Below are 144,179 nucleotides of genomic sequence, written 5' to 3'. Positions count from 1 at the left end.
TATGCAAGAGTAGCAGCGGACCATTACAATGGGGTAAATCCACTATCAGTTTGATCATGGAGAGAACCGTCAGGCTTTAAAAGGCTCTTTCGTTGTCTCTGTACATTCAGAATACCCCTCTGCTTTTTGGAGTATCTGGTGGCCGGTGGCCAATTAAGCCAATCAACAGGCCAATTAAAGTCCTGCTGCTCTGTTAACATTGACTGGCAGTGGGACACAGCCTAGCCCTGGCATACTAACTTGGCCTTCACCAGACGCCTCAACAGAGAGCCGTACTCTGCTTCTTCCTGCAACTTCATCAGTGGCCAACTCTATCAGTGGTGCTGCCAAGGCTGCTGAACTACCAGCCCTTTGGTTGGACTGGCAGTTCTGAGGGGTGGGACGGACATCCTCAGGCGGATGGCAGTTATGCCAGCAGCTTTTTAATTGGCTGCCTGTCCGCATGGGGGCGCAACTCACTTTTGATCCTGCGGAGGGGCAACCCTACAGTTGGGAAAATTCTGGTCTATATCTACAATGCTCATGTTTTGTTCAGAGGATTAATAGAAATCAGAACTTGAACTCAGGAAACAAAATGACCAATATTGGCTAGGATTCCCAATGTTTCTGTGGTTCATTCAGTAGAAGGGTTCAAATATGATACCTTCTTGGTTTGTAAGGCCTGATACCACACAGCAAGATGACCATGCATCTGAAGGCAATGCAGGGAGAGCTGATGTTTGTGGATGAGCCTCTGGGTGCAGCCTTATCAAAATAAAATTTGATAGTACAGTGCGGCCCCGTTATAAGGCGATGGTTGGAGTCCATAAAATGTTATCACGAAAAAAGCGGGGTCGTGCTAAATCGGGGTCGCGTTAAATTTGCCAATCATTAGTGGAAAAAAAGGGTCCAATGATTCATCGCGTTATATCCGAATTCGTGCTAAATCGGGTCGCGTTAAATCGGGGTTCCACTGTACATGAATTCTAGAGGACTAAAATGATGGATCACATGATTGGAGTCTCAGTCTTTAATATCTGAGCAGATATCCCAGACAGCTAGCTGGAAAGGTCACACAAGCTGTCACCAGGAGAGAGGACAGAATCAGGAAGATGGATTCTATCCACACTGGTGCTGAATTTTTGACCCCTATTCCTCATCACTTCCCTTTAATTTCATATCCCGTTTAGGAGAACAACAAGGTCAGATTCCCTATTCTTTGTTGTTTGCTTCTTGCAATGCTGCCATTGCTCTTTGAGCAGCAGCAGATTTTAGGTCTCTATCTCTCCTCTAGCTACTCTTATATCCCTCTCCCTGCAGTTAGCACTGCTGTCTCAGAGCGCCGGGAACCCAGGTTCGATTCCCGCTTGGGTCACTGTCAATGCGGAGTCAGCACGTTCTCCCCGTGTCTGTGTGGGTTTCCTCTGGGTGCTCCAGTTTTCTCCCACAGTCCAAAAGACGTGCTGGTTAGGTGCATTGGCGATGCTAAATTCTCCCTCAGTGTACCCAAACAGGCGCCGGAGTGTGGCAACTAGGGGATTTTCACAGTAACTTGATTGCAGTGTTAATGTAAGCCTACTTGTGACACTAATATATAAACTTATGTGCTTGGGCCTAATGGACAAACAGCAGAAATATCAAAGCAATGCCAAAGGAAACAGGTGTGCTCTATTTATTTTGTAGTTTCTTAAATAGTGGTGTATACTTGGAGATGTGCGGAAGTGTGTCTTAACCCAGTATTCAAAAATGCACCCTGTTACATATTGTGACAAGACTTCACTGGAGACAATTGCAGTTGTTGAGGCTAAAATAAGTTAGTTCAGCACAGATGATGGATTGAGCTGTATGGCTACTGGCAATGTGGCATAATGATCTGATGAAAGGTCATCCACCTGAAACGTTGGTTTGAATTTTCAGCATCGAGGCAGGTAGTGGGAATTGGGAAATTTCAGAAGGGGCTGTGAATGACGGCTCTTTTAAAACCTGGCCTGGCTCCATGACATTGCAATGGGTCCACATCTATCTATAGGGGATAGAGCACTGAATGTTTTTATTGACTTGGGTTTAGAAACTGGAGGGACCATCTGAGCAAAGTCTATAAAATCATAGAATCCCTACAGTGCAGAAAGAGGCCATTCGGCCCATTGAGCCTGCGCTGACAACAATCCCACCCAGCCCTTATCTGTAACACCACAGCCGGAATTTTACCGCCCCACCCACCATGGGAATTGGAACAGGCAAGGGGTGGACAAAGGGAAGGTCCGTTGACTTCGGGTGGGATTTTACAGTTTCGTGACAAGTGAGGCCGTAAAATCTCGCCCCACGTATTTATCCTGCTAATTCTCCCTGACACTAAGAGGCAATTGAGCATGGCCAATCAACCTAACCTGCACATCTTTGGACAGAGGAAGGAAACTGGAGCACCCGGAGGAAACCCACAAAGACACAGGGAGAATGAGCAAACTCCACACAGATAGTCAGCCGAGGCTGGGATTGAACCCAGGTCCCTGGTGCTGTGAGGCAGCAGTGCTAACCACTGTACCACCGTGATACTGTAGTCGTTGAGAAACAATTCCCTTTGGTTGAGCAATCCTGGATCCTTAATCTTAGAATTAGGTAATTTAGGACTGAAATCAGGAGGCACTTTCTCCCCACAAAGGATGGTGGGAATTTTGAAAGCTTTTCTCTATACATAATTACCTTTGCTAGGAAGACACCCATCTCTTCTACCATCACCCTTTCTATGGCAGCAACCTATCAACAGCTGTTGCAATGATATCAACTTAGAAACAAATGGATCTCAGGCTTTACCCATGATGGTGGGCATTTGGTGTTAACTGCATTCCCTGTCTTTTGTGTAGTTCTAGTTCCTGTATTTATCAGTACTGAGAGAATACTTGTTGATTACATCTGAAACGGCTCTATACTATCAGATGTTTGTGTAAGGGAGACTATTGATGAGGTCAGTGTGGTCTAATTTATAGAGTTCCCATTAAATTTCAGGAAAATAAACATTTCATCCAGGGGACCTTCTGAACATTAAGCTTCAAAACGTGTTACTCATAAAACCCATGGAAAAATGCATTACATCATGATTATTGGAGGTTTATTCCTATTAGTACTTTTAAATACAGGACACATGAAGAAAAATAGGAATAATGTGAAATGGGAAAAGGACAAAGAAATTCAGTTTTTCAAATTCTTCCAGTGTTCAATTAGATCAAGGATAATCGGTATCTCAACTCCATTTATTCGTCTTCCATCCATATACATTAATATCTTTACCAAACAAAAAAATCTATTAATCTGTCTTGAAAATTTCAATTGACCCAGTAACCACAGCCTTTTGGAGGAGTGAGTCCTAACGGCAGTAATTTAAGGGTTTTCTTAAGGGAATCTCACTGATTGAAGCTCTGCTCCCTCCTTCTGGGAAGTTTGCTGGTGCTGCATTGTCACATCAATAATATGGAATCAGCTGAAACTGGTGTCAAACTGAACAGACATGTTAAATAGAAAGGTTAACTTGATTTGTACCTAATGAGAGAAACTGTATAGGAGCTAAAATAATCTCCCTCGGTGTATATCTCAAATGTAATATCATGAATAGTGTATCCTTGTGAGAACGTTTTGGGAACACTCTTTATCTTTCACTGAAGTCTCTCTGATTTATATTGGAATGCTGATCTGTTGAGCTGGAGCACAAAACCTCTTTACACCTTGAGAATGAAACTTCGACATTTTTTTATGTAGACTCACCTTCCAGCAATTGTTAGTTTGAACACTTGACTGATAAAACATCAGAGGTTTGCAGCACATGAGTTGGCTATCGCGCCAATTGTTGAACGATCTGAAACTAATCCTACTGCTTTCCTTCCACCCCCATGTATTTTTCTTTGTGCAAAATATTTACCTATTTTGAGTTAACAACAAGCTTCAAAAGTTGAAAAGACACAGGAAAACCTGATAGATGCTGTGCAAACTGGACACTGGAAAGGATCCTCAGTGTTTGACAAAAGCAGACAGTGAGGAGTTACTTACTTTAACTGGACTCAATCATGGTAGACCATACCAGACAAGTTAAAATGACTGAAGAAAATTGTGCATGAAGTTGCAACTTAAAAAGTTAACAACAGCCCCTGTTTGGATGACTACAACTGTACAGGAGATGTTGTTAGCTGTTTTCAGTGAGAAGGTATTTATACTGGCTGGTGTGGGAGAGAACAGTCAGACTTGCTGATAATAGTGAGATGAACAGTTGAGAATAAGGTTTTATATTTATACCATTAGCACTTTGCAGCTGCAGTGTATACTATCTATGGGGTTGCATTAAATCTTTCAGATTTATTTGGAAGCACATCCCAAAGTCTGCAACTTCCATCATCTCGAAGAACAAGGACAGCAGTTGCATGGGAAAACTATCACTTTCGTGTTTCTCTCCAGACCAGACACCATCGTAACTTGGACATCTGTCATTATTCTGTCATCATTGCCAGGTTAAAACAACCTTCAACTCCCTATAACACTGAGGGGAGTACCAAATCACTTGCAGCAGTTTAAGAAGAAGGACCAGCAACATATTTTCAAGGATAACGAGGGCTGGACAATAGATTACCAATCTTGCAATGACACTCACATCTCAAAAGTCAAAAGCTAAAAAACTATATATTGTGTGTAGTGTAGTGTAGTGAGTGGGCAGAGGGAAGCGAAAACCTGACTTGATGATTAGAATTTCTTCAATTTGAATTTCCCTCCAAGGATGATGCCAATATTCATTTTGTACATGGAGGCTAGATGAGTGACAAAGCATTTAAAATTCTCATGCACTTGTTAACAAGTGTGATAGACTTGATGCAGGGTACTGAAGGCAGATTGATAATGTTCCTTCACACACAAACAGAATAAAACGATAAGCTCAAATAAATCATTAAATAAACTAAATATTGGAGCAAAAGAATTTGAAGGGATATGCCAAAAATTTAAAAATCATTGCACTTGTTCAAAAAGAATTTCAATATTTATGTTTTACAAATAAATCAAAATCGTAGTTGATAATGCCTAAATTTTGATGAATGAATGAACAGTGTTCACTGTTGATTACACTTCTGCTTACCCACAGATTTCCTGTGAGCTTTTGCACTGCGACTTGCTAAAATTAGAAATCTAAAATGACGTGGCACCATCGACCAAAGGATCTGGGGCTTGTGTGAAGCAACAGTGTGTTTCTTTAACAAAGTAAGGGGTGACACAGTGGTTAGCACTGCTGCCTCACAGTGCCAGGGACGCGGGTTTGATTCCCAGCTTGGGTCACTGTCTGTGGGGAGTGTGCACATTCTCCCAGTGTTTGCATGGGTATTCTCCAGGTGCTCCGGTTTCCTCCCACCGTCTGAAAGACGTACTGGTTAGGTGCATTGACCTGAACAGGCGCTGGAGTGTGGCGACTGGGGAATTTCACAGTAACTTTGTTGCAGTGTTAATGTAAGCCTTACTAATAAATAAAACTTTAACTTTAATAATTGAATTGAAAACAGATTAATGGGCGCACAGAGTATAACCAGGAAGTGTAATTTACAATAGATAATTTAATGCAAAATTGTGTACACGGAAAGAAATAGGGAGAAAATAATGGGAAGATGAGATATAAAATAAACAGAATGTAAAAGTTCAAAAAAAGGAAAGTTGTCATTTATTCCAAGGAGAATGGAATATAATAATAGGGAAGTTTTACTGCAGCTGTACAGGGCCTTGGTGAAATCAAACCTAGAGTACTGTGTACAGTTCTGGTCTCCTTATTTAAGTACAATATAATGCAGTAAAAGCAGTACAGAGAAGATTCACTCAATCCTGGGATGAAGGTTGTGGAAAGGGTGCACAGGTTGGGCTAATTTCTGTTCAGAAGAATGAGAGATGACCTTACTGAAATATATAAGATACTGAGGGGATCTGATGAGGTGGATATCAGGAGGATGTTCCCTCTTGTACGCATGCCGAGAACTGAGGCGGGGGGAACACAGTTTAAAAATAAGACGTCTTCCTTTAAAGATGGAGATGAGAAGATATTTTTTCTAACAGAGGATTGTTGGTATTTGGAATTCTGTTCCCCAGATGCAGTGGAGGCTGGGTCATTGAATTGATTCATGGCTGAGTTGGACAGATTTTCAATAGACAAGGGAGACAAGGGTTATGGGGAAAGTGGAAGCAGATACAAAAAGAAAATGACCTCCTTCTTCTCCTAAGTCCTATGTTTCTCTGATAAATTGTAAATTTTGAAAAACTCAAAAAATAAATATCAGAAGGATTCTACACTTGAAAAAGTTATTCTTCAGTGGTAGTGAGGCTAGTTATTAGTAATAAAGACCTATCATACTATTAAAAATTCATTTACAATGGAGTAGACAAACTATATTTTTTTCTAGCAGGTTCTAAGGGTTAACTATCTTGTTAGGTACCCCAAACCTGAGGACATTCCATCGGCGTGATTTTCCCACCCCAGTCGAGTCGTGTAGCAGAACGGAAAATATAAGCGGGAGTCAAAAAATTGAAAATCGGCAAGTTGCGAATCTCTGGGCCATTTTTTTGCGTAATCAGCCTCATGCCGAGGAGTGACGTGAGGCTGATTTAAATATTCATACCTGAATTTAAATCCTTTTAGCAAGCTCCGGATGGTATTGTCCAGGCTCACTTGGTTCTCCAATCTCGCTGCTGAAGGTTTCCACCAGTGGGGATCACAGCTGGTTTTCAGAAACGGGGAACAGAAGCGATGGCTTCGCTGGTGGGATCGGAGGTACAACCAGCCTGGGACCCTGGCACTGCCAGCTTGATGCACTGCCCGCTAAGCATCGAGCAGTGTCAAGGGGGCAGGGCCTGAGGGGGCGGGGCCTCACACAGGTGGGGCCAGACAGAGAGGGAGGTAGGAGGAGAGAGAAGGGGGGAAATCTGCATTGGGGGGTGGGGGCTGGTGGTGGGGCTGGTGATCGGGGATCGGGGCTGACCATTGGAGGTCAGGGATGGCCTTCAGAGGTTGGGGCTGGCCATTGCAAGGACGGTGATCGGAGGGGAGGAATTGGAGCCAGCAATGTTGGGGTGGAGGGGGTTGGGTGCCAGTGATGTCCAGGGTGGGGGTGCGGTGGGACTGGTAATCGGGAGGCCGGTGATTGGGTGGGGGAGGGGTTGACGTTAACCAGTCTGCCAGTATACTGGGAGATTGGCGCATGCTCGCAGGCATCCTGAGCACTCTGCTGCCTGTCTCTCCAGCGGGTTTAGCCTCTGCCCCCAATTGATTTGAATCACCTGACGGCCTCCGTATTGCACAGAGTGCCGTTATTTACAAAACTCAGCTCTGGACACTTTGATTTTTTGGGGGAAAGTCACTCCACCACCCCTCCCCCCTCCCCCAATATGTTTTAATGTCAAGTATCTCGGTGTGGTGCAGGACAATTTGAACAGCACTGACCTGATTTCTGCATTTAACTGTTGATGTGTGATCCAATTTACTCCTTCATAATGGTGAGCGCTATTAGCCTCATCATTATTGCTGGTGCAAAAAGCAGGCCCAACTATCATAGTTCATCAGGTAAGATTGCAAATGAAACGTAACCAGAATTTGATGACAAGTATCCAGTCAGTGAGCACAGTCAAGTTTCAATCAGTTTTTAATGTACAGATGAAAAAATTTTTAAAGATGCTGCCAGGATTGAGCTGGTGTAAAGTGACATTTTGTTAAAATAGTTTGCGACGTGGGCTTTTCCCCTGGAGAATATAATATCAGTAGCTGCACACATAGTGAAAAGAATAGTTAGGATCCATCAGTAGTGTCTCTTTAATTACTTTGGACATCTACAGCTTTTCTTGTTATTCAGCACTGCAAACATTAATTTGAGGACTTCTTTGCTCCCTCCGCCCCCCCCTGTATTTTGATAATGTATGATAGCACTCTTTAGTAACAACTAATTATATTTTTTGAGATCAATGCAACGTTAAACACAATATGAGGTCGGACTTTTTTTAGGATTGAATTTTTCATTGAGCCAGTGTGGATGAGCACTTCATCAACCTCCAGGCCCCATTTACGAATTTCCCGCAAAACTCTTGCTCCAGTGTTTGTGCGACTTCTGACCATGATTAAGTACATTCGGATTGGGCAATTCAAACGTTCAGTTTTGGCAAAGAACTTTCGCTGGACTCCTCCAAGTAGCTCCAGAAATTCTTTGACAGGCTCCTATCTGTGAAAAGGGGCCAATTACAATTTGAGAAACAACCAACTGTGTAACAGTTCCTAGAATGCGATCATACAGTTAAAATCTTGCTTGGTAGTACAGTGTATTGCTTTCGCCAAAGAACATCACTGGCCAGTCGAAACAGTCGTGATATCAGATATCTTTTCTAACTGCTCAGATCAAACACCAGTGTTGTCTTAAAAATGGTCCAAATGGATTGGGTTCATTAGAATGGTCCTGCCTCCATGCTAAAGGCATCTTGATAAAATTGTACAAGGTTTCAATTGTACAAGGTTTAAGTGGGACAACATCTTGAATACTTTGCGCTGTTTTGGTCTCCATATTTAAGGAAGGATATACTAATTGGAGGTGGTACAGTGAAGGTTCACTAGACTGGTTCTGGGGATGAGAGGTCTGTCCCACAGTGGGAGGCTGAGGAAACTGGACCCACACTGACTAGAGTTTAGAAGAATGAGAGGTAATCTCATTGAAACATACAAGATTCAGAAAGGGCTTGACAGGGTAGACACCGATGTTTCAGCAGACACCGATGTTTCCCCCTTGCTGGGGAATCTCGAACATGAGGGCACTGGATAAGGCGTCAATAATTTAGGATCAAGAAGGCGAGAAATTTCTGCACACAAAAAGTTGTGAATGTTTGGAATTCTCTACCCCACAGGGTTGTGAATTCTTAGTCATTGAGTACATTGAAAATGAAGAGGAACCCATTTTTTGGTCCCTCTCTCAGGAAATCAAGGGACATCGGAAGCAGCAGGAAAATGTAGGTGAAGCAGAAGATATCAGTCACGATCATTTAGAATGGTGGTGCAGGCTCGAAAGCTCATATGGTCTACTCCTTTTATGTTGTATAACGGGACGGGTTTTGTGGTGGGTGGCGGTTGACTATGATTTGTCAGTGCTTGCCAACATGAGCCCGAGCTGAGGATATTGGAGGCATGTGCAGATTAGCACAGAAATCCTGAAGCTGCCATCTTCACTTAGTGCTGTGATACAGTCTAACCTGTGGCGCCCCCAGAGTTGGCAATCATTGCAATCGTTGAGAATTTCAACTTTCCCCACTCCGAAATTGCTGGTAGATAGCCCATAAAATGTTACATCTTGTTCCATCAGATGTAACTGGGTTTTTAATGGTAATGTGATCGATAAAATTTCATGAATAACAGATCTAGCACTGAAATGAAAATGTTATAATTTTCGCTGCTCTTAAATCATTTTTTAGTAGATTTTTAATGTTTCAATAATAGTTTTTGTTAATAAAAGCTTTCTCAGAATATTTTAGTTTCGGTCTTGACCCCCATGTGTATGCCCAATCTTTAATTTACTACATGTAAAAAATAAATGTTTTGCTTTAGTGCTTTTTGCTTCCTGTCTCTTTGAAAATCCTTCAATGTGATTGGCTACTTGGACATCACTGCTGCGCCATACTGGGAATGACCAGTGATGAATCTGTAATTATTGCACAATGATAGCGATGAAATTCTCACCAGATCTCTCATCAAAATTAACCTCAAGGTCAGTGATGAACACACTTGCTTCTCAGTTGACCACAAGCACCTGGATAATGGCTGGTGCAGACACGATGGGCCAAATGGCCTCCTTCTGCGCTGTAACAAATCTCTGATTCTGAATGTCTGTAACAATGTTGGTGCAAAATGTATGTAAAATTACACTCACAGGCAGAAAATTTAGGTTAAAAATAGTCAGCATGGGGTTTCCAAAAGGCTTACCTATCTGGAAAAGTTTTTTGAAGAGATAATGGAAAGAGTGGACAAGAATCAGGCAACAGGTATCATATACTTTACCAGGAAAGTAGAGGTAGTTTCAGATGAGCTATATTTGTCTTGTTGAGTATTAGAAATGAGGTATAGATTTGAAGTGGATTTAATCTCGTGGTTCTGTGTAAGAAGAGTAAAACCAAGGGAGATTTAGTCAGTTCAAACTGTGTTTTGATTGTGCTTAGGGAGTTTTACAGCGTGGAAAGTAATCACGAGGTTCGGGAAATAATGAGGGCACCTTTACAGTAGAAAAGCTTTTGAGTGTTGTTTTAGCTGAATTCATAGCAGTTGGGGCTAGGAAACAAAAGAGTGAACCGCTCTCAGCTCTGCGAGAAGCAGGAAAGCCAGACAATAGAGTAAAGTGCAAGAAAGCAAACTCCAAAGGAACTAAAGGGCAGCCAGTTCTCGAAGTCAGGGAATGGAAAGGAAGTTCCAGGAATATTGAAGTAAAAAGGAACAACGGAACAGGATACTGTTCATGGAAGTTAATGTCAGACATAGGAAGAGAGGAGCAGTTGAGGCTGGATACAGACAAGCCACATATCTGAAGCAATCTGTATCCTTATTTCCACTTTCTGAAGCATCTGTATTCTGTGGGGACAGAGTACCTGGGTTTGTGTAGAATTTTGACGATTGACTTTTTAGGAGTGGAGTTTGGAAACACTCAAGTGAGAATCATCTGGAGCGGATTGTGAGAAGAAATCCATGGAAGATCGGTTGAGTGGCATCAGCAATTTTGTTCCAGAGTGGAGTGTTATCTGTGAAAATTGTATATACTTAGAATCATAGAAACCCTACAGTGCAGAAGGAGGCCATTCGACCCATCGAGTCTGCACCGACCACAATCCCACCCAGGCCCTACCCCCACATATTTTACCCACTAATCCCTCTAACCTACGCATCCCAGGACTCTAAGGGGCAATTTTTTAAACCTGGCCAATCAACCTAACCCGCACATCTTTGGACTGTGGGAGGAAACCGGAGCACCCGGAGAAAACCCACTTGTGAGCCTAAGGGGTGAGTAAAGGAGTATTGTATTAAAATTAAACTTTCCATGTTTAATAAATGCTTTTTTCTCATTGTTAAAACTAATTAATGGTCCAATGATCCTGTTCCTCTGTGTTTACATAAAACATGATGTGGAGATGCTGGCGTTGGACTGGGGTAAACACAGTAAGAAGTTTAACAACACCAGGTTAAAGTCCAGCAGGTTTATTTGGTAGCAAAAGCCACACAAGCTTTCGGAGCTCCAAGCCCTTTCTTCAGGTGAGTGGGAATTCTGTTCACAAACAGGGCATATAAAGACACAGACTCAATTTACATGAATAATGGTTGGAATGCGAATACTTACAGCTAATCAAGTCTTTAAGATACAAACAACATGAGTGGAGAGAGCATCAAGACAGGCTAAAAAGATGTGTATTGTCTCCAGACAAGACAACCAGTGAAACTCTGCAGGTCCAGGCAGGCTGTGGGGATTACAAATAGTGTGACATGAACCCAATATCCCGGTTTAGGCCGCCCTCATGTGTGCGGAACTTGGCTATCAGTTTCTGCTCAGCGACTCTGCGCCGTCGTGTGTCGTGAAGGCCGCCTTGGAGAACGCTTACCCGAATATCAGAGGCCGAATGCCCGTGACCGCTGAAGTGCTCCCCAACAGGAAGAGAACAGTCTTGCCTGGTGATTGTCGAGCGGTGTTCATTCATCCATTGTCGCAGCATCTGCATGGTTTCCTCAATGTACCATGCCTCGGGACATCCTTTCCTGCAGTGTATCAGGTAGACAACGTTGGCCGAGTTGCAAGAGTAAGAACCGTGTACCTGGTGGATGGTGTTCTCACGTGAGATGATGGCATCTGTGTCGATGATCCGGCACGTCTTGCAGAGGTTGCTGTGGCAGGGTTGTGTGGTGTCGTGGTCACTGTTCTCCTGAAGGCTGGGTAGTTTGCTGTGGACAATGGTCTGTTTGAGGTTGTGCGGTTGTTTGAAGGCAAGAAGTGGGGGTGTGGGGATGGCCTTGGCGAGATGTTCGTCTTCATCAATGACATGTTGAAGGCTCCGGAGGAGATGCCGTAGCTTCTCCGCTCCGGGGAAGTACTGGACGACAAAGGGTACTCTGTCCACTGTGTCCCGTGTTTGTCTTCTGAGGAGGTTGGTGCGGTTTTTCGCTGTGGCGCGTTGGAACTGTTGATCAATGAGTCGAGCGCTATATCCTGTTCTTATGAGGGCATCTTTCAGCGTCTGGAGGTGTCTGTTGCGATCCTCCTCATCCGAGCAGATCCTGTGTATACGCAGGGCTTGTCCGTAGGAGATGGCTTCTTTAACGTGTTTAGGCTCTGAAAGCTTGCGTGGCTTTTGCTACCAAATAAACCTGTTGGACTTTAACCTGGTGTTGTTAAACTCCTTACTGTGTTTACATAGAACAGTCAAATGTTATGGATCTGAGCCAGGGTTCCATTCTGGGATCTTCCTGTCCAGTTATAACATCAACTGTGATCGTAACAACTTGAATTTTCAAAAGATCTTTGATTAGGTATCACACAATAGGCTCATAAAAACTATTAGGGCATGTGGAGTCAGGTGATCAATAGCTGAACTGATAGCAAATTGTTTAAAAATTAGAAAGCAGACAGTAGGGCTAAAGAATAGTTATTCAAATTGGAAAAAGATAAAAAAACAGTGCCTGGGATTGCTGTTATTCATAATTTGCATTAAGGATTTAGACTTCGGAACAAATATCTCGATATCATTTGTTGCGAATGACAGCAAACATGGTGAAGTGGGTACACCCAGCACTGAAGAAGAATGTATACTACAAGAAGACATTGGCCAGAATTTTAAGTTACTTGGGAAGGTGCGTGCCTGATCTGGAAGTGCGTGAAATCGTGCGAGAAGACATCGAGTACATGTCCCTATGTCATTATGCAATATTTCAATGGACGGACACGTGTAAGAGTCAGAAGACTGCCTGCCGACAATTAAGCAGGCAATTTAGCCCATTGGGGGCGAATGGAATGCAACTTTACATGGCCCGCCTGCTTTTATGATTGGTAGGTGGGTGGATTGGCCAGGTGGCCTTTACACTTTAGCTTCAGGGCTGAAATAAAATTCAACGCATTTATCTGGGGACTGAGGCTTTTCTTTGAAGGTTCTACCAAGCCACTGTGTGATTTTCTGTTGCTATTTACTTTTGACAGGTCTGCAGATCCCTGAGACAGCTCCCCAGTGGCTGGCCCCCTGAGGAAGCACACGCCCGCACCCTCTTTCCACCCTCCACAGTGGTGCTGAGCTTTTCAAAGTGTATGGTTGTTGGCGAGCCAAAGTTAAATTGCGTCCCGGGCCGATTGAGGCCAGGAACACGTTTCGCACCTGCTTCCCGGCCCACCAAGGGCATTCACCCGGCAGGTGAAAAATTCAGGTCATGAAAAACTTGCAGAGTGAGTAGTTAAATAGCAAATTAACTTCAATAGATCTTCTATTTCTTCTCAAAGTACCATCCTTGATTCGTAGGTTGCTGAACCATGTTTGTACCCTGATCTTACTACAGAAAGGATGAGGAGGCGGGACCCAAGTTTACCTCAAGGGATCAGAACCTGCACTGTTGGCATTATTCTGAACCGCACATTAGCTGTTTAGGCAACTTAGCTAACCACCACCACCCACTTTAAAAGATAAACACAATAGATTATACATTTTGGTAAGGAAAACAAAAACATCACATACATCGCAGGAAATAAGAAAAAGAATGCAATAGAAGAGCAAAGAAATCCAGATGAACAAATCATTAAAAGCAGCATCACAGGTCAACAAAGTAATTACAAATGCTAACAGAATACGATAGAAAGGGCAAGAAGATTTTGCCCTTAGAAGTTACTGCTATCAGAAAAAATTGAATGTATTGAAGCAATTTTCTCTAAGAAAGGGAAGACATAGAAATGATCTCATAATAGTCATTAACATTAGGGCTGGGATTCTCCCAAAAAAATTCGAAGTGCTGAATTCGAGTAAAAATGGGAGTAACTCCCACTGGTTTTATTAGCGGGATTTTCAGAATGAATCTCCCACACTCTCTGCACTGCAGACTGCCTCAGGGAGATTCGCACTAAAAATCCAGGGGAGGGCCCTATTCCCGCTGGAGAGGCCAGCAGCATAGCACTGAGCGGGTTACACCGCTTGCGCTGATCTTTCAGAGTGGAGATCGATACATGCACTGTAGTCCCGCACTGCCAGCCTCCCGATCATTGGCCAGTTCCATCGCTGGCCCTCCAATTCCCCCACCCCCCCCGACTGCTGACCTCCTGGACCTCTAAGGTCAGCCCCCCTCCCCTCCACAGAACCGCCTCTATCTCCCCGAGAGCTCCACTCCCTCCAGTTGTCCAGATCTCCCTAACCCCAACCCCCACCCCCTGGCAGTCCCAAGATCCCCTCTCCAGCACTGCCAGGCTGACAATGCCCCGGAGGCACCCCACTCTTTACCCCCAACCTCCTGGGGGGCCTCCATAGCTTCCCTTCACTCTAGCGTGGTCAGGCTGCTAGCTCCCCATTAGGGGGGAGCTGTTGTAAACCCCGCTGGAGTGAAACAGGGTAACACTAGTGGACCCAGAGACTTCAGTCCCGGGCCCGCTAATAAGATTTAAATGAAGATTTTAATACTCAAATCAGCTCCGCATCGATTTCTGGCATGGAACTGACGATAACAGAAATCCGGAGACCAAAGACGCGCAGAGGCCATGGCGACCAGTGGGAATCCCGCTAAATGGCCTCCCCTGATGTCTCCCAGCCCACTGCACTGCTTGGGCAGCGCAGTGGGCTGGGAGAATCGCCCCCTAGGACTGGGTTTAACAAGGTAGAGGTGGAAAGAATGTTTCCACAATTATATTTCTTAGACATGCATGCCAGGAGTTTACCGCCTCATCACCGTCCCTCTCCCCCCCACCCCCCCACCTCCTCCAAGGCTCATAAGATCCCGCCCGAGGCCAACGGAGGTTCTGTGAATTCTGCAATTCTGGGGTGGGTGTGCAGATAAAATTCCGGCCACAGTATCCAATGGGCATGAATGATGGTGAAATGACTTGCACATGATATTGAGAAACATTTGAGCACACTGCATACAGCAAAGACTAGATCCCAACAACATTCCAGCTGCAGTGTCAAGTCAAGCTGCTCCATTTAAACTACAAATCTGGCACCTACCCAACAATGTGAAAAGTTGCCCAGGTACGTCCTGCTCCAAAATGCAGAACTAATCCAATCAATTATCATAAGTCTATTCTCAATTATCAGCAAAGTGATTGAATATCACTTTGTACAGTTCTGGCCACTCTATTATAGAAAGGATATTATTAAAACTAGAAAGAGTGCAGAAGAGATTTACTAGGATGCTACCGGGACTTGATGGTTTGAGGTATAAGGAGAGACTGGATACACTGGGACTTTTTTCTCTGGAGCGAAGAAGGCTGAGGGATGATCTTATAGAAGTCTATAAAATAATGAGAGGCACAGATCAGCTCGATAGTCAATATCTTTTCCCAAAGGTAGGGGAGTCTAAAACTAGAGGGCATAGGTTTAAAGTGAGAGGGGAGAGAGACAAAAGGGTCCAGAAGGGCAATTATTTCACACAGAGGGTGGTGAGTATCTGGAATAAGCTGCCAGAGGTAGTAGTAGAGATGGGTACAATTTTGTCTTTTAAAAAGCGTTTAGACAGTTGCATGGGTAAGATGGATATAGCGGGATATGGACCAAATGCGGGCAATTGGACTAGCTTAGGGGTTTAAAAAAAAAGGACGGCATGGACAAGTTGGGCCGAAGGGCCTGTTTCCATGCTGTAAACCTCTATGACTCTATATAAAGGCAAAATACTATGGATGCTGGAATCTGAAACAAAAACAGAAAGTGCTGGACAAACTCAGCAGGTCTGACAGCATCTGTGGAGAGAGACAAGAGTCAACGTTTCAAGTCTGGATGGCCCTTCTTCAGAGCTTCGGGTCATCCTGACTCGAAACGTTGACTCTATTCTCTCTCCACAGATGCCATCAGACCTGCTGAGTTTCTCCAGCAAGTGATAGAAGATATTGTTGGTGGTGCTATCATGAGGCACTTACTCACCAATAACCCACTCACTGATGCTCAGTTTGGGTTCTGTCAGAGCGACTTGGCTGCAGACATCATTACAGCCTTGAAGAGCTGTAATGATGTTTACAGTTGAATTTCAGAAGTGAAGTGAAAGTGAATGCTCTTTACAACATGGCAGCATTTGACTGAGGATAGCATCAGGGAACCCGAGTAAAATGAAAGTCAATTGGAATCAGCTTTCCACTGGTTGCAGTCATGCCCAGCAGTAAGGGTCATCGATAAAATGTTGGAAGTCATTTATTCCAGCTCCAGTATGTCTCATCAGGAGTTCCTCAGGGCAGTGTTGGAGACCCAATCATCTTCACATGTTTCATCATTGACCTTCCCTATAGCATAAGGAAGGGTATTAGCTGATCCCTGCACAATGTTCAACATCCTGAGGATCACAATTGAACAAAAGCTTAACTGGACAAGCCAACTAAATACTGTGGCTCCAAGTTCAAGTTGCAGGCTTGGAATTCTGCAGTGAGTAACTCACCTCCTTCCTCTCCAAAGCCTTCAGGTACAATGAAGGAGTGTAATGGAATACTTTCAACTTGTCTTGATGAGTGCAGCTCCAAAAACACTCAGCACTATCTAGGACAAAGCAGGCTGCTTGAATTGCATCCCATCCATCACCAACATCAATCCCTCCACTACTGCCACACTGTGGTCACAGTGTGTACCATCTACAAAATGCACTGCAGCAACTCACCAAGACTCTTTTCATAGCATCTTCCAAGCCCTCATCTTCTGCAACTTTGAAGGACAAAGGCAGCAGACACATCACCAGACACACCACCACTTGCAAGTTCCTCTCCAAGTGACTTGGAACGATATCATTATTCCTTCACTATTGCTGGGTTAAAATCCTGGAACTTTTCTGAACAGTACTGTGGATATAGCTACAAACTATGAACTGTAGTGGTTCAAGAGGGACTTACCATCACTTTCTCAAAGGAAGATAGAGATGATCAAAAAGGATTGACTTGCCAGAGATAACCACATCTCATGAAAGAATAAAAAATATAATTTTCATGCCTAAAGATGCAAAGAATGGTGTGTGTTTCAGTTTTCCTCAGGTTCTCATTGTTAATGCTGTTATATTGATTTCTACAATCCAGCAAAATACTAATAAGAATGGCAGGAAATTTAAAGACACGGTGGCACAGTGGTTAGCAATGCTGTCTCAGAGTGCCAGGAAACCAGGTTCGATTCCTGGCTTGGGTCACTGTCTATGTGGAGTTTGCACATTCTCCCCGTGTCTACGTGGGTTTCCTCCGGGTGCTCTGGTTTCTTCCAACAGTCCAAAAGACATGATGGTTCGGTGCATTGGCCATGCTAAATTCTCCCTCAGTGTACCTGACCAGATGCCAGAGTGTGGTAACGCGGGGATTTTCACAGTAACTTCAATGCAGTGTTAATGTAAACCCACTTGTGACACTAATACATAAACTTAAACTGAGGAAAGATGGGTGAAGGTGTAAAGGAAACATGGTAAAGCAGGAAAGAGAACATACAAAAAGTAGAGAAAGAAAGTGCAATGGGGTCAGGATAGGAAGGATCAGTCAATGGAATTGATTATCAGGCAATACGGATAATGGGCAATCAATCTGATCAATCAAGCAGGATACACCCACATCCTGTGAATGAATTTAAAAAACTAATTCACGATGGTGGCTCAGTATATATAATTAACAGCTAATCTGATAGATCCAATGGAAAGATATGGCATATACTTGCTCGACATAAACAACTTCAAATCTGATATCTGATGATGGACTAATGTCTGAGATGAATTTCTCCCTAGTTAAAGTTGCAGCTATGTTTTTGCTGACAGATCTAAGAAGCTCGGAGATTATATTTGGATTTACAATGATACATCTATCTACTGACTAACACTGAAATTTGTGGAAATGCACTTGAACTAATTTAGTGTTGACATGTTATATAAACAGGAATTTTTGCTCATGCATTAAATCATAATCAGCAATAAAAATTTGTATTATTAAGATAAGTTGTCATGTAGTGGTCAAAAGGTAGTGTGCAGACCATTCAGAAGTTGACCCCTCATAGCATAATCTTTGCAAACTATCTTCTTTCACATTTCCTAAATGATTGAAGATGTTTCTCAGTTTGAATATCTGCAACATACTAGACCCACCTACACAGTATACATTCTCAGACAGAATATTTTCTTGTTCATTAATATTGTTGATATTTGGCAATCTCCATTTGTTAAAGAGTTGGAAGACTTCCGATATTTCCCTTAGGAAAACAAATGAATCACAATTCACATTCAGAGTATTCTTATTTCCTTAACTGATTACAGTCACAACCAGTTAGCTAAACCTTCCCAATTCTGACCTCTTGACCATCTTGAGTTTACATTGCTCCGCTGCCTTGTCTTCAGTTGCCAAGACCCTACCTAAGCTCTGGAATTCTCTCCCTAAACCTTTCTGCCTCTCTATTTAAATAAAACCTACCCCTTAAAGTCGTCTGCCTTTAACATCTCTGCATGTGGTTTGGTGACAAATCCAATCAATAATACTCTTGTGAAGCTCATTACAACCCATTTCTGCATTAAAGTCACTGTATGAATACAAAGCTGGAGTATCTGGCTAATAATCCAGATCGAGATGCATGAGAAATCTGTAAACACTTTATTTAAAGAAAATCTCACTAGTGGAGCATTAATGGCACCATCAGATCAAAGCTGATGAAGCTTCAACTCGTTCTTCTATCTTTGAATTGCACTTCCCAAAATAATTTTGTAACATTACTACATCGAGCTCCAACACACACATATATATGTTTTAAATTAGTTGCTTGTAATGTCTCTTGACATTTAGAAATGTATAGCACATTTGATGATTCTCTGTGGAATAAATAGAAAAGATCTAAACCAGCAAACTACTAATTTATAGGGTACTATTATTTTTTCTATTCTACAACATTTCTGCGTGTTTGCGAAAATGCCAGTACTGAATCAAGATTTCAAAAATTTGTATCCAATCAATTGCTTTAACTAACCACAATGCTGAATTCTGAAAACCCAAAAGGGGTAATATTAGAATTGAACACAAGTTCTGGCTAATACCTAATGCTTGAAACACATGTTACTTGGCCATCTATCTATCTCATTGCTGTTTGTGGGATCTTTCTGTGTGCAAAATGGCTGTCATATTTGTTGCATTACAAGAGTGAACACTTCAAAATTACATAAGTTGTTGTCAAGCAACTGAGATTGAAATCTCAGAAGATGCTATTTAAATGCAAGTTTGTTTCTTCTTATAAGCTCAGACAATGTCGGACAAGAGACAAACAAACAGTTTCTCAGAAGCAGATGGTTGATCCATTCGCTGGTTGGTACAGACCTGATGTGGAGATGCCGTACAGACCTGCCAGGCCTTTGCACAGAGGGGCATCCTATCTAGCCACGTATATAGAATCATACATACATACAGTGCAGAAGGAGGCCACCCAGCCCACCAAGTCCACATCGACCAAATCCCATCCAAACTCTATCCCGATAAGCCCATATATTTACCCTAGCTAGTCCCCCTGACACTAAGGGGCAATCAATTTAGCATGGCCAATCCACCTAACCCGCACATCTTTGATGAGTGGGAGGAAACCGGAGCACCCAGAGGAAATCCACGTGGGAGAATGTGCAAACTCTATGCAGACAGTGACCCAAGTGTGGAGGTTTTCTTGAGGAAGGTCATTTAGAAAATATATAGTGATATAAGACTGAGAAAAAGAAAAGGAGTTGAGAATCTTCCCTGACAGCCTGCTTTTCAGTTCAGACTCTGACAAACGCCTGTCGGTTGTGAATGACACAGTAATCCACATGATAGGGCACAGCACCTTAGCTGTTCATAGAGACAGTAAGGGATAGTGTCAAGAAAGTTTCATTTGGAAGGATTGTGTGAAGATTCAGAAGGGTTATAGGCAGATGTCAGAGAACATCTGAAGGAAGTCTCTCAAGCCAAAGAAATGTGGAACTTTAGGAACGTTTTATCAGCAAGGGTGAGACTGTTATAATTTATCAGACTGTAGTATGACGATTCCAGTCTTTGAGAAGAGAGAGGGATAGTAAATAAGACGTAATCCAAAGTTTGGCCTGATATATATACAAAATTAACTTCAATAGGCTAAAAAGATAATTGAAAAGGGAAAGAAAACAATTTATAACAACAGATGGAGGTAATTATCACACGGCTGGATTTTATGTTTCCTTGTCGGCAGGCTTGAAGGTAGCAGCATGTTAAATTCAGTAAATGAGCTTTCCATTACCTATTTCCCCAATTCCATTTTGTCTGGAATTATACAGGAGGCAGAGAAGGTGTCATGTATCCTGCCTACCCTGAGGCCATTAACAACCTAAAATGGCCAGTTAATGGTCACTTAAGGGCCTCATCCCTCCACCGCTGCTATTTAACCTGTGGTTATAGGTGGCCCACACCATGCAGGTAGTGTTAACTATGCAGGCTGGTGTTATATAAAAGGACGGGAGGGGGATGGTGGGATCTCCTTTGAAGACCTGTCTGGGCCCATTAGGGCAATCCCCACAATGGTCATCCCCACCTTTAACCTTCCCCCCAGCCTCTTGAATTGCGGGTAACGTGGGCTACTATGGCACCTTGTAAAATCCAGCCCACAGGTTTTCTGAAAGTAAAACTGCATTTCCCAAATAAAGGCAAAACCCTGTCCAATTCTAAAAAACAGCCTTGAAAGAACAAGGAGTTCTGTCTGGGTTGTGTTGGCTTTTGAGAGATGCTGCCTCAGATGTTTGATTAGATCATCCGCTGCGCTTCTTTTCATGGCTGAAAAGGTCAACTCTGGAATGGAAAAGTCTGCCACAAGAGTCCTTTCTGGCAATGCTGGATAACCTCTGCTGATGCCTTGTTTGCAATGCTGGCAACTACTTTGGAGTTTTTGAAACCAAATGTCAGCGGCAAATTCCTACCCACAGCTGGTGTCGCAATTTTCATGATAGAATTGCCCATTTGTCATGGTTGGTGTTAAGGCTTTCATGCCTGGTACATTTTGTCATTAAAAGTGGTCACCCAGTTATTCATATAAGGAACTTAATCACAAAGTAAGCTTGGTCGCTTTATGGGAGTAACTAGTTCCCTCAGTCTCTGTGTGTTGTATAAATGGATCACAAGTGCACACATTGTTGTGAATTCAACAATGAAATCAAACCAACATTTCAAAATCAGTTTTGAAAGCAATACAAGATTGGTGTTTCCTATTCAGTTCAGTGCATGTGATTGGCAATTTTATTAAAAGATTATTAGCCAATGTTAACGGGAATCCGGAAGATAGATGAACAACAAATAGAGCAATAATTACAAAGAAATGAAAATGACAACACCAAAATGGCACAAAGCCTAGAAATTCTTGGACTGTTGCATGATTGTAACGGTATATTTATGTTGTGGAGAGCTTGTATGGCACAAGAGAAATGAGAAGTCTTGAGGTAAGCGAATAATGATATTGCTGACATCTAACTCTAATTTTCTGGATTTCACTGCTTGCAACCACCCTCACCAGAAACTGTAAGAAGTTAATTATTATAACACTGTCGCCACTTCTACTAAAATTAATGGCAACAGTGAATTTCCTGAATTAACTTATTTTCTTGTTCGACTCAAAAAGCATGCAATTGCTGGTCTGGCAGCAGCGGGACTGAGGTAGTGAAGCTGGTTTTGGTTTTGGTAGTGTAGAAGTTCATTTGACAGAATCCTGTAGCCACCTCAGGATTTCAGGGCTGCATAAGTTTAAAGTGTATTTATTAGTGTCCACAAGTAGGCTTACATTAACACTGCAATGAAGTTACTGTGAAAATCCCCTAGTTGCCACGTTCCGGCGCCTGTTCGGGTACATTGAGGGAGAATTTAGCATGGCCAATGAACCTAACCAGCACGTCTTTCACACTGTGGAAGGAAACTGGAACACCCGGAGGAAACCCATGCAGACACGGGGAGAACATGCAGATTCCACACAGACAGTAACCCAAGTTGGGAATTGAACCCGGGCGCTGTGAGACAACAGTGCTAAGCACTGTGCCACCATGCCTCAAGCATATTGATCATTAATGGATCAGAATTTGTTGTAACAGGGCATCTGGCTGCCATCTGTTAAGATTTGCAGTTCAGCTCAAAAGATGTTGCCCACCCAAAGTAGCTGTAAATGTGATCTGCCAATGGCACAGCAAGGGAAAAGGGCTTTTTATTTCTAGGTGAAAAGAACATCCAGAAGAGTGGTTCTATGGTTCTTCTTCTATAGTACCTCCTTAATTAATGAGATTTAATAATTCAGAAAGAAACACAGGAAGGATGAGGAGAGGAAAAAAAAGAAACAGAAAGAAAGATTTAATTAAGAGAGCGGATAAAAAGACAGAAAGGTAGATTTAAAAAAAAACGTTCCCAAAACATTCAAAGTCTGATGGAATTCAACATGCAATAATTATTTTTTGGTGCCAGAGAGGTTGATCAGCAGCAATTAACAATTATTGCAATATTAAAAGGTCACTTATATTTACAATTGCAGAAATTACATTTTTGTGTGCTGGAAAATGGGATTACAATGGTTGGGTGGTTTGTCTTTGACTGATTCAGATGTGATGGGCCGAAGGGCCTTTTTCTGCACTGCAAAACTCTATAACTCTACGATTAATGGAGATCCCATGGAGATGATAATTTTTCAAAAAGAAATTTGAATTTCCAGTTAATAGCTAAATGGACGGCACAGCAAGATTTTACATTTTGAGATGTTTACTTTAACAGACTAAAAGCACTACTGACCAACATTATTTTTACATGCAGCTTATATAATGGCACAGTGATTAGCACTGTTGCCTCACAGCACTAGGGACCCAGGTTCGATTCCCGGCCTGGGTTGCTGTTAGTGTGGAGTTTGCACGTTCTCCCTGAGTCTGCGTGGGCTTCCTCCAGGTGTTCTGGTTTCCTCCCACAGTCCAAAAGATGTGCTAGTTAGTGCATTGGCCATGCTAAGTTCTCCCTCAGTGTACCCGAACAGACGCCTGAGTCTGGTGACTAGGGGATTTTCACAGTAACTTCATTGCTGTGTTAATGAAAGCCTACTTGTGACACGACTAGAACAAGAACAGAACAGAACTTTTAACAAAACTGGAAAGTCCCACAATCGAGTGTGCATTACACTGTTCTTTAAGTCGAGATTCAATTTTCCTAGAACCAGTCCAAAATGACTTATCTCCCAAGGGTTTACTCACAATCTTTTCCATTCCCAACTTGGAAAACGTTAATTCCAGAATTGTCTTTCATGGTGTGAGTTTTGCTGGAGACTTCTCCCCCGAGCTAATGCGAGGCAAATTTAGGTCTTATTTAACTTCTCATGAATTTGTTTTTTCCAGTTCAAGTATTGTCTCCCACCCACATTCCTGCACAGTGAACCATAGAAACTTGCAGCCTGCAGCTGCTTTCTCTCTCTCGATGCCTGGCAGACTGCCTTTCTGTGAGTTTTTCAGGGATATCTTAGAAACTCTTCCCCTCTCAAAGTCCATCTCCATGGCAAGATGAATCACATGTACCAAAGTAGAAATGTTGATTAGCTATTCTTTACACCCTAATTCTATTCTAACTTGAAACTTACAGCTTGAAGCTTAAAAGTTTACAACCTGACGTTCTCAACACCTTCCTGGGCCTTCGGAGACTACAAGACTAAGCACTGTAAATGCAGCTGCCATTGTCTCCAGATGTGAGCACCTTCTTAATCCTTCTTCCCAGCAAAACAATCTGGGTCATCCTTTAATCTTTAACAATCAAACCGCCCGTCCTTGCTGTTAGGCAGACTTCAGAAGAGGTCACATTTTACCTTAAATAAAAGATACCGGGCGGAATTTTCCGGTTCCCCCCATGGCATGTTTTTGGCGGCAGGGATGGCTCGCCTTTGGCCGCTGGTGGGGTCTTCTGCTCCCATCGCAATGTCTAAGGCATTTTACGTGGCTCACCCATCCCACTGTGGGGGGCAGGGGTCACCTTTGGTGGGATTGGAAAATCCCACCAGTAGGAAGGGCCAGAAAATCCCACCCACACTCCGAAATCTTGCTCTTGCTCACACCGGCGGTATCTTATGGTCCTGTCGACGGTGCACCCCCGCCATAGGCGAGGGGTATGTTCAACAGGAAACACCATTGACACCAGTGAAACCATAAGAATGCATTACCAGTGATCAGCGCAAAGGAGAGAAACCCCACCCAGTCCCAAAACATAGCAGTCTTATAAACCGTAACAAAAAATTGTAACAATCAATTTCCAGCAATTTCCATCATGGTTTTCAATCAATTTCTTTATATTCTTTGTATTTTACATCATTGTGTCACTAAATACAATTCAAATATAATTATATTAATGTGCCTTGCTATTTCTCCGGGAGAACAGGGAATATATCTTTTTTGAAATTACTGAAGAATAAAAGTATTGTTTAAAATACAAGTTGCATCTAACTAATTTGCTTAGAAACCGTGGTAATTGACTGCATCATTTCTGATAGGCTGCTGTATTTGCTGTGGTATGTTCCAATTAGATATCTGGGCCATTTTGTTGGAACTTGAGATGTCAAGGTTGGCATGCAAAGAGACCAAAATTATGGTGAACATCGTCGTTAAGTAACTTTTCAATTTTTGTATGCTTATGAGTGTAAAATTTAAATCTTGAAAGAAATTCACATTTGGAAAGGGTGTAACTAGAGTGAAACTGTGCTAATTTAGAAGATAATTTAATTTGGTTTAACAGTCAAAACTTTCACTTTTTCCACCTGCTGATACTTGCAAGCCACCAGTAGTTACCCACTGGACATTAAAAATAACATCAACACAAGCACTGACATTTGAGAAACTGATGCAGTAAGTCTAATTTTGGCAAAAAATTAAATCCGTCCATGTTGTTTAATATTAGGTTTTAAGATTAAAATGATCAATATTAACATTTTGCATAAAAATACTTTTTCGCATCACTTCAGAAACAATGGTTTAATCGATATCTCATAAATGATGGTTAAAGGAAAATTTGCCTTGCACTTTAAGAATAACCATCCAGCAAATAAGAGATACAAATAACTGATTGAATATCTTAAGTAATAAAGCGAGGAGTTGTTGAAGATGACACCCTCTGAAATGGTTACTTTTCACTTGCTGTTTTATTTTGTTTGAAAGATATCACTATAGCCAGATATAACTCATAATAAAACACATGGCTACTAATTACTTCGGTAATGTAACTTTAATTTTCCTGGCAATGCACAGTTGACATTCTTAAAAACTACAGCAATGACTTTTAAAAGGATCATCCCACCCCTTAACGTGACTTGCATTGTGCGATGGCTGTTGAGCTTGTTGGCTGGAGTGTCTGCTCATCAAAGTAAATATGAGGGCCTATTTTGCTTAAGAGACCATTTGCTGGTAAGCCATTAAGAATGAATGCCTCGTCAACATCCAGCCCCCAGGAACGAATTGTCTTCAAAGCTTTTAATCCTGCAGTTGAACCGCCCTTTTTTACGATCAAGTATATTCGGATTGGGCAATTCAAACGTTCATTTTTGGCATAGAACTTTTTCTGGAGTCTTCCGAGTGATTCCAGAAATCCTACGAGGGTGCCCTATTTGTGAAACAGGTGAATTACAACTTCAGAAACAATTCGCGTGCAACATTTTGCAAAATCTGATCATACACTTCAAGCGTTGCTAATTTCATACACTGTCATTTTAGATAATCAACCCCAAAATTATTCATTTTTCAGTTTATTTATTCTATCTCCCACTTTTAGCACATATTGGGTGGAATCTGGTCAAGCTCCCAGGAGTGGGAAACGACATGGACGAGGGCACTTAATCGAGGGAAGCAAAATGTCAGCTTCCTGATGACAGGAAGAAAGTTGGTTATTAAATTGGCAGTGGATTGAGGGTGGATTGTGCTTCCCAAAGACAAACAATGGGAACTTATTTTTAATATATTAGCATGTCACCCATGCTCACTGAAACACAGCCTTGCAAGATTAAATTGTACCTTTCGAATAAAGTCTGCAACAAACAAAAAAAGCATGCCTTCAGATTCATGACTGGTTAAAGGTTGTATGCAGTGGGTGGGGTCATCTTCCTGGTGGATTTGGACTAAGTTGAAGCTACTTTCCTTGGAGGGGGGGCTTTGTTGAACTGGGGAGAGGATGCATTGATGCATTGAGATTGGATGGCGGCTGTAAAAGGGGAAAGGGGCATGGCTGACTGAGAGGCATAGGTGGAAATCCTATGAAAGATCATGGGGGACAGAGGGAGGAAGCTGGACTACAATTTCTACAGATCAAGCATGATCATCAGGAGATCAAAGTCATTACAAGGAAGGTCAATGTTGAGATCCTGAGAGTCGGTGCTAACAGAAGGCAGCTCAAGAATGATAAGGGATCATCAAAGATGATGGATAGCAGGTGGAGGGTAACAGAGGGCAGTTCCAGTGTGCTGGAGGGCTAATCTACAGTGATAGGGAAAAGCTCTAGGGTGAATGATTGTGGGTCAAGGGTGATGGGGTTGGGTCAAGAGTTATGAAAGGCAGGGCAAGAGTGGTGGAACAATGTGCCAGACAGGCCCCTGACACCCTCATTGCATCTGCATTCCAGCTGGATGATATGGAGTCAAAGCCTGTCTGGGAGCCATTCAAACATGGCATGTGGACCTTTGACCCTGTGAGGTAACGAAGGGGCCAATTTCTCCCTGCCCATTCCTGCTGCATGACTGGCTTTGGTTCTCGTTGGCTGCCGCAAGATTGCACTTGGTTAGCCTCTCTGTCACTGAGCGTACTGTTGGGACCCTTGATATGAGAAAAAGATTTCTCCCATTGTTTCCAGTCATAATTCCCAAAAGCATTCTTCAAAACTTATGTCAATACCATCAAAGTGGCTTTTAAGAGGGGTGAAGGAAGGTGCCAGACTGCCTCACTACAAAATATATCCTCTTCCTTATGAACAAGCATTTCACCTCCACACACACCTCTTCTGACTGAGAATGGAAGCTGGCTGTGGAAAAGCACAGACCGTATTGTAGGAAGGCTTCTAAATCCTTAATACATTGCAGAGTTCATTCCCTATTTTAACATACCTACATCAACTCTGTGGCATATATAAGTATTCAAAATATTTTCTCGCATTTAAAGCAAAGGGAATGCTTCTGGGAATAGTGGCTACAGGTTATAAAGTTTAGTTTTATTTTCAGTAATTTTTTACTATATTCATTGAACATTTCCAGTGACACACCTTTCACCTTTGAAAATATTACACAAAGACAAATCTTCCGTAAAGTCACTTGCAGTGCAAGAAATGTTTTGAAAATGGCTTTGTAAAGTCAAAAGGGCTGAAATTCTATGGCACTTCTTTGAGGTGGATGTCAAGTGCAGGGAGCTCAATGGACATGGGAATTGTGACAAGACCTATATGTCAGTCTCCACTTGCAATCCCACCCACTGGTAAATCGAGCAGAGGCTGGGGGAGGGGAGGAGACAGAATTTCCGCTTGCCCTAAATGTGGCCCCGAAAGTAAGAGCTCTGGAGAAATAATGGAATTTCTTTGTCACCAAACTCTTCACTATGAAGCTTCATTTGAGTGGCCAAGTGGGGCCCATCCGGGCATGAAGCTTTGAACTCCCCATCAGTTTGCTGGTAAAATAAGACAAACTGGTCCTTGCTTTAAGGGAATAGACAATGTGAAAAAATCCATCAATGAGAAGCCTTCCAATGCCAGTTGTCATGTTCTCCTCCCAACCTTACCAGGTAACCAATTCATCATCACTTTTGCTCTTTTGTTGAACTTGTGTCAGAATGATGCTCTGAAACCTTGGCACCAGATTATTTTTAAGCAAATGTGAGTTGAAGCGTCTAAATATAATCAACTGAAACAACTTTATCTTTTTTGAAATTACTCACTGTGGTTCATTATCTTTATGCTCTAACATTTTTTCAATAATATTTTTCAATTTATTATAGTACTCTTCTAAATTGCACACAAGGAATTCTGTCAGCGGTCTTTGATTCTTCAAGCTGAAAACTAGAAATGGCACACACCCAAAGCTGTTATCGAACATTCTACTAATGTTTAGTCGCACCAGCTAATGGCAAGGTAATGATTTTAAAGAGTTTGTTTTTGAATGGCGGGCACCCTGCTTACATTGAAACACTCCAGCAGATTCCTACACAATATTGATATAATCCTAGGAACCACCTTCCAACTGCTGAATGACAGTGCCAACTATCTAAAGGAAAACAAAGCTATGGGCATGATCTTATCAGCTGGTCATGCCATGTTCCTGCTGCAGCGGGTTTGGAGAATTTGGCATCCAGCCAAATCTCCGTTCACTGCAGTGGGATGGGAAAATCCTGCCGGAGTGAACGGCCGTAAGATTTCTGCTTATAAGTTGAGAGGACAATTTTTTTATCAGCATACAGCAACAGATACAATGACCGAGAAATTAGATCACAAATGGCTTTTATTCGAGCAAGAAACATGGGGCTTAAGAGTGGCCCTTGTGGATCCCATCATCTTCAAAATGGAATTAATGCTGGTATCCCATTGACACCTCGTTCAATTGGGGCTTTAGAAAGCAATGGAAAATTTGGCAGGCTGACTTGTACCTCCTTTTACAAAGCCAGTATTATAAAGGGGCATGCAACTTTTGACTAGTCATGCTTCATAGTATAGCTAGGCTGTCTCATCTATGGAGAAATGGCATGACTATGTCCTCTCTGCTGAAATCCTGACTCACCCACCACTGGCTCAAATAAAATTAGTAAACATAATGAGACTATGCTATCTGCATGCCTCAGATTTAGTAGTTAGTAGCAAATGAATGGAATTCACTGCTTGTTACACTCACAGCTGTCCATAGACTTGGTGTGGGTTTTTGCACAGCAACCTATGTTAACTAAGGATCCATTTCAGCATAGTGCCCTCTGCAGGGGATTTTGGAACTGTGTGAAGAGGGCAAGCAAAAATCTGTCTCTTCAACCAACCAGATGGGAGAATCCTTACTGAGGCACACAAGATTTGAACCAGCAATTGTCCATTAGAATATTCAATGTTAAATCATGTACAGAAACAAAAATAGAGAGAGGAATGAAGATGGGATTAAGAGAAAGAGATGAAAAAGAGGTAAAGTAAAACAATTAAAGTATTATCATCCCTGTGCCAAACAAAGGAATCCCCTCAAAGTCATACCCCTTTACGATCCTTCGCATTTCAGCCAGGCAGTCAGGGACCAGACCCCTCCTTCCCTCCACCATGAAATCCAGCCCTGCCTGTCGTTTGTTTTAATTTTTAAAGGGCTGGGGACTTAAATAACTTTAGATCATGACACTTGGTAGCCCTGATCTGCCTTTCATGAGCATTTCATCTATAAATTCAAGACTCTCACATTGTGGGTTAAGGCCCTTCGCACAGTGAAAATGGGGTCTGTTTGAACTCAGCATTAATTCCAAATGGCTCTGAGTTTAGGTTTCCAGCCTGGGTGATTCATACACCATCTCCTTTGCCCTCTCAGTAAAAATGGTGATTTGTTAAAAATTGAAAATAGATGCAGGAGTTTTGCCACCAGCTCAAGCACATCATTTTTAGAGACCTCTAGAGTTGGCCAAGTTCTGTGATAATCTAACTCTCGATTATTTACATTTTACGATGGCTGCCTGCTGGCAGCATAGGATCACTGAAGGACTGGACAAGTCATATCCCAGAGTGAAACCTTGATTGATAGATCCTGGCCAGAATTCTCTGGCTGTTCACATCCTGCCACTGCTGCCAGTGAAAATTTGGTGCTCAGTCAAATCTCCATTCAATGCAGCAGGAGCAGAGAATCCCAGCTGTGGGCCTGATCAGAGAATCTAGCCCCCTATCTTTTCTCTTTTCGAAGCTGTGGAGGAAAATTACTGAACAAATTCATATGAGTCTGTCAATGAACTTTTAGCTCAACGAATAAAACATTACATAAGAAAAAAAATGAACTATATTATATCAGACTAAAAAATTGGAAAGTTCTCAATACAAACAGAAAAAAGTGATTCAAATATTCACCACTCCTTCATCCAACTATATCTTTACAGACACATATAAATTCCAAAAGAAAATACAAGTTTTATGATATTTATCTTATACTCTAATATTCAGGGTAAGTACGTGGTGCATGTGAAGTACCAGACAAACAGTGGCCAATCCAACCCCAAAGCAAGAGACAGATGCTGCCAAAATAAATTCTATGGATTTCTAAATAAATCCACCAAGATGTTTGTCACAATGTAAGCCACCCAATCTTACTGAAACTCTATCTTTCTCATGAGGGTTTCCAATCTCCATGTTTTGAAAATCCCACCATGGAATTCTCCCCCAAATGTTGCTTCCACTTGGATGGCTTCAACCAGGATCCACCTCCTGGGTTTCAATCTCACCTTCTGAGATTCTTTTCTCCTGGATCTCCTCAGACACTCAAACTTCATCTTCCAAGCATACTTTCAGACCTTTGGCCATCTCAAGCAGAACACCAGTGTTCCAAAGGCCCCTGTAGTGAATCACCAGGTTGAGGCTGTCCTCTCAGATCTTCTGGCTTCTCTTTAGCCCACTTTGCTTCAAGTCTGCTCCCTGTAGCTCTCTCTTTAATTTGGAGCCTATTGCTCTGCTTTTTTCTCAACTTTATTTAACAGGATCTAATTCTGATCTCTGTTCTTGTCCTTTACCTGGGACCTTCTTCAGGGACTTGTTTGTGCCCCACTTCCTATATTGGGATCTTCTTCTTTATTTTGGAGCTTCTCCAAATCCCCCTTCCCTGTCCTGCTGAGTGGGACACTTTCTCTGCAATAGTGCTCTTTTTCAGGTCTCCTGACCTCTAGTTTTATGCTGCTTCATTCTCTTTCTTTTTCTGGCTAGTTTCCCGATCTAAACAAAATCACAAAATGAACTGTACATGTTTGCAGGGCCAGTTCCCATCTGAAGAATGTAAAAATGGATGAACTGTGCATCTGTAGTCCTTTTTGCAGATAGCGGATACAAGGATGTCCTGAGGCCACCTGGAAACTGTAGTTCTATAATTCTGATCCAAACCCAAGATAAGTAAGTATTCCTTTTCTTGGGGGTTTGCTACATTTTACTAAGGCATTTATTCGATTAGTCAACTTTATTTGTTATTAAATCCCTTAAAAACAACTAGATATTGGATTGTATAAAAAAATTGTGCATACCACTTTTAATATTGGTAGTGTGACATTAATGAGCTATGGTAACAATAATCAAGTTTACATTAACCGGTGATAAAATAATGATAGATTAAGTTGGTATATCTAGTGGCTAACCAGAGTTAGTTAAATCATTGGTCTTTAGACTGCAAGTTGTTTGCTATCTGTTGTAGTGTTACATTATTTGAAAGAGTTATGAACTATATTGTTATATACATGTATGTGTCCAAGATATCAGGGGCGGGATTTTCTGGCTGCGCTCACTCCGAAACCGGAAAATCCCGCCCAAGGTCAACAGGCCTTTCCATGGTCCGCCCTTTGCCTGCTCCGATTCCCGTGGCGGGTGGGACGTGAAACTTTACCCCCACATCTCTCATTATTGAAGTACAGCCTGTGTAGGGATCTAAAATTCTCATTCCACAGCACATGCGGGGATCTGAGAAATACATTTAATGACAGTTCCTGGATTTGTGTTCAAAAGCGGGATTATTTCAAACTTCTGCAAATCACAAGACATAACACAGTGACAGCAGGTGTCAGAGTAAAATCCAAGTGTTATAAAGGAAATAAATGCTGAATTAGATTGAGAAAAATCAAGTCAAGTTAGTGCCAGACACAGAGGACAATGAAATGGCTGTCACCACAGCAATAAATGTACAGCTCCAGCTCAGGGTGAACTGGGAGGCTAATGAAGTTGTAGAGACATTTGAGAAGTTTAAATTAAGTGCATATTGACATTCAGTGACTTTGGTGAAGAGGAAAGGGTCAGCTACATCCTTTTGTAGACAGAAAAACTTTTGATTTCTCAATATCTGGGAGCTGATTGAGGACAGCTGTGAAAAGCCAGGCAAATCTTTGGAGACATCTAGTACACACTTGCAGCCAGTGGGTGGAATCATCTCTGATATCAGCAAAGTTTGTTGTTGGGCAGGGTAAGCAGCGTTGAACCCGCCGGTGGCTTTTTCCCGTGCCATCCAGTGCCATGAGAGGATGAATGATCTCCTCCGTTCTGCCAGGATATGTCACTCTTCTCATCACTCTCAGCTTACACGCTCTCACACCCATCATAATTCCAAAGGGATCTCATTCAATGCCAGCGCAATGGGCACCACCATGGCTAACTCTCTCTCACACAACTTCATCTCCACTGCAGGTCATGTTCTCATCCTGTCCATGGCTCCACACACCACCACCAAAGGCCACGCATCCTCATCATCATTGCTGGCAGGTGTCCTGCTTAAGGACAAACTGGCACATAACAAACGGAAGAGGGCATATCATGGTCATGCAGCATTGCACTCACACCTGACTGATGCCCATTGCCCCTACATTCCAGGAGGATAATGATGACTTGTGGTACAGGAAGTCCATAGATCCTCACAGAGCTTCTGTGAATGTCTGACTGCTCAATGGCTGATGGCAACTCACTTGAGTAGGCACAATAGTTTGACCCCAAGTATGTCATGCTGAACGGTCTCAGTTGCAACGGGGTACTGAACATTGTCACGTTTTTCCATTAGCCTTCCCTTGTCAACATCCCACCTCCGGAAGCCCTTTCAATTCCATGGAACCTTTAGTCCGTGATGACTCTCCCTCCTCCCCCACCACATAGGAACCCGTGCCCCACGTGTTTCCCTTTCCATTCCCCCTGTGCAGCCCATCCAAGAAGCCCATGCCCTAGCAGCAGAGGCATCCTGAAATATGCTGCTGTTTTCAGCCTTGCCTGTGAATTCCTTCTCCCTCCCACCTCCCCCTGCATTCACCGCTGTTCCCCACCACTCACCCCCTGTCATCCCTGGCTCAGGTTCAGATTGAAAACTGATGTGTATCTCTCCAGATGCACAGTCAAGTTTTCAGACCAGATTTTCTGGCACTTAGTGCACTGAAAATCTAGGGACATGGTTTACGCTGTCGCTCTGACAGTGTGGGGTGTGTAGAGCAGTGTCTGGCAGTGTAGAGCCGTCAAGGGTGGCTCCACAGAGATCAGGGTGCCATCTTTAAAGGGTGCCCCGGTCAGTGCTGGAATTAAACTCCTCCCACACCACCCACGGACCCAGGACCACCCCTTCCCAACACGCAAGTATCCAGGGCACTCTCTCCCCATCCCCACCCACAGCCATGACCTGGGCATCATGCCCCCCTCCATTCCGGGCTATACATTGCTCGTTACCCTTGGCAGGATCCCCTCAACTGATTCCCATTTTTATAAAGCTGTTGTATTTCATTGCAACTCCACAGAAGCTACAGGCTGATGGGTTTGAGGATATAACATACAACTGCATGAAATGTCTGGATGTGGCAGTTCCCAGAGCAAAGAACTTCACATAACCATTCAGATCAAGGAGTGAGTGAGAAATAAATCTGAAGCTGTAGCTTAATACTGGAGCACAGAGTGACACCGTCCCAGTCAGACTCTTCCAGAAGATCTTTCCTGAAAATGATCACACAAGGAAAGATGCTCTGAATTGAAGCAACATCATGCTAATGGAATACCCGGGAACTAAGGTTTGACAGCTAGGAACAACGCAAATCAGAGGGAGACACACTGGAAAAGATGTTGGGGACGATCCTCCCAGCCAGATGTGTTGCTCGAGTAGTGCAGTGGGCTGGGAGACACCAGCAGCGGCCGTTTTGCAGGATTCCTGCTGGGCGCACGGCCTCCGCGCGTCTCCCAGGCTAAGACTTTTGGCGTCATCAGCTCCGCGAGCTGATTATCATAATATATCATGGTAATTGACATTTCCATATGATTAGTGGGCCTGGGACGGAACTCTCCGGGCCCGCTAGTGTCTCCCCTGCTGCCAAGAGTTGTTCCCTCCAGCGGGGTTTACAACTGTTCCCCACTAATGGAGAACAGGCATCCGACCTTGCTGGAAGGAACAGAGCTCACTGAGGCCCCCCAAGAGGTCGGGGGTAAGGGGACGGGGTGCCCCTTGGGCAGTGCCAGCCTACCAGTGCCAGCCTGGCACCTAGGGAGTACTGGCGGGGAAAACTAGCCATGAGCAAAGGGGCACCTTGGCACTGCCCACTGGGCACCAGGCAGTGCCAAGTGGGTGGGGCCAGATGGGGACAGGGCCTGCTGTGAAGGAGCATATTGGCGGGGGGGGGGGGGGGGGGGGGGGGGGGGGTGGCGGTGAACGGTGGGGGGAGACCCGCTGCCACTCTGCAATCGGGATCGGTGGGAGTGAGAGCACCCGGGGCTGGCCATCCCCGTGGGGGCGGGTGTTTGTAGGGGCTCGCCTGTGATGCACAGAGTGTCAAGAGAATCTCTCTGGTAAGCATGCTAAACAAAAGGTGGGATTTACTCCCATTTTCCTGCATGTTGGGAACTTTGAATATTTTTGGGAGAATCCCAGCCGTCAACTGTATTCTCTACCTCACTGGGACGGATGGTCCTGCTATCCTAGGGTTGAGCAGTTGCAAAGAGCCGCAGTTGATCTCAGTAAACTGTGAGATGAAGGAGGCTGGTGCTGGAGATTGAAGGTAAGACACACATTGAAAACGACCCTCCGAGGTCTGGTCCAAATGTATCCAACGTTCTGATGAGATGGATGCATACTTTGTAAATTTTCAGTATTATATAGGGGAGGCAGTAGTGTACTGGTATTGTCACTGGAATCATATCGTATTGTATTGTCACTGCATCTTATATTATTCAAAAAGAGTTACAAAGATTGGGGGCCAATTTCCGGCTCCATTCAACACAGGCACAAATCCCATTATGGGTGGAAACTCTTGCGAGAGGACCATAACGAGATTTGAGATGGGGAGATTTCAGTTTGAGAGCTTGCCCTCCCCCCGTCGGCAAACCCATCGGGTTCACGCTTCACTGGTGTGAATGTGATTACCATTCATTTAAATATATTTAAATATGTCAAAATGGCTTAATGCCATATTTTCCGGGAATGTCATATGTTCCTGCTCGCCGGTGTGATGGAACACCAATGGGAATCACATCTAGTCTTCAAAAATAGAGACCAGAAATGGTGACCATACCAGGGCTTGAAAGCCAGTGTAGCTCCTCCCTGTGTGGTCAGGGGCAGGTTGGCACTGTCAGATTGGCATTGCCAAGGGGCAAGGCCAGAAGTTGATAGGGCCTATAGGCAACCTCATAGCAGGGGTTCGCTTCAAGTGGGTTTGGGGGCTCTGATGCCTCAATGCCAGAGATTTTGAGGGTGGGGGGTGGGGAGGCAAATACCTTGAAGACCCGATGCCAGTGATTGTGAGGGGGTCTTCAATGTGGATTTGAGATCGGGGTGCCCTTTAAAAATGGCGCCTCTATTTCTGTGGAGCTGGGCTTGCCAGCATCTTTAGACTCTGCCCCTCACAATGATGGTGCAAAACATGCCCCCCGTTATAATATTGCAAAGTGTGAGAAGATCTGGCCGGAAAAGCTGCCTGTTTCTCTGATGAGAAACACACCGGTTTTCAGTCAGAACCTGACACTTTGCCATTTTCTTGGAAAATTCTGCGTAAAATTATGATGCACACGTTAAGTATCCAGAATATCACATCACTCTCTACTGCACTCCAGTCTGTATACTGAACAATAATGTATCATTCTGCTGCACATGATGCGGTCTGAGAAATACATTCAATGTCAGCTCTCGCATTCATGTCAAAAAGAGTGACTATTGCAAACTTCTGAGAACCACAAGACATAACATTATCTTGTAAATGTATGGTCAAGAAGCCAGGCGTCTGGCTTTAAGTACACATGAGTTTTAATAATCAGAATCCCAGTTTTCCTGACACTTTCAATTCCACATTTGAGAAATAATCTGGAAATGCTGAAAAGGTAAAATTGGAGGTTGTAACTTTTGAAAAGGCCGTTGCTGAAGAAAATTTAAGTATATAAGGCCAGAAGGGCATACAGCCATTCGACTCGATCCATCACATAGGTTTTCCTTTAGGTTCCAAAGATAATTTCAATTTCCCTTTTGCTCATTGCCAAACCCATATTCGCTACTTTGAATCAGAGATTTTCTTAGAAAATACAAATTGCACAACATTCTGTACTACTGTGGATATGGAGACATGTACTGTTCACAACTTCAACCACCAGTCCATGTGAAATAACATTTTGGCCCTGCAGTTCATCAGGGCCACTCCACCAGTTTCGCAGGGTGGCAAATCACCCCTGTCTGCCTGGAGCTAAAGTTATAGGACCAAGGATAGGAACACCCGATGTCAGAGCACCACCCAACCGTGAAGGCGGGGTGGGGGGGGGGGGGGGGGGGGGGGGGGGGGGGAAGAACCAAGGATCTTCTGAAGCCAAAGAAGTGCTGCCAATTGCCTTTCAGTTTCTCTCCTAATATGTGGAAATTTTATAGTTTTCTCCTGGGAGCTTCTGGATTATGTCTTTATTCCTTCAATGCTGTTCAGGCCAGCATCCAACAGCTGTAACCTCTGCTGGGTTATTTTAAGGGCAGAATGAGTGACATTTCACAAGGAACTGTAGCAACACTCCACATAACCTTTTTCTTGCCGGAGAGGAGGAAGGGAGAAGAGATATATATAATACACCCCCACTGGAATTTAGAAGGTCAGTATATACAGGGTAGAATCCTCATGGAACTTCTGAGGGGGGGAATTTAATGACCTGTGTAGGCTTGATGGGCCGAGTGGCCTAATTCTGCTCCTATGTCTTATGGTCTTATAAGGCAGGAGAATGGGGATGAGAAAATATCAGCCATGATTGAATGGCGGAGCAAACTCGATGGGCCGAGTGGCCTAATTCTGCCCCTATGTCTTACGGTCTCCCTGGGGGTGGAGCCAGCATTGGAAAGAGGGCAGCCACCCCCGTCCTTGCTGTTGATCTCTGTAACATCTCTTCCCTCTGAACCCCACCCCTCTTGCGCCATCACTCAGTCATGGCCTGGGTCTTGGGTTGGATTAGTATTGACAGCAATCACCGCCTCCATAGTGCAGCTGCCATTCAATAGAGCTGCCAGCCTCTAATTGGCCAGCAGCTCTCAGTGGGCATGACTACCTCTTTGTTCCCAGAGAAAGCCTGCAGTTGGCCTGTCAAGTTGGGGACAGTTACAGAACAAAGAGATCGAGGGGTACATGTTCATAGCTCCTTGAAAGGTGGATAGAGTGGTGAAGAAGGCATTCGGCATTCTTGGTTTCATCAGTCAGAACTCCTGAATACAGGAGTTGGGACGTTTTGTTGAAGTTGTACAAGACATTGGTAAGGCCACACTTGGAATACTGCGTGCAGTTCTGGTCACCCTATTATAGAAAGGACATTATTAAACTAGAAAGAGTGCAGAAAAGATTTACTAGGATGCTACCGGGACTTGATGGTTTGAGTTATAAGGAGAGGCTGGATAGACTGGGACTTTTTTCTCTGGGGCGTAGGAGGCTAAGGGGTGATCTTATAGAGGTCTATAAAATAATGAGGGGCATAGATCATTTAGATAGTCAATATCTTTTCCCAAAGGTAGGGGAGTCTAAAACTAGACGGCATAGGTTTAAGGTGAGAGGGGAGAGATACAAAAGCGTCCAGAGGGGCAATTTTTCACACAGAGGGTGGCGAGTGTCTGGAATAAGCTGCCAGAGGTAGTAGTAGAGATGGGTACAATTTTGTCTTTTAAAAAGCATTTAGTTACATGGGTACGATGCGTATAGAGGGATATGGGCCAAATGCAGGCAATTGGGATTAGTTTAGGGGTTTAAAAAAAAGGGCGGCATGGACAAGTTAGGCCGAAGGGCCTGTTTGCATGCTGTAAACCTTTATGACTCTATAAGTGATTGAATGGCATTTAATTCAGTGGCCTTCCCTAAAATGGCCAGGTGGGACTCTTGCCGTCTCTCCAGCGAGTGGGTGAGACTCTCATCACCTCCATTAAATATTGCCTATTATTTTCACCCACCCCCCAGCCAACTGCGTGCCACCTTCTCCAAAAGGCAAATCTTTCTGGTGTTCACATATCTTTCCACAAGATTACATTTGTTGCAAATATGGTTGTATATTTCTTTATTTTATGCTTTAAATTAGATGTATGGAAGCAGAAATATAAAGACCCAGAAATTGCTTGAAACATAATGGTGAGCTCATGGCACCTGCCTTTATTATTGCATATAAAACCCAGCAATTGATAGCAAAGGGAGTGTACACCATGAGTTCAGATTCACCACAAACCACTGGATGATTTGCTCTGTCATTAGCCCAAACAAAGCCGAAAAAATTACTATCTTGGCACAAGCATTCACATTGTGAGGGCTTTAAAATCAGTGACTGGGGGACGAAAACGTAATGTCAATGTCACTGGGCTAGTAATCCAGAAACCAATCCTAAAGCTCTGTGAATATGGGTTCAAATCCTACCATGGCAACTGGTGGAATTTAAACTTAATTAATAAAAGTTGCTCTCAGTAATGATGACCATGAAGCTATCATCAATTGTTGTAAAAGCCCACTTGGTTCACTAATGTTCTTTATGGAAGAAAATCTCCCATCCTTACATGTGGTTGACACTTAACTGCTCTCTGAAATAGCCTAGCAAGCCATTCAGTTCAAGGGCAATGAGGGATGGGCAATAAATGGCCTTGCCAGTAAAGTGTGAAGGAATATATTTTTTTAAATAGTTCTGACATGCCACTCAATCTTGAAGGCCTGGAATGGGAACAATGCAACTGTGAAGTCTCATTCCTCAACAATGTAATATAAGCAGGCATCAAAAATTTGAGTCACCGCTGGATTTTAGTTTGGAGGCACATTGCGTCCAGGGCTGCTGTTTGGAGATTGTCAAAAAACCACCTTTAAGTCTTTTTCTTAAAGAACAAAGAACAAAGAACAGTACAGCACAGGAAACAGGCCCTTCGGCCCTCCAAGCCTGTGCCGTTCCTTGGTCCAACTAGACCAATCGTTTGTATCCCTCCATTCCCAGGCTGCTCATGTGACTATCCAGGTAAGTCTTAAACGATGTCAGCGTGCCTGCCTCCACCACCCTACTTGGCAGCGCATTCCAGGCCCCCACCACCCTCTGTGTAAAAAACATCCCTCTAATATCTGCGTTATACTTCGCCCCTCTCACCTTGAGCCCGTGACCCCTCGTGAACGTCACTTCTGATCTGGGAAAAAGCTTCCCACCGTTCACCCTATTTATCCCCTTCATAATCTTGTACACCTCTATTAGATCTCCCCTCATTCTCCGTCTTTCCAGGGAGAACAACCCCAGTTTACCTTAAAGACTTAAGAAAAGTTGTAGCCAGCCTTATGAGACTTGTTGGGTGGAAAATTCGACAGAACAAAGCAGAGTGCGGGTGTGGGGGCCATTGTAGCAGGACTGTACGATCATCAGGGTGGGGTTCTGTGTGAGGTGGGGGGGGCTGCAAGAATCTGAATGTGGTCAACAATGTAATATGTTGGGCATTACTCAGTAGCATAACTTATTAAGGTATTCGGTCTTAGGTAGCTGTTAGAAACTGTATACATAGGTACAGTAAAGGTCCAAGCGAGAAGCTGTCACCATGCATGCTTCTACACACAGCTCCGTCCATTATTACATTAGTCCCATGTTTATCCTTTATGCACCAAATGCTTAAACTACAGTCAGGGATGACTGAAGGTGGACAAGAGTCTGATGGTGTGGAGGAAGGGAACCCGATTTGGTGGGGGTGGGGTGTTGATGGGGTGTTGGTGGAGTGCGCAGACAAATAATAGGTGTGGGTTTTCTTTTTGAGTATATTGTTAAGCATGATGTGGAGATGCCAGTGTTGGACTGGGATGGGCACAATAAGAAGTCTCACAACACCAGGTTAAAGTCCAACAGCTGAGTAGCTTGATGAAGGAGCAGTGCTCCGAAAGCTCGTGATTCCAAATAAACCTGTTGGACTTTAACCTGGTGTTGTGAGACTCATTTGTTAAGCATGGAAGAAACATTCCTGCTCCTCCTGGCCCACAAGCAATGCTGTAAGGGTTCATGGAATAAGCATCAGCTCTTTCAAAGTGCTCTCCAGTTAGCCCGAGCCTCTCCTCTTTGCTCTTTCCCCAAATTGCTGCAATTCTTCTCTTCTTTAGGTATTTATTTAATTCACTTTTGAAGACAATTATTGAATATGTATCCACTACCCTATCAGACAATACAATTCAATTATACGCTTGATATTTTTGTGTTTACTAACTCAGCAAGCCTAGATATTCAATCAATAGAATTCAGCAAGATAGCATATAACCCAGTTGTTTTAAAATATCAACAAATGCCAATCTTAATTCCAATTAATATTTAATTGTGGCTGCTCCAGGAGCGAAGCCCATTTCTTGAACATGCTGTAGGATGGCACAATGCCACAGTGGTGAGCACTGCTGCCTCACAGAGCCAGGGACCCGGGTTCAGTTCCTGGCTTGGATCACTGTCTGAATGGAGTCTGCACGTTCTCCCCATGTCTGTGTGGGTTTCCTCCGGGTGCCTCTGGTTTCTTCCCACAGTCCAAAAGACGTGCTGGTTAGGTGCATTGGCCATGCTAAATTCTCCCTCAGTGTAGCCGAACGGGTGCCGGAGTGCGGTGACTTGGGGATTTTCACAGTAACTTCATTGCAGTGTTAATGTAAGCCTACTTGTGACACGAATAAATAAACTTTAAAAACTTTAACTGTCTGTGTGGAGTTTGTACATTCTCCCTGTGTCTGCACAGGTTTCCTCTGGGTGCTTCAGTTTCCTCCCACAGTCCAAAGATATGCGGGTAAGGTTGATTGGCCATGTTAAAATTGCCCCTTAGTGTCAGGGTGACTGGCAGGGTAAAAACGTGATGTTCCAGGGATAGTGTGTGGGTGAAATTGTTGTTGGTGCAGGCTCGATGGGTCAAATGGCCTCATTCTGCACTGTGGGGATTCAATGATTCCAGGGATTCAATGTAGCTGTTACTGTTGACAAAAAATTCGAATGACTACTTACGTTGAAATGATATTTCTTTGTGCACTATTTTAAGAAAGGTATTATTTTAAATGAGTTATATGGCTCTGTTACAATATTAGATAAATATTTTGCAAGTACAGCAACTGCTCATTCAATATTATGACTATTAGTAGTTTCCAGCCTTAAATGTTTAGTCAAACTTATTTAAATCATGATTTCACTGCACTTATTCAATGCACGAATCGACTAACTAAAAGAAAGAACTTGCATTTATGTAGCACCTTCCACAACCTCAGGATTTCCTATGGCACATTATAGCCAATTAATTACTTGAGGTGCAGTCAACTGTCCTATTGCAGAGACACACAGGTTCTTTGTGCACAGTGCCACAGGATCTTTTACATTCAGATATTTAGGTTAACATCGGATCCAAAGGAGACAAATGTTTCCTCTGTCAAGTTTAATATTGATGCAGGCAGATAATTCAATAATCTAACAGTCCTTGAGAATATTTCCACATACATTAATCTTAACCTTGAAAAAGATCTCAATATCTGAATAAAATTATGGGACATTTATTAGTATTAGTAAAGAAGTACCAAGCAAAAAAATACCAACTGTATTTTGCTCAAGATCTCAATGTTTTGTCCTCCACTTCTATTGTTGAAGTAAGTACTTATAAGTCTAATTATCATGAAGTGCATCATTTTCAAGTTAATAAAAGTTCAGGTTAGTTGCTTGAGTTGGCCAATTAGGCTTGAAAGTTTGGATCTATTGGAGAGTAAATTGACCAGAGTTTATGGTTTCCAGGGCTCATTATAATCTTTTATTTTGGATATTTAAGAATATTAGGAAACAATTTGGAAGATGACAGTGAGGAAGCAGCGATGGCCTTTTCTTTTGTCTTCTCCTGATGTTTAGGCTTTATATACACAAGCCCTGATGCTCTAATGTTCTTCTTCCAATGCAATCATTGTCCTCAGCACCTGCTTCTGTTGAGGGTAGACAAGTGCAAGAATTCTCAATTGTCCTCCTGACAATTCTCTGTTTATGGTACATGACTTTCCAAAGCTGATGCTGAGAATATGGCGCTCAATGAATATTCCTCTATCTGTTGACAGATTTATAGGAGAAATCAATTTGTTGGGTTCGAACATAACAAAATCACAATACATTTAAGTTCTCAAGGTGCATTCAGATTTTGTAGCTACTTATATCTGATTGACATTCAATTAATAAGGCAGATTGCGTACAACATTGTGCTAAATAAACTACTTGCTACAGTGCCCTATAAGTTTTGAGTTTCAAGTTATGCAGTTTATTTACCTTTTTCTGGAATCAGAGAATATAGAAAATTTACTGTCATTGTGTCAGAAAAGGTTGGAGATGGGATTAAACTTGCTATGAAGAGGATTAATGGCACTCACATTAAAGTAAACTATGGCTAAAATAATTTATGACTGACCTGTCTACTGGCCTCTTCTTTGAAGGTTGTGATGACATCCCGACACACCACAAACCACCAAATCAGGAAGCAGGGGTGATCCTGAGTTCTGAGATGACATTGTCTGGAAATACTCTGTCTTCGCTTTCCTTGCAGTTTCCTATGAATAAGCCACTAGTTCTCATGCCTGCGGACGGCATCTGACAGAACCTTGTTAGTCCTCTTGATCTGGAAAGTGACATTCGCTTTAGAGGCCATCACCTCCCAGTTCCTCTTCCTCACTGTTCACTGAGGCAATTTATAGTGTTTTAAATAAATTTCATCTTACAATTCAGAATCTCATTTGTCAGAATAAACAGTTTGTGCTTTATTGAATTTTCATTTGTAGTGATAAGCAAAGTTTTGCTCTACTTCCTGTGTCATTTTCTTCCTTTTGTGAAGCATTTTGCGTTTAATATGAATTCAAACAAATCTATGGCATACTTCAGAATAAAAATAAATCAATTGCTTGAGGGATACAACCAGGCAGCAACAAAATATGTTTCTCCAAAACCAGGGTGGAAAGTAACATTTGAGTCATAAAAAATCAAAGGCAAAAGCACTTTCTTTTGTTTATGCGTTAAGCTTTTTGTTTATACCATTTTGTCAAAAATTTCTGAAAACTTAAATAGATTTGTGCTATTGGGGACAATTTCAAATTCTTAAAAATGTGAAATTCATCCCCAACCTACCATACTAGCCTCTTATATTCTACTAATCAGATTAACAGCATTTCTACTACTTAGGTAATACAATCATTACCACATTTTTTTAGTGTTGTGGAAAGGGGTGGCACAGTGGTTCACACTGCTGCCTCACAGCGCCAGGGACCCAGGTTTGATTCTCGAGTTGGGTCACTGTCTGTGCGGAGTTTGCACATTCTCCCTCCATGGGTTTCCTCCAGGTGCTCTGATTTCCTCGCACAGTCCGAAAGACGTGCTGGTTAGGTGAATTGGCCATGCTAAATTCTCCCTCAGTGTACCCAAACAGGTGCCAGAGTGTGGCAACTGGGGGAGTTTCATAGTAACTTCATTGCAGTGTTAATGTAAGCCTAGTTGTGACACTAATAAATAAACTTAAGAGTTGTCAACTTTTTGTTAGAAAATGTCTGGAAGATGCATGTAACAGCCTAATGCCAGTTATGAAGAGCATATTTAGATAAATGTGAAGGAAAGCTAGTATTCACAGTATATACGTATATTCAAAAATAATCTGAAACAAAGACCTGCATTTATTTATATAGTGCTTTCACGCGCTCAGGACATCCCAAAGCAGTTTACAGTCAATGAAGTACCTTTGGGATGTAACTACTGTTGTAAACATGGAAGTCAATTTGCACACAGCAAATCCCACAAACAGTAATATAGTCATGGCTAGGTGATCTGCTTTTGTGAAGTTGATTGAGGGATAAATATCGAACAAAACATCAGGGAAAACCCGCTTGCTCTTCTTTGATATAATGAGATAATGAGATCTTTTACATTTGCCCAAGCAAGTAGATGAGGCCTTTGTTTAAGATCCCATCCAAAAGACAGCACCAATGACAGTTCAGCGCTCCCACAGTAATGCAATAATATGCTTTGATGACTGTGCAAAAGTCCTGGGCTGTGACTTGAACATGGTTCGAGATTCAGAGATGCAGAGCGAGTGCTGCCAACTTGGCCTCAGTTGGCATTCCATTAAAAAATCTAGGCTTAGGGTACAACTGGAAAAAATGCCACTAATGATTTCTGAAAGTAAAAGTTACTACAAATGTTTATTTAATCCCAAATAAATAATCTTGATACAGAACATGTTCATGATTCACCATAAAGTATGGCAGAAGGCTAAAAATCTTTCAGTTCTTGAGAACTCAAAGAAGTAAAAATGTTGTTGAGAATAATAACTCAAATGCCCATGACCACTCATGCTCAATGTACAAAATAACATAGTAATATCTTTCTTCTTTTAAAGAAGAAAGAAATCCTGTCTGATGAAAAACAATTATAACAATGAGTCAACCATTTGCAAAAGGCAAAATGTAAGGAAAATCATCTTGCCTTATTATGTAACAAATTCAATTGTATCGGCATAAATAGTTCAATATTATGTTCTGGAGGTATTGGCTGGCCTCATGGGTTAGAATCTTTTCAACACCCATCATAAAATTACCTTTTTTATAATTTGACATTAACTTCAGCTTCAAGTGTTCAGCTTCGAGGCGGCACGGTGGCACAGTGGTTAGCACTTGTGCCTCACAGCACCAGGGACCTGGGTTCGATTCCCGGCTTGGGTCGCTGTCTTTGTGGAGTTTGCACGTTCTCCCTGTATCTGTATGGGTTTCCCCCCACTGTCCAAAGATGTGCGGATTAGGTGGATTGGCCATGCTAAATTGCCCCTTTGTGTCAGGGGGACTAGCTAGGGTAAATGCATGGTGTTGTGGGGATAGGGCCTGGGTGCGTTTGTGGTCGGTGCAGACTCGATGGGCCGAATATCCTCCTTCTGCACTGTAGGATTCTATGATTAATTCAGAGAAGCTTATAGGACTGGTATCATCCGCAAAATGAAAATGGTACCTTTGTTCAATTTGCTGAAGTTAAAGGACATCGCATACTGTGCTCCATCAAACCTACATAACCACAGAACATGCGGCTGTGTGCAAAGGTGGTCGGCATAGGACCTGAATCTGCCCCGGTGATGCACCCCAATAATGCTCTCAATTTTCAAGCATGGGGTTCATTACTTTTTCATGTGGGAGGGAGTTGGAGGGAGTTGGAAGCTGGAGGGGAGGTTAGGCTCCTGATGGGGAGCCCATCTGAAACACGTGAGGGAGCGCGTGTATGAACAGGAGTTGGAAAAATGGAGATAGGCCATGGAAAGTCTTGGAGAGCTATCACAGAATCACATGTCAGGTGTTCTCTATGCTGCTGTTATATTAAAAAAAACTAAAATTGAAGGGGAAGAATGTTGGACCTTATTGCACCCTGTAAGGGGAATCAGAAAGGCTTGGGACCAAAAGATCATCAGATTGGGGTAGATAAGATCAGAGTTGATGGGATACAGAAAAAGTTATAAAGCAGCTGAAGTATACTGCTTGCATAGAGGTATATATAAATTAGAGAATTTAGACATGTATTTTTGAAAACATATTTTGTATTAAAAGCCTATATCTTTGTTAACAATGTAATGCTCGTAGGTAAGTAAAAAGAACCACATACTTTAAAAAACAATACTGCTGCTGAGCAAAAAAACCCAATTCTTATCAGTAGTCTCCAGTTGGCCTGATGAATGGGATACACATTTAACCAAGGACACTGGGTAAGGGGGTCTGGGAAACATCAGGAGATGTGAGTAGGACCCTCAAAGCGCCAGGGACCCAGGTTCGATTCCCGCCTTGGGTCACTGTCTGTGTGGACGCTCTCCCTGTGTCTCCGGGTGCTCTGGTTTCCTCCCAGTCTGAAAGACGTGCTGGTTAGGTGCATTGACCCGAACAGGCGCCAAAATGTGGCGACTCGGGGAATTTCACAGTAACTTCATTGCAGTGTTAATGTAAGCCTACTTGTGACTAATAAATAAACTTTACTTTTAAAAAAAAAACTTTTAAGGTGCATGAGCTGATCACGCAGTCCCATGTTGCCCAGAAGTAGGTGTCATTGGCCAAGGTATATAATTTATACTTATTATGATTGGCTCTTATCAAACTGGGGTGGGCAAATAGCTTTCAAAAATTGTGTAATTGCAGAGCTAAGAGTAATGTAATTTCAGAGTTGATTTGGAACTGCTCCAAATCGCTCTCCCTCGTACATTGACCAAACTTGGAAAATAAAGAACGTCTTTTACCAGAGTACTGCTTCCGTGAGGTTTGTGTTAGCTGAACCATAATTAAAAGGGGAAATCCCCCAATCTGCCCCAGTAATGCACCCCAATGATACTCTCAATTTTCAAGCATGGGGTTCATTACTTTTTCACATGGGAGGGAGGTGGAGGGAGTTGGAGGAAGTTGGAAGGTGGAGGGGAGGTCAGGCTCCTGGATGGGGAGTCCATCTGAAACAGAGAGAGGAGTTGGAAGAATGGAGGTAGGCCATGGAAGGTCTTGGAGATCTATCACAGATTCGTACGGCAGGTGTTCTCTCTTGTAACAAAACAAAAATCAAGGGGAAGAATGTTGGACCTTGTTGCACCCTTTCTGGGAGGGGCAATAAATTGGAGAAGCACAATCTTCCATTTTCGATCTCCCACAGATCCATTGTGCTTGACAAATTGGAGTTTGGCACCTTTCAAATGTTTAAGGTTCTCCATTTAATTCAACCTAAGGGCTGTGAAACCCTTGAGTGGTAGTGGCACTGGAGATGATGCTAAGCAAGCCTGACGCTCTCCAAGTGCCATTCCTGTCTGGCATACAGTGTTTGGTAGGACATTTGTGGTAGGCATCACTGAGTGTGGCAAAAGTCTCCTTACCTACTGGCTCATTTGATGCTCTTTTTAACTCCAGGTTGATTAAATACATTTCTTTGCCACTCATCAAGAACATTTGAACAGCTGCAAGAGGGGCCTAGCACTAGTGTTATTTAAAGGGCCCATCACCCAGCTTGTAGGTAAGAATAACTTCTACCATTGCATCCTTACAGGGGAGGGCAGAGGATTTGATGACGAGTTCACACAAAGCCTACAACAGATATGGTGGGGGCCGCAACTGCAGTGTCTCTCAGTCATGAAGGAGCACAGGCAATGGAGGAGAGAATTTCTTCGTGACATCCTCTGCTAAATTGGAACTGGATGTTTCATGTTCAAAACAGCGACAGCAGGCTGTCTGATCACTAATGCACCAAGAAGCTCAATATGCATCTCAACTAGCCTTCTCCTGAAAGGCGCCCCATCAAGGCTTTCATCTGAACAGCAGAACTTGTCTGCAATCTCACCCTCCAGTGAACTGGCAAAAGAATGATAGTTTTCCCTGGTCTGGCTGCAGCCCACTCATGCCTGGTCACTCAATATATGTGAACCTCTATTCTACACCAACCTCTACACTATATGCCATATATATCTGAACTGGAGGCTGAAAGTGTCAGATTAAATGACAGGGCCTCTGCGTCAGTGCGGTGTTGTTTTTCTCTCTCCTTTTTCTGGGGCTCCTATGGTTGGGCAGGCAGCAGCTCCTGGGTGTTCTGAAAGCAGAAACTCAGAAACGGGAAGGTTGGAGTGGTGGATTTTCTGGCCCACTATAGGTGGGTAAAGTCACAGGTGGACTGGGAAAATTTGGAGAGCCATCAAAAGTCATAGCAAATGCCTTTTGGAAGTCCATATATACATCAACCACATCACCCCTATCAGCCCTCTCTGTTACCTCATTTAAAAACTCAGTCAAGTTAGTTAAACACAATTTGCCTTTAGCAAAATCCCTATCATCAACATTCTGGAGGTCATCATTTATCAGAAATACTGTGGCCGTAAGAGCAGCTTAGAGGCTGGGTATTCCATGGCATGTAACTCAGCTCCTGGCTTCCCAAAACCATTCCACCATCTACAAGGTGGAGTTCGAGTGTGTCATGAAAGATCCTCCACTTGCGTGGATGAGTGCAGCTCCAGAAACACTCAAGAAGTTCAATACCATCCAGATCAAAGTGGCCTGCTTGATAGCTTTCTTTAAAAATGTCAATTGTTAACATTTGAAGAAATTAGAAATGAAGAACACTTCAATATAGAGGCTCTTAATTCACAGTCCTATCCAAAGTCAAAGAAAGTTTTTTATAAAGCATATTTCAATTTTAACTTTTTGAGTTATTATAATGTAATTTGACTACACTTATGGGTGACTACTGCTGTCATACTGCTTTTTCCAAGTAATACCACCTCCCTCCATGCTGATTTGGATGACCATTGCAAAAGTTAATTGCTGAACTATACCTGGAATTGTGTACCCAATATCGTGAACGATGTGGGATGAGTACAAGATAGTTAATTGCCCTGGCTGTTGCCTTTCTGTGCTTTAAAGAATTTTCCAGGACAGCATCACCATGGCGACACTGCTCAAAGTCCACTTTCCATGGCCCCACTAATATGCTGCAATATCCCATCTTCCCACCACAACTCATACACTGCAATGCTACCACTCCAAAGGCGAGGTGTAATTACTGGATGAAAGAATTGCATCGACAAGTTATGGTTTAAATGTGGGCACAGAAATTTACCATTAAGTGTGAAAATAAGGACATAGTGTATGACTTTAAAGTGTGGACAGAATTGCTCCTCCTACACATTGGATGGAATTTTCCCATCCCACCCACTATGGGAATTGTAGCGGGCGGGACACGGACCATGCAAAGGTCTGTTGACCTCAGGCGGGGTCTTCCGGCCTTGGGGCCGAGTGTGGCCGGAAAATTCCACCCATCATTCCATCTATTTCCTATCCTCTAGCCTTGCTTGCTTCGCCTGAAGGCTACAGCTTCTTTTGACACTCTGAAGCAGATTTTGACTTTGAACAATAGTGTAAAATGGTGGATGGTGCATCAATGTTCCATTTACATCTCTCCCAACTTTTATTTCTATTAAAAATAAATGAAAGTAAAAATTGGGAGAGATGTGAGGTTGAAAGTTCCTCTATCACTTTTTCTACGCGAGTTGCACAAAGTCAGAGTCTATTCCTTCGTGTCTAATGTCAAAAGAAGTTAGCTATCCTTTAAGAAAGGCAGAATACATCACCAGCTCTTTAATAAAGACTTCCAGAAGCCTTTCACCTTTGGATGTGAAACTGCTGCAAATAGATGGGACCTCTATTAAACATAAATATAGCTTTATAAGCCATTGCCATATTTATTCATTTGTAACTACCTAATAAAAATCAGACTCAACTATTTTAAGTACTGTAAAATACTGATTTAACAGATAACAGTTCATGAAATTCATCCAATGAAAAGATTTCACATACAAAATCAAATGTAGCCCTTACAGTGACCCCAATAACTAGTTTAGCAGACCTACAGTCTTGTTTACTGATTGGTCTTGAAGGGATGTTTTTAACAAGAAAAAGCTGCTTGCTTCCCACTGAATGTCAAAACATAGCAACCAGACCAGACCACCCATGTACCAAAAATACCAAACTATTGTAAAATGCGCCATATCTCAGAAAATAAATCTCCATTAAAGTCACGCAGTCCGTCCAAGATTTTAAGGTGGTTTCAAGGGATATTTTTGAGAAAAAGAAGCTGTGTGTTCCACTCTGCAGCAGAAGCAAAGCCAGGCCACCCACGGATGGAAATAGCCAAATATGGAGAAAAGTGCTATTTTTCCCTCAAGTACGGTTTTCTTTCAGGCTGAAATCTACCTCAATGTAGATTCATTAGGGAATATATTATACACACAAATGACATTTTGTAAGAATAGTTCACAAATATTCATAGCTGGAAAATGTTGATCCCCCCCCTCGCTGATTCCCCCCCTCTTGATGATCCCCCTCGCCACCTCCCCTTCGCAGATACCCCCTCATTTCTAAAAGCAGAGGATTTTATCAGGTTTATTTTGCTTCATTTGATTAGTATTGATATTTTTTAAATGAGGAAGACTCAGGGTGGAAGCGGAGTTTTAATAATGGACTCGTTTCTGATTGAAATGGTGACTATGTTAAAAGCAGAGCTCTAGTGACATAGCACACAGCATGAAATAAGTCCCATGATTGTGATGGTGGGGGAGAGCGTTAGTTAGCTCAGTTGGCTAGCGTGTGGTTCAGAACAATGCCAACAACGCACACTCGATTCTGGCTGATATAGATTTAGGATTTGCATTCTCACCCTAATTCTGAGAGTGGAAGGCCATGGAAAACCGCCACTGACAAAAACTGCCTATAAAGGGGCTCATTCAGGATGAATTATGGATTAAGTGTTTATACTGTACTCAGTTACATGGAAGGGTTAGACTGATTTCTGTTCTGACTTCCTGCCAAGTAAAATGGTGAAACAATTCACTGCAGTTTTGGGCAGTATTCATCTGTTGAAGGAATTCAGTAAATGATGACAGTGCCCAACGCTGCTGTAACTCAGCAAGTGTGATAGGTGTGAGTATGGACCAGCATGAAGTGTTTGCTGGGCGAAGATAACAGAAGAATATACAGTCAATGGATTGAACTGAGAAGTGCTAACACGTGGAATAGATGTGAGTTGGAGATGCCGGCATTGGACTGTGATGGGCAGAGTAAGAAGTCTCACAACACCAGGTTAAAGTCCAACAGGTTTATTTGGAATCACAAGCTTTCGGAGGGCTGTTTCTTCATCAGGTGAGTGGAGGTTAGTTCACAAGCACGGCCTATATAGGCAAAGACGCAATTGCAAAATGATTACAGATTGGGATCTGAAGAATGGTTGGAATGCGAGTCATTACAGATAATCAAGGTACAGGTACAAACAGTGTGCTTGGAGAGAGGGACGATCACAGGTAAAAGAGATGTGACTTGTCTCAAGCTAGGACAGTTTGTAGGATTTTGCAAATCCAGGCAGTATGGTGGGGGTTACAAGTAGTGTGACATGAACCCAAGATCCTGGTTGAGGCCGTCCTCATGCATATGGAACTTGGCTATCATTGACTTCTATTGGAATAGAAGTTTTGAAAAGTTTTCAGATACAGGATAATAATGGCTCTCTGCAGAATGCCAAAAGAGATAGAGAGAAGAGTTGTGTGTTTTATTATGGAAGTTTGAAGCCTAGGATGAAAGCAGGAAATAAACAAACGTACAGAGCAGTGATGATTTACGGGGTAGGGATTTGAGGGAGGGAAGAGGAAATGAATGCTGCCGTGATGAAGAACTAGGAGCGGAGAATAGACCAGAGAAACAAAATGGCAGGGGGAAAGAATAAGAAGAAAAATGACGACTCAGGACCTGAATGCGAATGTGAATGGGCACAGAAAGGTTTTTGCATTATGTAGGCATGGCAGAGATTAAGCAAGGCATGCTGTGATCATAAACAGAAAATAGTGTGTTACAGTGTGAAACAGTCCCAAGTTAAAGTCTAAGGTTCAGGAGTCATGAAGGGATAACACCCACTTCCTGACCTGGTGAGTCAGCTTGGAGCAGCCACCAGCCAAAGTTCTGGTTCAGAGTCAGTAGCAAACAAGGTGGAGCCAGAAGCTGTTGCAGGTTTTGAGTGTTAACTGAGGGGCAGATGGAAGCTATCAAGTGGATTCAGAGCTGAATATGTGCATAATGTTAACCAGGAAATGATGACAGTTGATTCAAAGGTCTAGCAGATGTGCACAGTGACCTCAGGTGTGGCAGAACTGTCATCAGATCCAGTGCAAAGCAAAAAGGGAGGTGCAGTGCAAAGGACTGGAACACAGGGATTCAGAGCAGTGAAGATTGGGAGATCCATTGAAGTATAAAGTTAAGGGATCCATTGAAGTATAAAGTTAAAATATTAGAAGAATAGTTTTCAGAATTTGAGCTCCTTGAATGAAACCAGCCTACCAATAGCACCCATTGGAAATTCAGACACAGGATTTTCTGACCATTTGATGACATTCACTATTGAGAACAAAGTTAGGAAATTAGCCCTTAGATTTATAAATAACTGGGACTACTTGGAGATGCAGAAGTTTGGTACAGGAATTTTAGACAGTATTTCAACCAGGTAGGTAGACCAGTTACTGACATAGAAAATTGCCCAAAGCACTTCATTTTTAATATGAATATATGGAATCCAGCTAAACTCTAGAGATGACTGGACTGCAAAGGGAAGTACTTACAAATCAAAGCCTTAGAAAAATGAACTAAATCACGGGGAGCAGGGGCTGTGGCTGGTTATTCCATGAGGTTTTCATCGGATATCATTGTCGATCCCTGGAGACAGGTAAATGTGGGCAGATTAGCGGGGGGGTCACAGGGATGGGATCACCAATGGAAGGAGTCAGGCAGGTGAGGTTGAATGCAAGACCTGGGGGCAGGTGGCTCTTATCAGACATCACCCTTCCCATTAAAGTCCCCATTGAGAAGACACTGGCCAATCCGAGAGGGTTTGTTGATTGACCTTCAGGAGGCACACAGGATCAGTGCAAGTTTAGGAGAATTCTTGAGCCACTGCCAAATCCCAGTGGGTTCAGTGATTATATCCGATAAATGGCTCATTAATGAGCCTAATTAGCCAAACGGGACCGTTCCATGCATCAGCACATTCTCACCGCTGACTAAATGGGTGTCGGTTTTCTAACTGGCGGGCCTGGACCACATGGCCTCCCCCACAATCGCCCACCATCTAGCCCAATCCAACAGGTCCCATTAAATACTGGCCACTAAACCAGGCTTGAAAATGTATTTGCTAAAAGCAGAGCATGTTTCAATCGGATTAACCAAGATGTGGCATGGTGGCATAGTGTTTAGCACTGTTGCCTCACAGCGCCAGGGACCCGGGTTCGATTCCCAGCCTTGGGTCACTGTCTGTGCGGAGTCTGTACGTTCTCCCCGTGTCTGCGTGGGTTTCCTCCGGGTGCTCCGGTTTCCTCCCACAGTCCAAAGATGTGCAGGTTAGGTGGATTGACCATGCTAAATTGCCTCTCAGTGTCAGGGGGACTAGCTAGGGTAAATGCATGGGGTTATGGGGATAGGGCCTGGGTGGGATTGTGGTCGGTGCAGACTCGATGGGCTGAATGGCCTCCTTCTGCACTGTAGGATTCTAAAAAAAAGCCAAGACATGTAACAGGGAGATTAAAATACCAGAGTCTACAGAAGGAACAGGCAAAGTAACAGGAGAGATAACATGTACAGAAAGAATAATAGAGGAATAAATATGGATTACCATTGAGGATAATAAAGGGAAGAAGATTGTTGTTACAGATGTGCGAAACAGGAGGAAAGGATAAACAGGGAAATGTTTTCACAAAGGGAGATCTGTACGTAAAGAATATATTATCGTGGGGGTCTTAAATTTGCCAGATGTCAATGAGAAAACAGCAGAGGAAAATCGAAATATTCAGAAACAGTGGAACAGATAGAAATGAATTGGGATTGTTCTATTCGTCAGGGGTTGTGGGGAGTTTAATAAGATTGATCCAGTGGGAGCTGCTGAATGTTACAAAGGATTGAAATTCTGAAGTAGGACGTGGCAGCTTTTGCCCTGGTGCAGTCCAACTTACGGCATGGAATGCGGACCTTTTGAGAAGTTCCTTCATTTACATACTGTTGGTGGGTGGGCCCGCTGCTTGCAAATTATATTCTGGGAATGTGGTCATCAAGATTCCTTGGGCCGAAAATGAAACATGTAGCTCCTTAAATAAGCATCTGCGTTTCACATTGGTTGCAACTTGTCTAATTTTGATCTTTTTCGATGTTTACTCTGCTGGGATGAGCCAGGATTCTGCCTATTCCCAGGAGATGGTAGCATTTGCTACCAAATAAACCTGTTGGACTTTAACCTGGTGTTGTTAAACTTCTTACTGTGCATTCCCAGGAGAGGCAGAGACAGGTCAATGTACTGAGTGTGCCCTGCCGGTCACTCTGAAAATATTTCCAGCCAGACATTGTATCATTTCTGGATTTGAGGGTCACCCAGCTCAGCAATCTGCAAACAGAGCGACTCAGGAAAAAGCACATTAATGCAGTTTCTGCAATGGAATGCCAAAGAAATGTAACATTTCTGAAGAAGTTTGCCAAGATAGAGGACTGTGTTGTTATCTTCCAACAGTGTACTTAAATGGTACATCTACAACACACAGACTTATGCCTCAGCCAACAACGCACTCATATTGGATGATTCCTTAATTTTTTGCTCGAAAACTAGTACTTAAACACACAAATTTAAGAACAAAGAAAATTATAGCACAGGAACAGGCCCTTCGGCCCTCCAAGCCTGCACCAACCATGCTGCCCGAATTAACTAAAATCCCCTACCCTTCCGGGGAAAAGAAATGATGCATGATGCACCTCTCATTTTTCCTGTAAAGATCTTATTGCTCACATGGATAGGACTGTGGACACATTCTCAAAGCTTTTTGATTTTATTTATTATTGTCACATGTATTGGGATACAGTGAAAAGTATTGTTTCTTGCGTGCTATACAGACAAGCATACCATTCATAGAGTACACAGGGGAGAAGGAAAGGAGAGGGTGCAGAATGTAGTGTTACAGTCATAGCTAGAATGTAGAGAAAGATCAGCTTAATATAAGGTGGGTCCATTCAAAAGTCTGGTGGCAGCAGGGAAGAGGGTGTTCTTGAGTCGATTGGTGCGTAATCTCAGACTTCTATACTTTTTCTTGCATGCTTCTTTTTAAGAAGCCTCAGTGGGCCAGTGTTATGAGGGAATAGGATGTATTGAACCAATATCTTGCAGGCAAAGACTGTTACATTAAAAGCACTGAAAACTATATGAGGTTCCACAAATCTGAAGCCAGGGAGATGCTGCAAATTCATTGCGAAATAATGTGCTGTCACTCTGTGGCAGGTGACAACACACAATCTTCTTTTTCCTCAAGGAATAAGTTGTGCACTCAGGCATTCTACCAATTAGGTAACTTATCCAGCGCTGCTACATTCAACCAGAAGTTTTTTGTTATTTGTTCTTGGATTGCAACAATACCAAAGCTGCATGTTATTGCCTGCCACCTTTGACCCAGGATGATAATAGTGGAACTTCTCTACAAACTGCTGCAATCCTGTGCTGATGCTGCTCCCAGATTACTGTTCTGTAGGGAATTCCAGATTTTGACCTGACAATGTCGAAAAAAAAAGACTTTGGGCAGAATTTCCTGAAGAAATGCCAAAGGGCGGAATTTTACCGGCACGCCCGCCCCGATTCCGGGGACGGGTGAGGCTCGGAAAACTCAGGCGGATGTGACGGTAAACGTCCGCCCAAAGTGACATTTATGGCGTGAAAATCGGTACGGTGGTGCGATCTGGATTCCAATTTTTAGGTACTTCGCAAAAGGATTTCAGCAAGTTCAAGACGCGCCGTACCTGAGGAGTCATCTGAGTTCTTCAATGAAGGGGGGCGGCATTCATAACTCCACAGCACCTGCTGTCATTCAAACCAGGAGGAGAGCAGCGATGAAAGCAACTCCTCGATTCACAGTGGGGCCCCCTCACCCGTATGCTGGATGCCATAGAGGAGAGGCGGGCAACAATATAACCCAGGGCTGGCAGGAGACCCTCAAACAAGGTGACACATCCTATCTGGGAGACAGTCGCAGCACTGGTCAGTGGCAGCAGCCTGCATGAGACGACAGGGGTGCAATGCCGCAAGAAGATGAATGACCGACTCCATTCTAAGGAGTCGAACAACACCAGGTTAAAGTCCAACAGGTTTATTTGGTAGCAAACGCCACTAGCTTTTGGAGCGCTGCTCCTTCGTCAGGTGAGTGGGAGATCTGCTCATAAACAGCAAACAGGGTATATAAAGACACAAACTCAATTTACAGAATAATGAATAATGATTGGAATGCGAGTCTTTACAGCTAATCAAGTCTTAAAGGTACAGACGATGTGAGTGGAGAGAGCATTAAGCACAGGTTAAAGAGATGTGTATTGTCTCCAGGCAGGACAGCCAGTGAGATTTTGCAAGTCCAGGCAAGTTGTGGGGGTCATTATTCTGAAGAGAGGTGAAAAGATGAATGTTCTCATCAGCCTTTGGGTGCTGCCTCACTTCCTGCTTTCTTTTCTGTCAATGCTTCATCTCTATATCTGCTCGAACCTTCACAGGATTGCTCAACAAATGGAGTGCCAGGAGCTAGAGGCTCCTGGTTATTACCAGCTATGGTTGTTTGCTGGTATTGATTATCTGCTGTTTTCTCCCTTAAGAAGAATGTATCGAGTTTGACAACTTGCCACTTGCCATTATTTGGAGTGAAACTCAGCAGTCAGTTAGCATCCCAGAATGGAGCAATAACAGATGTAGGAACAGTGCAGCTACATATTGTGGGATGCTTTCACTGCTTCCACTTATATTGGGCTGTGCACAAAGGTACATTTGTAAGGCAAGGGTGTGGATATTTAGGCATCACTGACACATTTCTGTTAAGTTGTATATGGTGACAGAATTAGGGTAAGGTCATTGCAAATGTAAAACTTGATTCTCAGTCTATATTGTTACAGTGTGACTCCTTTGCTTTGGTTATGCTGTGGAACAACTTCAAGCACTGCATTATCCAGAGGCGGTGAGTGAAGATGACAAAGATTGCCAAAATCAAACCCTTCCTCTGTACTTGGACTATTCCTTGGACTAGCCTCCTCCTCCTCCCCTGCCCAATGTCAAATAACTGCTGCATCCTTAACATTATTTAGGAAAGGAATGAAATGTAGAGCCTGCTCCTTTAAGCTCCTGCAGCAGTGCACTCCCCCAGAAACCGGTTCCCAATAGCAAATGCCAACTCCACTGGCAGCAGCTCGATATCAGACTGATTCAAATCTCAGCACCTACAATGTAGCCAGCTAGGAATGCTGGGTCAGTTAACCTCTGCTCCAAAAATGTCAGTGAGAAAAATACAATTGCATTTTCTTCCTGAGATGAAAAGGATGGGTTAATAGCTTGTACAGAAAGAAGTCTGTCCAATATTCGTTCTCCTTTAAATGTATTAATCTTCCATTGCTCGGGCAGCTAAATGAACTTCAGTCTCATGGAATGAATAAACGTATGCGGTAGCTCCATCTTCTCACATACACCTTTGGTTATGTTGAGTCACATAGATTCCTGAAGTTGCCCTTTCATGCATTTTCAATACTTTGCTCTCAGACTTCCTCATGTCCAACCAGTCAAACTAATAATCAATACATTCAATATCAACTAATAGACAAGAGACAGCAGAAATATTTCCCGGAATTCACTGGTGCTCTTCCATCTCTTCAGATAAAACAATCTTTTGGTATCTTTATTCAAGCTGTTTTTTTAAGCTTATCTGAGGAGTTAGACTCTACTCCCTCTAGTGTTGATTTTTATTCAGTCTACGTAGAAGGGCTAAACTACTTTCAGTTACCATAATATGAAGCGACATCCAGATGTCAACGTGCAGTCCATAATTGCAACTAGCAATTAGTTTTCAAGCAAAATGGGATGCATGAAGTAAGGGTGTGAGTGGCAGGGGGCTGAGCGTTGTCTGGTCAATGGTTGGGCGGAGATGCAGGTCATCTCACCTGGACAACTATAAGGGAATCCCAGCACAGAGTACTGACGATGCTAGGGACCTGGGACATGACAGATGAAAGCTTAGCTCACGGGAGGGCACATGGCTGGCAAAGAACTCTGTGCCCTGGTGCATAGGCGAGGTGCTGGGGTGTCGATGGGCAAGGGGATAGGAACTGGGTGAAGGATGCTAAGCCTTATGGGCCACTCTGAAAAAGATAGTGAACATTATGGCAGTGAAAATGATTATTATATTTACAAAAGTTAGAATTGTGACAATCAAGTGTTCACACATGCAACCAGTTGTGATCAAAATGTCTTTATTTTCCATGGCCTACCACTTCTTCTAAGTGTTCCCACAACATCCGCAGCAGGTGTGGAGGCAGCCTGATGGCTAGTTGGCCCTTTTCTTTGATGATTTTGGCAGCTGCTCTCTGGAGACCTCAGGGTTCTGGCTTCCTTTGGCTGTCTTTCTGTAGGCCTGTGCTCCCTCTGCGATGACAGAGGACGAGGGTGGAGAGGTCAGAAGCTCAAGGGATTCAGAGGGAGTGGACAACCTCTAAGTGTCTTGTATGTCCAGCTGCTGCTCCTCCTCACTTCGGGTAACTGAAGGATACGTAGGTGCCCCATCCCCCTCTCACGTTGCCAAACTCACCTCTGGCTGCAGCGATGGAATACAGGTCCACACGCATCTCCGGCAGAAACTGAGAATTCTGCTGGACCAGGTTCTCCATGTTGTCCGCCATGTTTCCTCATGGAGACTTTGATGCGGGCACATGTGGACACAGCTTTATCAGAGAGCAGGCAGAAAGACTCCTTTGACTTATGTGCTACTCCATTGAGGGCCTCCAACACCTCAGCCTCTTCCTGACTCACCACCATTAGTTGGAAGACCAATTCCGGAGTTCTGTCATCAGATTTGGACCTCGCATGCTTCTTCTCCAGCAATCCTCCGAGTGCGAGGGAGCTTGACTGACCCTGCCACGTCCTACTGCAGACAGCTGTCTGTGCAGTGACCACCAGAATGTGAAAACCTTCCTAACTAGAAGTAATATCATCCAAGTATGTATCCCTGGGTTGGTGGAGAGTGGGTGACTGCTGTGCAGTCTCTGTAGGTGAGCATCTCTTCTCTTCTCCTTTCTCCTGGCTCCTCTTCACTCCACGGCTGAAGCCTGACACAGAGTCCTCATCCTCCGGCCATGGTCTCTTCCTGGAGGCAATTGGAAGTGAGAGAGAAGACAGCAAGGCAGCTCTGACATGGAGACATATTTGAATCTTCGGTTTCTATACCATGGATGGGTCCTTACTGGGTAGATGCCCAAGTCCAAGTTCCCCATTTCCAATTGCCCAGCCCTGTTCCATGCCTGCCAGCTGAGCTGCCCATTCTTTGAACTCTGTGAGAGGCCTCATATATGGACACCCTCCTCCTGTCTTCTCCCATTCTCGACTGCTGTGCCTCACCTTCTCCTGCTCAAAGCTAACAGAGGAGGTGGAGAGGAGTTGTATGTTGCATCCATTTGTCCATTGCAATTTAATTCAATTCTGCGTGTGGCAGGGCATAACCGGGATGTAAGTTGTCAGAAGAATTGGGAACCAGCTCCCTCCAGAGTGCTGAGCCCATCCACATGCAAGGGTGAGGCTCAGACAGGTATCCGATTTACATGGGTTTTTGGTGCTCTCTGCACTGAAGCCCATTTCCCTCACCCTCCCCTGCCTAGTATTTTCTATATATTTAAGTATGAAGGAATGAAGGAGGCACAATGGTCACTCCTCCACAGAGTGGATGTATTTCAGTGTGGCTCTGAGGCATGACTGTGCTATTGCCATTGAGCCCATGAATCCTGACGTCCTGGCCTCGTTGTGATTTACATGAGGTTTCACACACCCTGGCGGAGCAAATGAATTCATTCATCCTTTTGCGGCATTGTAATGCTGGCCTCTTCTGTACTGCCTGGGCACTGACAGCATCAGCCACCTGCGCGCCATGCAAGGTTTGTTTCCTTGCTGGGCCTCCTCCATCCATCAGCCGGGTACAGTATATTCCTCCAGACCTCGACCCGGTTCAGGAAGACGCACAGGCAGGCATGACTGAACTTTGGCAACTGGACCTTCACCTCCCCTTCCTGACACCTCCATTGTTTGTTCTGACAGTGGATGTCTGGGTGCCTTTTAAATATGACGCCCTGATCTGATGGTGGGGCACATGCCATCCAGCCCACTCCGCCATGCAGGATATCAGGAAACACCCAGCTGCATAACTAATGATGCAGGGGCCAGAAGATACCATGGGTTTACCCATCAGCCTCCGCAGCGGGAAACATTCCCAGTTCCCGCCACGAGGCTTGGTCCCAGGTGGGAGAATTCCACTCTGACCTTTCTGTCCATGATCAGCCACAGAGTTCCAATGAAGCTCAATGAAAGGTCAAGGACTGGTAACTCATCTTTCGATAATTAATAATGTTTAATTTAATTCCTATTATGTAGGGCAGTAAGTGAAGCCATTACAAGAAAGTCCTACAAATTGGGAACTGGTGGACTAGCCTTCCTGGCCGTGGAGCAGCGGTCATTTGTTCAGTTTCCTTCCACCCCTCTTCCAAGAATTCAGGCTTGTCTTGCTGGTCATTGTGTCGAATAAATACTCCTCTCTACAGAGCAAAATTATGCAGGACACGCTGGATACGAACAATGTTTCTTAGAGTTACAGAGCAGAACTGCACATAATCTATCCAGAGAGCAGAACTTCTGTTCCAACATGCCAACCATATATTTCACAAGAATTTACACAGAGGATTATTTCATTTTCGTTCACTTAGTCGTGGACTGGTGTGACTAACTAGGGGCACAGACCCTAAGCAGCTTCTTTCCAGATTGCCTGTAGAAGGTAAAAGTACTATGGCTGTGGTTGTAGTATTCTGTAGTTACTAGAATGATTATGGTCCCGTGGTCCAATAATACTTATACGGCTGATGGCATGGAACTTTTCAATTCAGGTATGTCACAGGGTTGATGTCAGATGGCCACACTGGTGACCGATGGTAGTGGGTGGAGTAAACCTTTTCTGTGAATGACTACTTTAGTTAGATAGTGGACACATCAGTGGTGAGCACAGCTACAAAGCCCAAACAGTCCCCAGGGTTATTCATGAGACAGCGCTAATGGTACATAGTGTTTGAATGCAGGTGGGTATGTCAATGGTAGGGCTGGTTTCACTACTGAGTACCTAAATACTCATTAGGTAAAGTAGCTGAAGATGTATTTTGGTCCATGAAGAATGACTTGTTGATAAACCCATAAAATCCAAAAATGTAACGACCACATTGTGTAGACAATAAAATTAATTTATTCAGCACGACTCCAGCACTGAAGGTCCCTCATCCCATTTATATCTCACACTTCCAGCCAATGTGCAATACTTTATATTTATCAGTATCAAAAATAATTTGCCATTCATCTTTCTACCCAATGGCACAGTTAATCTAATTTCAGTGTAAATCTTTAATTGCATCATCTGTTTCTGTAATTTATTATTATACAGGCAATTCCTTCAATCTAGTCATTGGAATATGTAGCAATGATCAATAACAGCCAGGAGATTCTCCAATGGTTTCTACAATTGCTAAACAACACCCTTTCTTTATGTATATTTGACTTTTCTTATTCTATTATACAGCACTATACATTTATTTACATTTTCTTTTCTTTATCTCATGTTTAATTGACACAGATACTTGTTGGAAGCTGTATATGTATGTATATATGTTATTTCTTATCTGTTATTATGTTATTTATTCTCATCATATTGCCAGATATCTTGATATCAGCAAAATGTTACAACATTACAAAAGTTTTCTCTTCTAAATCATGAAAAATATATAGCATCTTCTACAAGCTCAGAATGTCCCAAAGCATTACAGTCAATGCAGTATTTTTTTGAAATGCAGTCAATGGTGTAATGTCAGAAACATTATAAAACATGTATGAATAATACATAGAAAGCAGGGATATAGACCAAACCCTGTGGAACTCTATTTATCTTTACCCCAAAGATTTTTCCATTTATCGTAAACGCATGCTTCTCGTTGCCAAGCCAGTTTTCAAGCTGGCTAGCCAATATGCCAGGAATTCCATAATCTTTTTTCTTTTAGTCCGCAAGGTGGAACTTTATCAAATGCTAAAAAAACTCAAACCTATCTTCTCATTTTGATTTCCAATATGACTTACTGCTTTTAGATCCTATTGGCGACTGTGCTCTTTGGATGAGAATCAATAGCATCCTGCTTAATATTCTCAGGCATTCAAGCCAGCACAAATATGGTTAACAACGCTTAGCTCTGTTTTGCTACCCTTTCAACGTCGAGATAACATATACTGTTCACCAGCATGCAGGTAAATCCCACAAAAGTGACCTCATTGTGAATCGTGTCTATTTTCTCTTTCATTGCCTTGAGAAATCTATGAATATCCTCCAAGGTAAAAAACCAAATCTCTCCTCGTGTTGCCAAAATCTTGTCTTCAGAACAACATTGAAGTTTAGGGCAGGAAAGAACATTTTCAATATTCCAATAGACGAAGGGGAATGTCCTTCCTTGATACCAAGCTCACTCTTAACTCTGGTTCACCAGTTCATTCATGACATAGGTAACAATCAGAAAATTGTTGCAATTTTGTTTTAAACTTTAAATAGATTTGAAAAATTCAGCTAAATAAAAATCCTTTAAAAGATCCCACTCTTATACTTCCAAGTGCTGTGTTAATATGCCACAATCTTCATATCCCATTTGTTGTCCTCATGCATAAATGAGAATAAGGGAAACAAGGTAATGACAGATAATATAGAAGGAACAACTCAAAAAGAAGAGGGGAGACAGAAAATAATAAACAATGAGATGTTCACACACATCCACACAATAATTACAGCAATTGGGTTTAAAGGCATATAACTTCATCAGTTATTAAGTTGATAAGTTTTGGTGTTAGTGATTATACATAGAGCAGGATGGAAAATTTGACAGCAAAAGGTCCATTGACTTTGGACGGGAAATTCCCATACCGTGGCGGACAGGATCAGAGAATTCCGCCATATGAGTTGGAAGCACAGTTTGGTCTGGAGGTCAAAGGAAAGGAAACCAGGAGCTTTGGAATTTTGAAAAATAAATATAGACAATACTGACAAAGAAATGTACCCAATAACAAATGGAAGTGACAAAAATGAAAACTGGAAGAAGAAATAACATTTCTGACAAATCCCCTGGCTTTTATTTATTAATTGTTAGAATTGGACAAATTGCTGCTTAGTTTTTGAAATGGTTCCTAAAATTTGGACTTGAAGATCAGTTCAGTTTATGACCTAATTAATAATATTAGATATAAAGGTTAGCTGATCGTCTGCCCCAGAGATTACACAGATAAATTATTCAGATCTCAACAACCACTGAGATTATTATAATAAAGCCATGAGCTAAGTTCGCTGAACAAGAGCACAGTTGTCTACCTACAATAGTTTATCATGTATTTACCTTGAAATCCTGCCATGGATATGCACTTAAATCAATGGACTTCCTGTTACCTTAAATAAGCTCCAATAGTAGAGGGGAACTTCAAAAGCACTAAGTGTTTGGTTGTCATCCCATTACCTCAAGGCTGCTGTAACTAAATATGATGCATAAACTGCTGAGCACTGATAACATAGTCATCAAATACAACGTATAAGAAATGCACTTGTCTCAACATCTTCTCATCAACAAGAAATCATTGCAGATTACTGTTTGGCTAAGTCAGACATGCCACAATCAAAACATGTACTGTCACATTCCTTGGTGTGCAAGTATAGAAACTTTGATGCAGATAATCTCTTTAACAATGAAAATTGGTTTCATTCTTTGACACGTGAGAGCCAATTTTGAGTTTACAATTCCAATTGGAGGCTGCAACCATCCATCAATATGGGCAGAAAATTGTGTGTTGCCTAGCTGTGATTTCCTGATATGTGCAACGTGCAAGAAAGGCTCTCTGCCGGCACTTATAAAGTCAGCCCTTTAAAATAATTTTGAATTGGAAATGCCACAGATTATAAATATTCATGTCTGATGCAAATCATCCAAATCCCACATCGACTAAAGAATTTGTTGTTTTAACAGTAATTCATACCTGTGATGCTGACCTGGAATCATGGGGTGAACTTGACAGCATATAACCCTTTTTATTGTCCTGTTCTTGCTGAATAAAGGAATCCCCATCAAATGCCACCCTTAGCTGCTTCTCGGAAAGCTGAGTATCTTTGTCAAGATGACACATTGTGGCTGCTGCAATTCCTGAAATGACAGAAAGAAAGCTATTTAGCTTTGTAAATTTGGGGCTTCCCTCCCTTCAAATGACTACCGCAGACGAAACCCAAACCATCTCCCTACCTAACACTTTTGAATAGAGCTTACCAAGATGAGAAATGAATGATGGTGGGTATGTGGGTGGTTATGGCAGAACAGAACGCTCTTTCCATTCAGTATTACCCCATCCAACATTTTGTGAGTCTAACATACAGCTTCCTTTACTTCTAAAACCATGCAACAAGGTTTCCCTGTCAGCTCTCTTCTTAGTGGGGGTGGGGGCAATAAAATCGCAGACAAAAATGTTTTTTTTTAAGGCAAGGTCACAATCCAGGCCATGATCCTGAGGAACTCCTTCTTTTGCCCCTTCCGCAATCAATTTGTCCTTTTTTGACCAGGATCCTGTGAAAGCTGACACTGAAGCCTGGAATCCAGATCCTAACTGAATTGCAGGCCATCACCACACTGCTACCAGATCCGTGGTGGGAGTATAGAATCATAGAATCTCTACAATGCAGAAGGAGGCCATCTGGCCCATCAAGTCTGCATCAAGCACAATCCCACCAAGGCCCTATCCCCATATCCACGTATTTACCCTGGCTAATCCCCCTGACACTAAGGGGCAATTTAGCACAGCCAATCCACCTAACCCGCACATCTTTGGACTTTGGTATGTCAGAAGGGCTGTGAAGTTTCAGGCCCCTCTTGTGGGATGAATTCAATAGTGATTGATACTGCGTGTTTACTGCACATGATCATTTATATCTCAGATTTGTGGAAAGCTGTTCTTCAGACAAGAGTAAGGCTTATTTTAGTGGAATGTCTGCTGTTGTAATAGGTGGCAAGACTGGCATGTAATTAACTAGAGGATTTCCTTAATTAGCTTTGATATTTTCTGTGTTACAGACTGTGTAAGTAATTAGTTGTTCTGACTCACGCTCTTCTCCTGTGTCGGAGTAAATTCAATATTCAATAAGATCTCCTTCAATACTGTCAAGCAAAATGCTAAAAGACATCCTCGATAATTATTAAAGTATCTGTGTTTAGATTTCCATATTGTTTATACAACTTGCTAGATGTTTTATTTTTTATCTTTATTGATGTGAAAGAGGTTTAAAATACTCAGTCCAAACATATGTTTAAGTTTATTTTATTTAAGTTTATTTATCAGTGTCACAAGGAGGCTTATATTAACACTGCAACAACGTTACTCTGAAAATTCCATAGTCGCCACACTCAGGTGCCTGTTCGGGTACACTGAGGGAGAATTTAGCATGGCCAATGCACCTAACCAGCACGTCTTTCAGACTGTGGAGGAAACTGGAGCACCCGGAGGAAACCCACGCAGACACAGGGAGAATGTGCAAACTCCGCACAGACAGTGACCCAAGCTGGGAATCGAACCCTTGTCACTGGCACTGTGAGGCAGCAGTGCCAACCATTGTGCCACTGTGCTGCCCCGCAACCTTTGTACAAGATCCTGACACACTCAACTTATCATCTTTCCTGGTTGCTGAAAGCATCAAATGTTAGGAGGACATCGTAAGGGCTGTGAATAGAATGGAGTTCATTTCTTTGGTGTAGAAACATCAAAGGTACAGCATAACATTTTGAGAGGAAGGGCAATTTAACTATATTAAAGGAGCCGACATTCATCTGTTGCATAATTCTTTAATGTAAGTGTGATCATAACCAGTTGGGCAAATTTGCTGAAGGATCAGGGAATCTGGTAACGCACGGAAACCCAGAAGTGCTTGGAATCCATTTGTCAGTGATTCTTCAACCCAGCTATAGCATGTGTTCCTGACCTCCAGCTTGTTCATCCACCCATTCAGAATATTTTGCTGCTCTCACTCATAGATTTTCCACATTGCTGGACTTGTGCTCCAGAACTTGCCACCACTCTCTAGCCAAGTTTGTCCAGGACAGTTACAACACTGGCATCTGTCTAGCAATGTGCAAGATTGCCCAGGTATGCCCTGTACAAAAAAGCAGGACAAATTAAACCCAGCCAAGTGCTACCCCATCAGTCTATTCTCGATCATCATTAAAGTGATGAAAGGGGTCATCAACAGCGCTATCAAGTGGCACTTGCTGAGCAAACTGCTCACTGATGCTCAGTTTGGGTTCTGCCAGAGTCACTCAGTCCTGACCGCATTACAGCCTTGGTTCAATCACGGACAAAAGCGCTGAATGTCAGAGCTGAGGTGAGAGTGACTGCCCTTGACATCGAGGCAGCACTTAACTGAGTATGACATCAAAGAGCCCTAGCAAAATTGGAGTCAATAGGAATTAGAGGAAGATTCTCTGCTGGTTGGAGTTGCATCTTAACACAAAGGAAGATGGTTGACATTGTTGCAGGTCAATCATCTCAGTTCCAGGAGTTCCTCAGGATGGTGTCCTTGGCCTAACCATCTTCAGCTGCTTCTTCAGTGACCCTCCTTCCATCATTAAGTCAAAAGTGGGGATGTTTACTGATGATTGCATGATATTCAGCACCATCCGTGACTCCTCAGATACAGAAGCAGTCCATGACCAAATGCAGCTACACCGAGACAATATTGAGGCTTGAGCTGACAAATAGCAAATAACATTCACGTCACCCAAATACCAGGTGATGACCATCCCCAATGAGAGAAAATCTAACCATCGCCCCTTGACATTCAATGGCATTACCACTGCTGAATCCCCCACTATCAACATCCTGTCTTTACCATTGACCAGAAACAGCACTGCATCAGCCATATAAATACTGTGGCTACAAGAGCAAGTCAGAGGCTAGGAATCCTGTGGCAAGTATCTCACCTCCTGATTTCCCAAAGCCTGTGCCCCATCTACAAGGCACAAGTCAGGAATGTAATGGAATTCTCTCCACTTACCTGGATGAGTGCAGCTCCAACAACACTCAAGAATCTCGATACCATGCAGCATAAAGCAGCCCACTTTGATTGGCACCCCGTCCGCAAACATTCACTCCGCTTTGCAGAACTTTTTCACTCAGTCCGCAAGCATGACCCCAATGTTCCTGTCATTTGCCGTTTTAACTTACCATCTTTGCTCTCATACCCACATGTCTGTTCTTAGCCTGCTACAATGTTCCAACGATGCACAACCAAAACTGACAGAACTGTACCGCATCTTCCGATTAGGCACCTTACAGCCTTCTGGACTCAACATTGAGTTCAACAACTTTAGACTGTGGCTTTTCCATCTTGAAGCCTTTTTTAAATCAAATTTTTGTTCCCCCACACAGACATACATCAGAAATGGACTTTGAGAAGGAGCAGTGGAGAAATAAAGCCGAGAATCTTTTCAGAAATAACAGAATGTCAAAACAAATAAGGACATTCAATTTTTCTCAATGGATTAATTGATAAAGCATGGATGACTTACCTCATCCATAATTACCTTGTGATTTTGGGAGCAGTCTGTTCTGCATAACACACCAGGCTCTAGCGAATTCTGTATATCATTTTGATACCCAAGGACTAATGATGATGGTTGTAGTTCCTTAATATTCATGATATAGCTTGTTTTGCATGGAAACTTTAGGAAATACAAATGCAACTCATATTTCTGCAATGAATTAGTTCCTCCATCCTTACCTTCACTTAATGCATTTGCAACTTTCATAGGATCTGATGAGAGGTATAAGTTGGTGTGATAGGCCTTTAGATAATTGATAGGACTTGTTCCACCAGTCATACAAAATCTTTCAATTGATAAGCCTGAAAATAAGAATTTAAAAAAAAAATTAATCTGTATCTTCATTTTCAATTGTTTAATAAATTAATTGGCACTGCTATTATTGACATATTCCTATGTGATATCAAATATTTCGTAAAATAACAAAGTGAAATTTCTCCCTCTCCAATTACTGCTATAGTTCTTCCAAAAACAAGCTGCACATATAGAAATGAATAATTCATGCAATGAGTGGAAGGCAAGATATTACTTCAATGAAGAGAGACTACAAAATGCTCTGGGTGTCCTCGTACATGAAACACAAAACGTTAGCAAGAAGGTACAGCAAGTAATTAAGAAGGCAAATGGAATATAGTCCTTTATTGCATCTGCACCTGTCAAAACATTTTTATTAAGTGTGTATTCCTGTTGCTTCCTTTTCTTCCTAAAATGTACTATTTCACACTTACAAATATTAAATTGCATCTGACATCTGTCTGCTTATTCTGCTCATCTATGTTTTCTTTTCATCTTTCAAAGTTCTCTTGACTGCTTTTGTATTGTCAAGATTGTGCCCCTATTCTCAAGTCCAAATTATTTATTTCGGCATCCTCCAGAGGTCCCAGGCATTATAGATGCCAGTCTTCAACCAATCCCATTCACTCCACGTGATATCAAGAAATGGCTGAAGGCACTGGATACTGCAAAGGCAATGGGCTCTGTCAACATTTTGGTAATGATACTGAAGATTTAGGGTTCAGAGTTAGCTGGGTCCTTAGACAGGTTGTTCCAGTACAGCAATAACACTGGCATCTAAATGATAATGTGGAAACATGCCCTGGCATTTCCTGTCCACAAAAAGCAGGACAAATCCAATCTGGCCAATTACTGCCCATTAGTCAACTCTTGATTATCAGTAAAGTGTTGTATGGTGTTGTCGACAGTATTATCAAGTGGCAATAATCTGCTCACTGACATTCAGTTTGGGTTCCACTAGGGCCCTCAGCTCCTGACCTCATTACAACTTTGGTCCAAGCATGCGCAAATAAGCTGAACTCCAGGGTTGAGGGGAGAGTGACAGTCCTTGACATCGAGGCAGCATTTGACAAAATGTGGCATCAAGGAGCCCTAGTAAAACTGGAGTTAAATGGAATCAGGGGGAAAAAAAACCTCCACTGGTTGGAGTGATAGCAACCAGATAACTGTGATTGTTGGAGGTCAATCATCTCAGTCCTAGGAAATCACTGCAGGAGTTCCTCAGGATAGACCCAACTATCTTCAGTTGCTTCATCAATGATCTCCCTCCATCACAAGGTCATTAGTGGTGACGTTCACTGATGATTGCGCAATGTTCAGCGCCACTACTCAGATACTGAATCAGTCCATGTCTGTATTCAGCAGAACCTGGACAACATTTAGGCTTGGGTTGATAAGTGGCAAGTAACATTTGTGCAACAAAACTGACAGGCCATCTCCAACATGAGAGAATATAACCATCTCAACTTGATATTCAATGGCATTACCATTGCTGGATCTCTCAATATCAACATCCCGTAGATTACCATTGACCAGAAACTGAACTGAACAAGTTGATGAGAATTCCATGGCGAATAACTCACCTCCTGACTCCCCAAAGCTTGTCCATCATCTACAAGCACAAGTCAGGGCTGTCATGGAATACTTTCCACTTGCCTGAATAAGTGTAGCTCCAACATACTCGAGAAGCTTGGCACCATCCAGGGCAAAGTAGCCTGCCTGACTGGCACCCCATCCACAACCATAAACCTTCAATCTCTTCACCACTGATAAACAGTGGCAGCCATGTGTACCATCTACAAGATGCACTGCAGCAACTCACCAAGACTCCATCAATAGCACCTTCCAAACCTACGACCACTACAATTCAGAAGGACAATGAGAGCAGATACCAGAGAACACCACCACCTGGAGTTTCACCTCCATGTCACTCACTATCCGGACTTGGAAATATATTGCTGTTCCTTCACTGTCACTGGGTAAAAATCCTGGAACTCCTTCCCTAACAGCACTGTGGGTGTACCTACACCTCATGGACAGCAGCAGTTCAAGAAGGTAGCTCTCCACCACCTTCTCAAAGGCAATAAGGATGCAGACCTATGCAACGCCCACATTTGGTGAACGAGATCCAGCTCTCACCTAGGGTACACACAGCACTGACCTACATTAACTCTTCTTGCTTTTTAGTCTAACCCTGCATTTCCTTTTATACCACAGGACCAAATGTATTTGTGTTGCTGCATTCCCGATTCAGTGCATTCCAAAAATTCATATACTCCAGATTTACAGCATTTATCAACCTAAAATATAATGAATTTGTCAAAACTGACTTGGCTATAACAAATCTGTGCTGCTTGTCGTAATGACTCTATGCATTTCTAAATTCTCACTCATTTTTACTTAAAGTATAAATGCTAAAAGCATTCCAATGACTATTATTGGCCTTCTTGCAGTGAAAATCACATTCTCTGGTCACCTTGGCACTTTTGAACATTTCTGCACAATAAAACAAAAATTCAAAACCTTGTGCTTTTTAGTACATGCGTTCAATTCATCATTTTTTATCCTCCATGCATCATGAACCTCTTGTTGCTACTTGTATTCTTGTTTCCTTAATTAAGGGTGTAGTAGTGATGAATAACATAACACTGTATTAATGATAAGCCCGGATAAATTTCCATCAGTTCCAGCGTAATCCATTGCTGGAATCAATTTGGGTTCATTGCTCTCAGAAGTACCTAAAGCCACAGTGTGCAGGCCTGGCTGATGGCGCTGAACTGATGCTGATTCAAGTGCTAACTGGATGCTACGATGCCTAAGCCATTACCACACAACATTTCCTTAGAATGATCCTTCATCAGTGGAATCATCTTCAGCACCTTCTCACCATTGCCAAAGATATGTATCCTAAAGTATCTGAATCTATGCTGTTGTTTGGCGAATGTATTGTGCTGGCACGTTGGGGCCTCAATGCTTATAATTCTGCCGTGAGATCTTTCACCATGAAGAAAACAAGAATACATTCAGTCAAATGGGTACAAGAATGATAATGCATCTGTGCATGGGTGCAGTCTCTGGATAGGTTTATGCTCCATTGTCTGCAGGTTTGCAGGGAAGGGGTGTGGCTTAGAAAATTCCACAGGTGGCCTTCCTGCTGCCCTGAAAATTTACAGGGGGCAGCTGAAACCTAGGGCAGCCCAAAGACCCTCGCCTCAATTGAAGCCACTTACTTAAGGTCGCTCCTGGCCCGGCTGCAATTTTGCAGCTGGTGGGACGAGTTCAGAGGTTGAGAAGCCTGCTAGATCTCCCTTGCTCATACCTCAGATAGGAAAGACGGAGTGGGGGTGCCTCCACCCACTGGTTCCCTTTCCAAATCTAGTGCCTCCGAAGGTCTGTTCACATCCTCCAGATGCTTCCTCCTCACCTGACCTTGTCATCATGATCCCCAAACCCCTGTTCCCTCATTCCCAGGGCCTCCCCTTTCATCTCTGCCACAAAACTCCACAGCTACCTGTGCTTCTGCACTTGGACTCATGGGACTGCCTGTTGGCCCAATAGTTGCTACCAGTCCTGGTGGCGCTGATGGGACAAGAGAGCTGCCGGCTAATCTGATGACTGGCGGCTCCCTGAGGTTGGACTACCTCCCGACTGAGGGGCTGGTCTGACCTCCAGCCAATTGGAGCATTAAATGGCTGTGGGGTAGTTAGCTTCGGTGGGGATGCGTTTCCCCAGTGACCCTTCAGATAGCAGGCCGGGAAACCCCGTCATCCAAAAAATCCTGCCTGCTGTGTGTGGAAACAGTCACACTGGTCCCTAACCTGTGGTTAGAATGACAGTAAAACTGTCAGCGCATGCTATCATTACTCTGCAAAGCTGACAGCAATTTATGGCATCCACATATATGCATATAAACAGGAAAATCCAGAAGTTACCGTCAGGCCCAACATATTTCTCCACTGGAAATGCTGTTGTGGTCTTCAAAAATGTATTCAGCACAGAAATCAAACTTCCTGGTTTGTTGTCGATGAGAATTCGTCAATCTCATTGGCTGCTCAGCTTGCCAATGATTTCACTGTTCCAGGGTGCCAGAGATTGTCTATAACTGGTGCCAGAATGAAACTGACATAGTATTAAGGGAAATGAATGCTACAGTGTTCACTAGATCTTTGCGGGTCAGTTACTTCAAGGTAAACAGTACATGCCATATCTTCACTGCCAATACCATTGATCAGAAAATCCAGGCCATTGTTGAAACAGTAGAACATATGCCATCGGGTGGAGTTCCATTCTCTGCCTCCACTGACCCTAAATTCTCTATGATTAATACTGTCATAGCATCCTCAAATGCAGTTAAAGATTTCTCCTCTATGTTTATTAGCTATTCTCCAGACCTTATGTGATGGCTTTGATTGTAATACAGTGAAGAAAGAGTCTAGAGAATGATACAATATTCACTCCTTCCACCACAGGTGAAGGTTGCAGCAATGTCTACCATATAGAAGATACATTGCAGCAACTCGCCAAGACTGCTTCGACAACACCTTATAAACCCACAACCTCCACCACTTAGAAACAAGGGCAGCAGGCTAATGGGAGCACCAGCACCTGCAAACTTTTCTAAAAGCCATACTAAATCGCTGTTTCTGGGTCAAAATCCTTGAATTCACTCCTTATCAGCAGTGCAGAAGTATCTTCAATATACAGGCTGCATAAAGGCAAGGAGGCCATTCATCATCATCTTCTCAAGGGCGTTTGGCGACGGACAATAAATGCTGGTCTTGCCAGCAATGCTCATATCCCATGAACGAATGAAAAAACAAAGTTGAATTGCGCAAACAACTCTGACATGAATAACAGTTTTGATACCATTAGTTGTGCAAGATTGTTGCCTGTACTTCTTCCTCTAATACAATTACAGGATATTTAATATCTGTTTCGCCTACTGGAATAGGCTGATAGCGCCTTGGATAAACATCTCAACTAAAAGATGCCAGCGCTGGTAATTCAGATCTCCTTAGAGAAATGCAATGGAGTTAGAATTCATAGAGTTGATTTTTACAGCCGTTCCTGCTGGTAGGATCTTCTGGCCCCATTGTTGGTGCCCCAGTGCTACCACCCCCCCCCCCGCCCCTGCCATGGGTTCTCTGGCAGCGGAGGGTGTGAACAACAGGAATACTCGTTGACAGTGGCGAGACTGGAAGATCTAGCCACCAGCTAATGGTGGGCCTCATTCACTGCCGCAAAACACGCAGTGGAGGGGAGGGGGTCTTGGAAAATCCCATCCATAATCATCTAAGTCAAAGGTGCCACCACAAAGCTAAGCTAAAACAGCATTAATGTGCAATTTTAACTTAATTGCTACAGTTCATTTAACAGTTTTTTATGCCAGATTCTAAACCCAAGAACTTTATTATTTTATACAAAAATTAAGGTATGGTTGCAACATTCCAAAAGTAGTGCATTCATAGGTAGTGGGTTGAACATAATATTACATAACATAACATTACATGACAGAAATATGGCTGAAAGATACTTCCTGTCAAAGTGGACAAGTTCACATTTTCCCACATTATACCCCGACTGCCAAATATTTGCCCACTCAGTTAATGTACATGCTTTTGCAGATCCCTTAAGTCCCTTCACAAGCTACTCTCTGTCATATCTTTATGTCAATGGCAAAGATAACCATGGCACTGTGTGGCAACAGTGCTAACCACTGTGCCACCATACCGCCCTATTATCTTTGATGTTCTGCTTTTTCATTTAGCCCCTGGCTTCTAATATTCCCAGAGCAGAAGCTCTTTCTTAGCCACATCTATGGTATTTGTACCCTAACAGTTGTAGTAGAATTTTGGAGTCTCCCAGCAGAGAAAGAGACGAATTCACTCATTGTACATGTGTGGGCAAATGTGCCCTTAATACTTCATCGATCTACTGCAATACACGCCAATACTTTGTTTATTTGTAGCTCATTTTCCACCAATCAAACAAATCATGCCATTGACTAGTAATCCATCACATTGTTTAGTAAAGCTTGAAGCAATTTGTCACTTATATCTACTTTTCTCGACTGACAGAACTGCCATTATTCCCTTAAGCTATGTACTTATGGCTGCATTAACAAATTTAGAAGATTTAAACTAGTTAAGCGGCTCATCAGTTGCCTGAGAAGTGATAACGTTTTATGTCATGAATGGATGATTTTTTTTTGCTACTTTAACAAATTGAAATTCATTGATAAATTGTGTTCTTGCCTTGATGTTATCCTATTTGTAATTTAAGAAAAGCCAATTTCAACCAATTTATTGTTGAGGTTTTTACTCAAGTCAATAGAATAAATCAATAGGCATTAATTGTTGATAATCATAAAAAAGGCATATTATAGTATACATACCATAATGATTAATGCTGTTAATCAGCCTCACTCCTACTTGGGCATGATTATTAGTCATCAGAACTATATCAAATGTTTCATCACTGCCAGGATAAAGTTCATGTAATCGGAAGTTAACTGTCTCCAGTGCCTAGAAATAATGTACAGGTTTCCCATTATAATAATATAATTCAGATAGTAGATATATACATATAACATATATCCCAAGTTCACACATATTTCCAGCCAAGTTTTTCAGGCACATTTTTATGTCAAATTTTCCTCATTGCAAATTCTTACATTCACATTTTCCATTGAATTTTCCTGTCCACTGACTCTTGTTGCTATATGGTTATCTGCCACTAGGCGACGCTGAATTATTATTTCCCTAGAGTGCTGCCAACGACCAATTGAGTTGTCTTTTGTGCCTCTTAATGCTTTCATCAAGGAATCATTTTGAAGATCACAGCTTCTTCCAAAAATCTCAGCCAAACCCAATGTTTGTGCTCTGAGTTATGACACTATCGGCTGAATTCAGAATATACAAACTGACAATTTGCAATTGATCCAACTTCCCAAGATGCAACAGTAGCAGAAATTTAAATAGATTGAAAATTTCTATTGGGCTTCCAGCAGTTTTTGATCAGTTGTTTTTATTACTTCTCTGACAAACTCCCAGGGTGTGGCCTTCATTGGCAAGGTTATAGTTAGCTGAGAAGAGCTATATGCTTGAATAGATAAATAGTTTGCTTGAACAACTGCAGTCTGAATGCCAAATCTCCCACCATCGTTTTATCTGAAGAAAAATCGAGAGGCAAATTTCACAAGCTTTGTGTGTGTGTTTGAGTGTGTGAGTTTGCAAAACAGAATGAAGGTGTGCACTGATTCTATATTTTTTCTATAAACTTTGAAAAACACATTAAGCTAACTGAGATAAAATAATTCTCTTGAACCAATTTCTGCCACAAAATGGGTGCAGGATTGAAATGTGCAGCTGGAGATGTTGGCTGAGTTGAACTTCGGGTCTCATTTACACAAAATGATGAACTGTGGATGTCAATTGTCCATCCTGACATCAAGATAGGCAGCAGGTATTGGGACAGCTCAGAGAGAGGAGGGAACACAGGGTGAAACTGAGAGGGATGAGCCTAAGATTGCAACCAAGGAACCAAGAGGAACACTCCTGCCATCCCGGTTGTGCACAAAATCAAGACTATTAGAAAAGCCATTCTTAATTTTAAGGAGTATCTAGTGGTTCCTTTATGGACTGCTGAATGTTGCTTAAGACCTGGAACAATTTGGAGGAGAAAGTGCTAGGCAAACCCATATTTGGATCTAATTCAATCAGATTTTTACCATTTGGACCCCAGTTTGTATGTGTAGGATACTTATTGGAACATAGGAACAGGAATAGATAACTTGGTCTCCCAAACCTGCTCTGTCAGTCAGTCAGAGGATGGCTAATCTGTGACCTAAGCTCCCATATAGTCCTTCTCTGTCTTATTGGAGAGGGGCAGAATTTATAATCTTGCCAATGAATTTTGCCCCACAACTCTTCATGCCTTTGGCTAACAAAAATCTATTAATCTCAGTGTTGTGGCTTAATTTATACAGCTCTGATTTCGCCTCTCATTACACATCTGTAAACCGATAGGTGTTTTTGACATTTGATTTTTCCCTTTCAGAAGGTTGGCATATTTTCCCCAACTATTCAGTTATGGAGTGATGCAATCCTCTATTAATACCCTTACAGCAAACTTGAGATAAGGTAAAATAAGAAAGTTGGTTTATTTTACACACACACACACACACACACACACACACACACACACACACACACACACACACACACACACACACACACACACACACACACACACACACACTCTCTCTCTCTCTCTCTCTCTCTCTCTCAAAAGGTGGGCAGAGGGTTTCACAACATCTGCTCCCTTCAATAAAAGAGGGATTGGAGAAAGAAAGGAATACAGGGCAAAGACCATGATAAAAATAAGAATTATGAGTCCAGCATCCAATAAGTCAATGTCAAATAAAAGCTATTTCAGTGGCTTTTTCTGGCAGCGTTCCTGGTCTTGATCTTAGCCAGTCAATTGCAAATTGAACCCATTGAAGATATAGCAAAGTATTCATATATCCTGGAAATTAGTTCAATCTCTAGATGAAATACAGGATTTTCTCTGGAAATCAGACTCGGGGAAAGACAGGCTGCTAACCTGGAGTTCAGTTCTCTTCAGAGGTTAAGCCACAACTGAAGATAAAATTCAAAAGCTGTATAATTAAAGGAATTCAAACAGCTCAAGTCTTGGTCATGTGACAGGGTGGTGTTGGCTCATGTTATTCAGCTAGTGGGACCCCCTTGTTAAAGCCTATTGAGTTTTGGGCAGGTAACCATTATCACAATGTTGGAGATGAGGAGTTACACATAGTTCTGTCTTTGTCCACAACTGGCGCAGATGTTTTGTCTGCAAATCCATTGCAGGGGTTTGATGTGTTATCCTTTGTTTTGTTCATGTTTAAACTGCTCAGAAACTTCTAGAACAATCATCATGTGGTCAGTGAAGGCCTTTTTATCAGCCCAGCCATTTGTCCATTTGAGAAAAATAAGTAAGTTTATAAAATAGCCAGGCTGACAGGGATATATATTTCCCTTCCCGTCTCCTGGATGGGACATCAGTTTTATACAATTTACAATTGATCATCAATTGTCATTTGCAGAAAAGAGTTCCAAAGTTCTACCACCCTTTCCTTGAACTTTCCCTAATTTCACTCCTGAAAGATCTGCCTCTAGTCCTAGAACTTAAACTTAGCAGAAATAATTTCTTCCGTTCTAACGTTTTTGCTCTCAATATGCTGAATATCACAATCAAATCACCCCTCAATGGGATTCTAGTTCGTTTAATCTCTTCTCATAGCTTAATCTTGAGGGGTCCGGATATCATACTAATAAATCTACGCTGCAATCCTTCAAGGTCAATATATCCTTTCAAAGATGTGGTGCTGAGGACAGTTTGTGGTACTCCAGGTATGGTTTAACCAGACCTGGTTCAGGAGAGTACCCTGCATCTAGAGAAATTGCCAACTTCCAATTTGGCAGCATATTGGAGAAAGATTGGATAAAGGAGATTGTAATACAAATTGCTACCTTCCCAATATTGGTATAGTGCCCAAAAACTGAGTGCAATGATATTAATTTTTTTCTGCAGCATATTTTTCCAAAACTAATTCCATTTAAAAATGTAGTTCAATTTTAAAGCAAATAGGAAGTATACAGTTGTTTTTATTGCAATAAAAATGCTGATACCTTTGGCACAGAGACACAGATTGTCTTTCCTAATCTTCATATAATTTAATTTTAGAAAATACAATCAATTGAAAGCAAACTAAATCTCTTTTGAGGGGAACAGATGGGAGAGCAGAGTTGAGGGTAAAGGCCTTTACTCTTTCAGCATGCACCTTTAGAAGCTCATGTGGGGCATAAGTATTTGCATAGATCTTTCAGAACAAGTTGGACTGAAGGGGTGAGGGTTGCAATGAGAGTAAGGAGAGGCAGTGGTTTAGTGGGATTGCCACTGGACTAGTAATTTAAGAACCCAGGTTTTAATCCCACCATGGAAGATGGTGAAATTTTAATTTAACAAATATCTGGAGTTACAAGTCTAATGATGTTGATTGTTGTAAAAACCCATCTGGTTCACTAATGTCCTGTGATAAAGGATATGTGCAGCCCTTAGCTGGTCTGGCCTACATGTAACTCCAGACCCACACCAGGATCAAGAAATAGGCAACGAATGCTGATCTTGTTAGTGATGCCCACATCCCATGAAAGAATGATGAAACAGAAAACGAGGTAGGACTGAGAGGAAAGTTGCTGAGAGCCACATTTTCTCTGCAAGGCTCACCATTAACTTAATGTATAGCACAAAACACAAAATGTTGCTGTTGTGTTTTTCCTATGTTTCTTATTGTGCATTTTATTTTGTAATCACTTTTTTGGTGTGTTTTTTCATTTTCTTATATCCATCCAGTGAGCCTCTTCCCCTTTCTCGCTATATTTGTAGAACTACCTGAACGACTTCCCCTTTATTTCACTTTTTAAAGGGATAGTGTGAGAAAAAGGCAACATAAAGAGACAAGAGACAAGTAAGCTAGAAATCACATGTAATGTGTATTCTCTGGTTGTTACAATAGAGTGAGGATTAAGATGTATAGACGTAATTCAATCTCCAGTTTAAATCATACAATCCATTTTTACTTTGATATTTCCATATTGTTATGAATGAGGGTTTTTTTTATAAGAGGGTTATACAAAGAACAAAGAACAGTACAGCACAGGAAACAGGCCCTTCGGCCCTCCAAGCCTGTGCCGCTCCTTGGTCCAACTAGACCAATCGTTTGTATCCCTCCATTCCCAGGCTGCTCATGTGACTATCCAGGTAAGTCTTAAACGATGTCAGCGTGCCTGCCTCCACCACCCTACTTGGCAGCGCATTCCAGGCCCCCACCACCCTCTGTGTAAAAAACGTCCCTCTGATATCTGAGTTATACTTTGCCCCTCTCACCTTGAGCCCGTGACCCCTCGTGATCGTCACCTCCGACCTGGGAAAAAGCTTCCCACTGTTCACCCTATCTATACCCTTCATAATCTTGTACACCTCTATTAGATCTCCCCTCATTCTCCGTCTTTCCAGGGAGAACAACCCCAGTTTACCCAACCTCTCCTCATAGCTAAGACCCTCCATACCAGGCAACATCCTGGTAAACCTTCTCTGCACTCTCTCTAACGCCTCCACGTCCTTCTGGTAGTGCGGCGACCAGAACTGGACGCAGTACTCCAAATGTGGCCGAACAGCTGCATCATCAGACTCCAGCTTTTATACTCTATACCCCGTCCTATAAAGGCAAGCATACCATATGCCTTCTTCACCACCTTCTCCACCTGTGTTGCCACCTTCAAGGATTTGTGGACTTGCACACCTAGGTCCCTCTGTGTTTCTATACTCCTGATGACTCTGCCATTTATTGTATAACTCCTCCCTACATTATTTCTTCCAAAATGCATCACTTCGCATTTATCCGGATTAAACTCCATCTGCCACCTCTCCGCCCAATTTTCCAGCCTATCTATATCCTGCTGTATTGCCCGACAATGCTCTTCGCTATCCGCAAGTCCAGCCATCTTCGTGTCATCCGCAAACTTGCTGATTATGTTTGAACTGTCTCTTTAATTTATAGTGAAATGGAGTAATGAAGTGGATCATGTGATCTTCTACACGTTCTATCCTCTGTGTATTGGTTACCATGGGGACCAGGTCAGGCACTATTGAAATGCACGAGGCAGATTTAAAACCTGAAACAAGGGCAGAAGCGGATGTTCTTGTTATTGAAGGCTTTCTATCTCAGAGACTTTGAACTGGAACAAAAAGAGGGAAGGGGTGGGGGAAGACAGCAAAGCAGCAGCAGAAGCAGGAAAAGCTGTTCTCTGCTAGCTACCAGACAGAGTACAAGTGACTGCTGACCTCTGGGTAAAGTGAAAGAACCAGCAGAGATTTAACATCACTGGAAGATTTGCTCTCGCGAGGCCAGGATATGGAATCACCAGAGTGAGCCTTGCTGCTGGCAGTCAGTTCTGGAATTTTCATCAGTCTGAAAGAATTGTTTTCTGAAGGACACTGGACATTACAGCTTGGCAAAATGGAGAGAAGTGAATCCATTAGAAGCTGGGAGTGAGTTTGGACTGTTTCCTGAAAACGTTGACATTCTGTGGAAAATGTGCTGTAAAGTATATATGTGGCATAGGTAATGTGTTAGTATGGATAGAGGATTGGTTAACTAACAGAAAGCAAAGAGTGGGGGTAAATGGGTGTTTTTCTGGTTGGCGATCAGTGACTAGTGGTGTGGCTCAGGGATCAGTGTTGGGACCGCAATTGTTTACGATTTACATAGATGATTTGGAGTTGGGGACCAAGGGTAGTGTGTCAAAGTTCGCAGATGACACTAAAATGAGTGGCAGAGCAAAGTGTGCAGAGGACGCTGAAAGTCTGCAAAGGGATATAGATATTCTAAGTGAGTGGGCGAGGCTCTGGCAGATGGAGTACAATGTTGGTAAATGTGAGGTCATCCATTTTGGTAGGAATAACAGCAAAATGGACTATTATTTAAATGGTAAAAAATTGCAGCATGCTGCTGTGCAGAGCGACATGGGTGTCCTTGTGCAAGAATCACAAGGAGTTGGTTTGCAGATGTAGCAGGTAATTAAGAAGACAAATGGAATTTTGTCCTTCATTGCTAGAGGGATGGAGTTTAAAAACAGTGAGGTTATGTTGCAGCTGTATAAGGTACTGATGAGGCCACACCTGGTCTACTGTGTACAGTTTTGGTCTCCTTACTTGAGAAAGGATATACTGGCACTGGAGGGGGTGCAGAGGAGATTCACTAGGTTGATTCTGGAGTTCAGAGGGTTGGCTTATGAGGAAAGACTGAGTAAACTGGGGCTATGCTCATTGGAATTCAGAAGAATGAGGGGAGATCTTATAGAAACATATAAGATTATGAAGGGAACAGATAAGATAGAAGCAGGGAAGTTGTTTCCACTGGCGGGTGAAACTAGAACGAGGGGGCATGGCCTCAAAATAAGATTTAGGACTGAGTTGAGGAGGAACGTCTTCACACAAAAGGTTGTGAATCTGTGGAATTCCCTGCCCAGTGAAGCAGTTGAGGCTACCTCATTGAATGTTTTTAAGGCAAGGATAGATAAATTTTTGAACAGTAAAGGAATTAATGGTTATGGTGAGCGGACGGGTAAGTGGAGCTGAGTCCACGAAAAGATCAGCCATGATCTTATTGAATGGCAGAGCAGGCTCGAGGGGCCAGATGGCCTACTCCTGCTTCTAGTTCTTATGGGGTTATTAGTCATGTTGAGGCATTAATATCTTTTCTGTAATTCAGAGTATTAGTTGCCTACTAAGTAATGTTTACTCAATGTTGCTTTTAGATTGTTAAGGGACACCATGTCCATACGAACATATGAATTTGGTGCAGGTATAAACCATCTTTTAGCCTGTTCTACCATTCAATGTGTTCACGGCTGATCTGATTGTAACCTGCAACTCCACAATCCCGCCAACTCCTGATAACGTTTCACCCCCTTGCTTGTAAGAACTTATCTACCTCTGCCTTAAAAATATTCAAAGACTCTATTTCTACTGCCTTTTGAGGCAGAGAGTTCAACAGAGACTCAACCCTCAGAGAAAAAAATTCTCCTAATCTCTGTCCTAAAGGGACACCCCCTTATTTTTAAACAGTGGCTCCTAGCACTAGCTTCTCCCATAACATCAATCCTGCTCAGGATCTTATATGTTTCAATCAAATCACCTTTTATTCTTCTAAACACCAGCAAATTCAACTCTAACCTGTCCAACCTTTCCTCATAAGACAACCCACCCAATCCAAACATTAGCTTAGTAAACCATTTCTGAACTGCTTCCAACACATTTACACCTCTCCTTAAATAAGATGACCAATACTGTATGTTAGAGCTAGGAGCTGGGGTAGGCAATTCAACCTCCCAAGCTTGCTCCACCATTGAATATGATCATGGCTGATCTCACCTTAGTCTCATCGCCAACTTCCTATCCGCTCTCCATAACCCTTCATCCCATTACTAAGTAAAAACCTATCTCCTTAAATTCTTAATGTGAAGTAAGTTCTCCTCATTTCTGTTTTAGCTTAAAACTCTGGCCTGTCCAACAAGGGAGCCGGGGGGAGGATTTTGCCAAGGTCTAGCTGGCAAGCTCTGGCGAAGATGGTGATGTGGATACGGGCCTGATTTGAGAGGTTGGGAGAGGATAAAGGGGAAGTGTGATCTTGGGAGGAGGGGGTAACTCTGATGGACACAGGGGACCCATTAAGGCGATTCCCTCACTTGCCCAACACTAACTTGTGCAACCAAACCTGCTGGGTTTCTTTCCCAGGACCTCCTTTTGCCATGGGTAAAATACTAGCCGGAGTGGGATGTGTCCCTTGACTGGCCATTAAATAGCCACTTAAGGGCCTGAATAGGCTAAAGTTAGGCAGGCTATCTGAAGCCTCCACCACCCTCATAAAACATCATACAGTTCGAAGACTGGTGGCTCAGCAGCAGGAAGGTTATGTGCTGAAACTTTAGAGCCCCGTGCCTTCAAACCGCTGGCAGGGGAGCATAACATCTAGCTCATGCTTCCCAAAGCTTTCCGCCTTGGAGGTTTTCTCACTCTGCATCTGAGTTTGTTGTAAACGAATTGACGGTGACAGATTCTTATATTTTGTCAACAACTTCATTATTGCTGTATCATGTGATTACAGGGCTGGCGTAAGGTGAACTGGAGAGACCATCCCTGATTTCTATAATAATTCCAGAGTTTCTATTTTTCTGCTTCCAAATTATTGTAAGCATTGCTTTTTAAATATCTTAAGTACAAAATAAAATGGGAATGGAATTACGTCTGCTCACCCTGGCCCTCTCACCTACCTTCAGGTGGAGATTATACTGAATCTGGGCTCTATGCAAAGTCAAGGACTGCCAACAAGCCCACAAAATACATGGACTGACTCAAGAACAGCTTCTTCCCTGCTGCCATCAGACTTTTGAATATTAAACTGATCTTTCTCTTCACTCTATCTGTAACTACAACACTACATTCTGCACTCTCTCCTTTCCTTCTCGTTATGTGCCATATGAACGGTATGCTTTGTCTGTGCAAGAAACAATACTTTTCACTGTATCCCAATACATGTGACAATAATAAATCAAATCAGCCTGTTTCTTCATTGAGCTACAAATGCACATGGTGCTGGCAAGGAGCAAAGTTGTTACTAAGTAATCAGCAATTTGGTTCCAGTCATCGACTTGCTATATTGTAAGTTGATTCTGCAAGAATACGGGATGTTCAAAAGCAACACATCCCTAAGTAATGTCCTGAAAGGTAATTTGAGTCCTACCTTCATTAATGCGAAGGCCAACCCTTTCTTGAGTGGTTCGTTTTCGTGGTCCAATTGGTATTTCACATAAGACTCTAACCCGTCAGACTCATAGATGGCCCTTTCATCGGCCATGTTAAAGAGTGTCCTGGAGGACACTGCGACGGTGATGGCCTGCTGAGACTTGCTCTGAAAACAAGAAAGCGGTTTAGATATCCCTCTCAACACTGATGCTACTTTCTCTCGAGTTATATACGGGTAGAAAGGTTAGTGTGGCCCACCTCTAACTGTACTTGGAGTTGATTTCTGTCCCGATCAGAGGTTGACTTGGTCGATGCACTTGGCGCTCGGGTCTTCTTCGTTGACGAAGTTCTTTCAGGTAGGGGCACGGCGCAGATGTCCATGTCGTCCAGCGGATAGAGGCCGGTGTCACTCATACTTAACTAGGTTGCCTCCCAAGCCAACAACCGAGGCACTGCAGCTGTAGTGAAGGTGGCTGGAGCAGGGTCGGGGTAATGTCGGAAACGCTAATGTCAGGGTTGAATCTTTGGGATGTGTCCTCCCCACCACCCACCCACTCCTCCAACAACTTACACACGGCAGCGTCACAAACACTTGCCCCTGTCACAAGAAAAGGCGGCGCACACGTCTGTACTTTGTGTCACTGGGAAGAGTATAGAGGCTGCGTGATACTTTCAGCCAGAGCAATAACTGCACTCAGTGGCTGTCTACCCATTCTTACAAGTGGAATATACCGGCACTCACATTGATGGAAAAGGGTTGTTAATTCGCCATTGATAAGTCGCCTGTAGATTTTGTTTTAATTTGTAGTTTATACCTTTGGAATGATACCTCGGTACAGGCAGTCCCCGGGTTACGAACGAGTTCCCGTTTTTAAGTCTGTCTGTAAGTCGAATTTGTATGAACAGTTACATACGGTTCACATCTAGCATCAATTAGTCAAATGTTTGTCTTAGTATATATTTTACCTAAAACACCTTAAATATAATAATACAGTAATAGTAATAAATGGAAATGACACAAAACTTGGATTATTTTTATATTTATATGTGTGTGTGTAGGTATAAAAAACATTAAAGTAATTTCTTAAAGGAAACATCAAGGGAGGCATGAACAGAACTTTTCTTTTTCTCATTATAAATGGTCTTGTAGCAGCTGAGGCCGTCGGTAACTATCCGGTAAACTTTGGTGAACCTCTCTGCATTAGGATCTTGCTACTCTAACTTTACCATCCCTGCTTCAATGAGACGAAAGGCTTCAGCTAACTCCTTCGTCAAAAACTTCTTGGGTTCTGAGGTTTCTTGGTCCCGGCCTTCTTCCTCAAATGCTATCATCTGCTGCTCCAGCTCCATAAGGTCCTCATTGGTCAGTTCTTCTGCATGGGATTCAAGCAAGTCTAAGACATCGTCTTCATTGATGTCTAACTGCAGTTGATTATTACCAATATCAACCACAGCTTGCCTGGCTTCGGCGATGTCCTCAGCTGCAAACCCCTTAAAACCATGTGCGAATTGGGGCCACAATTTGTTCCACACTCCTTTCATGTTGGTTGTCTTCACTTCCTCCCAAGAATCTGCAATGTTCTTGATGCCATCGTAGATGTTGTAATTCCTCCAGAACTCCTTTAAGGTCATTGCATCATCTTGGGTAGCCCTGACTGCTTGTGAGAAGGTCCGACGTAAATAGTAAGCCTTAAAGGAGGCTATGACCCCCTGATCCATTGGCTGAAGTAGTGATGTGGTGTTGGGTGGTAAAAAGATGACCTTTACATTGAGGTGAAGGTCATTAAAGTGCTTCGATGTCCGGGGGCGTTGTCAAGCACAAGGAGAATTTTGAAAGAAATCTTCTTGGCCAAGCAATAACATTCAGCAGCAGGAACAAAATAGTTCAGGAACCAATCTTCGAAGAGAGCTTTTGTTACCCAAGCCTTTGTGTTTGACTTCCAAATAATGGGAAGAGATGCCTTGATGATTCGGCTAAGTGCCCTCGGATTTAGGGAGCGATACACAAGCATAGGCTTGAGCTTGCAATCCCCGGATGTGTTACCACCAGGCAATAACGTTAGCCTATCCTTGGATGCCTTATGCCCTGGAGCAGTTTTTTCCTCTTATGAAATGTATGTCCTTTCAGGCATTTTTTTCCAAAATAAGCCAGTCTCGTCTACATTAAATATTTGCTCAGGCACATAACCTCCCTCCTCAATAATTTTTTCCAACATTTCAGGGAACTCTCTCACAGCACTTACATCAGCACTCGCTGCTTCACCTTGCGCTTTAACATTGTGTAAATTTACCCTCCCTCTGAAATGCTTGAACCAACCCCTACTCGCAACAAATTCTTCATCACAAGCATCTTCACTTGCTGCACGTGCAGCTTTTAAATCACTGAAAAGGCTTCGAGCCTTTTCTTGCACTAAGCCAAGGCTAATAGGAATATTACGCTGATTTTGATCCTCTAACCAAATTACCAATAGCCTTTCCATTTCGATAATTAAACCACTGCGTTGCTTAGTGATAATTGTCGCTTTCATCGGGACAGAGCCTTTTACATGCTCCATTACTCTCCCCTTGTCCTTTATAATTGTCCCGATCGTTGACCGACTGTAGCCTAATGCTTTTCCAATGTTTGTTGGCATTTCACCTCTCTCCGATCGCTTTATTATTTCCACTTTCGTTTCAATCGTGATTGTTTTCCTTTTCTTCGATGCATCACCATCACTTGCATCAGATTTACGCTTTGGAGCCATGATTACGAGGGTAAACACACGAAAAATTTAAGTCAAAACACAACGCACACAACAGTGTTTATGCGATCCGACTTAAAATGGCGACGACGGCATGGCGTCGTTTTCCCTCGGGCCGACGAACCGCTGAAAACACGCAGTGTTTTGAGCGTCGCGCAATGTAGTCCGCCCGTTCATTAGTACAAACCATTGTATGTAACTTGATTTTTTTAAACAATAGGTTTTACGGAGATCGGTACGTAAGTACGGGCGTTTGTAAGTCGGGCGTTCGTAACCCGGGGACTGCCTGTATTTCAATAAAATCGTTTCATTTTTTGCATGCAACCTCCATATCTATATAGTGCCGCTGGAGTGGATGTCAAAGATCCCATGGCATTATTTCATAAACAAGAGCAGGGGAATTATTCCTGGTGTCCTGGCCAATATTTATCCGACAAAAAAATACATTATCTGACCATTATCAAATTGCTGATTGTAGGATTTATTGGCTCTACATTGCAAGAGTGACTTCACCTCAGAAGCAGCTCATTGGCTATATATTTGATTTATTATTGTCACATGTATTAGTATACAGTGAAAAGTATTGTTTCTTGTGCGCTATACAGACAAGGCATGCCGTTCATAGAGTACTTGGGAGGAGGAAAGGAGAGGGTGCAGAACATAGTGTTGCAGTTACAGGTAGAGTGAAGAGAAAGATCAAGATCATGGTGCTTTGAGAGGTCTGGTGGTCCATTGCAAGATTGTCTTTGCTGTAATTTCTGTATTATTCTTTTTCTGATATCACTGGCTCAGTGAGTAACTAAACCATGCAGAGATTTGATCTGTAGCTTGTGGTATTTTTTTTTGCCTCCATTCATTTGTTTAAACTTCACCTGACATTTTTATATTTTGTCAGTAGCTTCATTAGTGCTGTATTATGTGATTACAGGGTTGGTGTAAGGTGAACTGGAAGGACCATAGCCTGATTTTGATAACAATTCCAGTGTTTTGATTTATCTGGTTCCAAACTTAATGTAGGTGTTGCTTTTTAACCATCGTAAGGACAGAATATATGATTTTAAAATGGGAATGGAATTATGTCTACTCCACTTCACCTATGAAGGAGCAGTGCTCCAAAAGCTTCTGATTTCAAATAAACCTGTTGGACTGTAACCTAGTGTCATGCAACCACTCATCTTTTTTGCCTCCCCACCCCCGATTGCAATTGGCACTTCTGTACCCCCCACTGATCATTGGTTCCTCCTATCCCCCTTTACCCACAGTTGGAGCCAGTATCCTCTGCTCCTGCCCACAACCAAATATGAATGAATTCCCCTCTCCCCTATGAGGCTCCCAATGGAGCCAGCCTGCTGGCATCAGTTGGCACTGCCAGGTTAGCACCATCAACCTGTCAAGGGACAGTGTCAGGGACATTGCCTGGTCAGATCCTGGCCATGTCCCAATCCTGGTGAGGGAAGGGGTTGGGGGGGGAGGGGGCGTGGGCGGACAGTCCCAGAGAGAGCGCTCACTAATGACATCCTAATGTGTTAAAATGAGCTTTCTGCAGTACCGCAGCATGTTTCATGCCACTCCACCAGCAAGGGGCTGGTAAGATTGGAATTGCAGTCTCCAGATTTTGAACATTCACCACCATTCCCGCAGACAGAGAGTGCAGGCTCAAAAATCACCGCCAAAGAAAGGACTTATGATTGTAATATTATGATAGAATCTTCACAATAGAGGAAAATTATTGATTACATAGACTCGCCTTGCATTCCCTAGATTGTAGAAAGATAGAGATGATTTTAAGACTTTCAGGATTTAGATAAATAGGGAGATTTTTTTTCAGTTGGCAAAACAGTCTATCATCATAACCTTAAACTCTGAGCTAAGGCTTTCAGAGAAGCATTAGGACCACTTCATGCCAAGTGCAACATAAGTTTGGAATTCTTTCCCACAAAAAGCAGTTAGCACCATTAATAATCAATTTTGAGATCAATAGATTTTTGTTAGCCAAGAGGGCGGCACGGTAGCACAGTGGTTAGCACTGCTGCTTCACAGCTCCAGGGTCCCGGGTTCGATTCCCGGCTCGGGTCACTGTCTGTGTGGAGTTTGCACATTCTCCTCGTGTCTGCATGGGTTTCCTCCGGGTGCTCCGGTTTCCTCCCACAGTCCAAAGATGTGCGGGTTAGGTTGATTGGCCAGGTTAAAAAAAAAAATTGCCCCTTAGAGTCCTGAGATGTGTAGGTTAGAGGGATTAGTGGGTAAATATGTGGGGGTAGGGCCTGGGTGGGATTGTGGTCGGTGCCGAATGACCTCCTTCTGCACTGTAGGGTTTCTATGATTTCTATGATTAGTACAAATGGATAAGAAAGCAAAGAGCATGTTTGCCTGTACCATTATCCTCCACACAGGGAGTACAGGACTAGGACAACATCCTGTGTAAGGATCATATATATGATTGAAATGATGGTTTGTTGAACAATAGATAGATATTAATTAGGGTAGTTTATTGGCAGTCATTCATCAATATAAACAATTAAAAGTGATGCTTACAACTGCAGACTATGCTCCAGGACACTGATCAAATCAATGTACTTCGACCCAGAATAACTATCTTGGTCTTTATTCTATTCTTCTTTGTGCTGATGGTTGATATTTCTCAGCACTTGATGTTTAGCTACACCATTACAACGTGCTTGTGTTGCCTTCCCTTTTTGTTACCTTCTTTCATTAATATTTGTCATCGGATTGTTGTGTCTTGCATACACGAATAATTCTTCTGGTGTTATACAGTTGTCAGTTGATGGTTAATACAAATTAACACATTACAGCTGTGTCCGGGCCTCTGCTGATCCTGAGCAATACACATGCCCATTAAGCTCCTCCCCAAGTATTCTATGCTAGTTGCTGTAAAGTCTGATTCTTGTACCTCAAGACACTAGAGTTGTGTTTTATCCTGCAGCAATCTTCAACACACTGCATTTCCAGATAAAATCTGTTGTTACACTTGGAAAAGATTTAATCATCTGCTCCCTTAGTGATTAACAGATATTGTGCTTTGAAATTGAAATGAGCACCTGTTGTTCTTTCCTTCATAGAAAACAGTCAATTGTTTGGACAGCAGTGGCCATCATCAATGCTTGGCTGAATTTCAAGTACTAATGGGTTTCAGCACAGTAGCTGTTCCATTCTGCTGAGAATGAATGACAATTTCAAGAACCTATCATAACAGATTGTGTCTTTAATGTGGTTTCTGGTTTGTTGCAATAAGCTAATAGTGTAAGTATATTTTTTTCACAAGGCGGAATGCATTTTATAGTATCAATGACACTGAGATGGTTATTAGATGGTGAGAAGTTTAGTTTATTCCCCAAGAGATGAATAATATCTTGCATTGATTGCTGCATGAAATCTAAAGACTGTGCAGAGTGCCTACTGGGTGAGTGGTTCTCAAGGATACATGGAGTATAGAATTGGGGTGAAATGGGCAATAAGGATCATGGGCTGAAATGGGGGCCTTTAAAACTACTGGGAGCTAGGATACTGTGTTGGAGAATTGAACAACTACATTCCTCACACACTACAAGAGTTTGGTGTTCACTTCCTTTACATTGACAAACCTGCAATCTGGGACATGGTTAACACTGTCAGAAGAAGGTCCTTGTTCTTCAAACTGGTGTCCTGGTACACCAGGGCCTCAGGACTGCTATATAGTTCAATAATTTTCTGTTTCTCCTTTCTAACATGCAAAATGTTTTTTTTAATTGCTTAAATATATCCTTAATTCAAAATAAAGGTACCATGAGGACTGTGATTTTATATAAGCCAGATTTATTGAAATTAAACAGATTATATTTAAGAAACATCCACAAAAACAATTGCTGGTAACAAAACAAATATAAAACTGCAATGTAAAAAGATAAGCCACAACAGATTTCATTTAGTCTTATAACATGGTCCAATTACAGATTTGCATCCCAACAAAACTGTAAGTAGTTAAATGTTAAAAAAGTGTCTTGCAAATGGCAGTTCTAAATGCTGAAATAATCCATGCACAAACTAAAAATGCCATCAATGGTTAACAGCTTTTTTACCTCTTTCATACTGGATTTAAAATATAATGTCATTCCATTATGATTTTCTCCAAATCTTGGTGGCCAGGAGCACAAAGAGCGGAAAGTTCTCCCTTGCACACCCACAAATAAACGTCCTTTTACTTTGCTTCAACAAACCCCAGTCATAATTAGTGAAGAGGAATTCATACTGCTCCAATGTGATATCTGCACTCGCTATAGCAGCCATCTTTTTGGTCCTTTGAGTGATATTGCTAATTGAAGAAAAGTTCTGTATTGTTAGTTTGCATCCAAGTGAGAACGGTGCTGAGACTTTTCAGCCTTCACAGAAAACAACAGAGATCAAAAGCCCAGTCTGATCTGGAATTGAATCCTGTCTGAGGCCAAAGGACAGTATACAAACTTACAGCACCACCAGATTTTCTTTTAATGAAGAAATTTCTAAATGTCTTTTGCAAATGAATTAAATAGATTATTTAATCAGAAGACTTTTACAAATAACTTCTATGGGTTTCTCAAAGAGTCATAGAATCCCTACAGTGCAGGAGGAGGCCATTCGGCCCATTGAGTCTGCACCGACCACAGTCCCACCCAGGCCCGAACCCCATTATCCCATGCATTTACCCTAGCTAGTCCCCCTGACACTAAGGGGTAATTTAGCATGGCCGCTCCACCTAACCCGCACATTTTTGGACTGTGGGAGGAAACTGGAGCACCCAGAGGAAACCAACGCAGACACAGAGAGAACGTGCAAACTCCACACAGACAGTGACCCAAGCCGGCATCGAACCTGGGTCCCTGGCACTGAGAGGCAGCAGTGCTAACCACTGTGCCACCCACAATGCAGCAGTTCACAAATTGCAAGAGATGTTCATTGGATTAAAAAGAGAAACTTCCAACAGATTTTCATTTACTGAGCAATCTCAAGTATTAAAGATTCCTATTATTTTTTTTAAAAAACTATACAAATCTATCAAATAACATGCATTAAAGACATTCACTCTCAAATAAAAACAATTGCACTTTTTGATTTACAATTCAAAACACAATAGGAAATCCTGGAATATCTTCCAAGATTCAATGTGCAATTCATGGATATTCTTTTCAATTTTATTTCTCCCCCAGCCAAGACTCCCTCCTCCAAGGTAACATAACTCCAGTGTAGTGTCAAATCTAGTTTAAGCACTGTAGTGCCCAGCAAAGGTATCAAGTAACAGAGGTATTAGTTACGAGGCAGAATTGGGGGAACTTCCTTTACCAGCAAATAAAATCTGATAAATATAAAGAATCTTTATTAGGTAGGGAGAAACAATTTTCCCTTGTTGATGAATAGAGGGAAAAGATCAAATGGAAATAATACGAGGAAGAAAAAACATTTTTAAGCAGAGGATTATTAGGGCACGGAATAAATTGAGTCGCATGGAGCCTGTTTTTTTTTTAAAAGAGTGCTATGGCCTCAAAATCGGCAGGAAGCATGCACATATTGCGAAGTAGAAGTACACCATCCACCATATTAATAAAGTCAAAAAGGGGCATTCTTACTCATTTTGGAAGCAGGCATTTTGTCCTTTGCTATTGCAAATAAGGAGTTCTAATCCCTGCTGCAGCACTGGTTTGCCAGAGACAGCCCAACACTTTGGCAAAACCCGAGTATCAAACAAATTTTATAAAAAAGGCAAGTATTCACCATAAACTGCCACTGTCCCAGTCCCGCAATCCAAAATCTCAGGCCCAAATTCCAATGGTCCACAATTTTGACTCTTTAATTGTTCCTGAGATGGAACCCATAATCCGAACCTGCTGGCCTGCAATCCACGCACACCCCTGCCCGAGTTTAAACCCATTGCAATGGCCCAAACTTGCAATCCCATCTCCTCCCATACCACTATCTTCATTAAGTTAGAGGCCTGATACAAGGGTTCCTCAAACCGCAACAACAGTGAATAACGCTGTCCTTGGGATCCCAGAGTTTGGTGTTCCCAAATTTAACCAGAGAATGTCCTACCACAAAGAATAGCAAAAGCAAAGCTGATAACCTTTGAAAGAGAAATGGATGAATATTAGTTACACCATGTTAAGTGTGGGGAAAGGGCAGGGAAAAGCAACCAAGTGGCTAGGTCTTTCAGAGAGTTGGCATAGAAATGGGTCAATGTGTTGCAAAGTTCTCTTTCAAAGGGTCTCCTTTGACTTCTTTTGAAACTCATCTGGAGTTCATTCAATTTCTAACCTGAGCAAGCAATTTCAATTATGTAATATGCCAAGTGGAACAAAGAGGCTGAGAGTACAGTGTAAAAATGAAAACAACAATTACAATGGTAAACATTCAACGCCATCCAAAATGGTTATGGTTGCCATAACTCTGAAATCTATCTATCCACAATCTTCGAATTTACGAGTTTTGCAAAAGCTAACTATCTCAATTATATGAATTTTGTTTTAAACCCTGGCAAAATTTACAAAACTAAGTTACCACTGAAAGGTATGGTAAAATAATTTGAAACATTGGCAGTTTTGAAAAGGAAGTAATGTACAATCTACATTTTTATATCAACACAATTGTTCCCAGGCTACTGTGGTCAGAATTAAAAGTGACATGAAAATGCAAGTTAATTATTTCATGCAGCTCTCTAGCACCCCAAGGTTGATGATGTAAATAGATAAGTAAGCTGTAATATTAGAACATATGAAAAAGGAGAGACAAATAGGCGAACAGGCTCCACTGAGTAAGACCAGTTTTCTCATTGCCTTAATAGAGATTGATTATTTTTACATTGCACATACAGGTAGCATAGAATCAAAGAATGATACAGCTCAGGAGCAAATAAGCCATTTTTTAAAAACAGATTAGGCGTTAGTTTGTCCTGCTCCAGATTGACTTTTCTTTGTAAGTTTAGTTATGGAAGTGCTCTTATTGTACTTTTGCCCAATGCCATAAGGAACATGTGCTGCAATAGTCCCCATCTCTTGCGCTCCTTTAACATGGAACATCTGGTCATCAAAGAAAATATGAGGGTGTATTTTTTCTAAGAGAGGCCCTTTTGGTGCCCCTGCAAGGAAGAGGGCTTCATCAATCTCCAGCCCCCAGCTGCGCAGTGTCTTCAAAGCCCTTGCTCCAGAACTGGCAGCGCTTCTCGCTGTGACAAGATAGGTTCTGATGGGGCAGTCCAAACGTAAATTCTTGGCATGGAACTTCTTCTGGAGCTTTCCTAATACTTCCAAAAATCCTTTGAGCGGTCCCTAAATGAAAAAGAAATGAGTAAATTACACCTTTCAGAAACAGTTGCTGTGTAATGGTTGCTAGATCAGATATCTTTAACATCTACTTAAAGATAATTTCTCATTTTACACTTGTCATTTGAGATAATTGCTGGCACTATTATAAGTTATTACCTCAAAAGTACTTATCTTTACTACTCCCCCCACCACCACCCCCCCAAACCCCATGTACTTTTAAGTCAAGACCAATTTGAATCAAGTGAAATTGGCAGCTCTCCCTACACTTTCCTGAAATATTCCCAAAGCATAATGCAAGAAAGATGTTCCTTTCCACCTTTCACAGGATAGCAGTCCAATATTACCATGTACATTACTGCTTCATTTTGTCTTGAGTGACAAATTCGTTTAAATATCTGATGGCGTAGGGTAATTTTATCTTATTCAAAATAATCAAAACATTGTTAAATTCTTTTTCCCAAATGTTCCTCTCATTTCACTGTGGGAACCTCAGTCTGTGTTTTTGCCAGCTAACATAATCTTGAATGGAATTTTCCTTCCTTGATCTTGACTCTTTAGTCTTCTCTTCCCTTACTCAGGAACCCTGTTTTTAAAAATGTGAATTTTCTGCTTCTCAAAATGAGGGAGATGATGCTGTAGATGTTTAAAAATTTATTTGTCATAGAAATCATAGAAACCCTACAGTGCAGAAGGAGGCCATTCGGCCCATCGAGTCCGCACCGACCACAATCCCACCCAGGCCCTACCCCCACATATTCACCCGCTAATCCAACTAACCTACGCATCACAGGACTCTAAGGGGCAATTTTTAGCATGGCCAATCAACCTAACCCGCACATCTTTGGACTGTGGGAGGAAACCGGAGCACCCGGAGGAAACCCACGCAGACACGAGGAGAATGTGCAAACTCCACACAGACAGTGACCCAAGCCGGGAATCAAACCCGGGACCCTGGAGCTGTGAAGCAGCAGTGCTAACCACTGTGCCACCGTGCCGCCCCAACACTTGTGAGCCTACTTGTGTCACAAGTAGGCTTACCTTAACACTGCAATGAAGTTATTGTGAAAATTCCCTACTCGCCAGACTCCGGCACCTGTTCGTGTACACTGAGGGAGAATTTAGCTTGGCCAATGCACCTAAATAGCACGTCTGTCGGACTGTGGGAGGAAACCGCAACACCCAGAAGAAACCCACACAGACACAGGGAGAATGTGCAGACTCCGACAGACAGTGACCCAAGCTGGGAATCGAACCGGGTCCCTGGTGTTGAGAGGCAATAGTGCTAACCACTCTGCCACCGTGTCGCCACATTTGACAAGTTGGGGTTGGAGAAGAGAGAGAATGGGGAGGTGATACATTTGAGGACAAATAATGGTCCATCTAAAGGCGTGAAGGCCTTGAATTTCTTTGTCTGTTACTCTCCTGCTGGTCAGCCCCGTAATTCAAATAGAAATCAATCTCTCTTGGATCGTTTGCTGTTTTAATAGCACATTATAACTTTTATATATTACCCTCTCTGGCAAATGCTTCTGGAAGTTGCATCAGTCAGTTCATGTTGGAGCTAGGAAGGGGCAGAAAACCATTGGAAATGGGTTCTGCTGCTGCTCCACTCCCAGTACATCAGATTTCAATCCCATAAGAGAGAGGACATTCTATAGCTGTTTCCAATTGTAGCAGAGTTCCTGCCTAAATCATGGTTCATAGCAAAGGTTTGTTTTCTTCTAAAGTCATTTGTGGTTACATTGGTCCAACATTTCTCATGTTGAGAAATTCAGCCAAGGACCGACATTTGAGAAAGAGTCTGAAAAGAAGCAAGATGCTGTCCAAGGAGGATAGAGAAAATTGAGGATGATTTATTGCCATTCCCCCCTTGCATTCCTCTCACTATATGAATTGCAGTCAAACAAAAATATTGACCTGATAACATACTAAAAAAATAACACTACTTTGAAGAAAAAGAAAATAGGCAAACTTTCCACTTATTCATAAAAGCAGAATGCAATGGCAAATTGCACCAAAACAGATTACTTACTCCTCATATTGTAACTAAATCATCTAACACTTTGCTCTTCCCAACTGAGTAAAGGTTAGCCAAGTGCTTGATGGGCCATTAGTGACAATAAAATGAGTTGGCAAGAAGTTCTGCCAGGTTAACACAAAATTTCAACTATAATCTATATTTTTATCGGCAATTGGAGCGGCCAATTAGAAGCTCCCATTTGAACCAGGCAAGAGATTTAATTGTGTATGTATACATTGTATATTCAACGTGTGTACTGGACACAAGTCCTCAGCATGCCGAGGAAACCAGGTGGACAGGGGCTGCCGGGTGAACTGGACTGAATTATCAGTTGCATATGGATGACTCTAGGTGCAAGCATGAATCTCTCTCTTTACATATGCTCAGTTCTTTTTGGCTTCCTGCACCTTCAGGCTTGGCAAAAGTTGCTAAAGGGCTCAGATAGCTTTTCTGGTGCTGTCCAAAAGCTTTATTTGTCTCCGTCCCCACTCCCACTCCGCCCCCGCCAATGTCCTTTTGAAATGGATTTGAAGTAATGGCTTGCCCCTACTGTGAACACTTTGTGCAAATAAGTTTAGGTCAAAGTATTTAGAGCTATTTGCTCTTTCTGGCAAGCATAATGCAGAATTAGTGCAGAGCTGCAGTTGAAAATCAACCAGTGCCTCTTTGCTCTTTGAAACTAAACAGAACAAAAGTATTATACAAGTGTCAATTTGACCTGTGCAAGTGGTTTGTCTTCAAACTTCTGCTCGTGTTCAAAAAATGAATCTAATCCATGAACCTTTACAATCCTCTCGGACTCATCAGAGAAAAGAACAGCATCTCCATCAAATGCCACCCTCAGCTGGTGATCTGAAAGGTGCAGGTCCTTCTCACCCTGAAACATAGTGGCTGCTGCGATTCCTGAAATCAGGTAGACAAAATGAGACAAAATGTAATTACAGTGCATAATTGCTAAATAGTCATGTTGCAAATAATTCAACTTATTACCACAAGAACTGTTCTAGCAATGCTACCCTGGAATCTACAGGATGTTGAAATAAAAATGGAAATTGGCCACTGCCTCTCAAGGAACAGAGCAATTTAACCAAATAAGTTAGGGGAGAGCTTTCACAAAGTAAGGAGGAGAAGTTTACAATGCAATGCATTTATCTGCGGCCATCAACCATTCTCTGCATCTTGCCATCCGAACCTCCCCCCCCCCACAACCCCCCAATCATTCCCAGCTGTACGTTATTTCAGGGTTGTTACTAAATTCCTTTGAAAAGCAGCTTTTACATAAGGTTACAGCCAGCAACTCCCAATGTCCGAGTCTCAGGCAAACGCAACGGATGAGATTTTCTGGTCACTTCGAGACTGGGAAGTCCCATCCCAGGTCAATAGACCTTTAAATGGTCCGTCAAACTTTCCGTCCACCCACAACAATTCCTGTAGCAGGCAGGACCTGAAAATGTACCCAATGGCTAACCTGAAGTAAACCTGCCGGCTTTTTCTGAGTCAGCCAAGAGGATGATTATCTTTATTTCTGTTAAGGTTTTCCTAGGGACTGATTTTAACAGATGTGGTAAGTTTTTTTTGGCATTCTGCTGACTAGTCAAGGTTTCCTCATTCGGAGCGTGCAACACTGCTTGGATTAAACCAATATGAAAACTATTTTTTGTTATTCGTTCAGGGGATGTGGCATCACTGGCAACGCTTGCCTCTGTCATCTATCACTAATTGCCCTCAAAGGTGGTAAACTGCCTAATTGAATTGCTGCAGTATGTCTCCCTCCACCCCACCATGAAGGAGATTGCAGAGACGCCATCTCCTCTCTGTGTCCATTACCACACATGGAAATCTGCATAGCAATTGACATGATGTGGAGATGCTGGCGTTGGACTGGGGTAAACACAGTAAGAGGTCTCACAACACCAGGTTAAAGTCCAACAGGTTTATTTGGTAGCACAAGCCACTAGCTTTCGGAGCGCTGCTCCTTCATCAGGTAACTGGGAGTGGAGTTCTGTTCACAAACAGGGCATATAAAGACACAAACTCAATTTATAAAATGGTTGGAATGCGAGTACACACATAGTCGAGTGTACACATCTCTTTAACCTGTGCTTAACCCTCTCTCCACTCACATTGTCTGTACCTTTAAGACTTGATTACCTGTAAAGACTCGCATTCCAACCATTATTTTGTAAATTGAGTTTGTGTCTTTATATGCCCTGTTTGTGAACAGAACTCCCAGTTACCTGATGAAGGAGCAGTGCTCCAAAAGCTAGTGGCTTGTGCTACCAAATAAACCTGTTGGATTTTAACCTGGTGTTGTGAGACTTCTTACTAGCAATTGACAGCAGGAATCAGGATGGATATCCGTCCCGTCCAAATCATAGCCAATGGCACCGAGATCATTGTATTATTCCCTATCATTGTGCCAACTGACAAGATAAATCAGACATCTTTCTGCTACATACAATCCTGTACCACACTGAACAATATTGAAACTGCTGGGTTTTTTCAGTGGTGGTGAGGGTAGATTGGAGATACATGATGATACATAAATGCTCCCAGTATTTGCCACCTTTGGCCAGGAAACTATATCAAGGTTTACACTGTCAATTAATATTGTGATTCATCTAGAGGAGAGCCATTCATTCCCAAGGCAGGGCTGCCTGCAGTCTGTATGCCTCAGTGGATGTGTCAATGAATTGAAGTGATACATTAAGTGAACATGCCCTTTCCAGGTTCCCCGCCATCTCAAATAGTCAGCATATGCTAAGCTCTTCACCTGGCCTTAATCTAGATATGGCATCCCTATCCCACCCCTTCCAGGGAAAGGACATCCTGGAGGACCGGAGATGGGTGTGCCTGCTGTTCATACATGAAAGTGAATGGAGTTACTGTTTTTTGACTGGGGGATGAGAGCTGTGTGTAGGAAGCCTCATGCAGACACATTTCCACTTATCTCCACTGACCTTGAAACTCTATATAGAGACAATTGCCTTGGCAGCATCGAAAGACTAACTGCATGATTCCTTCTCAGTCATGACCATTGACCCAGGAGAATGGAGGTTTGGCATTGCTAGTTGGTTGCTCTCCACCAGTTGTAGCCCTTGGAGGCATTCCATCCCCCTTCCTTCATCCATGTCTCTGACTGCAGTCGATGGCAAATGGTGTAGAATGAACGGCAATTCCTGGACACTCTCGCCATCCTTCCCCTATAACCCTAACCCTGTCCAGTCTTCACACTTTCACACCCCATCTGCCCAGCAAGCAAATGAAATGATGGGAAGTCCCCGAAGAGGAGAATGCAACATCTACAGATCTCAAACTCGTGGAAGAAGTGAAGTTCGGTATGTGCATGCCATTTATATAGTCATAAAACTGAACATTCTACATTCTTGCTAACGGGGAAATTAATTTGGAGGGTGAATTGAATTCTGCCAAGGAGACCTTTTAATGAGCATGCATGAGATGCCGATGCATGGAGGTAGGTTTCTCGACATTGCTTGTTGGGAAGCCTTGAAAGTGGGAGAACAAAATTCCAACTGTTTAACCCATCAGGAAACAGAATTTTTGCCTGTTACCAAATTAAGTGCCATCACGATTCCAGCTGCTGGGGGGTCAGCCCTCTACCTAGCACATCGATTGCAATGGGAGATTCACTTAATGTTGCTTCATTTAAAAGTTGCACTTTACAGTCACACAACTACAAGAGTAAGCCAGATATTTTCGATTACTATTTCTCGTGTGTATTTGCTCTTCAGATCATATTACCTTCACGAGAAGTCTTTGATGTATTCAACGTATACTGTGCAGAATTGAATGGGAAATTGACTTAGAGATTTCAAACTTGCAGCGTTACGACCACAGCTACTGTTATTGCTGAACAAGCCAGACCCCTAAGCAAATTCTGTCTCACTGATCATAAACCTTTTTTTGGTAAATTATGAAAATGAGGAGGAAGAGCTATTAACCTCAAAAGCATAGAACTCCTGTCACACCTTTAGAATGTTAAGAACCAAAACAAATTAAGAAAAACTACTTAAGCACACAAGATAAAAGTTACACAGTTAAAACAGTTTTACAGAACCCCCAAAAACACATACTTGATCAAAAGTACACAAGCTATATTTTTAGTAACAACCCTTTCTAGATTCTTAACCATAAAATCCCAGTAAATATTACCCAAGTCAAGAAATTGTTGTCACTTTATTAAAGGTACCTCTTATGATTTCTCAGACATTTCCACTCTGATGTAGAATTCCAAAAGGAGGTTCAGAAACAAACTGCTTATTAAAACCTACTCTCCTGACTTAACACTGGGTGGCTGCCTCCAATTGAAAACTTTCACAGCTTCTCAGCATCTGACCTTCGGAGATTTCCCCCACATTCAGTCACACTCCATTTAAACAAATTCCTCTACTTTTGGGGTCAATAGAATTTAATAAACCTACCTCTGTTTATTCAGGGAACCCCTGTAAGATGCAAATATTTCTGGTCACCTCAGCTCTTCCTGGAAATTCAACAGCTGAAAAGTCAATTTCCCCACTTCTTATCTCATAGAATCATAAAATCCCTACAGTACAGAAGGAAGCCATTCGGCCTCATAATTATCTCACAATGCAAATTTCAGACCCAACCTATTTACTTGCAACTCAAACCCAGCATAGCCTCTCATTACAAATGCACAAACCTAACAACTTTAATCTTCCATTGGTTAGACCTCAAAAGCAACCTATCCCTAGTAACGTTGTCCATGTTCAATTAACCCTGGTCACATCCACCCATACACATAGTTTTCTTCAACTGCACAGAAAACACAATCACAACATTCTATAAACTATACATCTCTCATCACAAAAGTGACTGCACTTTTCCCACAAAAAAAGAAAATTATTATTCATTTAGACCTTGCATGTAGGAATTATATGGGAAGATTTCTCTCCTACAAATTGAAGATTACCAACATCTAATTGTATGTTTTCAATATATAACTAAAGTTTTGACTGTCTAAAAATCATTTTTTTCTTCTTCATACTGCCAATTTGTTAGATGTTTTTATTCTACTGGACATGCTGTTTTTCACAGAATAGAATCCCTACAGTGCAGAGGCCATTCAGCCCATCAAGGTTGCACCAACTCTGTGACAGAGTATCTTACCCAGACCCTCTCCCCCACTCTATCCCCATAACTCCACACATTTACCATGGCTAATCCACCTAACCTACACACATTGGGCACTATGGGACAATTTTACTACGGCCAATCCACCTAACCTGCACATCTTTGGACTGTAAAAGGAAACCGGAGCACCCGGCGGAAACAGACACAGACATGGAGGGAACATGCAGACTCCATTCAGGCAATCACCCAACGCTGAAATTGAAAAGCAGTGATAGGAGTGTATGCCACTGTAACTGGATCATCCTCTTGAAACTAGCTCTAAAACATAAAAACAACCTAATACTTGGCTATTTATTTTCCCAGCTGACTTACTGCACCTATTTAAGTCAACTTCAACTCCCTTAACATATTCCAGGATTAATTAAAATTGATTTTCTTTGTAAACCCTTTTTTATTGTGGCTGTTTTCACTCTTCCATCTCAGATATTTGTTGCCTTTTATAACCGCCCTCTTTAAGCTGTTCCACAGTCCAATTGCCTTCAGCAATGGAAACAAAAGCCACTGATCTGTATCAATGGAAAAACTCCTGAGAGATTAATATCTACTTCAAGATGTAACGCCCACAATTTGTCTGACACAAATCAGCCACTTATACCACATTATCCAAAATATGCAGTACAAGTTTAATGTGCTGAACATTGATGTGGATACTACTTTAACTGGAGTGAGACTGGGGGAGAGAGTCTTAGCAGGAGTGCTGAGAGTAAGCTAAGAAGTGATTTAATTATTCATTTAAGGGTATTCCTAGTATATTTCGCGGGCTTTTTTCAGGGTTTTGAATTGAGGAAGTGAGGTCAGCTGAAGGGGATTCTGGGAGGTTGAGTCTTAGTATAAAAGGCAGTTACCTGGGGGGTTCGCCGGGAGCATAAAAAGCCGTCTGCACTATACAGCGGGCAGCGTCGGGAGCGGGCAGTGTAGTGAGTGGGTAGCAGAGTGTGCACTATAAGGGCTTTGGCTGAAAGGGCAAGGCTAGTTTTTTTTTTTTACCCAACCCTGTAAAGGATAATGGCAGGTATGAGTGATCGGCCAGTTCAGTGCTTCCGATGTGGGATGTGGGAGTTCCTGCAAACACCTAGCTTCCCAGAGGTTCACATATGTGCCAGGTGCGTGGAACTGCAGCTCTTAAGGGACCGTGTTAGGGAACTGGAGCTGCAGATCGCTGACCTTAGCCTAGTCAGGGAAAATGGGAGAAAAATTGACAGCAGTTATAGGCAACTAGTTACACCGGGAGAATGACACGTGGGTCACAGTTAGGAGGAGTAAAGGGCAGAAGGGTAAAGTACAAGGGAGGACTCCAGAGGTGTCTCAAAATAGGAAGGGCTTGGTGACAGGTGTGAGAGGGGAGGGGAGTGGACAGTTAGAAGAGGGGTCACCTGTGGTTGTCCCACTCCAAAACAGGTACATTGTTTTAGATAGTGTGGAGGAGTGTGCCTCTCCAGGGGTAAGACACAGTGACCAGGTCACTGGCACACAGTCAGGCTCTGTGGCCCGGAAAGGGAAGAGAGGGGTTAGGAGAGCGATAGTGGTGGGGGATGTGTCAGTTAGAGGGACAGACAGGCGATTCTGTGGGGGCAAACGGGACTCCAGGATGGTAGTCTGCCTACCTGGTGCTGGGGTCACGGATGTCTCCGAGCGGATAGGAGGCATATTAAAAGGGGAAGATAAAGAAACGGATGTCATTATACACATTGGTGGAAATGACGTAGATAGGAAGAGTAGGGGGGTCCTAAGAGAGCAATTCAGGGAGTTGGGAAATAGGTTAAAAAGTAGGGTCACTAGGGTGGCCATCTCTGGGCTGCTCCCAATGCCTCGTGCCAGTGAGGCTAAGAATAGGGAGTTGGTTCAAATGAATGCCTGGCTAAAGGACTGGTCCAGGAGGGAGGGCTTTATTTTCATAGACCAATGGGAGGTTTTCAGGAGAGGATGGCACCTGTACAAGAGGGAGGGGTCACAACTAAGTTGGAAGGGCACAAATATCCTGGCTGGGAGCTTTGCTAATGCAGTTCGGGGGGGTTTAAACTAGTATGGCAGGGGGGTGGGGATCAAACTATTAGGTCTATAAGTATGGTGGCTGGGGACGAGCTTGGGGCTGGGACAAGGCTGGCAAAGAAGAAGAGCACTCTGGGGGAGGACGACCTCACTGAGCCTGGGGGTCTGGAGTGCTTATACTTCAATGCAAGGAGCGTAGCAGGTAAAACAGACGAACTTGGGGCCTTAATGCGCACGAGGAATTTGGATGTGGTTGCGGTGACAGAGACTTGGTTGAAAGAGGGACAGGACTGGCAGCTGAATATTCCAGGGTACAAGTGTTTTAGGCGAGACAGAGGAGGGGCCAAAAGAGGTGGGGGAGTAGCGGTATTGGTTGGAGAGCATATTACAGCGGTGCAGAGGGAGGACAATTCGGAGGAGTCGTGTAGCGAGTCACTCTGGGTGGAGCTTAGAAACAGGAAAGGCGCAGTCACTATGTTGGGGGTGTACTACAGGCCCCCCAACAGCCCAAGGGAAGTGGAAGAATGGATATGTCAGGAGATACTGGATAGGTGCAGGAAATATAGGGTTGTTGTAGTGGGAGACTTCAATTTCCCTGGTATAGACTGGAAATCGCTGAGGGCAGGGACTCTGGATGGGGAGGAATTTGTAAAATGTGTACAGGAGGGTTCGTTGGAACAATATGTGGACAGCCCGACTAGAGAGGGGGCTATACTGGACCTGGTACTGGGGAATGAGCCCGGTCAGGTCTTCAAAGTTTTGGTTGGGGAACATGTGGCAAATAGTGACCACAATTCTGTTAGCTTTAGGATAGTGATGGAAAAGGATGAGTGGTGTCCCAAGGGTAAGGTGTTGGATTGGGGGAAGGCTAACTTTATTGGGATAAGGCAGAAATTGGCAGCTCTTGATTGGGAGAGGCTGTTTGAGGGTAAATCCACATCTGGTATGTGGCAGTCTTTTAAGGAACGGTTGTTAGGGCTACAGGACAAGCATGTGCCTGTAAAAAAGAAGGATAGGAAGGGTAGGATTAGGGAACCGTGGATAACCAGGGAAATTGAGGGACTGGTCAAAAGGAAAAGAGAGGCGTATGTTAGGTCCAATCAGCTAAAAACGGAGGGAGCTCTGGAGGAGTACAATGAAAGTAGGAAAATACTCAAACGGGGAATTAGAAGAGCAAAAAGGGGTCACGAAATGTTCTTGGCAGACAGGATTAAGGAGAATCCCAAGGCATTTTATTCATACGTTAGGAACAAAAGGGAAAAAATCGGACCTCTCAGGGACAAAAGTGGGGACTTATGCTTGGAGCCCAAAGAGGTAGGGGAGATCCTAAATGAATACTTTGCGTCAGTATTCACAAAGGAGAGGGATGTGTTGACTGGGAGTGTCTCGGAGGGGAGTGTTGAACCGTTGGAGAAAATCTCCATTACAAAGGAGGAAGTGTTAGATTTGTTAGAGAATATAAAGACTGACAAATCCCCAGGGCCTGATGGAATCTATCCAAGGCTGCTCAGGGAGACGAGAGGTGAAATCGTTGGGCCTCTGACGCAAATCTTTGTCTCGTCACTGGACACAGGTGAGGTCCCAGAGGATTGGAGGATAGCCAATGTGGTCCCGTTATTTAAGAAGGGTAGGAAGGATAACCCGGGTAATTATAGGCCGGTGAGCTTGACGTCCGTGGTGGGGAAGTTGTTGGAGAAGATTCTTAAAGATAGGATGTATGCGCATTTAGAAAGGAATAAACTCATTAACGATAGTCAACATGGTTTTGTGAGAGGGAGGTCATGCCTCACTAACCTGGTGGTGTTTTTTGAAGAAGTGACCAAAATGGTTGACGAAGGAAGGGCCGTGGATGTTGTCTATATGGACTTTAGTAAAGCGTTTGACAAAGTCCCTCATGGTAGGCTAGTGAAAAAGGTTGGATCCCATGGGATAAAGGGGGAGGTGGCTAGATGGGTGGAGAACTGGCTTGGTCATAGAAGACAGAGGGTGGTAGTGGAAGGGTCTTTTTCCGGCTGGAGGCCTGTGACTAGTGGTGTACCGCAGGGCTCTGTGTTGGGACCTCTGCTGTTTGTGATTTATATAAATGATCTGGAAGAAGGAGTAACTGGGGTGATCAGTAAGTTTGCGGACGACACAAAACTGGCAGGACTTGCAGATAGTGAGGAACATTGTCAGAGGCTACAGAAGGATATAGATAGGCTGGAAATTTGGGCAAGGAAATGGCAGATGGAGTTCAATCCTGATAAATGCGAAGTGATGCATTTTGGTGGGAATAATGTAAGGAGGAGCTACACGATAAATGGAAGAACCATAAAGGGTGTAGAGACGCAGAGGGACCTGGGTGTGCAAGTCCACAGATCTTTGAAGGTGACGTCACAGGTGGAGAAGGTGGTGAAGAAGGCATATAGCATGCTTGCCTTTATAGGACGGGGCATAGAGTATAAAAGTTGGGGTCTGATGTTGCAGATGTATAGAACGTTGGTTCGGCCGCATTTGGAATACTGCGTCCAGTTCTGATCGCCACACTACCAGAAGGACGTGGAGGCTTTGGAGAGAGTACAGAGGAGGTTTACCAGGATGTTGCCTGGTATGGAGGGGCTTGGTTATGAGGAGAGATTGGGGAAACTGGGGTTGTTCTCCTTGGAAAGACGGAGGATGAGGGGAGACTTAATAGAGGTGTATAAAATTATGAAAGGCATAGATATGGTGAACGGTGGGAAGCTTTTCCCCGGGTCGGTGGTGACGTTCACGAGGGGTCATAGGTTCAAGGTGAAGGGGGGGAAGTTTAACACAGATATCAGAAGGACATATTTCACACAGAGGGTCGTGGGGGCCTGGAATGTGTTGCCGGGCAAGGTGGTGGAGGCGGACACACTGGGAACGTTTAAGACTTATCTAGACAGCTATATGAACGGAGTGGGAATGGAGGGATACAAAAGAGTGGTCTAGTTTGGACCAGGGAGCGGCGCGGGCTAATTGTTCCTTGTTTCTCGTGGAAGTGGAAATGACTAGGGTTGGGAAGCATTTTCCGATCAGGGCCATTGTGATCTCCTGGACTCGTTTCGATCGCCTCAGGGGGTCGGAGAGGAATTTCCCAGATTTTTTTTTCCCCATATTGGCCCTGGGGTTTTTCACTCTGGGTTTTCGCCTCTCCCTGGAGATCACATGGTCTGGAATGGGGGGGTGGGGGTGAGTTAATAGGTTGTAATGAACAAAGTATCGTAGCTGTGGGGGACAGCTCGGTGGATAGGATATTGGTATGTAGATAGGCTGGAAAATTGGGCGGGGATCCTGGATTCAGGATTCAATCCTGGACCGAGGAGCGGCGCGGGCTTGGAGGGCCGAAGGGCCTGTTCCTGTGCTGTATTGTTCTTTGTTCTTTGTTGTTTTGTACTTACAAACCAGAATCAACTGATTGTAAAAATCGTAAGGTTGGGAAATATTTGAGGGGCATATTTAACATGCTTGAAAATACTTCCACATGAATCGGTATTCTAAAACTCAAAGGGCAGAATTTTATCTTTAACGAGCAGGCACCAAGCCTAACCCAAAATTGAGTGAAATGGCGTGAGAAAACATCAGACATGTGTTCCGATATCTTCAAGCTCACGTGCAACATTACGGCCACTGGGCACGTGTAGGAATTGGAAGCATATGTGGTGACAATTAAGCCCATTAACAACCCAATTGATCCTAATTTTATGTTGCCCTGTGCAATTTAGTGCTGGTCACGTGGGCAGCATGGACAGGGGAGGCCAATCCATTTTTTACCGTCCAAAGTTGAGACAAAAAAGGAGACAGGAGCATTGGCTGTGAGAGTTGTTAGTTCAGGTGAGATTTTGTTGCTGCTTTGGCACTGAAATGTCATCCTGTGGTTTCTGTTGAAGTATTTGCTTTGTCAGCTTTGTTTTGAGGACAATTTTATTTGGTCAACTCTCTTGGAGGATTTCTGCCAAGTGCACCCTTTGGTGCAGGAGACAGATGGGAAATTGCTTACTCCACTGGTGGGATATTCACTGATGGGGAAGGGAAGGGCAGAAGGAAGAGGAGGCCAGTTGTCCACAGACAGTGCTGCTGGGAGAGATCTATTGGAAGGAGAGACAGATGCATAGGAGGTGCAGGGCCAACAGGTGAGCAAGACCGCAGGCACCACGGAAGACACCACTATCCTGCTGCCAGAGGGTACAGGCAGTGATACAGCCACCTCAACATGTCTGAGGTCCAGTGCCGCAGGAAACTCTGTCTCTTTGGTGACATGGTCACATTATCATGCCAGATGAATGGGCTGGGCACCTCTAACTAGATGGGTGGGCAATCAGTACCAGTGGCTCCAAAGGTCAGTCGCCCTCAGTTTTTTCATAACCACATCTTTCCAGAAGCCAGTGGGGATCTATGTACTGTGGCCCACTCAACCATCCACAGTTGTGTTAAGCTGGTCACTGACGCTCTCTTCAGATAGGTCCGGATATTAATTCAACACGAACAGACAAAGCTAGCAAGGCTGAGCGAGCCAGAGGCTTTGCAATTATTGCTGGGTTCTCTTGCATCCAAGTGCCATAGACTGCAGTGGGTGGCCATCAAGGCGGGTCAACTAGATGCCTTTGTGAACAGAAAGGGGCTCCACTCCAAGAGTGAGCAGATAAATGTGATAATGACACAGATTCTACAAGTGTGTGCAAGGTACCCTGGCAACTCACATGATGCATACATCCTGCAACACTCCCAGGTGTCAAATTTTGTTTATGGCTTCAACACAGCTGGATGGTAGATGGTGACAAAGGGTGTCCCTTGAAAAGGTGACTCAGGATGCCACTCTGGCACCTAAAGACAGAGGCAGAAGAGAAATAAAATAGGGACTCATGCCTCCGCAAGGGCCGTAGTTGAGAAGGATTAAAATAGATAGGTGCTTGATGGCCAGCAGAGACAATGGGCCAAAGGCACTCTGTTTGTGCTGTAAAACACTATGGGCAGAATTTTCCGAGCTCATTGCGCCCGTTTTGAGGCGGGAAAATGTCATAAAAGTGGGAATGGTACCCATTTTCGTGCATATTCCCATTTTACCAAGAAAAATAATGGGTGCGATTGGGAGCCCGTCCAAAATGTCAATTTGCATTTTTTTGCATTCATCACAATGTCATTAGCGAGTTTCACTGCCAATCGTTCCGGCTCACCTGCCTTAACCACCTCGCTCGCTGCAGCCGGATCGGTTCAAACTGCTCCGTACTGCTCAGAGGGGGTTGTTTCGTGGTGGCCATGTTGTGTTTCAGGTCTTGGTGGGGGGGGGGGGGGGGGGGCGGGCAGTGGGTGGCCTGCGAGTGTGTGGGGGGCTGTTGTTGCTGACAGGGTCCAATCTCGGACTCCCATCACGGACTCGGGTCTTCGCGCTGACTCTGTGTACTACTGCAGACAGCAACAAGCACTGTTGCAGGTGGGGGGGATGGGCTGGAAACTCTCTGAAGTGGCAGTGGTGCAGCCTCAGGACTTGTCAAGCAGCACTGTCTGTGGCCACTGCTGGCTGTGTATTTGAGAGTTTGGGGGCAATGGAGGGGGGGGGGGGGCGGGGAAGAGGGGGCTGTGTTGCCATTCTGGGATCTGTGGGGGCGTATGTGGAGTGTGTTGCTGGCAGTCTGTGGAGGGGGGGTGGTATGCGGAGTGTGTTGCTGGGGGTCTGTGGGGGGGGGGGTTATTGGGAGTGTGAGATGCTGGGGGTCTGTGGGGAGGGGGTGTATGGGGAGTGTATGGTGTGTGTGTGTTGCTGGGCGTCTGTAGGGGGGATATGTAGAGTGTAATGCTGGGGGTTTGTGGGGAGTGTTGCTGGCCTGGAGGCGAGCAGAGTTCTTTAACCTCTCCACCTGTCTCTCCCCTTCCCCAAATTCCACTCCTCCTCCTGCAGATTGACGAGATAGCTTTTGGAACCCATTGTTCTTGCTATTCTTTTGGCTGCTGCTGGAGCTGAGGAGGAGGAGGAGCAGGAGGATGAATTGTGGGCACAGGAGGTCCGGGCCTTACCACTCGCAGGACGAGAGGGAGACAGCAGTCAGAGGCAGGACATCGCTGCCATTTGCCCAAGAGTGGGGCAGGAGAAGGAGGGAAATGGAGAGCCCAGCAGTTCAACACGCGAATATCCTTCGAGCAACTGTCGGACATCATGTGCTGCTGATGGCTCTGGCTCCGTGCCATTTGCAGGACCTGGCACGAAGGGGCACCCACTCCTGGTGGCTGTGAAAGTGACGGCCGCCTTAAACTTTTACGCCACCAGGTCCTCCCAGACCACCAGTGGAGACCTTTGTGACATTTCCCAATCATCCGTCCACACTGTGTGAAGGAGGTCACGGATGTCCTGTACGCCCGGGCTGGCTAGTAGATTAAATTTGACCTAGACCAGGCCCAGGAGGAAGCCTGGATTGCAGGATTTGCGGCCATCACGAGCATGCCAAATGTGCAAGAGGCTATAGACTGCACCCATGTCACCATCAAGACCCCAGTGAAGAATCCAGGAAGATTCACAAACAGAAAGGGCTTCCATTCAATAAATGTTCAATTGCTGTGTGACCATCAGCTGAATGTCATGCACGTCTGCATCAGACACCCCAGCAGCGTGCACGACAGTTTTATATTGAGGAGTTTCGATGTCCTCCTGAGGAGGAGCCCAGGGTGCAGGGATGGCTTGTGGGGGACATGGGTTACCCGCTTCGGACATGGCTGATGATGCCTGTGCAGAGGCCTGAGACTGATGCAGAGACCCGATATAATGAGGCCCACGTTGCCACCCGTTCAATAGTGGAGTAGTCCATAGGGCTCCTCAAGATGCGGCCCAGGTGCCTAGACTGCTCCAGCAGGACCCTCCAATATAGCCCCCTGATATCACCCTGCATTGTAGTGGTGTGCTGTGCCCTACACAACCTGGCGCAGCAGCAAGGAGGTCTTTTGGAGGAGGACGATGTGGAGGCCGCCCAGCAGGAGGTGGAGGAAGAGGACGACGATGAGCAACACCACCCAGGTGCTGGAGGGCTGGCGGCAGCAAAGGTTAGGCATGCGAAGGCGGCCCTGATCGCCACTCACTTTGGTCACTAAGGGCTCTGTTGCTGAACATGCGTTCAATCCCCCTGCCCCACCCTGGAGTCCTACTATCTTCTGCAACATTGTCACACCAGAGTGGTGGGCCTGGGTACGTTGTGTTAGTGAGTTTCTGTGGCAGGCAGGAGGGTGATGACTCGCTGTGCGCCACTGTGATGATGCACAAACTAGTCTGAAGCCTACCTGAGCTCTGCATGCACATTGGCACCTGGGCCCACGTCTGAATGGTGGGTAAGAGAACACTAAACACTCATGCATGGCCCCGGGGTGAATGGGGTGGGGGGAGGAAATCTCTCATGGGTTCTGGGGAATGCCATGGCAGATGCTGGACGTAGCTAATGAATTATTTGAGCGCCTTGATTTTCTCAGTAGCAGTGCATTGAGGGGCCTCCCCCACTGACAACAATGTGCAGGGTCCCTCCGACGACTGTTGGGGTTAGTACATTCCCATTAGAAGCTAATTAGGGTCAAGTTAGTCACAGGTCTGAGATGAAATAATATTTTTTGCTGCCAATAATATTGCTTTCAGAATAAGGGAGGCTATAAAAACATATGCACGTGAGACTTTAAAGTGCCGAAATAGTCTATCAAACAAGTGTTGCCCTTCACCCGTGCCATCTTAGTGCCGCCACAACTTCCTAAACTTATGTGGCCTACCACTACATCGCGGTGTCTCCCCAGGATGTACATCGGAGGTGGAGGTGGCCAGCTGCCTACCGTACCCCGTGGCCGGTGATACCCTCGGCAAATGTCCTCTGAAGGGCCCAGACCTTGAAGGCCCTGGCCGGCTTCCAGGTGTCAAGGATGTATCCATGACACCCTCTTCATCCCGCTGCCCCCGAGATGCCTCGGTGTCAAGAAGGGAAGAGTCAGAAGGTGTAGCCACAGCCACAGTCTCCTGGCTGGAAGGCCCGGCATGGACTCGAGCCCTTCCTCCTCCCTTGGGGTTCCTGTGGGCCCCTGGGTAACTCCATGGGACGGCGGTGCTTCTGCAGTGAGTTCTAGAAGCTCCGGCATCACCTGGCCCTGTCAGTACTGGAGGACCACCTGCGTTCTTGCCATGGTGGTCAAGCCCTCTGCGATGGCCCTCTGAGTCGGGGGCCACTGACAATGGCAGCAGAAAGTGCCATCTGAGACTAGGTAACGCTCTGCAGCTCCTCAGCCATGACCCTCTGTGACTGGGCTACGTTCTCAACACTGTGCTTGCAGGAGACCCAGGGGCACAGTGTCTCAGCACTGTGTCACTGGATCTCCTGCAAGCTCTCGAGCCTCTCAACCATGGGTCACAGAATCTCGAGAAGCCTGTTCAGGACCTTAGCTGTGGTCATCTGTGACTCAGCTGTGGTCCTCTGGGACTCCACTGTAGCCTGCTGTGACTCGGCCATCACTTGGAGCCTGCCACTCATGGTGAGGATCCCCTGCCCCAGGCTTTCCACTGCAGATGCCACCCTTGCAGTGTTGGCCTGGGAAGCACGCAAGACAGGCAATAGCTGGTCCGCCTGAAAGCTTTGGGACTCCTCCCAGCAACCTCGCAGTCGGTCCAGTGTGGCCGTCAGCCCCTCCTGCATTCCCTGGCTCTGTTGCTGCATCTCCAGCAGCTGAGGGAGAAGTGATCTCAGAGGACCAGCATGTAGCCTGGGGCCAGCTGAGTCCTCGCCTCCGGGAGACCCCCACATGCTAGAGGCTTCAGATGTTCCCTCCTCCACCCGATGTACATCAACAGATGTGTCATGCACACCGGAGAGTGACCCAGAAGCCTCACTACTAACTTGACCCATCGATGTGAAAGTCTCTGGAATGGTGGGTTGCGAGATGGAAGCTGACGCAAAACTGGTGCCAGCTTTGGAGGTGCCTTCATTTGCTTCCTCCGAGTAGTCTTCCAAGCTGGCAGGGGCAGGATGGGTGGGATGGCAGTGGGGGCTGCAATGTCAGATGGCCCAGGCATGTTGGGGTCCCTTCCTGCAGCACAGGACACAAGGTAAAGTGCAAGGGAGGGAGAGGAATCTGGGCTGCATGCAACTTACTTGAGATTTCTCCAACGAGTGGAGGATTGGCAGGTACTCACTTCTATGCTCCAGTCCGGCCATGCTGCCCCTAATGGTCTACATCCTCTCCTCCCCTGCAAGCTCCAGTGCCCGCTCCTCAAAGGAGCTAAGGACCCGCATCTCAGGAACACTACCCCCTGCCTTTGCCCTCTCCTGGTGATTATGGGCATTCTTCTCCTGTGGCAACAGAAGGAGCCAAGTAAAATCTGATGGCACGAGTCCTGCAGGGTATTGGGGATGGCCCTTAGAGGGCAAAGGTTGTGATACTCTTTGGTGGGAGAAGGGAGGTGTTTGGGGGTCAGGGGCTGAAAGCATGCAGGATGCTGGGGGTGGGGGGGATCAGGGGGTCATTAGGGGGAAGATGCTAGATGAGGTAAAACAGTCACCCTTGCTGCCTGGATGAGATAATTCAGTTTTTTGTAGTGCTGCTTCCCGGTTCTCTTGGTCAGTGCCCTGGCACTGCTGTCAACATGCTGTCAACGCCTCCCAAGCTGTGATTCCATCCTTTCCTCCAGGATGGTGTCTTACTGGGGGAAGAGGGTGTCCCGCCTTGCTGCCATTGCCTCCAGCAAACTGGCCAGATCTGCATCCGAAAATCGGGAGGTTGTCATCCTGGAGGCTATTTCTTCCTGCACTGTCTGCCTGTCTGTCCATCCCTGGGGTTTTTATGGAGCTGTCCCTTGTTAGGGCAGGTCAGCTGCAGGCAGTTTGGGTGAGTCACGTGCCCGTTAGCGATTCCAGCAAGTTTAATGCAGTTTGCCTTGTTGCCATGGAGCGGAAGCCAAGTCAGCCCTTGCAGGTGTGCTGATGGGGCAGGGGTGGAATTTGTGCCCCTGTGATGATCGGGGGCAGGGGAGAGGGAAGGTAACGTCACTCAGCCATTGGGGCCAGGGGGTGGCAATGAGGGGACCATGTGCAATTGGTTCGGGGGGGCAAAAGGCGGTTGGTGGGGGGGGGGGGGGGGCGGGGGGAGGCTGTATCTGGCCCTGGGGGGGGTTCTGTCAGCAGAGCTGTTTCTTTTTAGCTTTTTCTGCGCAATGCCAGTTTGGCTCTGATCTGAGCTGTTGGCTGGCCCTTTGCTTCTCATGGTAAGAAATGGTCTAGCTCATAATTTCAAAGACTAGGTGCATAAAATTGGGAGTGAAAATTCTCCCAAAAAGCGGATCAGAAACTCTCCCGTTTTCACGCTTGCTGGACACTTAGAAAAAATCTCGTAAAATTCCATATTATTTTGTAATATTTTGTTCAGTGTCATAGTGTGAATAGATCAGAAGACATTTCAATAGTGAGCTAAACACCTTCAGCAAAGAATATTTACAATGCAGCAACTACCGGTAATCTTTCATTTGGTACGTTCAAGGTGAGATAGACAGATGTTTAATCAGTAAGGGAATGAAGGGTTACGAGGATAAGGCGGGAAAGTGGAACTGAGGATTACCATTTCAAGCATGAGCTCAATGAATGGTGGGGCAGAATAGATGGTGAACGGCCTACTTCCACTCCAATATCTCATGGTCTAAGATAAATTAATTCCTTTTGGAAACCCTTTTGCTAAGATTTCATCCGCACACATGAAACAAGCAGCTATGGCTGTGCTGATTAAAGACATGGTTATGGTTTCTTGTCCATACACTTACTACAGTAATTTGTACAGCTGTTGATTCCGTACCTGCTTCTATTGCTTCTCCCACTTTCTCAGAATCTGCTGAAAGGTATAAATTGGTGAGATATGCTTTCAGATAACCAATCGGGCTCTTTCCACCCGTCATACAGAATCTTTCAATTGACAAATCTGTTTGAAAAAAGATCAAAATGAATATTATTAGGATGAGGCTCTCTTTTACAATCTGTTCAAATTATTTTACAATTCACAAGCATGCATCAATTAAATCTTTTTCATAATATACATATATTGTGTGTTTAATTGCATCCTATTACAAAGCCAGTACTCCCAGATTAATTTATCACCTATATGAATAACAGCCTGCAGGAACTGCCAGTGAGTATTTATTTTATTTAAAGCTGGCCAGATCTATGTTGCACAAAGGTCAATCTTCAGCAAAAATCATATCAGTAGATGCATTGTACATGAATGTGTCATTCTACCCCACCCTCCCGCACCTTCAACCCAAGTTCTGTAATGCAAGTAAAGGCTCATCTGATTCCATTTTGTGCTTTAGTCTGTGATTGAAGGAATGTGTGCAATACTCATGCTGTCTGCTCTGAGTCCAAACTCAAAGCAGACAGTATGAGCATTGCACACATTCCCTCAATATATAGGGATATAGAGGAGAAATGCATGAATTGCGCCCTCCCAATAACTCTCAGAATCCTACAATGCAGGAGGCGGCCATTTGGCCCATCGAGTCTGCAACGACCACAGTCCCACCCAGGTCCTATCCCCATAACCCCATGTATTTACCCTAGCTAGTCCCCCTGACACTAAGGGGCAATTTAGCATGGCCAATCTACCTAACCTTAACTCTTATCATTACACTTTCAGAAGCTGAGCAGTTATGAAGCAAGTGTTAGTTTATTTCTCTCTTTTCATTTCATATTTGCTGTTTCCAAGTGGAAGCAGAAATGTGACCCGATGACTCAGCAAGGTATTAGTTACACTTGTCATTGTGAGAGGCTCAGATCCAAGTTATAACTGGGAGAAACTTGGTGGGGAACAGTTAACATATGGCAGGTCACTTATGAGTAAAACAGGTTTGAATATCAGGACACAATCTGTAATTTTATCTGAAGGCCCTAACCTGGAGGCCGGTAATGGCTGCTCAGTCAGACAAACCTATTGTGAGATGGATCCTGGTTAAAAGAGACCCAGGAAGTATAGCTTAAAGATGTTATTCTTTGGGGTACATGTGCACCTCCGTTACATTGGGTTAAACTCTCCTCTGCCAATAGTGTTCTCTCCACTTTCCCGAATCTCACTGACAGCCCTCCCTGCAACCCAGCCCATTAACCCTCCTCCTGACTATCCCACAAGCACCTGTTCCTGGATGCAGCCTCCAGCTGTTAAAATTGCTGGGGCCTCCACATCCCTGGCCTTGCAGGTCCCTCACCTGTAGTGGGCAACCCTACATCATGTGAAAACCAAGACCTCAAATTCTCCATTCTGACCAAAAGACGGGGAAGAAACTAGAAGTGGAGAGTAGAGGAACCTGATAAAACTCTAGATGTTGAGTAACTATGCCTCGTGCGATTGCCTAGGTTGAAAGGGGAGGGATCAATTTCTGTCATTTTCACAAAATAGCACATATGGATGATCTGTTCATTGTAATGCACAAAATATACTGCACATGGATATTTGTCACCCATGAGGAGCACAATCTTAACTGTCGACAAACCAGAGTACATTGGCATACTGCCAGGAGGAAGTGGCCCTGGGAGTTCTGAACATGGACTGGGACACAATGAAGTCTCAGGACATCAAGGAAAACATGGGCAAGGAAAACTGCTACTGACTGCCATCTACCATCCCTCCCCCCCCTGCTCCCAACATCCTCCATCCCTACCCCGCAGCCCCTTCCCGCCCCAGCCCCCACTCCACCCAAGGTCAGATCTAGCAGTTTAAAACTAGATATTCATGAGGCACTGTGGGCCATCAGTAACAGCAGAATTATATTCAACCACAATTTATAACCTCACAGCCTGGCATATTCTTCACCCAACCATTACTAGTATTATCATCAAGTCGGGGGTAAACTTGACTCAATGAGTGTAGAAGAGTATGCCAGGAGCAGTAGATAGCTAAATTTGAGGAGCCAACTTTGTAAAGCTACAACAGTGAACTACGCGCCTGTTAAACAGCAAAAACAATATGCAATGCACAAAGCTCAGCGATCCCATTACCAACAAATCAGATTAAAGCTCTATTACACTCAGCCATGAATAATACTAGACAATTGAACAACTAATTGAAGCAGGAGGCTCAACAAACATTGCCATCCTCAACGATGGCAGAGCTTAGGGTACCAATGCTGGACAACATTCAGGCTAATGCTGATAACTGGCAAGTAACATTCATGCCACACCAGTGCCCGGCAGTGAGGATATTCAACAGGTGAGAATCTAATCAACTCCCCTTGTCATTCAATGGCATTACCAATGCTGAATCCTCCATGATCAACATCCGGGGGGCCATCATTCTGAATTGAACTGGATCAGCCTTAAAAATACTATGGCTACTAGAGCAGGTCAGAGGCTGGGATTCTGTGGCGAGTAACTCCTGACTCCCCAAAGCCTGTCCACCATCTACAAGACAGAAGTCAAGAGTATGACGGAATATTCACCTCTTGTCTGGTTAATTGCAGCTCTAATAACACTCAAGAAGCTTAGCACTACCCAGGCCAGAATAAATTTCCTCCCCTAATGGGCATTAATGAACCAGATGGGTTTTGCAACAATCAACAATGGTTTTGTGGTCACTATCAGACTAGCTTTTAGTTCCAAATTTATCAACTTAATTTACATTTAAGGGCATCATGGTGGCACAGTGGTTAGCATTGCTGCCTCACATTGCCAGGGACCAGGGTTTGATTCTGGCTTTGGGTGATTATCTGTGTGGAGTTTGCACATTCTCCCCATGTCTGCATGGATTTCCTCTGGGTGTTCCGGTTTTCTCCCACAGTCCAAAGATGTGCAGGTTAGGTGGATTAGCCATGGTATATTGCCTCCACAGCATTAGTCCGTGCCTCTAAATCCAGTGACCTCCCTTCATATATTAATTAGCTTTACAACCTGTATTTCCCCTTTGCTGAGGAATCTCTCAGATGCTATCTGTGTTGATTGTTATCGCTGAGGAATTTGTTCTTACTTATACTCCCTTGAGTTGGACTCATGAAAATGACTCACTAAATTGGTGCGTCGCTGGAGATAGAACATAGAACATTACAGCGCAGAACAGGCCCTTCGGCCCACGATGTTGCACCGACCAGTTAAAAAAAACTGTGACCCTCCAACCTAAACCAATTTCTTTTCGTCCATGAACCTATCTACGGATCTCTTAAACGCCCCCAAACTAGGCGCATTTACTACTGATGCTGGCAGGGCATTCCAATCCCTCACCACCCTCTGGGTAAAGAACCTACCCCTGACATCGGTTCTATAACTACCCCCCCTCAATTTAAAGCCATGCCCCCTCGTGCTGGATTTCTCCATCAGAGGAAAAAGGCTATCACTATCCACCCTATCTAAACCTCTAATCATCTTATATGTTTCAATAAGATCCCCTCTTAGCCGCCGCCTTTCCAGCGAAAACAATCCCAAATCCCTCAGCCTCTCCTCATAGGATCTCCCCTCCATACCAGGCAACATCCTGGTGAACCTCCTCTGCATCCTCTCCAAAGCCTCCACATCCTTCCTGTAATGTGGGGACCAGAACTGCACACAGTACTCCAAGTGCGGCCGCACCAGAGTTGTGTACAGTTGCAACATAACGCTACGACTCCTAAATTCAATCCCCCTACCAATAAACGCCAAGACACCATATGCCTTCTTAACAACCTTATCTACTTGATTCCCAACTTTCAGGGATCTATGCACACATACACCTAGATCCCTCTGCTCCTCCACACTATTCAAAGTCCTCCCGTTAGCCCTATACTCAACACATCTGTTATTCCTACCAAAGTGAATTACCTCACACTTCTCCGCATTAAACTCCATCCACCACCTCTCGGCCCAACTTTGCAACCTGTCTAAGTCTTCCTGCAAACTACGACACCCTTCCTCACTGTCTACCACACCACCGACTTTGGTGTCATCAGCAAATTTGCTAATCCACCCAACTATACCCTCATCCAAATCATTAATAAATATTACAAACAGCAGTGGCCCCAAAACAGATCCCTGAGGTACACCACTTGTAACCGCACTCCATGATGAATATTTACTATCAACCACCACCCTCTGTTTCCTATCCGCTAGCCAATTCCTGATCCAATTTCCTAGATCACCCCCAATCCCATACATCTGCATTTTCTGCAGAAGCCTACCATGGTGAACCTTATCAAACGCCTTACTAAAATCCATATATACCACGTCCACTGCCTTGCCCCCATCCACCTCCTTGGTCACTTTCTCAAAAAACTCAATAAGGTTAGTAAGGCACGACCTACCTGCCACAAAACCATGCTGACTATCACCTATCAATTCATTACTCTCCAAATAACTATAAATCCTATCCCTTATAATTTTTTCCAACATCTTGCCGACAACAGAAGTGAGACTCACCGGTCTATAATTCCCGGGGAAGTCTCTGTTCCCCTTCTTAAACAATGGGACAACATTCGCTAACCTCCAATCTTCTGGTACTATACCAGAGGCCAACGACGACCTGAAGATCAGAGCCAGAGGCTCTGCAATCACTTCTCTTGCCTCCCAGAGAATCCTTGGATAAATCCCATCCGGACCAGGGGATTTATCTATTTTCAGACCCTCCAGAATATCCTGCACATCCTCCTTATCAACTGTAATACTGTCTATTCTACTCCCTTGCAACCCAGTGTCCTCCTCAGCTATATTCATGTCCCCTTGCGTGAACACCGAAGAGAAATATTGGTTCAATGCTTCACCAATCTCCTCCGGTTCCACACATAACTTCCCTCTGCCATCTATAACTGGCCCTAAACTTGCCCTAACCAACCTTCTGTTCTTGGCATACCTATAGAACGCCTTAGGATTCTCTTTAACCCTATCCGCCAAAGTCTTCTCATGTCCCCTTTTAGCCCTTCTAAGCTCGCTCGTGGGAAACATGCACAAGCCATGGTGCCCACTCTGCTCTGAATACACCAAAAGCAGCTTAGCACAAATAAACACAAAAAAGGGGCGGCATGGTGGCACAGTGGTTAGCACTGCTGCCTCACAGTGCCAGGGACCCGGGTTCAGTTCCAGTCTGTGTGGAGTTTGCACATTCTTCCCGTGTCTGCGTGGGTTTCCTCCAGGTGCTCCGGTTTCCTCCCACAGTCTAAAGATGCGTGGGTTAGGTTGATTGGCCATGCTAAACTGTCCCTTAGTGTCAGGGGGATTAGCAGGGTAAATATGTGGAGTTAAGGGAATAGGGCCAGGGTGGGATTGCGGTCGGTGCAGACTCAATGGCCTCCTTCTGCACTGTAGGGATTCTATGAAACATAGTTACTTAATTTCCTTGAAAAAGCATTTCAGTAGATTGAACTTTATTGCAATTCTGTAAATGCATCTACTACATTGTATGTTTTACATGGATTTTACAAGTGCACCAAATGGCTATGGGCTATATCAATGGTATGCAAATAAAAATGGTATTCAAATAAAACTATAGATGTTTAATGGCTGGGAGCATTACATTTAAGTTGACATCAGATATGTCGATAGTCTTATTGATAAAAATTACCTTCGCTGCTTACAACATGGTCAAAAATTTCAACATTCAACCATTCTCCACCTTCTTAAATGAAGGATTCATTTTTTCCTAGAATCATAGAATCCCTACAGTGCAGAAGGAGGCCATTTGGCCCATCAAGCCTGCACCAACTCTCCGACAGAGCATCTTACTCGGGCCCTATCCCCATAATCTCACATATTTACCCAGCTAATTCCCCTAATGTATACATCATGAGACAGTAAAGGACAAGTTAATGTGGCCAATCCACCTAACCTACACATCTTTGAACTGTGGGAGGAAAATCCAACCGAGTGTTTCAACCACTCAAAAGGCCAGATGTTTTAAGAGGTGTGTTTTAAATTCCTCTTCAAACATCTGGACTTCTGAGTGGTTGAAAACTCAGCTTTTAAAAATCAATGTGTAATAACATACTAAATAAATTACAGTGTCCCCACCCAGATAATGGTAACTTTTAACTTAAAATCATCTGACTTTGAGTTCTTTCAAAGCAACTTATTTCATGGGTGTATCGTGCAATTGGGCATATTCACTTAATCAGCAGCATCTACTGGCAAATAGTTAAATCATGCTGAAGTAAAGTTCCAGAGAGCTGTCCATGAAAGCAAACAGTTACTACAGCCACCTCTTCTCACTGAACAAGGCGGTGCACCAGGAGTGGAAAGAATCTGCGGCACGTGTTTGGGGAAGGTAGCAGAAAAATTACACTGCAAACTTAAAATAAAATCCAATGTATATCGATGCAGGTAAACATCCAGCGAGCCTCAGGAACATACCATAGTGATTGATGCTGTTTATTAGCCTCACTCCAACTTGGGCATGGTTATTTGTCATCAGAACTACGTCAAATATTTCGTCACTGTCTGGGTAAAGCTCACGTAGACGTAAATTAACAGTTTCCAGTGCCTGGAAGAAATCAATTCACTCTTTTACATACACAAGTAATGATCCAACCCTCAATTTATTGAAAGGTTCAAGATCTTCATTAAAAACCCACAAACTAATCATAAACACTCTAGCTCAGAAAGAGACCATTTGCATTGTTGTGTCTCTGCTACTGCTAGCTTGCCAAGTATGCTTTTACATTGACCCTTTTAAAATATCTATCCAATTCTGTTTTAAATGATCTTCAGAGTAGAACATACCAAGTGCATCCCAATAAAAGCAGAACATCAGTGGTGTTGGGGAGCAAAGCGGAGAAACATAAAATAATCACTATCATTAGAGAAAAAATAATAAACAAATTAATGGGACTAAAGGCTGACAAGTCCCTTGGACCTGATGACCAGCATCCTGGGGTCTTAAAAGGATGTAGCTGCAGAGGTAGTGGCTGCGTTGGTTGTAATCTTTCAAAAAATTCTAAGATTCTGGTGGAAAAGTCCAAACGGATTGGAAAACTGCTTATGTAACACCTCTATTTCACAAAGCAGAAAGACAAAAAACATGAACCCACAAGCCAGTTAGCCTAACATTTGTCATTGGAATAGTGCTGAAATCCATTATTAAGGAAGTTGCAGAACATTTTTACGAAGATGATAAAGTGGTTTCAATAAAAGGGACATTGGATTTGACAAATTTATTGGAGTTCCTTGAGGATATAACTAGCATGCTGGATAAAGAGGAACCAGCAGTGTATTTGGATTTCCAAAGATATTCAACAACATGCTACGTAAATGGTTACCACACAAGGTAACAGCTTGTGCTGTTAAGGATAATATACCAACATGCATAAAGGATTGGCAACCTAACAGGAAAAAGTGGGTCAAGAAAGAAGAGTTATTTTCAGATTGACAAACTAACTAGTGTACTAGTGAATGCTAGAGAGATCAGGACTGGAGCCTCAACTATTTACAATATATATTAATGACTTGGATGAAAGGACCAAGTGTAATGCAGCCAAATTTACTGATGGTAAAGAAAAGATAGATATGGAAGAAAGTTGTGAGGAAAAAAAAATAATCTGCAAAGGAATGCTAGGTTAAGTGAGTGGGCAAAGTAAAAGCAGCTGGGTTATAAATGTGGGAAAATGAGAGGTTAACTACATTGAAAGAAAGAAGAGAGAAGCAAAATATGTAATTATTTAAATGCAGCAAAGCGACAATGCTGCCATGGAGAGAAATCTGGGTGTTCTTGTACAGTAAACACAAAACATTAGCATTGCAGGTACAACAAATAATTAGGAAGGCAAATGAAATGTGAGCATTAAGTGCTAAGGAGATGGAGTATAACAAGAAGAAAGTCTTGCAACAATGCTGAAGGGTGTCGGCGAGACCCACGTACATTACTGTGTCCAGTTTTGATCTTTTTATTTAAAGGAGGGATATGCTTACCCTTTCTGCAAATTTCCATATATTATAAAATAGATCGGTGGCCCAGTGGTTAACACTGCTGCCTCACAGCGCCAGCCTTTAATTCCAGCCTTGGGTGACTGTGTGGAGTTTGCATGTTCTCCCAGTGTCTGCGTGAGTTTCCTCAGGGTACTCTGGTTTCCTCCCACAATCCAAAGATGTGCAGGTTAGGTGGATTGGCCATGCTAAATTGCCCCTTAGTGTCCCAAGATGTGTTGGTTGGGGGGATTAGTGGGGTAAATGCATGGAGTTAAGGGAATAGGATGAAGGATGGGCCTGGTTGGGATGCTCTGTCACAGAGTCGGTGTGGACTTGATGGGCCGAATGGCCTCCTTTATGCACTGTGGGGATTCTATGATGAAATTTACAGAATGAAATATTCATAATTTTCCAGGATTAGATTTTAAAATATATTTTTGATTTGAAATTTTGGGAGAATTCCAGCATATGGAGAGACATGCACATAATCTACACTCTTTTCACTTTTTGGTTGAATTCTATAAAAAGATTTGAATGTTTAAAATGAACACTGTTATTTTTTCCACAAGTTACCCACAGAGTAGGCCTAGTTATTTTTCCAAACCCTTCCCAAGTGCCTCACATATCTGACAGGAACTCAAAATCTCTCTGTGGTTTTATGATAGGGGCTGGCATGGGTTGACGTTACTGAAGCAGGGCTTTCAGCACGGTCTGTGATTCACACCATTGCCCTTTTCCACATCTGAAGGTCCAGCTAATTGAACCCATCCCACGGCCTTCGAGAGAACCATCGCAGGATTCACCCACTCTGCCTTTATTTGAGTCAAGCAGCTTGTGTAACATTTGTGACTGGAGGAAGCTAACGTATTTCCTCGAAACACGTCTGCATTGGCAATTGTACAATAGAGGAACCTCCCTCTCAAGAGGTACAGTGCAAAAGAAACATTGCAATCATGCAAATAATTTGACAACGTGGGTTTATATCGGAATGGATGGATGGATGAAAGAGGGAAGAAACCATGGACGCTCAGAAATCTGCTCTACCTTCACTAAGGGGAAAGCCGGCCCCTGCTTCAGCGGTTCCTCTTCGTGTTCCTGTTGATATTTCACATAACTTTCCACTCCGGCCGTCTCGTATATTTTCCTTTCCTCCACCATATTGAAGAGGCAGCGGGAAGACACGGCGATAGTGATGGCATACTGAGACTTGGGCTAGCAGAGGGGGGCAAAGAATTAATAAATGCACCATTTTAATGATCTCATTGGCCTTCTGTTTTGTTAGGAAGCCCTTTCATTCCCCCCTCCCCTCCTTTGTACTCACAGTCCGTAGTTTCTTTGTGGAACGTAGCTTTTCAAATTCTTTCTGTGCATCTTTCCAATCACGAGAGCCTCCTTCCTCTTTGCTTTGAGTCAGGGCGCCGGGAGCTTCCGCCTGCGTTTTGACTTTTTCTTCACTCATTATTATTGAAGTAAAAGCATTAAGAGCTGAGAACCCCCGTCTGCTATTCGAAAGGAAACTCCCGTTAACAGCAATGAGGAAGTGTCAAGCTTTCTGATGGGCGTTCCTGCACCCATGATTCTGTGTGCGTGTGAGAGAGAGGGGGGCTGGCTCCACAGCACTGACGCTCTCAGGCTCAGGGAAGCTGTGCTCAATGGCAGCTTCCCACAGGGAGAAGGGGAATCCAAGTTTGAAGATCCAACACGTTTAAAAAAAGAACTTGATCTACCTTCTTCAAAACAATCCAGCAAATTAATTTTCCCCTGGAGTTTTCTGCCCATCCCCCAGAAAAGTACTTTTATTTCTTAGCAGCAACCTGGTGGATTTGGGGATGTATGTTTGTATTTATTTCCATGTTCTCATCTTTTTTACGCGACCTGGTTCGAGGTCATTCAGGACAGCACTGTAGGATAGAGCGCTATTCCCATTAAAATTTAAAGACAAGAGATAACAAGTCTCTGATGTTTATCTGAAGGTTAGAAATTCCTCTGGTATGAGTCCATTGGCAATCACAGTATCTTGAACCAGACAAGATGCGAGGTTATAAGAACCTAAGAACTAGGAGCAGGAGTAGGCCATCTGGCCCCTTGAGCCTGCTGCGTCATTCAATAAGATCATGTCTGATCATTCGTGGACTCAGCTCCACTTACCCGCCCGCTCACCGTAATCCTTAATTCCTTTATGTTCAAACATCTATCCATTCTTGCCTTCAAAACATTCAATGAGTTAGTCTCAACTGCTTCACTGGGCAGAGAATTCCACAGATTCACAACCCTTTGGGTGAAGAAGTTCCTCCTCAATTCAATTCTAAATCTGGCCTTATTTTGAGGCCAGGCCCCCTTGTTCTAGTTTCACCTGCCAGTGGAAACAACCTCCCTGCTTCTATCTTATCTATTCTCTTCACAATCTTATATGTTTCTATAAGATCTCCCCTCATTCTTCTGAAATCAAATAAAGGGGATTCAGTCTACGCAGTCTCTCCTCACAAGCCAACCCTCTCAACTCTGGAATCAAGGTCACATGACACCAGGTTAGAGTCCAACAGATTTATTTGAAATCACAAGCTTTTGGAATGCTGCTCCTTCGTCAGGTGAAGTGAGGCAGGAAGAAGGCCATTCACACAATCCCAAGAGGCCATTGTCTAGTTCATTTTCTGCATTCCCCTCTGCATTGTGTTTTCTGGCAGCTGCAGCAATTTTCCATTAGCTGCCGTCGGGATTTTCCGTTCCTGCCAACATATATGATGTTTTGTATGGTTTGCCCGCCCCACTGCCAGGGCTCCCATCACGATGGGGGATGCGAGGGTTGTTATCTTCAGAGGGACTGGAAGATCCCACTGGTGGGAAGGGTCAGAAAGACCCCGCCCAAAGTGTCTGTGGCAATGGCCACCACCACTTTTGGGACTTGTCCTGACATGTCTGTGTGTGGCTGTTTAGTTGAAACTATCTTTATTTTTAAAAATTCAGTTTTAGCCTCAGTAATATCTTTGGTCAACACTGTTCTCTGTAACTCTGTCTTCTTACCTGTTCTCCCCACAGACTCCACCACAACCAGCTTGCATTAATTAATGTGAAAGAAATAGAAGCACCGTTACACAATTGAAAACAATGAATACAATACAATTTAACTGAAGCATTGGCCTATAAATGCCTCCACATTGAGTTGACTGATTTCTCATGAAATGGAGAAAGGTTTTCCGATTCTCTGTAGTGGTTACTTTTACCAGACTACCCTACAATGCGTTGGGTCCATCTCAAATGCTGGTGGACAACAGGGCAGTGGGCTACCCTAGCCATTTGTTTTGCATCTCAGGAAAGGACACAATGAAGCATCGTACATGTGTGATCCTCTGCTAGGGAACAGATCTTCATAGTAGGAGCTCTATAATCATCATTCATTTGCTCTGTGGTTAGGGGCTGATTTCTCTTACGCTTTTACTCAAGCATTAGTTTTAAACGTACTAACTTCTCCAACCAGTAATGGATTCAATTCTATCCGCTGGACAGTGCAAATCATCCATGGTACTCAGCTGCGGACGTTTTACACCAATCCCCTTTAATTGATTTGATTTGATTTATTATTGTCACATGTACTAGCATACAGTGAAAAGTATTGTTTCTTGTACGCTATACAGACAAAGCATACCATTCATAGAGAAGGAAAGGAGAGAGTGCAGAATGTAGTGTTACAGTCATAGTTAGGGTGTAGAGAAAGATCAACTTAATGCAAGGTAGGTCCATTCAAAAGTCTGACAGCAGCAGGGAGGAAGCAGTTGTTGAGTCGGTTGGTACATGAGCTCAGACTTTTGTATCATTTTTCCAATGGAGGAAGATTGAAGAGAGGATGTCCGGGGTGCGTGGAGTCCTTGATTATGATGGCTGCTTTTCCAAGACAGCGGGAAGTGTAGATAGTGTCAATGGATGGTAGACTGGTTTGTGTGATGGACTGGGCTTCGTTCATGATCCTTTGTAGTTTATTGCACTCTTGGGCAGAGCAGGGGCCATACCAAGCTGTGATACAACCAGAAAGAATGCTTTCTATGGTGCATCTGTAAAAGTTGGTGAGAGTCATAGCGGACATGCCAAATTTCCTTAGTCTTCTGAGAAAGTAGAGGCGTTGGCTGGCATTCTTAACTACAGCATTAGCATGGAGGGACCAGGACAGGTTGTTGGTGATCTGGACTCCTAAAAACTTGAAGCTCTCAACCATTTCTGCTTCATCTCCATTGACGTAGACAGGGGCATGTCCTTCATTCATCCCCATTGATGTAGACAGGGGCATATCCTCATTTGTTTTGTTGACATTGAGGGAGAGATTATTGTCGTCGTACCAATCCACCAGATTCTATATCTCTTTCCTAAACTCCATCTCATCATTGTTTGAGATCTGACCCACTACGGTGGTGTTATCAGCAAACTTAAAAATAGAGTTGGAGAGGAATGGGCCACACAGTCATAGATATATAAGAGGTATAGTAAGGGGCTGAGGACACAGCCTTGTGGGGTACTGGTGTTGAGGATGATCATGGAGGAGGTGTTGTTGCCTATCCTTACCGAGTGCGTTCTGTGGATTAGGACATCTCGGACCCAGTCGCAGAGGGAGGAGTTGTGCCCCAGGCCACGGAGTTTGGAGATGGGTTTCATCGGAATAATGGTATTGAAGGCTGACCTGTAGTCAATAAATAGGAGTCTGATATAGGTATCTTTGTTATCCAGCTGTTCCAGGGTTGAGTGTAGGGCTAGAGAGATGGCATCTACTGTGGACCAGGTATGGCAACAGGCGAACTGTAGTGCATCCAGACAATCTGGGAGGCTGGAATTGATTCGTGCCATGACTAACCTTTCAAAGTACTTTATAATGATGGATGTCAGAGGCACTGGATGATAGTCATTAAGGCACACTGCCTGGCTTCTCTTTGGTACCAGGGTGATGGTTACCTTCTTGAAGCAGATAGGGACCTTAGATTGGTTTAACACAGGTTAAAGATGTCTGTGAATACCCCCGCCAGCTGGTCCACACAGGATCTGAGTGCACGTCCGGGTACCCCATCCACGCCAGTCACTTTCCATGGGTTAACTTTCGAGAAGGTTGCTTTGACATCTGTGATGGTGACCTTGGATACAAGTTCATCCAAGGCTTCCGGGGTGGAGAGCGTGCTCTCACTGACCTCTTGCTCAAAAATGGCATAGAATGCATTGAGGAATCATCGGGGAAGGGTGCATTGGTGCCAACGATTTTACATGCCTTTAATCTGCTTATCTAATTGATGGAAGCATTACCTGCAGGAAACTAGCTGGGTCCTTCTATAACTATGCATATCAGTCTCTGATTACAGTATCACGGCCTGATTACTGTTTTAATCATGGGTCTGCCAGAGGAAGCCTATTTAGCTTTCCTGCTGGGCCAACCAAGTGGGAAGGGAAACCAGGGCCAGAAAAGGGGACAAAAAATAAGTGTATCTTCCATTTACATGGGAAGTTTAGTCTTCTCCTTTCCTGGGCATCTGCCCAGATTGCAAGGCCCTTCTGAACCCACTCCTGACAACCTCTGAGTGCCTGGATTGTTCCTTCTGCTGCCCTCCAGTCTGTGCTTCACCTTTGACTGGAGAGCGGTGCTAACTAAGCTGGCCTTGCAGGCAGCAAGTCAGTGAGGATAGAGTGTGCCAATCAGTCTGCTAATGTTCGGTAACCAATCAGGATGTGAAATCTCGTGAGCTTCTCATTGCCGAGATTCAGACAGTTTGCCTCTACCTGTTTAACTGCCACCCACATGTCTTTTATCATTCACACTTTCAAAATCTGTCCTAATTTTAAAACATCTATTAAATTCCCTATTATCCTCCATGAGAAGTAGTCCCAATATATCAAATTTCTCCTTATAACTAGATCTTCTGTACATCCTAATGAGTGGGCGGCAACAACACCTCCTCCATGATCATCCTCAACACCAGTACCCCACAAGGCTGTGTCCTCAGCCCCTTACTATACCTCTTATATATCTATGACTGTGTGGCCCATTCCACTCCAACTCTATTTTTAAGTTTGCTGATAACACCACCGTAGTGGGTCAGATCTCAAACAATGATGAGATGGAGTTTAGGAAAGAGATATAGAATCTGGTGGATTGGTACGACGACAATAATCTCTCCCTCAATGTCAACAAAACAAATGAAGATATTAGCACTGCTGCCTCACAGCGTCAGGGATCCGGGTTCAATTCCGGCCTCAGGTAACTGTCTGTGTGGAGTTTGTATATTCTCCCTGTGTCTGTGTGGGTTTTCTCCGGGTGCTCCGGTTTCCTCCCACAGTCCAAAGGTGTGCGGGTCAGGTTAATTGGCCATGCTAAATTGGAGATGAGGGGAGATTGTTGCTCGGAAAAGTAGTTTTTATAGTGTGTTCATGCAATATCCAAAAAAATAGGTGTGTGGCCTCTTTGAATTTAATGCTTCATTGTAACAAGCAGGTTTGACTACATTGCTTTGATATGATGCAGAATTGATTCAGTTGACTTACTTATATTTACAAGAAATAACCATACCAGGCAATAGCATAGAACATAGAACATAGAACAGTACAGCACAGAACAGGCCCTTCGGCCCACGATGTTGTGCCGACCTTCATCTGAAACCAAGATCAAGCTATCCCACTCCCTACCATCCTGGTGTGCTCCATGTGCCTATCCAATAACCGCTTAAATGTTCCTAAAGTGTCTGACTCCACTATCACTGCAGGCAGTCCATTCCACACCCCAACCACTCTCTGCGTGAAGAACCTACCTCTGATATCCTTCCTATATCTCCCACCATGAACCCTATAGTTATGCCCCCTCGTAATAGCTCCATCCACCCGAGGAAATAGTCTTTGAACGTTCACTCGATCTATCCCCTTCATCATTTTATAAACCTCTATTAAGTCTCCCCTCAATCTCCTCCGCTCCAGAGAGAACAGCCCCAGCTCCCTCAACCTTTCCTCATAAGACCGACACTCCAAACCAGGCAGCATCCTGGTAAATCTCCTCTGCACTCTTTCCAGCGCTTCCACATCCTTCTTATAGTGAGGTGACCAGAACTGCACGCAATATTCCAAATGCGGTCTCACCAAGGTCCTGTACAGTTGCAGCATAACCCCACGGCTCTTAAACTCCAACCCCCTGTTAATAAAAGCTAACACACTATATGCCTTCTTCACAGCTCTATCCACTTGAGTGGCAACCTTTAGAGATCTGTGGATATGGACCCCAAGATCTCTCTGTTCCTCCACAGTCTTCAGAACCCTACCTTTGACCCTGTAATCCACATTTAAATTAGTCCTACCAAAATGAATCACCTCACATTTATCAGGGTTAAACTCCATTTGCCATTTTTCAGCCCAGCTTTGCATCCTATCTATGTCTCTTTGCAGCCTACAACACCCCTCCACCTCATCCACTACTCCACCAATCTTGGTGTCATCAGCAAATTTACTGATCCACCCTTCAGCCCCCTCCTCTAAGTCATTAATAAAAATCACAAAGAGCAGAGGACCAAGCACCGATCCCTGCGGCACTCCGCTAGCAACCTGCCTCCAGTCTGAAAATTTTCCATCCACCACCACCCTCTGTCTTCGATCAGACAGCCAGTTACCTATCCAATCGGCCAACTTTCCCTCTATCCCACACCTCCTTACTTTCATCATAAGCCGACCATGGGGGACCTTATCAAACGCCTTACTAAAATCCATGTATATGACATCAACCGCCCTACCTTCATCAACACACCTAGTTACCTCCTCAAAAAATTCTATCAAATTTGTGAGGCACGATTTGCCCTTCACAAATCCGTGCTGACTATCCCGGATTAATCCGCATCTTTCTAAATGGTCGTAAATCCCATCCCTAAGGACCTTTTCCATCAATTTACCAACCACCGAAGTCAGACTAACCGGTCTATAATTACCAGGGTCATTTCTATTCCCTTTCTTAAACAGAGGAACAACATTTGCCACTCTCCAGTCCTCTGGCACCATCCCCGTGGACAGCGAGGACCCAAAGATCAAAGCCAAAGGCTCTGCAATCTCATCCCTCGCCTCCCAAAGAATCCTAGGATACATTTCATCAGGCCCAGGGGACTTATCGACCTTCAGTTTATTCAAAACTGCCAATACATCCTCCCTCCGAACATCTATTTCCTCCAGCCTATTAGCCTGTAACACCTTCTCTTCCTGAAAAACATGGCCCCTCTCCTTGGTGAACACTGAAGAAAAGTATTCATTCATCACCTCGCCTATCTCTACTGATTCCATACACAAGTTCCCACCACTGTCCTTGACCGGCCCTAACCTCACCCTGGTCATTCTTTTATTCCTCACATAAGAGTAAAAAGCCTTGGGGTTTTCCTTGATCCGACCCGCCAAGGACTTCTCATGTCCCCTCCTAGCTCTCCTCAGCCCCTTTTTCAGCTCGTTCCTTGCTAACTTGTAACCCTCAGTCGAGCCATCTGAACCTTGTTTCCTCATCCCTACATAAGCTTCCCTCTTCCTTTTCACAAGACATTCCACCTCTTTTGTGAACCACGGTTCCCTCACTCGGCCATTTCCTCCCTGCCTGACAGGGACATACCTATCAAGGACACCCAGTATTTGTTCCTTGAAAAAGTTCCACTTTTCATCAGTGCCTTTCCCTGACAGTTTCTGTTCCCATCTTATGCCCCCTAATTCTTGCCTAATCGCATCATAATTACCTCTCCCCCAATTGTAAGCCTTGCCCTGCCGTCCGGCCCTATCCCTCTCCATTGCAATAACAAAAGACACCGAATTGTGGTCACTATCTCCAAAGTTCTCTCCCACAACCAAATCTAACACTTGGCCCGGTTCATTTCCCAGTACCAAATCCAATGTGGCCTCACCCCTTGTCGGCCTATCCACATATTGTGTCAGGAAACCCTCCTGCACACACTGCACAAAAAGTGCCCCATCCAAACTATTTGACCTACAAAGGTTCCAATCAATATTTGGAAAGTTAAAGTCCCCCATGACAACTACCCTGTGACCCCCACACATATCCATAATCTGCTTAGCAATTTCTTCCTCCACATCTCTATTACTATTTGGGGGCCTATAGTAAACTCCTAGCAACGTGACCGCTCCTTTCCTGTTTCTAACTGCAGCCCATATTACCTCAGTGTGCATATCCCCCTCAAAGTGCTTTTCCGCAGCCGCTAAACTATCCTTGATTAACAATGCTACTCCTCCACCTCTTTTACCAGCTTCCCTACACTTAGTGAAACATCTATACCCCGGAACGTCCAACAACCATTCCTGTCCTTGTTCTACCCACGTCTCCGTAATGGCCACAACATCGTAGTCCCAAGTAGCAATCCACGCCCCAAGTTCATCCACCTTGTTCCGGATGCTCCTTGCATTGAAGTAGACACACTTCAACCCATCTTCCTGTCTACCGGTACCCACCCTTGACCTTGATACCTTCCCCAATACCTCACCACCCTCAACACTGACTTCTGGACTACAACTCCTTTTCCCACTCCCCTGACAAATTAGTTTAAATCCCCCTGAAGAGCCGTAGCAAATTTCCCTCCCAGGATATTGGTGCCCCTCTGGTTCAGGTGCACCCCGTCCTGTTTGTAGAGGTCCCACCTTCCCCAGAACGTGTTCCAATTATCCACGTATCTGAAACCCTCCCTCCTGCACCATCCCTGCAACCACATGTTTAAGTGCACTCTCTCCCTGTTCCTCAACTCGCTATCACGTGGCACCGGTAGCGTACCAGAGATGACCACATGTTTTGTCTTTGCTCTCAGCTTCCAGCCGAGCTCCCGAAATTCCTGTTTTAAATCCCCGTCCCTTCTCTTACCTATGTCGTTGGTACCAATGTGTACCACGACTTGTGACTGTTTCCCCTCCCCCTTAAGAATCCGGAAAACACGGTCCGAGACGTCACGGACCCTGGCATCCGGTAGGCAACAAACCATCCTCGAGTCTCTTTTGCTGCCACAGAACCTCCTATCTATCCCTCTAACTAACGAGTCCCCAATAACTATTGCCCTCCCGCTCTCCTCCTTACCCTTCTGAGCCACAGGGACGGACTCAGTGCCGGAGATCCTCTCACTGCGGCTCACCACTGGTATGTCGTCCCCCTCAACCGTATCCAAAGCGGAATACTTATTGCTAAGGGGAACGACCACAGGGGATCCCTGCACCGACTGCTTCTTCCCAGCCCCTCTCACCGTCACCCATCTATTTTCATTCCGCGGAGTAACTGTATCCCTGAAGCTTCTGTCTATGGCCATCTCTGCATCCCTAATGATCCTAAGTTCCTCCAACTCCAGCTCCAGTTCCCTTACACGGTTTTGGAGGAGCTGCAGATGGATGCACTTCTCACAGGTATAATCAGCAGGGACACTGACGTCGTTCCTCACCTCGAACATAGTGCAAGAGGAACATTGCACTGCCTTCACACCCATCCCCTCTAGATACCTTGCCAGTACCAGGTAGAAACAGCAAAAAATGAATTAACTCACCCCTGCTCGCCCAAGCCCTGTGAGCCAAAGCCCTACAGCTTTCACTCTGCCTCCTGCTCACTCACTGCCCGCTAACGACGCTGCCCGCTCAAAAGTGCGGCCTACTTTTAAACCCTCCAAAAACCTTCCCAGACTCCTGCTGGGCCCACTTCCTGTTTTAAAAAAAACCTCCGATTTTTTACACAAATTTAACTTAAAATAAATAAACAAATTTTCCATCACAGCACAAAGGTGGCTGAACTTTGAAGCAATGAGTGCAATGATTGTGGAAATTATGCTAAACCAATATCACGTGTTTTCTCATGTTGGCTTGTAGGCCAGGCTGGATTTAACTATGGAAGTTATCATCTGCAAGGGCAGGAAATATGGGCTGATTGTCACCCCCCCCCACCAGCACCAATCATTTCTGATTGAATCCTAAGAGAGTTTGCAGTGATTCACTTAAAAATTGACTACACAAACAAAAGGTCTCTGGAGTAAGTCAAAAGCCTATTTTTAAAGCAAAAAAACACCTCTGCTTATGGACAGATGATGAAGGAATAGAATCATAGAATCATAGAAACCCTACAGTGCAGAAGGAGGCCATTCGGCCCATCGAGTCTGCACCGACCACAATCCCACCCAGGCCCTACGCCCATATCCCTACATATTTACCCGCTAATCCCTCTAACCTACACATCTCAGGACACTAAGGGGCAATTTTAGCATGGCCAATCAACCTAACCCGCACATCTTTGGACTGCTTTGGAATAAAGGAGTTCAATTTTGGCTCTCTCTTCTGTCTGTAACATAAGGTACAGCCTAACAGCAGAATCATAGTTGACGTAGGCACAAATGAAGCTGCTGCTTCTCAGGGCAACACAACCTGATTCTTCCAACCATCTAACTAAAATAACAGTATACTGAATATACTGAATACTGATACTGATACTGGATACTGAAAAAGACCAGCCGGCCATTACAGCAACAGATATGGATTGGAACCAATGTACGGCCATTTCATTCCACCTGAATCCTCCTGAATCCTAAGATGTTCCTCCTGCTGTTATCTATTAGCCAGCTTAATTTGAAGAGCATATACAAGTAGTACCAGGTCCGGTTCTACAGCTGTGAGGCAGAAGGACGGGGATAAAAAAACATTTGACTGTTGCATAAATAACTTGTATTAAATTTTATTTCAACTGCATGGTTTATTCATAATGGTGTTTAAAAATAATAATAAATGAAAAGAATGGAATTCACCGTGGTTGAGTTCTTGAAAAGGTTAATGTTGACAGAAGTGCATATCCCATAGTGTTGTGCATACACAGCAACGGGGTGGCACGGTGGCGCAGTGGTTAGCACTGCTGCCTCACAGCACCAGGGACCCAGGTTCAATTCCAGCCTTGGGTGTCTGTCTTTGTGGAGTCTGCATGTTCTCCTCGTGTCTCTGTGAGTTTCCTCCCAGTGCTCCGGTTTCCTCCCGCAGTCCAAAGACATGTAGGTTAGCTGGATTGGTCCTTAGTGTCCCAAGATGTGTAGGTTAGGGAGATTAGTGGGGTAAATATGTGGGGTAGCGGGCAAGGGCCCGGGTGGGATCCTCTGTTGGAGTGCTGGTGCAGACTCGACAGGCCGAATGGCCTCCTTCTGCACTGTAAGGATTCTATGACTGTGTATTAGGCTTTAGTTGAAACACAACCTACCATATAAACTTAATGCAAAAATTGTTCAGCATCATATTCTGGCTCAGCATTTTAACATTATCTGCTATAGATGGAAGTGAATATGTTTTTCTTTCACCAGTTCTGTGGTTATATCTTGTATGGGTGAAAAAGTATCTGAATACTCAAGGTCTAAATATCTTTGACCCAGAAATTAGTTTCTATCTGACCGGCATGTGCCCAAAACAAGAGGCCCAAAAGCCAATGAAAATGAATCCTCGGGCCTCATCAGCATAAATAGCACAAAATACTTGGAATTGGTCACCCCTTAGCAAAATGGCTGGTCCACTGACAGCAGACCTCAGGTAAGTCCTGACATTTTTTTTCTCCCCTGCTGATTAGCACATGAGTCAGCCATGCTCTGATTTACCTCTAGGCCTGAGTGAAAGTTTAAGAACTAGTGCTAATCCCTCTTTAGAGGTAATGTCTCAACACCCCTCCTCAGTCAACATATTTGCTTCATGACTCACAGATACAGATACAAAAGTGAACAGATGTAAGAAACGTGTCAATAGCAAATCATTGCATGTATTAAAATTTGAAAGAATAAGGACAATTAAAGACAGGTATTGCACAAGGGGAAGATATTTTTGAAAACAATTGGAAGAGCTCAAAATGTATCTCAATCCATTGGCATCTTGATCTTCCTCCAGCATCACTGGAGAAAGGCTCGAAAATTGGAAGTGACGCTGAATATGCAACATACAAAGAACAAAGAACAAAGAACAGTACAGCACAGGAAACAGGCCCTTCGGCCCTCCAAGCCTGTGCCGCTCCTTGGTCCAACTAGACCAATCGTTTGTATCCCTCCATTCCCAGGCTGCTCATGTGACTATCCAGGTAAGTCATAAACGATGTCAGCGTGCCTGCCTCCACCACCCTACTTGGCAGCGCATTCCAGGCCCCCACCACCCTCTGTGTAAAAAACATCCCTCTAATATCTGAGTTATACTTCGCCCCTCTCACCTTGAGCCCGTGACCCCTCGTGAACGTCACTTCTGACCTGGGAAAAAGCTTCCCACCGTTCACCCTATCCATCCCCTTCATAATCTTGTACACCTCTATTAGATCTCCCCTCATTCTCCGTCTTTCCAGGGAGAACAATCCCAGTTTACCCAATCTCTCCTCATAGCTAAGACCCTCCATACCAGGCAACATCCTGGTAAACCTTCTCTGCACTCTCTCTAACGCCTCCACGTCCTTCTGGTAGTGCGGCGACCAGAACTGGACGCAGTACTCCAAATGTGGCCTAACCAGCATTCTATACAGCTGCATCATCAGACTCCAGCTTTTATACTCTATACCCCGTCCTATAAAGGCAAGCATACCATATGCCTTCTTCACCACCTTCTCCACCTGTGCTGCCACCTTCAAGGATTTGTGGACTTGCACACCTAGGTCCCTCTGTGTTTCTATACTCCTGATGACTCTGCCATTTATTGTACCTCCCATATTTGAACAGACATATCAAACATAATAGCAGGAATGTGGGAAGTAACTTGTGTCCAATCATTCACGCTGTCACATTCCTGTGACCCAACCTTATAAAGATGAAAAAGGGGCTTAAAACATTAAAAGACTGTTCCAGCCACAAACTGCTCAATTGCACTATGCATGATGTACTTATATGTATATTAATTTACAGTTTTTGTTGCAGCTAAGAATCAAGCCACACTAAGTTATATATAACTACACCACCAAGGCTTTCAAGCTGTCAGTTGCAGAAGTACTATCAAATAATCATAAAAAATTAAACCAAAATGATTGTGGAGATGGCCAACTGAAGCGCTGGTCCAATTTAACCTCACCGCAGAACAATTAATGTGGCTGCCGTTTTGTAGTGTTTAATTTTGGAAAGTGCAATATTTTTATTTTTTCACTTTAAGTTACTGTTCAGAATTGCATCAGTGGTGGGGATCTGCAAACAGAAATGGAGCATGGAGGAGTTGTTTTAATAAAGGAGCCAGGTTGCTCATACAATTTTAATTCTGGGCTAACTCTGGTTGTTTCTAGTATCTCATATGGAAAATGAAGGTAATGCTAAATAAGGAGGTAGGAATCTGTATAGAGGGGTTTTCTGACTTTCTGCTGAGCAACCAACATTTTACATTGCACACAGAAATTTATGCTGCAGACTTATCAGAAACAGTCAAGCTGTTTCAAAGGCTCAAAAGATCAGATTAAAGGAGGAAAGCTTTTACAGCCAAGTTCAAACACTATTGCTGATAAAAATGGCAGTGCCTATGACCAGCCTACCACCTTTTGAAGTACATTTAGAGCCATTGCCTGTCTTCCCATGTTGGCAAAAATGGTTGCGACATTTTGAAGGGGTGATGGCAGATTTGGCCATCACAGAGAACAATAAAATAAAGGCCATACTTTTCCACTACGACTGTGAAGAATTAGAATTTTGAAAGACTTACACTGAGCAAAATGACTGTGACTCAGTTACAAAAGCACCAATGTCCTATGTCACACCAAAGAAAAATACAGGGAGTAGAATCTCCCATCCCGCTGCACAGATTTGTTAGCGCAGTGGGCCGGGATTTTCAAGCGGCGCCCAATTCGCGCAACTGGCACTGGGTGTCCAGCCCTGAGCGCATCTCCCAGTGCTGGATTTCCAGATCCGTCAGCTCCGTGCCGATTTCTGCATAAATTATGGAGAACACAATTTAAATATAATTTAAATGGCATTACTGTGCCCAGGAATGAAATCTCCAGGCTCGCTAGCCTCCTCATCGCACCTCCCCCACTCCCCGCCAGGAGTATTTCACTCCAGAGGGGTTTACAGTAGCTCCCCACTAATGGGGGGCTGGCGGCCTGACCTTGCAGGAGTGAAGGGGAGCAATTGAGGCCCCCCAGAGGGTCGGCGGGGGGGATGGGGGGTGCCACGTGAGCATTGACACCTTGGCAGTGCCAGCCTGGGCTTCCTGGCAGTGTCCAAGGGACAAAGTGCCAATGCCCAGGCATCACCATGGCAGTGCTCACTGGGCATGGGATAGTGCCAAGAGGGTGGGGCCCATTGGGGGCCAAGGCCTGATGGTGGTGCAGGGCCCTGGGGGCACGATCAGTGGGGGTTGGGGGATCCCACTGTCATAGAAAAAAAATAAATCATAGAAACCCTAGAGTACAGAAAGAGGCCATTCGGCCCATCGAGTCTGCACCGACCACAATCCCACCCAGGCCCTACCCCCATATCCCTACACATCTACCCGCTAATCCACACATCCCAGGACACTAAGGGGCAATTTTAGCGTGGCCAATCAACCTAACCCGCACATCTTTGGACTGGGGGAGGAAACCGGAACACCCGGAGGAAACCCACGCAGACACGAGGAGAATGTGCAAACTCCACACAGACAGTGACCCAAGCCGGGAATCGAACCCGGGACCCTGGAGCTGTGAAGCAGCAGTGCTAACCACTGTGCTACCGTGCCGCCCTACCACTGTGCTACCGTGCCGCCCACCACTGTGCTACCGTGCCGCCCTACCACTGTGCTACCGTGCCGCCCACCACTGTGCTACCGTGCCGCCCGTCACTGTGCAGTCGGGATCAGTGGGGGTGGGAGGGAAGCCAGCAATTGGGGCTGGCCGTCAGGGTGGGGGGGGGTAGGACATGCTGCCAGGGAGGGAGTCAAGACTGCAGGGGGTGGTTGGAACAGCAGGATTGTGGGGGGTGGTCAGCACTGCGGGGGAGGGGTGGTGGGGCAGCCGGGACTGCCGGTGAGAGGTGGGGGACAGGAGATCAAGGCAGACCGGGGGAGGGGGGGAGGGTGAGGTGAGGGGTGGGGTGGGGGGGGGGGGGTGGGGGGGTGGGTGGGGTGAGGGGTGGGTGGGGTGGGGAGTGGGGTGGGGGGGTGGGTGGGGTGAGGGGTGGGTGGGTGGGGGGGGGTTGGGTGGGGAGTGGGGTGGGGGGGTGGTGGGTGGGGTGGGGGGGGTTGGGTGGGGAGTGGGGTGGGTCGGGGCTGGGCCCGGGCATGTTTGGGGGACAGCGATCGGCCCGTGGGGGGGAGGGCATGTTTGCAGGGCCAGCTATACAGAGGTCAGGGGGCTGGCCAGCAATTGAGCTGGCCAGGAATCGGGAGGCAGGCAGACAGGTGCCACTGCGCATGCATCAATCTTGGCGCTGACAGATCAGCGCATGCGCAGTGTCCCACTCAGCGCTATGCTGCCGGCCTCTCCAGCGGGGATAGATCCCGCCCCCTCATTTTTAACGTGATTCACACTGGTGCACTCTGCAGTGTGCAGAGTGTGGGAGATTCATTTTTAAACTCCCGCTGAAAAAAAAAACGTGATTTACTTCAGTTTTCACATGAATTCAACACTTAGAATTTTTTCGGGAGAATCGCTGCCACAATAAATGGAACAGTCATTTTCGGATGCATGAAGCAAGAAGACAGTGGGATGATCGGTCTTGCCTGCTGGACTTGCAGAATCTCACTGGCTGTCCTGTCTGGAGACAATACACATCTCTTTAACCTGTGCTTAATGCTCCCTCCACTCACATTGTCTGTATCTTTAAGACCTGGTTGGTTGTAGAAATTCGCATTCTAATCAGTATTCTGTAACTTGATTTTGTGTCTCTGTGCCCTGTTTGAGAGCAGATTTCCACTCCATCTGATGAAGGAGCAGCGCTCCAAAAGCTAGTGGCGTTTGCTACCAAATAAACCTGCTGGACTTTAACCTGGTGTTGTTAGACTCCTTACTGTGTTTACCCCAGTCCAACGCCAGCATCTCCACATCACGATCAGTCTTGCACAGGCTTGTGGCAACCAAAGGTGACTTAGCTGACGCTGGACAGATCAAAAGGGAAATGAAAATACAAATCATCAAAACTTGTCTCTCTCCAGGCAACTGTGCAGGAAAGCACTTGAAAAAGACAGAAAACTACCAGAACTGTAGGAACTAGCAAGATCACTATTGCTTTCCAAGTCCAGAGCTACGGAAGTTGAAGCTGCCAAAAACCACACTCCAAGTTCAACTCCTGTAAATACTCCTCACCACTCGTGCCAGGAAACCACCTTGAAAGTAACAACGGCAGTCTCACAAACAGAATTGCGATGTGTCCTAACGATACATCCACTGTGGCAGTGCTTACCCACACCAGACCGTGTACTGTCACCAGCAAACAGTGCAGAGCTTGTGGAAAATCCAACCACTTTGCTTATGTTCGTCACTCATCATAACAATCGACTGCCAAGACCAATAATTATACCACGTATACATACCACAGTGAAAGGGCGAGAGAATGCAGCCAGTTTAAAGGCAAATGGTGCTGAACATACTTTCAGGCACAGCAACCAGTCACATGTGACAGGGACCACTGGCTGATCAATAATAGATTTAATTTGATTTGATTTATTATTGTCACATGTATTAGTATACAGTGAAAAGTATTGTTTCTTGCGCACTTTACAGACAAAGCATTCCGTACATGAAGAAGGGAAGGAGAGGTGCAGAATGTAGTGTTACAGTCACAACTGGGGTGTGGAGAAAGATCAACTTAATATATGGTAGGTCCATTCAAAAGTCTGATGGCAGCAGGGAAGAAGCTGTTCTTGAGTCAGTTGGTACGTGACCTCAGACTTTTGTATCGTTTTCCTGACAGAAGAAGATATTGTCATAGATACAGCAGCGCCTGTCAATGATATGGGAGACAAAACATTCAAGAAGCTTCAGGACTACCACATTCTCTGCAAACCAGACAGTACAAAATATTTCCCTTACAGCCATGGAAAATCACTGAACATTTTCAGGTCTTTTGAAATGCTGGTCTCATTGAAAGACACCAGAATGAATGCTGTACTTTATGTTATATTGGGAGAATGCGACATGCCTATCAGTTTTCACACAGTAACAGATATGCACATGATTGTTGTCACTTACACGATTCCTATGCATTACAACAAAATTTTCAAATTGTATGCTGACTGCTTCACTGGCATTGGCAAACTGAAAGATGTTATATGCACGTTACATGTAGATCCCAATGTGCCCCCACTCATGCAAAAATGGCAGTGAATATCATTTCCTGTCAGGATACAGAGTGAGAAGGAACTTCAGCATTCACTTGACCTTGATATTATTGAGAAAGTTGTAGATGAGCCTAACCCTTGGGCCTCACCTGTACAAGTCACCAGGAAACCCAAGAGCGAGAACCAGAATGGAATCCCAATTGATATTCAGCCACCAAACCAAGCCGTGCAATGAGAAAGGCATTGACATAGGCAATTTATGACATCACTAAGAAAGGGAATGGTGCTAAACATGTCACTAAAGTTGACCTCACTGTACTTCAAGGTACTTGAATGCATGATTTGGTCTGCACTTCAAAAGACTTGAACATCAGTGACGACATTCTTAATCTACGGCAGCACTGAAAGTGAACTGAAGACAGACCTGCATGCACCCATACAATGTCTTAGAGAATATAACCTCACCTTGAACAAGTTCAATCAAAGCAACATCACATTCTTTGTTCATGAGTTTGATAGCGAAGGAGTATCACCTGATCCATGGAAAGTTGAAGCTATAGCAAATGGGGGCAGCACGCTGGCACAGTGGTTAGCACCGCTGCCTCACAGCGCCAGAGACCCAGGTTCGATTCCCAATTTGGGTCACTGTCTGTGCGGAGTCTGCACATTTCCCTGTGTCTGCGTGGATTTCCTTCGGGTGCTCCGGTTTCCTCTCACAGTCCGAAAGACGTGCTGGTTAGGTGCATTGGCCGTGCTAAATTCTCCCTCAGTGTACCCAAACAGGCGCTGGAGTGTGGCGACTAGGGGACTTTCACAGTAACTTCATTGCAGTATTAATGTAAGCCTACTTGTGACACTAATAAATAATCTTAAACTTAAAAATGCCGTAGGTCCGACAAATGTTCAGGAAGTCCGGAGTCTGCTAGGGTTCATCACATATTCTAGTCAATTCATTCTCAACCTCACTGCAGTATCTGCCCTCCAATGCAATCTGACAAAAGAGCCCACTGAGTGGGTATGGACTATATCACAGAATCAGCTGTGAACCAGCTCAAACACAAATGCCTATTTTCACTCTAAGGAAACTGGTTGGCTTAGGTTTCATGCTCCAGTTTTCATGCAGAAAGATAAGGCAGGGGACCTATCAATTGTTGTGATGGCAAGCAGATCTATAACACCCATCGAGCAACATTATTCAGAAACTGACAAAGAAATGCCCTCAATCACATGGGGTATCTTACACTTTCAGCTCTACTTGTTTGGAAGCGAAGTCAAAACGGATTATAGATCACTAATAAGCTTGTTCAACAATCCAAGAAACTAACCACCTACTCAAATGGAGCATTGGATACTCAAACTACAAGGATGTGCACAGGGTCCGGGAGAGGGGGAAGGAGGGTTACAAACAGTGCCAAACCCCGGGGCACAGGGTCATGACTGGGGGTTGGGAGTGGGGTGGGGGGAACCCTGTGCTTTAAACAGAGTTTCTCATTGATCACACTGAGCGGCCAGAGCTGTAGACTGGCTTCAAACATTTTAGAACTAAAGAGTTTTGATCTTTTTAAAGCCGGTCTGTCACAGTCAATGCCAATCTTACTGAGCAGCTGTGCTGTTGCTTCTGACCTTCAGGCAGCTTTGTGGGTCCGATTTTGTTTTTGTAAGGCCCCCCCAAAAGCCAAAGCTTCCTAAAGCAATGCATAAACTGTCAAGAGAATACTCTTGCTTGAAAATCATTTAGTGAAATCCCCGCATTTTACAACCAGTTGAATCAGTTGAATGTCGTAACTGTGTTTGTGTCAGGAAGGTGGGGTTGGGGGTGTAAGTTGAAGCAAGGGTGGAGGGAGATTGAGGGTAAGTTGGGGGGGGGGGTTGTTGTGGGTGTTGGAGAGGGTTTGGAGGGGTGTTTGAGCAGGTTGGAGGGTGGAATGGGGATGGGAAATGTGTTTGGGGCTGGGGAGAGGTTAGAGCAAAGGTTAGAGAGATGGTTGGGGGGGGGGTTTAGGAGGTTTGAGGGGGGTTTAGGAGGAGTTAAGAGGAATGTTAGAGGAGGTTAGAGGGGGATTGGAGGGAGGTTGGAGAGTAATTGTGGGGCAGGTTTGAGTGCCAGTTGAGGAGAGATTGGAGCAGGGTTTGAAAGGAGGTTAGAGGGGGGTTGGAGGGGATGTTGGAGAGTAGGTGGTGTGAGGTTGGGGAGTGAAGGTTAGCTATGGATTTGGTTTGTTTTGTAAATTTAGTGATTTTTTGCCTTCATTTTCCTAACATCAGTTGATTGCTGTGATTATTTATCCTTAAAGAATGAGCATTGGGTCTCCAATTTCATCATTACTATAGTCACTCTGGCCATCACATGCAGGTGCAACAAAAGAAATGCAACACCTACAGCACCTTTCATGATGTCCCAAATCGCTTTACAGCCAATTCAGTACTTTTAAGTTATAGTCATTGAAATAATGTAGGCAATGTTATCAAATTCTAGAGCAGGCTCAAGGGGCCAAATGGCCTACTCCTGCTCATAATACCTATGTTTGTATGTCATTCTGGTATGGATGAAATGAACTAGGTTATATGGCCTTTGTTATCTGGTAAATAGAGGGTGGAATCATGGCTGGAGTTTTGTTTATTTTGTTGCTAATAAAAGTTGACCGTGAGCGGAATTTTTGGGGTGAGATTGCTGGGACAAAAGTATATAATGAGCTCATGCTTTGCAAGAGTCTTTTCCATTGATTTGAACATTGTCTTTTTGTCTACTTACCCATTATCCTACTCCATCTTGGTGTCTTTTATGATTTTTTTTGAGATATTGAAATATTGTGCTAAATTTGTGTTGCAACTTTGCATAATAGATATTGAAAATACTTTGTAGTGAAAAGCAGCACACAACAGAATCTTTAGACTTGCTATGGATACAATAGTGAACCAAGACTCTTTGTCCCCTGGCCTCTTAAAAGTTTTGTTCCATAGAGACACCTGAGGGCTCCAATGCTTCTCACTGACAGTGAAGACATATGTTGTTCAGTCATTCCACCTTGTTCCTCAGGTGTCAGTTGATTTTAATTAAGATTAGTTATAAAATAGAATATAATTACACTCCTTTATATTGATATAATTGTATTAAATAATATAATGCACTCAGGCAGAAAAACATCTTCTACTTCGATAGAATGGAAAATATCTTGTGCAGTTTATCTGAGTTATAAGTATTGAATCTTTCCCGCAAATATGAATTTACTGCCATCATGTCCATTTGGTGCTATGTGCATATGGTAATGAGAGCTGAGACTGTCACAGAAATCAGTATTATCATCTGAATGGTGTTATAAATAACAAATGAGATACTTTCCTGTTAAATTAACCATATTGCATAATGCTGTTAAAGTAGAATTTGTACTTTCTGGTTTGTTTAATAATCATGGTAGAACTGCTATAGAGCACACACAAAATAACACTGCATCATGTTGTTGCTACTCTTAATATGAATGACTCATGTTATATATTTATTGGGTGATATTTGTAACCAGATGCCAACAACAAGCGCATCATTTTACTAAGACCTTTCTGTGATTGTTTGGTGAATTGATTGGTGAATCTTGAAAGGGGAAAAAATATCATGCATGATTTAGCGGGAGGGTTAAAGTGGCAGGAGAAGAGTAAGAGGCCCCGAAACAGGAGAAACACTGAGGCCCATGGTTTCTCTCCCTGGTCCTGAATATGAGTTCCATGTTGAGTATCAGCCAGGCAAGCTCAATTCAATGGACTACCCTTTGTGACATGTGTTGCTGACAGTCTGTCCTACCAGTTGTGAAGAAAAAGTTGCTGAACAACATTTTAACTATTTAATGCTAAATGCAGTACCTAGCTAAACTAGCTGACATCTAGCTGCCTCAAAACAAGATGAGGGGTTACATTTGTGCATGATGGCTATGGACTCACAAAACTGGAATGATATGGTCATGAGAGTTTCTACAAGTGAAGTCACTCATACACTACAAGGTCTTCACAATGTTTGAAATGAGCTCACCATTACAACCATCTCTGATTCTGTGTTATGCAGCAACTGCTTTCTCATTTCACAATCATTGAGAGAATGCGTTGTCAATATAGCACATGAAGGTCACCAAGAAATTGTCAAAACCAAATAACTCCTTAAGGAAAAGGTATAGTTCCTAGGGAATTGACTGCCTGCTAGAGCATAAAATATATCAATGTTTACCATGTCAAGCTTCCATACTGTTTAATCTTTGTGATCCTCTCAAGGTGTTTGAACTACCTCCAGGAGCACGGATTGAAGTTATTGATTTCACAGACTTGCACACTGGTGAACACCTGCCTGTTGTCACTGAAGTCTACAGCAGATTCCAAGTTGTGGAAATTGTAACATCTACTTCAACAAAAGCAGTCATCCCAATGCTTGAGCAGATTTTTGCTTTATTTGGCATCTGTCAAATACTGAGAAATGACAATGGGCCTCTATGACTTAAGCTATTTACAAAGACTCAAAATGCAGTGTACTGATGTTGGAGACATGACTTTATTTAACCAAATGATCAAATGGGAGAATGATATGAGGAAGCCCTACACTCAAGGTAAAAAATGCGGGCAGCCGGATATCAGTCTGAAGAACAATGCCCCTGTGAAAGCAATTATAGATTCCCAAAATCATATTGCCTACCTTTCCAGTGGGCATTATCCAGTAAACATTAATACAAATTGGTCAATAATCATCCTGTCATTAACTCCAGCCAATAACAATACACATCCTGATCTTGTGGGATTTCATTT

The 144,179-nt window shown here is 43.7% G+C and overlaps 2 protein-coding genes across 2 annotated transcripts; both read right to left on the bottom strand.

Annotated features, from left to right (window-relative positions):
• Window positions 1–25,445: 25,445 nt before the first annotated feature.
• Window positions 25,446–84,799, bottom strand: LOC144493997 (cytosolic 5'-nucleotidase 1A-like). Its single transcript, XM_078213571.1, has 7 exons — window positions 84,395–84,799; window positions 83,166–83,333; window positions 74,193–74,322; window positions 67,684–67,806; window positions 63,950–64,066; window positions 42,768–42,835; window positions 25,446–25,745 (listed from the first exon to the last, which is right to left on the bottom strand). The coding sequence occupies exons 1-7, from the start codon at window positions 84,797–84,799 to the stop codon at window positions 25,446–25,448; spliced, it is 1,311 nt and encodes a 436-aa protein (XP_078069697.1).
• A 4,914-nt stretch (window positions 84,800–89,713) lies between these two features.
• Window positions 89,714–122,739, bottom strand: LOC144493692 (cytosolic 5'-nucleotidase 1A-like). The gene is made up of 6 exons (XM_078213047.1): window positions 122,536–122,739; window positions 122,259–122,426; window positions 119,664–119,793; window positions 113,170–113,292; window positions 95,936–96,120; window positions 89,714–93,200 (listed from the first exon to the last, which is right to left on the bottom strand). Exons 1-6 carry the CDS (start codon window positions 122,671–122,673, stop codon window positions 92,808–92,810), a joined length of 1,137 nt encoding a protein of 378 aa, XP_078069173.1. The 5' UTR covers window positions 122,674–122,739; the 3' UTR covers window positions 89,714–92,807.
• Window positions 122,740–144,179: the final 21,440 nt, after the last annotated feature.

The sequence above is a fragment of the Mustelus asterias genome, chromosome 5 (genome assembly GCF_964213995.1).
Source record: "Mustelus asterias chromosome 5, sMusAst1.hap1.1, whole genome shotgun sequence".
NCBI lineage: Eukaryota > Metazoa > Chordata > Chondrichthyes > Carcharhiniformes > Triakidae > Mustelus > Mustelus asterias.
This window is presented reverse-complemented; position numbering and strand designations above follow the sequence as displayed.

Coding starts and splice junctions, on each gene's coding strand:
- LOC144493997 (XM_078213571.1), bottom strand. CDS start 84,799: ATGACCTTAAAGGAGTTCTGGAGGAATTACAACATCTACGATGGCATC. Junction 67,807..74,192: donor TAACAGCATTAATCATTATG/GTATGTATACTA, acceptor TCTTATTTTCAG/GCTTATCAATTGAAAGATTT. Junction 42,836..63,949: donor AGAACAGGACAATAAAAAGG/GTTATATGCTGT, acceptor TGCCGTCCGCAG/GCATGAGAACTAGTGGCTTA.
- LOC144493692 (XM_078213047.1), bottom strand. CDS start 122,673: ATGAGTGAAGAAAAAGTCAAAACGCAGGCGGAAGCTCCCGGCGCCCTG. Junction 122,427..122,535: donor CCACAAAGAAACTACGGACT/GTGAGTACAAAG, acceptor CCCCTCTGCTAG/CCCAAGTCTCAGTATGCCAT. Junction 93,201..95,935: donor AAGACAAACCACTTGCACAG/GTCAAATTGACA, acceptor TTTTTCATTTAG/GGACCGCTCAAAGGATTTTT.